This window comes from Odontesthes bonariensis, chromosome 18 (genome assembly GCF_027942865.1).
Source record: "Odontesthes bonariensis isolate fOdoBon6 chromosome 18, fOdoBon6.hap1, whole genome shotgun sequence".
Classification (NCBI taxonomy): Eukaryota; Metazoa; Chordata; class Actinopteri; order Atheriniformes; family Atherinopsidae; genus Odontesthes; species Odontesthes bonariensis.
In genome coordinates, this window is record NC_134523.1 from 31044684 (window position 1) to 31188862 (window position 144179).

At 43.5% G+C, this 144179-nt stretch overlaps 3 protein-coding genes across 6 annotated transcripts; all 3 read left to right on the plus strand.

Annotated features, from left to right (window-relative positions):
- The first annotated feature begins 9219 nt into the window (after window positions 1-9219).
- On the plus strand, window positions 9220-14442 carry ssr2 (signal sequence receptor, beta). 4 transcript variants are annotated; one of them, XM_075449980.1, is made up of 6 exons: window positions 9220-9308; window positions 9694-9854; window positions 12496-12594; window positions 13356-13464; window positions 13552-13629; window positions 13986-14442. In XM_075449980.1, the coding sequence occupies exons 2-6, from the start codon at window positions 9694-9696 to the stop codon at window positions 14094-14096; spliced, it is 558 nt and encodes a 185-aa protein (XP_075306095.1). In that variant the 5' UTR covers window positions 9220-9308; the 3' UTR covers window positions 14097-14442. The 4 variants fall into 4 exon arrangements, with proteins under 4 accessions (XP_075306095.1, XP_075306097.1, XP_075306098.1 ...); XM_075449982.1 differs by having other exon boundaries at window positions 9295-9340; XM_075449983.1 differs by having other exon boundaries at window positions 9303-9346.
- A 4723-nt stretch (window positions 14443-19165) lies between these two features.
- LOC142367264 (death-associated protein kinase 2) lies at window positions 19166-67311 on the plus strand. Its single transcript, XM_075449251.1, has 12 exons — window positions 19166-19437; window positions 30624-30800; window positions 54396-54617; window positions 54887-55025; window positions 55145-55274; window positions 58434-58482; window positions 58707-58733; window positions 60789-60941; window positions 61633-61678; window positions 61784-61873; window positions 63046-63132; window positions 66145-67311. The coding sequence occupies exons 2-12, from the start codon at window positions 30739-30741 to the stop codon at window positions 66223-66225; spliced, it is 1086 nt and encodes a 361-aa protein (XP_075305366.1). The 5' UTR covers window positions 19166-19437; window positions 30624-30738; the 3' UTR covers window positions 66226-67311.
- Window positions 67312-83492: 16181 nt separating this feature from the next.
- Window positions 83493-87214, plus strand: LOC142367627 (sclerostin domain-containing protein 1-like). The gene is made up of 2 exons (XM_075449640.1): window positions 83493-83749; window positions 84788-87214. Exons 1-2 carry the CDS (start codon window positions 83557-83559, stop codon window positions 85213-85215), a joined length of 621 nt encoding a protein of 206 aa, XP_075305755.1. The 5' UTR covers window positions 83493-83556; the 3' UTR covers window positions 85216-87214.
- Window positions 87215-144179: the final 56965 nt, after the last annotated feature.

A 144179-nucleotide genomic window follows, 5' to 3' on the forward strand; every position in this document is an offset into this window, starting at 1 on the left:
CAGTTCACCTCATCAGAGTGATTAGCAAGCAACTCTGACACTTGGACGATTTTATCATCCTGCACGGTGGTCCTCGTTACCAGCCCGTTCCCGTTTCCCGGTGAAAAGAAGCGACCAGGCAACTGCTGAGAAGTCAGCTGAAGTCAGCCCCAATCAAGGAAGGCCCTGAGAGCGGAACCGAGAGAAATCCCCTCGGACCCTACGTGGCTTGCCCCTGCTGTGTTCCGAGCTGACTAAAAGGGACTTCAGTAAAGTAAGGTCGACCCGTTTTTCATCTTACACACGGTTAGATGGGTGTCTCGGGGCTTTCACTATCAGAATGATATATGAATCCAAGATGTCAGTCTTTAGCTTTAAATAGTAAGCCAACCTAAACTATTTGAGTAAATCCGGTATCTCTCCATTCCACATATTTTATTTTCAATTCACTAAGTGTTGTATATAATCACCCATATTCAACGCATCTCCTGTTTGTCTTAAGGTTCATGTCTTTGGTCATATCGTTTTAATAAATAGTTCATATATCTATATATATGTATAATCACAGGCTGTGTCGTATGCTTTCTTTAAGTAATGACTGTCCAAACAAACGAGAATTCACGAAAGTAGCAAGATATGAGACTATTAATATGAGATTATTAATTGAAACATTAATTTAACATACCAGGATCGTAAGATTTTGTGTTTTTCCTTCATTCGAAGGTGGTGCCCTACATTCGAGGTTTAAGGTTTATTGAGACAGTGAGAACGTCTGATAAATCCTTATATTTGATATATATACCAAATATCGCTACATCATCATATTTATCTGATAGATTTCGGTTTGTTCTTGTAAATGAAGAATCTTCCTCACACACCAGACAGAGTAATTCATGGAGTTCCCCAGGGTTCTGTGCTTGGACCGATTCTTTTCACTTTATACATGCTTCCATTAGGTAACATTATTAGACAGCATGGCATAAATTTCCATTGCTATGCTGATGATACCCAGCTGTACTTTTCTATAAAACCAGATGAACCCAATAGGTTGGTCAGACTACAAGCATGTCTTAAAGACATAAAGACCTGGATGACTCAGAACTGTCTGCTTCTAAATTCAGACAAAACTGAAGTCGTTATCTTTGGACCTGAGCGCTTCAGGGAGAAATTATCTAGCTATATAGTTACTCCAGATGGTATTTCCTTGGCTTCTAGTTCTACAGTGAGGAACCTTGGAGTTATTTTTGACCAGAATTTATCATTTGACTCGCATATAAAACAGGTTTCTAGGACTGCCTTCTTTCATCTTCGTAATATTGTTAAAATCAGGAACATCCTGTCTCAGAGTGATGCAGAAAAACTAGTCCATGCATTTTTTAGTACATCCACTGATTTTTTTTTTTAGAAAAAAGGTCGAAAATAAATAAAACGTATTTCACTTATTTATTTCTGACACGTATTGCACTCTCCGCCACAAACTTATAAATGATATGCAACATTGAAGGAACTCAAGAAGTAGAATCTGGTCTGTCCCTTTTGGTAGACAGCCACAGTGTTGCATTTCCAGTCCAGTCAGTTGTCTTGATAAACTCCCAGGTATCTCTATTCCTCTATCACCTCCACCTCTTCTCCCAGAATGGAGACAGTGTTTGGCTTATTCCTGTTTATCTAAAATACAGAATCATCACTCAGATTTTGCGTTCAATATAAGGCGATTGTTCCCACACAATGCCACAAAGTCATCAAACAGCCTCTTGTCCAAAACTGATACAGCCAACAACTGTCCTATATCCAATCTCCCTTTTAGAGTTCTTGAAAAAATAGTTGCAGCTCAGCTTTGTGATCATTTCCACGGAAATAATCTGTTTGAAGGGTTTCAGTCAGGATTCAGAGTGCATCATAGCACAGAAACTGCACTGCTGAAAGTTACTAATGATCTCCTCTTAGGTAACATTATTAGACAGCATGGCATACATTTCCATTGCTATGCTGATGATACTCAGCTGTACTTATCTATGAAACCAGATGAACCCAATAGGTTGGTCAGACTACAAGCATGTCTTAAAGACATAAAGACCTGGATGACTCAGAACTGTCTGCTTCTAAATTCAGACAAAACTGAAGTCGTTATCTTTGGACCTGAGCGCTTCAGGGAGAGATTATGTAGCTATTTAGTTACTCTAGATGATATTTCCTTGGCTTCTAGTTCTACAGTGAGGAAACTTGGAGTTATTTTTGACCAGAATTTATCATTTGACTCGCATATAAAACAGGTTTCTGGGACTGCCTTCTTTCACCTTCGTAATATTGTTAAAATCAGGAACATCTTGTCTCAGAGTGATGCAGAAAAACTGCTCCATGCATTTGTTACTTCAGGATTGGACTACTGTAATTCTTTATTATTGGGCTGTCCCACATATTCTCTGAAAAGCCTTCAGTTGATCCAAAATGCTGCAGCCAGAGTTCTGATGAGAACTAACAGGAGAGAACATATTTCTTCAGTTTTAGCTTCTCTTCATTGGCTCCCTGTTAAATTCAGAATAGAATTTAAGATTCTTCTCCTCACATATAAAGCTTTTAATGACCGAGCTCCATCATATCTTAAAGATCTCATTGTAAGATATTTTCCTAACAGAGCACTTCGTTCCCAAACTGCAGGTTTACTTGAGGTTCCCAGAGTTTCTAAAAGTAGAATGGGAGGCAGAGCCTTCAGTTATCAGGCCCCTCTGTGGAACCAGCTGCCAGTTTGGGAGGCAGAGCCTTCAGTTATCAGACACCCTTTCCACTTCAAAGACCAGGCTTAAAACTTTCCTTTCTGATAAAGCTTATAGTTAGGGATGGCTCAGGTGATCCTGAAACATCCCATAGTTAAGCTGCTATAGGCCCAGCCTGCTGGGGGGCCTCATCTGTCACACCTTTCCTCACTTTACTCTCTTTATGTATATGTGACATTATTGTGGTCATTAACTCGTGTTTCCCTGTTCCAACAGATATCCTTTGAATGGTGTTACAGTGCCCATAGAAAAAGTTTCAGTGCAATCTGTTGGTTTCCTTAGCTAGGAAATTGTTTTTGAATTGGCTCTATATGAACGAATTGGATTATTTTATGAATAATTATTATTACAATTAATTGAATTCCAATTGGCTTGAATTGGACTTTATTATCCAAGTGCCTTGAGATGACATTTGTTATATTTGGCGCTATATAAATAAAAATTAATTGAATTGAATCATCATGGAACAGTTTACTCGGTGGGTGGAGGCATTTCCAATCCCAGATCAAGGAGCTGAAACAACAGCTAAAACTCTAGTCAACCACTTCGTGGCACGCTTTGGAGCTCCATTAGAGTTACACACAGACCAGGGACGTAACTTTGAGAGTGAGCTGTTAAAGAGCATCTGTCAACTCTTCCAGATCTCCAAGACCAGGACCACACCTTATCATCCTGCTTCGAATGGACAGGTGGAATGATTTAATCGTACGCTTCTCCAGATGATTTGTTGCTACGTCGATCAAAGCCAGAAGAACTGGGATGAACACTTGTCCTTACCAGCAGCAGCATATCGCAGTGCACAGAATTCAAGTACTGGATTCACACCTAACATGCTCACGCTGGGCAGAGAAGTTCATCAGCCTCACGACATCTGGCTGGGGGTGGCAGGGCAGAATCAAGGTAGAAAGGAGCCCCTCGAGCATGTACAGGACCTGCAAAAGAGTCTTAATGAGGTCCACGAGATGGCTCGGCAGCACCTCAAAGCAGCTCAACACAGACAGAAGAGGCTGCATGACTTACGAGCTCAACAGCACAGTTTCAATGTTGGAGACCTGGGACAGCACAAAAAAGAAAGGTTTCAGCCCCAAGTTACAAGCCCCCTGGAAAGGCCCGTTTATAGTTACTGCCAGCTGTGGTCCAGTGCTATATGAGATCCTGACTCAGCGTGAAAGAAAAGTCATGCACCATGATCGGCTGAAGATGCATACCAGCGATGTGATTCCTGCATGGATTAGGCGACAGACACAAAGTTCTCCTTCAGTGCCAGAAACCAGACCCCTCGGTGCCAGAACCAACTGAACAAGGCCCCGATGCACTACAGCCTCTGTTTCCTGATCACAGTAGTGACAATGAACTGGATGAAGCTGGGCTGGATCCTCCTAGGCCGCCTGCGACAAAAGGCAAGTGTCGGGTTGCGGTACGCAGGCGTAGGCAGGCTGCATTGCGCCTGCACCAAGAGGGCGTGTCTGCGTGCAGCAGACACGCAATCTCCTGATAGCCGGAGCTAACAATATCACATTTGAATAACTTTTGATAGGAATGTCCCAAAGAGCTGGGAGTTGGCTTATTGGATTCTAGACACCAGTGCACATCTAGTAGAAGTTCATATTTCTGGCATGAATATTTCATATAGCTGCCATTGAGTCCCCATATTAAATTTTATTGAAATTTTCACGTTGTGTCACGTTTTTTGCAACTTTTGCTAGGAAGGTCGTATAGACTCAGGAGTGGCACCATATGGTGGTAAAACGTGGTCTCTGGGCACGTAGGAGTTGGTCCCGAGTCTCTAGGTCCTTCCTTTCCCGAGATAGATCTAAGTCAAGCCTTTTCAGAAGCTTTAAAGTACCTTACCTTTTGATAGGAAGGTGGTATCCCCTTGGGACCCTGATCCCTCTGATGGTTTAGGGGTGCGGCCTTTCCAACGGTACCACCCACGAGGCTGTAGCACATATGGTTCCCGAGATACAGGCAGTTGCATCATATGCGCTGCAGGCTGTCGCAGCTCTCCCCAGTAGGGTTAGGGTTATCACATTTGAATAACTTTTGATAGGAATGTCCCAAAGAGTTGGGAGTTGGCTTATTGTATTCTAGACACCAGTGCACATCTAGTAGAATTGGTTTCAAACCTACAAGGTTTGTCCTTGTAGAATTCAGTTCAATTCATCCATCCATCCATCCATTATCTGCCGCTGGTCCGGGGATCGGGTCGCGGGGGCAGCAGCTTGAGCAGAGAAACCCAAACGTCCCTGTCCCCGGCCACTTCCTCCAGCTCTTCTGGGGGGACCCCGAGGCGTTCCCAGGCCAGCCGAGAAACATAGTCTCTCCAACGTGTCCTGGGTCTTCCCCGGGGCCTCCTCCCAGTGGGACGGGCCCGGAACACCTCACCGGGGAGGCGTCCAGGAGGCATCCTAACCAGATGCCCGAGCCACCTCATCTGACTCCTCTCGATGCGGAGGAGCAGCGGTTCTACTCTGAGCCCCTCCCGGATGACCGAGCTTCTCACCCTATCTCTAAGGGAGAGCCCAGACACCCTGCGGAGGAAACTCATTTCGGCTGCTTGTATTCGCGATCTCGTTCTTTCGGTCACTACCCGCAGCTCGTGACCATAGGTGAGGGTAGGAACATAGATTGACCGGTAAATCGAGAGCTTCGCCTTCTCCCGCATCACTGCAGACGCCGCACAGATCCGTCTGTCAATCTCCTGCTCCATTCGTCCCTCACTCGTGAACAAGACCCCGAGATACTTGAACTCCTCCACTTGGGGAAGGATCTCATTCCCGACCCGGAGAGGGCATTCCACCCTTTTCCGGCTGAGGACCATGGTCTCAGATTTGGAGGTGCTGATTCTCATCCCAGCCGCTTCACACTCGGCTGCGAACCGTTCCAGTGAGAGCTGAAGGTCACGGCCCGACGACGCCAACAGAACCAAATCGTCCGCAAAAAGCAGAGACCCGATTCTGAGGTCGCCAAAAATTCAGTTCAATTCAGTTTTATTTATATAGCGCCAAATTACAACAAATGTCATCTCAAGGCACTTAAATAGTATAGTCCAATTAAAGCCAATTGGAGTTCAATTCATTGCTAAGGAAACCAACAGATGGCACAGAAACTTGTCTTCAGTCCAATCTCCCGTCCTGAGCGTGCCTGAGGCGGCTGTGGAGAGAAACGACTCCCTTTGAACAGGAAGAAACCTCTGGCAGAACCAGAACCAGGAAGGGTGGCTATCCGCCTCCACCAGTTGGGGTTTGAGAGGACAGAAAAGAGGGGACAACAAACACTGTAACACCAAAGGATACCTGTTGGAACAGGGAAACACGAGTTAATGACCACAATAATGTCACATGTACATAATATCATTTGAGAAATTAAACGGGGGAAAAAGAGAGTAAAGAGAGGAAAGGTGTGACAGATGAGGCCCCCCAGCAGTCTGGGCCTATAGCAGCTTAACTATGGGATGTTTCAGAGTCACCTGAGCCATCCCTAACTGTAGGACACGGATGCGGACTTCAAAGCAAAAACTGGGTTTATTTAAAAAAACAAAACAAAGTAACAACAAAAGGCGCGGCTAAGCCGGATTCAAAAAACCTAACTGACAAAAAAAGGAACTAAACATGGCATGGATAAATAAATAAATACTTAACTTGCAAAAACGTGGAACGTGGAACATGGGGAAACAAGGAAGGAAGGAAGGAAGGAAGGAAGGAAGGAAGGAAGGAAGGAAGGAAGGAAGGAAGGAAGGCAGGCAGGCAGGCAGGCAGGCATCATGGGTAAGAATCTCACACTGAACACAAAGGACTGAGAACTTAAATAGGGAGTGAGCGTGATTGGGGACAAGGTGCAGCTGGAGGGGAATAAACAGGTGCAGTGAGTGAACTAATTAACAGGGTGCAGGGAAAACTAAGACGTGAACCGAAAACTAAACATGGATTAAAACTCAAAAACGTGACCTAAAACGTGAAACCAAAAACAAGAGTCCATGGGCGTGACAGAAGTAACAAATGCATGGAGCAGTTTTTCTGCATCACTCTGAGACAGGATGTTCCTGATTTTAAAAATATTACGAAGGTGAAAGAAGTACGAGAAGCCAAGAAAATACCATCTAGAGTAACTATATAGCTAGACAATCTCTCCCTGAAGCGCTCAGGTCCAAAGATAACTACTTCAGTTTTGTCTGAATTTAGAAGCAGACAGTTCTGAGTCATCCAGGTCTTTATGTCTTTAAGACATGCTTGTAGTCTGACCAACCTATTGGGTTCATCTGGTTTTATAGATAAGTACAACTGGGTATCATCAGCATAGCAATGGAAATTTATGCCATGCTGTCTAATAATGTTACCTAATGGAAGCATGTATAAAGTGAAAAGAATCGGTCCAAGCACAGAACCCTGAGGAACTCCATGACTTACTCTGGTGTGTGAGGAAGATTCTTCATTTACAAGAACAAACTGAAATCTATCAGATAAATATGACTTAAACCAGCCTAATGCAGTTCCTTTAATCCCAATAACATGTTCAAGTCTCTGTAATAAGATACTGTGATCGACCGTATCAAATGCAGCACTGAGATCCAACAGGACAAGCACAGACACAAGTCCGCTATCAGAGGCTAAGAGGAGATCATTGGTAACTTTCAGCAGTGCAGTTTCTGTGCTATGATGCACTCTGAATCCTGACTGAAACTTTTCAAACAGATTATTTCTGTGGAAATGATCACAAAGCTGAGCTGCAACTATTTTTTCAAGAACTCTAAAAGGGAGATTGGATATAGGACAGTTGTTGGCTGTATCAGTTTTGGACAAGAGGCTGTTTGATGACTTTGTGGCATTGTGTGGGAACAATCGCCTTATACTGAACGCAAAATCTGAGTGATGATTCTGTATTTTAGATAAACAGGAATAAGCCAAACACTGTCTCCGTTCTGGGAGAAGAGGTGGAGGTGATAGAGGAATAGAGATACCTGGGAGTTTATCAAGACAACTGACTGGACTGGAAATGCAACAATGTGGCTGTCTACCAAAAGGGACAGATCAGATTCTACTTCTCGAGGACGCTAAGTTCCTTCAATGTTGCATATCATTTATAAGTTTGTGGCGGAGAGTGCAATACGTGTCAGAAATAAATAAGTTAAATAAGTGAACTACGTTTTATTTATTTTCTACCTTTTTCTAAAAAAATCAGGAAGATTTTAAGGTGATCAAATATACTTTGGCTGTCTCGTCTTATTTTTCAAACATTCACTAAGGATTTCTGAGGTCTTAATAACAGATAATCTGTCCCTCAAGTTTATAATTCATGAGATGTTGTTCAAAATATCTAGTAAATGTTTGAATATTTTTTTTATAACCAATTTACAAGGAAGTATATTACATTTTCAGATGCTGAAAAGGAAAATCTGTTTGAGGATGACCTACCGTTGGCATCTGTGTGCATTGTTAGTTGCACGGATCGTGCTTGATTTACGAAGTTTAAGGGAGGAGATTGAGAATCCTTTTGCCAACCAAAGATTATGTACTGTTTTCACCATCCCGTTTTTGACAGAAACCTATGTGACAATTTTGCATAGTGTGGAAATATTCAATTCAATTCAAATTCAATTCAAAAATACTTTATTTATCCCAGAGGGAAATTAAATGTTGATGTAGCTCAATTAAATCAAAGAGTTATTATAGATGCTGATGGCTGTGGGCAGGAAAGATTTCCTGTAGCGGTCCGTTTTGCATCCAAACTGAAGAAGCCTTTGACTGAAGAGACTCTGTTTTCCGATAACAGTCTCATGGAGAGGATGTTCAGGGTTGTCCATAATTCTCTTGATTTTATGCAAAATCCTTCTTTGCATTATTGTCTCCAGAGGTTCCACAGTCGTCCCCAGAACAGAACCAGCCTTCTTTATCAGGTTGTTGAGTCTTTTTAGGTCCCTGGTTCTGATGCTGCTGCCCCAACAGATGACACAAGAGGAAATGATGCTCTCAACAACAGACTTGTAGAAGATCTGCAACATCTTGTTGCAAACCTTGAAGGACCTTAGCTTCCTCAAGAAGTACAGTCTGCTCTGTCCTTTCTTGTAGATTGCTTCACTGTTGTGTCTCCAGTCCAGTCTGTTGTCCACATGAACACCAAGGTATTTATTTAATAGTAATATGTTGCACAGACAAAGAGGGAATTTGATAGCTTTAAATTGTACAAATGTCCACATTGTAACGTTGTCCTTTTTCTTCTGTGGAAGCCATATAGTACCCAAGATGAACGGTGGTTGGCTTGAGCGAGTATTTGTAAGTGATATATTCTTTCTCAGTTTCAAAAGTAAGTGACGGCTCTCTTGATTATATGTATTGCCGCAGCTTCATAGAAGTTGCTCTGATAGACAACAGTAGAAAACATTTCCTCGTGTTTTTGCCGTTGCTTTTCTCCGCCAAGCCTGCAGGGGCGCTGTGGTCCTCAGCCTTCTTCTGCTCCACAAACCCACCGCGGTACACGTCATGCAAACAGCAGCTTTCATAGTATGCGCATGCGCATCTCGGAATTATTCGGTTTCTTCGTCTTGAAAAGGATAACACGGTAACAGTCTATCTCTGCCAGTTCTGCCCTCTGTAATTGTAATTTTTCTTCAACTTCGTTAACATTTCTTCTATAATGTCTGTAGCGCTGATGTAGACAGCGAGCGCAAACCTTTGTGTTCATTCTGACTGAGTTTACTGAGTATTTATCGTAGAGAAGACTCGTCTGGTCCACGTAAGCGTTTCACTTGGACCGGCCTCGAATCTAACGCGAAAGTTGTCACCTTTTTTCCGCTGTATGTCCAAATAATCCGTGTGTGAGTGATGTGTTCCAGCTGTTCGTTTTACCGTTCTTCATTATTTAACACCAGATGAGCGTTTAAACCAGAAATGTGCACATACGTTGTAGTTTCCGGGTAACTGTGTATAACTGTTGCTTTTTCCAGATGACCATGATGCTGCGCGTGTGTGTGCTGCTTGCTGTGCTCGTGCTGGGCTCAGGAGAGGAGGGAGCCCGCCTGCTGGCCTCCAAATCCCTGCTGAACCGCTACGCTGTGGAGGGCCGAGACCTCACCCTGCAGTACAACATCTACAACGTGGGCTCCAGGTCAGTCATCAGGGTCTGTCATCAGGGTCTGTCATCAGGGTCAGTCATCGGGGTCAGTCATCGGGGTCAGTCATCGGGGTCAGTCATCAGTAGGGGTGGCACGGATCACAAAACTCACGGTTCGGTGTGTATCACGGTTTGAGGTCTACGGTTTACGGTTTTGTATTTTTTTTATTTTTTTATTTTATTTACTTTTAGCCCCATAATACACACCATTACACCAGTGGAACACTGTAATAATCACTGAAAAGATTTTACTACCAGAAAGCTAGCATTTTGAGAGAAAAAGAGGGAAGACAATGGATGATTTCAACATGTTTTACATTTATTACTAAAAAAAAGTGTCAGGAATGTTTGCCATCTGGTGGCATCTACAGGACAACCACAATAGAAATGGGGAAAAAAGTGACATACCGTGGCTCCAGCACCTTCAACATGTTTCTAAAGCCTTCAGCCTCCACCACGCTATAGGGCTGCATGTCCTTCGCAATGAATAAACCAATGGCTTTGGAAATTGATTTTGCTTTTGCGGTGTCCTCAGCCAGAGGCTGTTCAAATGCAGCGCTGAAGGGCTTTTTGGCAGGCTCTCCTCCCCTCCACTGACACACTTGTCTGCGCAAATGGCCGGACACATTTGAAGTGTTTCCACTAGCGTATGCAAGACGGGTTTTGCAATGCTTGCATGTCGTAATCGTTCGATCCACCCTTTTGTTGCCAGCATCGGCCCGCCTTCACTACTTCCACTTGCCGTGTTTGTGCACGCCGCCACACCTCTTCGCTTTCGCTTCTTTGACGCGAATTGAAATCACATGCTAACATACGGGCTACAATGCGAACGTCTGGACACAAAAAAAAAAAAAAAATTTAAAAAATTAAACCGTGGACCCCGTACGGTTTGCACACGCCCCGCCCCGTGCGAAGCAAACCGTACGGTTCGGAGCGTCCACCAAAACCGTACCATGCCTAGTCATCAGGGTCAGTCATCAGGGTCAGTCATCAGGGTCAGTCATCAGGGTCAGTCATCAGGGTCTGCACAGAAGACACTGATAGACTTTACATGATGTCATGAAAACAAAACAACACTACTGGTAAATTATGTCAGAATACTAACATACTACAGATCTGCTGTGTTTTTATCTTAAAACTGGACATTTAATCTGTGAAACATGGTGAAGTTAAACCCTAACCTACATGGTCACAGTGCAGAAACTGAAACAGGACGGTCTGTCACTCCCCCACTGTTTCCACTTACCGGTTTTGTGTTTGTATAATTTGTCCATGAGGACGAGCCAACCCAGCTCAGAGTAGTAACCTCGAGTAGCTTTTAGAATATTATGGCTGAATATTCCTGATAATCACACCAAGTTAAGCCTGTCAGTGACCATCTCTGATAAAATACCTCCTCAGTTGGAAAGGCTTTGGTATTGTAGCTGCAGATACTGGAAATGTTTCCAGGCTGCCTAAAATGCCTGACTTGTTGTCATAGTAAGGATGTCATGTCTGTTATAACCCATCTTTACAGTACTGAGAGCCAAAACCTCTGCTCATTTAGGGCTTGTAGCTCTCTGTGTTGAGCACTAAAGACGAGCGCTGATTTTGACATCTGTCGATATCAGTCTAGCTGCCTTTTTTTTTTTTTTTTTAGTAGATACAGATGGATGATATTGCTGATATCAGTTTTCTTACAGTTGTCCTCATCCCCTCTTCAAAAGGTGACTCGTGTTTTTCATTGAATCAGACTCTGTTTTTATACTTTAATTAAGATTCTAGCATGGTTGCCGCTATGGCTAGCGCGAGCGTTGTTGATGACGTCACGGTTTCGTGCCGACCATTTAGTGGCACGAGTTAATGCGCCAGTAGTTACAATCTTCTCCGTCACAGAGGTGTTGCTGCTACGTAAAGGTTACCGCTAACTACTCTACAACCACGAAAGTGTAGAAGAAAACAATGCCCCTGCAGCACTGTCATCAATGATACTGCTGCTTAAAACCTCTACTTAGAATATTGTTATAGGACTTTTAAGTGTATTGTGTTACCTTTTGTGTGTTTGTTATGAAATAGTGTGCTTTAATGGACACACTTGGGAATTATCGTTACCTTTCAGGATATAATAATAATAATAGATCAGTTTTATATAGCGCTGATACTCAAAGCCGCTTCCAGTGAATAAAACGACAGCAAATTCCTAACGACATCATTTATTTACAAATAATTTCACAAAGTAATTTACATGACAACCGTCAGCCGTGAGCCTGTTTTCCAGTTGGTCCATCCGGTTTGTTGTTCTCAACAAGCGCCAAGTTACAAATTTGCGTGCCAGAAGGAAATAAGTTATTTTTTGACGTCACGCACCATGCGCACCGTGAGCTACGCATCAACTATAAATCTAGCTGTAGGACCAGGACCCGAAGGCAGTGCGAATACCCATTGTTCAGGCCCCCCCAAAAAAACATTTTTTTTTTGGGTGGCTACTCACAGCGCCATCTTGTTGTAGACCTGTAACTACAACAGCTAGGTTTCATGAAAGTGGGCAATCTTATAGAAAACGTGTAAACTCATATAAAATGCTTGTAAATTGTGGTACTTCTGTTGTTGTTCTGTAGGAATCCTGTGTGATTTGGTGTCTTCTCTGTCTCTGCAGTGCTGCTCTGGAGGTGGAACTGTCCGATGATTCATTTCCTCCTGAAGACTTCGGAATCGTTTCCGGGATGTTGAATGTTAAATGGGACAGGATTGCACCGTATCCTTGAAATAAAATGTTATTGCAACTCTGCTTAATGCACTGATACTAGTTTAATGGCAGAAAATTAACATTTAAGTTAAGTAACTTTATTTATACCCGAAGGTAAATTTGTCCTCGGCTTTTAACCCATCCAGGTTGGCACCTGTTGACACACATGCACAGGGTCACACACTCAGAGACAGATGCCAACCTGGAGCGGTGGGCAGCCATGAAAGCGCCCGGGGAGCATGGGGGTACGGTGCCTTGCTCAAGGGCACCTCAGCCGTGACAAGGAGGTGGACTGACACCCCTCCAGCTATCAGTTCCACCAAGCGAGAGTGGGAATCGAACCACCAACCTTCCGGTTATTGGACGACCGACTCTAACCACTGAGCCACAGCCGCCCCTACATGGTTGTAGGAATACATGTGCAGCTTTTGAAGCAGAGGTTAAACATCCTTCTGCTGGCAGTTGTAAAGGATTATCTACTTAAGCAGGTATACCCATGCCTAAAATACCAGCATCTGCATGCTAATAGAAAGTCTATTGCTGGTAATGCATGCTTGTGTTGGGGGTTAGAAGTTTAAGTGTTCACAGAACATCACCAGGTGAAACATGTACAACAGCACAGCAAGATGTCACTGAAAACCATGTTGTCACATACCTTATTACATGCCATGTTAGAATGAGACTACAGAGAGGCTCAGATGTGGGAGATCTTCTTGAGTTTATTTCAGATATACATGGACAGGCTTGTCATCTTTAACAGTGAAACTCAGAGCCAGCAATGTGTCTCACACAGTGGTGCTGCGGCCCCTGAAGGCTGGTTACTTTAACTTCACCTCGGCATCTGTCAGCTATCTGGCCCAAGAGGGCGGACAAGTTGTGGTAAGAGCAGCTGGAATGTCCATGGATGGAAAATCTGTGTTCTGAGGTGAGGGAAGCTGATCTCTTTTTGTGTGTGTCTTCTTGAAGGTGGGCTACACCAGTGCTCCAGGCCAGGGGGGCATCCTGGCTCAGAGGGAGTTTGATCGGCGCTTCTCTCCACACTATGTGAGTGTTTCATCAACTCACTATTTTTTACTCCTAACTGAAATGCAAAAAGAAACAATCTTCTGAGCTGGTGTTTCTTTTGCTTTAAACTTTTAAGTACTTTGCATCTGTGTGCTGTGAAAAGACAGGACTACTACTGACTTAATGCAATTTAAAGTTTAGATTGGACTGGTTGGATTTATTGTCTTTGTTTTTTTTTTTTGTTTTTTTTACTGTGCTGTTTCTGAAGTTGCTGTTGGATCTAATCAGAAATAAATTCTGCCTGAGAGTACATGAGTCTTCTACCAATCAACTTTGTTTTTCATGTTTGAACAGTCTCTTGGTACCTGACTCACTGTTCCATGTCTTCCCTCTAGCTGGACTGGGCTGCATTTGGTGTGATGACTCTGCCCTCCATCGGCATTCCTCTGCTTCTCTGGTACTCAAGCAAGAGAAAGTATGACTCGCCAAAGGCCAAGAAGAACTGAGGAGCTATGGCTGGGTTTGAAGCTCGGGGGAGGTTTAAGAGTGACAGGATCTCTGAAGGGCTTAATGACCCATATTGGGAGTGAAATTGAAAATTCAGTGACCAAGGAACAGGATTTGATTTAAGAAAGAAAAAAGAAAAAAAAGCAGAGTGGTTACAGAACAGGAGCTTCACAGCTGCTGACCGTTCTGTCACATCTGCTGAAAGGTTCACGTGACAGAACATGGTATCTACTATTCATGCTCTAACAGTTGTTTAAAACACTGTAATGGCCTGAATTCAGATGTGAAATTTGTAGCCAGTTGTTAAACTTCAAATTACATCAATAAATGTTTTTGTTTTTGTAATCTCTGACTCATTTGTGAAGTTTGCAAGCTTTTTATATTGCGTGAAACCACGGAAACTAGTTGGGTTGTCTTTGAATTGGAAACAGGGAATTTTTAGGCAGGGAGTTGTCAGCGTAGCTCATCTAGCAGAGGCAGAGAGGAAGTGACTGAACAGAGAGAACTCTGAGCAGTGCTGACAGCTCCAAACCACAGATCTTCATAGAAGACATTAATTTCCTGCTTAAATACTTAACTGTGGAGGCAGTATTTTGTCATTAAAGACGTGTGATATGTGTATTTAGATGTTCCAATCTGGGTGGAAATGGAGAATAGTTCAACTGAACTTCCACTGTGTTCTTACATTTATTCAGCACAAAGGAAAACACTCTTGAAGCAAAGACGCAACCCTTTATTAGAAACACCGTATCCATTTGGCATGAGGCCCACGCCTTTTTGAATGAAAACATTAAACTATCATGCTTCAATCCTATATGGGGAAATAGTTTTAAACCCGGGAGGCAGGTTTCAAACAGTGGATAGATTTGGGGATAAGTAAAATGAAAGATTTATTTATTGATCATACATTAATGTCATTTCAACAGCTGGTGGATGAATATAGTCTTCCCAGGAAACATTTCTTTGGATACTTACAAATTAGAAGCTTCATACATTCTCAAAGTAAGACTTCTGTAGAACTGCCATTATCTTTAATTGAACAATTTACAGTTGACATTTACAATATAACTGTATTGTCACGCCAACTGACAGAACAGCACATCCAACGCAGCACATCCAACGCATCACATTCACATTCACATTCACAACAATCCAAACAACCAGTCTTCAGCCGGACCGACAGGGGGCAGACCATCAATGGAACAACCAAACCACAGCACCCCAACTGACTTCCTGTCTGGACAGAGCAACTACCTGAAAGATGGCCATTTTAACTTCAAATGAACACATGCAGCAGAGGAGAGAGAAGGAAATGTTTGTTCAGAGCAAATGCTTGGAGAAAGAACCAACTAAAGAAACCAAAAAATCCCTCAGTTCACCGGTCAGACGCAACTGGTTTTCAACCTAACTAATTGATTGAGACAACCCCTTCCATCAAGAAAATCAATCCAACAAAAGAACTTGAATAAAAACACAAACTGGTTGACAGTTTGGGGGACTTGTGGGTGGAGCTGTCTTGCGGTGTTGGGCGTGGTCTCTTGGTGGGCATTGGGGGGTGGTCGCTGGCTCTGGGTCGGGTGGCCGCGCCGCTCTGGCGTGGGTTGTAGTGCTGGGCCTGGGTCCTGGTGTCTGGCCGCTGCCTGTGCCCGGGAGGGTCTGGTTGCCCTGGGCACGCCGCCGTGAAGGTGGGTCGGTGCGGGTCCTGGTGTCGGGCTGGTTGCTCTGGGGTCTCTGATGTGCCTGCAGTCTGTTCTTTGTTAGGGTGGGGTGGCGTGCGGTGGGGTGTGGCGGTGCTTCTCCCCTGTTGGGGGCGGCTTGGGTGGGCCTGGGTGATGGTGGGTCTCAGGCCCGGACTGTTATGACTGGAGTGATTGTGTGGTTTGTTTGTTGTTTATTTGTTTTTGTTTGTTGTGTTCTGTTTTGTTTTGTTCTTTTCTTTATGTGTAGGGGCCGTCTGGGGTGGGGCGGGTGGGTGCCTTCGGGTTGCCAAGTGGCTCCCCGAATACGCTGCTGGCCCCAGACCTGGTGAACATCGAGCCCTCCTGCTCTGTGGCGGATCCCAGGAAACAGGGGTGCCTGTTGCAGCCATTCCTTGGCTGCCCTCTCCGGGGGAGCCTCTCTCCCCCGGTCTTCTAGATCCCCATACCCCTCTCCCTTCTGGCTCCTGTACACAGCACACATTCACACACGTAGGGTTTGAGGGCGGGTGTGTTCTGTGGGGGGCAGCGGATGGGTCCACGTAGGTGGTCCCATTTGCTGCACTCTGCAGCCCCCCGCCCTTGTTTTAATTACACCTTAGACATTACTAATCATGAGACACACACACACACAGATTAGGTTTTGGGGGGCGATAGCACTGAGTGGTATCTGGGGGCGGGGTTCTTTGGGTATGTAGGCTGCCCGGAGGGCCACGCTCCCAGTTCCACAAGGTTGCTTGCCCCTCAATTTTAAATGCTCACTATTAGAAAATATCAAAGAGCCAGAGGGGAGGGTCTTCCCGCACCCCTGTTGCCTGGTTGCTGCCTGGGGCGGGGGGGCCAGGAGGAGGAGTTGTCCTGCTGGTTCGGGGTCTGTGGTGGCTGGGGGGCTGCTGGCCCCAGGATATGCCCGCTACGCCACACTCCAGCGGAGGTGGGGGATGGATGCATGTGCTGTGCGAGTGTTTGTGGATTTTTTTTTTTTTTTTTTTTTTTGTCTTTATGTATGTATTTATTTATTTTATTATTATTATCATTTTTATTATTATTATTATTTTTCTTCTCTTATATGATCTATTGGGTGACTGGGTCTGGGTCCTGCTGTCCTCTGGCCTGCTTGTGCTGGTCCTGATGGGGGGGGGGGGCATTGCTTCTCCCCGCTGCTCGCGGCCTCACCCAACTGTGGGCACGTCTTGACTCTCGGGGCACTTGCCCAGGGGCACTGGGGCAGGCGCTGGCCCACTGCGGTTGGCTGTCTGGGGCGCCTGGCCCTCTCGGGTGTTGGGCGGGGCCCCTGCCGGGGGGTTTTGGTGGCGCTCGGGCTCGCGGGGGGTGGCGGGGGCCTGGCGGGGCTGGTAGGCTGCCGCCTCTGGTCGCCGGGGGGGCTCTACCCGATGCTTGTGGGGGCTCTGTCTGGGAGCTTCCTCTGCTGTCTTCTGGGGGGATGCGTGGTCGTCCCTATGATGGGCATGTACAATCCCAGTTGAACCTAGACGATGTCTATTGCATATATATCCTAAGGTCTTTGTGGCATATGCAAAGAAAAGAAAACTCATAGATTTTTGTTTGTTAAAAGTCAAGAGAGTAATAGCCTTAAAGGGATAGTTCGCCTCTTTTGACATGAAGCTGTATGACATCCCATATTAGCAATATCATTTATGAACATTGACTTACCCCCCGCTGCGTTCAGCCACCAAGCGACAGCCGCACCTGTTACGGTGTTTACTGCTCGGAAGCAGGGGACTGCTCGGTCTGCTCTTCGGTCTGCAGTTTACATTGGACGCATTGATATCAAGGGAGGCAAAAATAGCGCCAAGCGATGTGAGCTCTGACTTTTTCTCGATCGACGATTTTGTGATGCAAATGTATTACTCTGTGAAGCAAGACGCTTTATTTTTTTTAGCCCCAGCCAACTAGCCGGACTACCTTTATCAACACTAAAACTCAGCTGGAACTCGGCTCACAGGACGCAGCAGGGGGTAAGAAGATGTTCATAAATGATGTTGCTAAGGATGTCATACAGCTTCATGTCAAAAGATCCTATCCCTTTAAAGTGGAAAGATGTTCAGAGTCATAATCCCACCCAGTGGTTAAAAGAGAGGGTTGTTGTTATACATGTTTGTATGTTGTTGGTCATTTAAAATGAGAAAATCAATAAAGAGAATGGGAGGAAAAAAACAGCAGGCATATATAATAATCCATCTATACATCTGTTCCCTCTTTCTTTGTGTTGCATCTGCATCTTTGCGATGGAAACGCAGGGCCTGATGCCGTCGGCCCCTGATCATTTGCATAAAGTTGAGCCTCTCTCCACGTGTCGTGAGTGTTGCGAGCTCAAGTTGCTCACATCGCGTCGCTTACAAAGCCAGTCGCTCATTGTACATTGAAAATGAATGGCAGCTGACAGTGTTCCTTATATTTTGTCCCAATAGTGTATATTGGATGCAGTGTCTGTTCTTTTTATGTCAGTCATGCTAATGTTAAACTTATGGCTGCCTCATAAACGATTGTGCAATAGAATTCACAAGAGTAGTGGATTTACTTTGACTTTTCTTGTTAATGTGTTTAAAATTTAAAAATAAACAGTTTAATTGCATTGTAATATGTGATAAATATATATTAAATTCATAGAGTATTGGTTAAATTTATTTGGAAACATTTATCAAAAGAATAATGGCAATGATTACCTAATTTTAGTGAGTAATGTAACGTTGCAATCAAGTAAATGTCAAGCACAAGAAAACAATTAAAATCTACTAAATTACTTCATAACAGCAAATTCAACAGATAATTACAATTTACTTTTTTGAGTTAAAATTAAATTTTGAGTAAAATGATGTTCCTGCCTATGAAAAACAAGTAGACTTTATTTAATTTGTTTAAATAAGTAGATTGTTACTTGATATTGCAGCATTACATTTTACTTAAATCATTTGAGTGCAAATACTTACAATAGGTTTTTTAAGTCAATCTTATGAGTTATTTTTCAGTGCACGTGTTTTGGCTCCCGAGAGGGCACTTGAGGGCAGTTTAGCACACGTTGTGGCTCCCAAGGGGGTGTGAACCTCTCTTCAAGTTATGCACAAAGCTGTGAACTTCTGAGAAAGGGAAATCCTGTCCGTGCATGTGTTTTGCAGTGATTGTGAAGGTTTGCTTTCATCGCTTGGACAAAGCTGGCCCTAATTATCCTGAATAAATTCTATTTCAAACCGACAGTAAAACTGTATCGTATCATATCGGACTGCATTGCAACATTGATTTGAACAAAATTCAAACAGCTGACTCGATTTCTTATATTGAAACATTTCCGCTTTTACTTTGAAGACGTAATGTAAACCGGAAGTTGTGTTGTGTTTTTGATAACCTGTAAAGGATGTGGCGGAGAAAATGAGACGTGGTAGGAGGGACCGTGAACGCCCTTTGTTTTTACAGTAAATCGGACATGACATCAGATTGTGGATGTGGCTTTTTTCCGCATTCTCTATCTGCTGCCCACAGACGCTCTCCTGGACCCCCGTCAGCGGCTGGAAGACACATCCAGGGGATAACTGAGCGGCGGGTCAGGACCACCCGAGCAGGAAGCTGCGTTTGAGCCGGCTCTGATCCACCGGCCTGCCGTGACGCCTGAACGGAAACGTTGATGGTCAGTGGTCTTTCCGCATTTAGTGTTTCAAATGTTTTCACCTCCGTTCTCCTCGAACTGAGGAGTAGAAATTTGAATTCCTTTTCTCGGGGCTTTAATTGTGAATTTGCAGTGAACATGTCACTGCAGGTTTAGACATGTATCAGGAGCACAGGAGTGTCATGAACGTTACATGTGTATACTTCCCAATCCCCAGCAAGACATGCGCAGTAAAGACAAAATCTACTTTGCTGGTCAGTCGAGGAAAATTGTTGTCAGAGCAGCAACAACACAAAAAGTTATATGTACAATATGAATATTATAAGATATTTTAATATTGTAATTTAATTAAATAAAATTAAAAAACTGAATGTACTGTATGTGTACAGATGGCTGCTATCTAGAACTGTACATACAGACAGTGCAGAATAGAAATTATATGATAGCTGTGTTTATAGTTCAATGACAGATACTGCTACAATATAATTTACCTATTGGGATTAATAACATATTTTTCAAATTTGGAGATATACCAGGGAGCAGATCCTAATGTCTGGTTGTATGTCTGAATTGAAGATGTGCGCATTACTCTTGCTGGTGCTATGTGATAAATCTAAATATTCCCTTAATATAAAGTTGTCTTCCTTTCCTCATAATTCCAATCTGAAGAACATGAGAAAACACTATTGGTTTGCTGAATTGTCTCCTAAATGTGGTATTTTTGTAAAATTTGTTGGCTTTTTGAAGGACTTTCCTGAATAATTTTCTGGTTCTTAAACTATATTTTCATTGGTTATTTGTATTCTCAGGCAGGAAAAAGTCATTGTCTACACTGAGAAATATTAGAAGTGAAAACAGAGCTTGAATGCAGCAGTCACCTGGAACTGGGAAATGAAAGTACAGAGATGAGCCAGCAGGCACAGCTCCTAGTCAGTGTGAGTTGTGTCAGTGTGATGCACATACAGTATCACTGAACTTAGACAAAAGTGGTATGTATATCCACGCTGTCATCTTGTAACTAAACTTAGTGTTGTGGGTTTTTAAGGTTTGATGGTATTTATAATGATAGCACTTATTATTCACAGGAAAGGTATCCCAATAGTGGGAATAGGTCCAGAGAATTGACATACAGTGGCCTCAAATGAGTGACAGGCAGGAACATTCACAGGCACTATCCTCCACTTCTTGTGGTAGATTATCACGAGACCTCACCCTCGACCAGAATCACGAGGTTGAGCGATGTAAACAAACCCCAGAGGAGTAGCATCAGGAAGTGGAGTAAAATCATTCGGCTTATGGTCAGCGAGGACATCCTGCATAAGGTACCCCTTACTCGTGAGTGAGTGGATGTTAAAAAAACCGAAGTTGAGAGTAGTCCTGCTGTGATTGACAGCCATGTTAGCTGACCTAGCCAGGGGGGCCAGCACACCGTGATCAGCGCGGTGACCGGTGTTCCCCGGGGGACGCCGAGCAGCAGACCAGAAAGACTTGATGGAGTTGGATCCATCCCACCAGAGGTTCCGGTGAGAGCCGTGGTGAATGTATTTCCGACAGTGTAAAATGTCCGGGTGTAAGAGCAGAGCTGGTGGTGGTGGCAGGTGCAGGTGTAAGTGGAGCCTATGAAGGTCACCGGCTAAGTACTGGAACAGTGCTGTCGTTGGGTGATGGACTAAAAACAGGACAGTCCAGGCTAGCACAAGCCACACATAACTAGCCAACATAGTTGCCAAAGCCATGGCAGCGTCAGAGGCAGCGGGTAGGCTAATCTTCACCCAAACACACAGACACGGATGCCACCTAACTCATTAAATAAAAAGTCTGGATTAACGAATGCTCAACATCAGATAGATAACAACTGCAGAGTCCACAGACAAAAAAAATTAATTACTTAAAAGACTGAAGGATTGAGTCACGTGACTCGATGCGAGAAGAAGCCACAGAGTTGGGAGCTCCGCACTGCATTGCTACATTTATCCTTTAAAACATTTACACCAGAGATATTATCACCCACTTTACTTGTTCGTAATTAAAGAGGGTGCAAAAAATGTTGAAACTGGCTAAGTCTTCAGCCTGCGGAGATATTAAAAGACATCTACGATCTCACGGGGCCGACGCCATGATGCAAGATCAAGATGAAGCTAACAAACCCGAGCAGCAACAAGCTAACGACATAGCTCATGATATCAGTAACATCTACTCAACACTAACAAAGATTTCTGAAGATTTGGGGGGGCTGGCAGAAATACGCCGCACCACTGCGTCGGTAGAGACTAAACTCTCATCTCTAATTACAAGAATGGACGACGTGGAGAAGCGAGCGGAGTACTTGGAAGTGACTGAGCAGGCGTGGCAAGCTAACCCGCCAGCGGTTACATGCTGCCATTCCGACATACCGACATTCCGACATTGACGTTCAATTGTTGGAATGGTGACATTTTTTTAAGAAATGAAACGTCCCGTCATTCCGAATTTCATTTTTTCTTTTGTCGGAATGGCGGTATGATTTTTTCTTTTCAACATACCACCATTCCGACACTCGATTTCAGCACCACACGCGTGGACAGCTCGCCATGCAATAATAGTTACAATCTTCATCGCGCATTCAAGGCTGTGACAACTGTCGGTAGACACGCAACCTGCTGTTGTTAAAAATATTGCCCGTCGACATCTACACAAAGGAAGGTGAGCCCCGATCTTAAGGGATAAACTCACACAGAACTTCCTCCCTGCTCGTAAAAAGAGCAACGGTTAAAGAAACCAGTGGGCACCTTAAAGTGCAATCCTCATACAATCACTATGCAAACAAACAACACAACAACAAGATCCACATCAACAACAGCATTTTATTAACTTTTCATTCAAAATTAGGTAAATACAACTAAAATTAGCAACAAAAAAACAATAATAATAATTAATTTCGCCTAAACTGCAGGCTTTCTTTTGTCCCTATATAAACATATATTAAAATACATATATACATATATATAATACATACATCTATAAAAAATCAGGGACACAAAACCCAACGATTTTAAAACAAGGCCTATTCAAAATTTACGATGCAGCGCTGGACAGCGCTTAAAGCTGCTGGTTTACTTGAAATGTTCGCAATAGGTCTGATTTTCTTAGAATAAATCCGGACATGTCTCCCTGTTTCAGTCGGAAGCTGCTGGTTTACTTGAAATGTTCGCAATAGGTCTGATTTTCTTAGAATAAATCCGGACATGTCTCCCTGTTTCAGTCGGAAGCTGCTGGTTTACTTGAAATGTTCGCAATAGGTCTGATTTTCTTTTCTTAGAATAAATCCGGACGGCTGAAAATATGTCATTTTTACTACAGTGGCATTTTTAAATGCCTTAAAAAATACCTTAAAAATACCGTGTCGGAATGGCGGTACCAAAGTGTCGGAATGGCGGTATCAAAGTGTCGGAATGGCGGGATGTCGCAGTGGCGTCATGTCTGAGTGACGGGATGTCGGAATGCCGGTTGCATACCCCCGCCAGCTAGCAAGACAGATGTCGGGCAGAAATGGGACAAATTAGAAGACATGGAGAGTCGCTCGAGACACAACAATGTTTGCTTCATCGGCATTCCGGAGGGTAAAGAGGGAGGAGATGTGGTGAGATTTCTGGACGAACTGTTGCCAAATTTACTGAACATAGAGGGGAGACGAGAGATTGAACGGGCACATCGGATCGCTAGCCAGCGACCCACACCAGGAGACAGACCCAGACCAATACTGGCCAGGTTTTTGAGATAGTCAGACCGAGATGCGGTGTTGCGAGCAGCGAGAAACAAAGGCAAGCTGAGCTGGGGAAACTCTACTGTCATGCTTTTCCCCAACTACTCCAGAGCTACCCAGATGAAGCGCGACAAATTCAAGGAGTGAAAGAAAAAACTGCAAGCTTCAGGATGCTGGTCCCTGCTAAACTGAGAATCAAGACCGACCGGGGTGAGAGGGCTTTTGATTGTCCCCGGAGAGTAGGGTGACCAGATGAGGTTGGCTGAAATTCAGGACGGGGCGCGCGCGGGTGAGCTGACATACATGTACAGTAATAAAATGCTTTGTCGTCGGTGTTCTAGTGTAGATTGGGTATAATTGCAATAAAAGACGCACACTCCGGTAATATCATGGCAAGTTCCAGTGTATTGGTATAACGTACACAGTCCAAAATTCCGGGGTTCATAAAATTAACATGAAAGTTAAAATTAACTTTAACTTTTAACATGACGAACTGAACGTACAAAACATCAAAACGCATTATAACATCAGATTCTCCTCCGTGGGAAACGCCAAACTCCTTCTTGCACACTTTACAGAACGCCTTAAATTCATCCGTCAATGCATTTTTAAGCCATGAATATTTGCCCTCCCATTCCTTCCTGTACCTGCATTGTCGCTTTTGTTTTTTTGCTTGGTGGTGTGGCTCTTCGTCTGCCATTTCGCTAGCTATTGTATGTCAGTGAAAGTGAATTTTCGCACCGGTCATTGTTCGCGCTTACTGTTGCAATGGAATGGAATTAGAATGTCCTAAAGATAACAAAATAGATACATTGTAGCCGGGGCAGCACGCAGCCACTTAACATTTGGGGCTGCGCAAGCAAGCAGCCTCTAGGTGGCACAGACGGCAGTAGCATTAGTTTGAGATGTGTACTTTACCTGGGGTTAAAAAGTAATTATTTGGCATAAGTTTAATTTTCGGGACAAGTACAGCCAGATTCGGGATTCGGGACAAAAGCTTAGAATTCGGGACTGTCCCGAATTTTTCGGGACATCTGGTCACCCTACCGGAGAGCCATGGCTTTTATAGACACTATGTAGTGAGTGGGTTGCTGATGGACTGAGCTGTTTATTCTCTTCCTATATACCCAAACGTGATATTGAAGACACTGGTGTAGACTCATTTTCACGGTGCACGAGGGATCACGACGAGCCTCGCGGACCTGATAAGGACCGTCGGACCTCCGTTGGAGGGACTTCTGTGGGGATTCAAGTGTGCAAAGTTCAGGTTCAAATGCACGCTCTCTGTTTTGTTAGTTTTATAGGGATGTTTGCGTTTAGTCACCATCACCTTGTAACGGTACTGCTTTTGAAAAATGGTTGTGTGTTATTAGCCGCTTTCGGACTGTAGGAACCTTTGGCAGTTCTAATAACCTTTTAATCCGCGGGGCCGTTTTCTCCCGTGTTCGGACATACAGGAACTCGGGGCTATCTCCCTTAGTTCCTATAACTATTTAGCTCCTTCTCCGAGGTCGGGTCTTTTCATGGTTCTATAGAACGCATCTGACGGAGGTGTGTGGTGGTCGGTAGCTACGCCCCATGTCATGCTGTCACGGCTGAAATGTTTACTCATACAACACGGACAGAACCGGCGGGTGTTTAATAAGTTAAACTTACACTGGTCTCCTTTGTCTGCAGCGCTCTGCTCTCCTTTCTTCCTTCATGAAATGAAAAAGTATCGTCTCCTGACTCTCTCTGTGAGCTCTTCCAGCCTCGATATTAGACGCCTTATGTGATCGTCCATGATTAATATCACCATCATGCAGACCATGAACACGGTGGCCTCCCCGCTCTCCATATTAGCTTCTTTGTGGTGTTTTTTCTTCTCTCCTACTTTTACGGGTTTTGTTTTGTTTTGTTTTGTTGTTGAATGTGGCGCTAAACGGCTAACACGTCACTGACGCAGACGGCTGCGCGCGGCGCATTAGTCCCGACCTGATCCCGACTCATGTGCAAATGCAGACTGAGGCTATGTACACACGTAGCCGGGTATTTTTAAAACCGAATATTTCCCCCCCTCCGTTTATAAAATAATTTGTATCCACATTACCTCGTTTTCGAAAAAAACACCTTCCACACATAACCGAACATCTGCGTTTTCATCTGTCTTGACAACCCAAATGCATTTGCTGTTTTGCGCAATCTGCCCTCGTCAGCTAAATAATAAAGTGTGCACGCAACTTTTTTAAAGACACATCGACAGGTGATCACATGACAGTGGACTGCCCCTCGATATGAGGACGTAATAATTCCGACAGCGACAGGAGTGAGGACCGGGACATGCGAAATTGTCACGCCATTCCTCTGGGAGTACGACTTGGGCGTGTAAAAACAAGGCAGTAAACAGCGCCTGCACAATAATAACCACCACAGTTCTCAAGGCATTCATGCTTCTTCAGTAAACAAAGGTCGCACTTTAGACTTTAAAGCAGATTTGTTATTGTTTTGGCGCATATTGTGACGTTCGAAAACGCAAAACTCCGGTTATCTCTGTCTACACGCAGCTGCATAAACGGAGTTTTCAAAAATCTTCACTTTGCCCGGAGTTTTTAAAAACATTTGTTTACGATGCGTTTTTATGCGTTTTCATGTGGATGACAGGTCCAAACGTAGAAAAACTTATTCGTTTTAGCAGATACCCGGCTACGTGTGGATGGGGCCTGAAACAGAAGGACAGTTATCAGAACGAAATTCGAGTAGGACAGTTCTGATAACTGCGTTCTTAGAACGGTCTGTCCGAAAGCGGGAATTAATGTGTAGGCAGGCATATCTTAACAAATAGGCTTATTGTGTCTCTCCACTTGGAATGTAAATGGGCTGGGGAATCCCGTCAAGAGAAAAGGGTTATGACCATGCTTAAGAATAAAAACTATGACGTGGTGGTGACACACATGTCAAAAGACGAATCTGAGAAGCTCTGTGCGGGATGAGTTGGACATGTTTTTTACAGCATAGGCTCTAGCAAGATCAAGGGTGTTATAATTTTAGTTAGTAAACATTTACAGTTTAAATGTCTCAAAGAAATTAAGGATAATTTGGGAAGGATGATTATTGTACTGGCTGAAATACAGTCTCAGAAGCTAATCTTGGCTAACATATACGCACCTAATTTGGATGATAAAATGTTTTTTACTGATCTTGAAAAGAAGTTACAAACCGCAGGGAATCATGCTGTTGTTCTGGGAGGAGATTTTAATCTTTTAATGGACCCAGCCTTCTTGGGATCATAAACTCTTTTTCAAAATTCTCGGGCTACAGGGTGAACTGGTCAAAGTCTGACGCACTCCCCCTAACAGCTTATTGCCCCTCCACTGCCTTTCATCCAGGTGCATTTAAGTGGCCTCTGCAAGGTAATATGTATCTAGGTATCCAATTTCCTAGACAGCTGAAAAATTTGATCAAACTCAATTTTGACCCATTATTACAAAAATATTCTTGTGTCTTCTGTGTTCCCAAAATTAATTATCTTATCCAGTCCCTCCCCTTATAAATCCCCCATTATTATTTTAAAAGGTTTGACAGGATATCCAAGAGATTTATTTGGAATGGTAAACGCCCCTGTTTAAACCACAGTAAGTTACAAAGACCAGCGGATAGGGGGGGTTTAGGGCTGCCAAAGATGCTGTTCTATTACTATGCTTTTAATTTAAGGCAGCTGGCCCATTGGTCTTCCTCCCCCCCTCCCCCCAAAGGCCCCCCCGAGTCTTGTCTACTAAATTAAGTAAAAAAGCAAAAACACATCCAATAATCTCTTATCTCAAATTAATTGGGACTAAGGTTGCTCGAATATTTAAATTGATCCCTTTCTAAATGTTTCTTCAAGTGTGTGGTTAAATCCTAAATTATGCATTGGTAAATCCCCCTTTTATTAGAGGATAGGGCGGGAGAATGGTGTGGTTAAAATTAATAAGAGTTTTGGAAAGGGACACGAGGCAGCTGTCTTATTATTCTATGATGATTCAGACTCTTGGCAATGGGCCCATTTCAGCCCTGCAGAAGACGTGGGAAAGGGATCTGAACCTGACATTTAGGGATGAAGATTGGAACAGAATTTGTAAAAGGATGCAAGAGTACGCCTCATTCAATTCAAAATTATACATCGCTTTTAATTGGACTCCTTCCAGATAATTTAGATTAGGATTATTACTCACATCAAACTGCTGGCGATGCAAGTCTGAGGAAGGTAGTTTAGTTCATGTTTTATGGTCATGTGATAAAGTCCAACAATTTTGGACTAATATTTATGATAATTTGTGTGAGATTGCAGAGATACAAATGCCATTTAGCCCTAGATTATTTATTTTGGGTGATCATTCAGTTCTGACAGGACAGGATAAACATATCAAAGTACAAGTACTTTTCAGGGGATGGAAGACGGAGGGGGTGGCCTCTCTTCATGAGTGGGCTGTGGAGATGGCACGAGTTGCAGCATTTGAAAAAATGTCATAAACGACTGGGCAGACTGGATCTACATGAAGAAAAGTGGGGCAAATACTTTAACTTTTTAAAGGGCTCCTGAAAGGTGTCATATAGTGGAGAGATGCAAGTTTTAAGTAGTGGTGGATAAATACATAACAGTGCTTCTTCTTCTTGTTATTTATTTATTTTCTGTTAACCAATTATTTCTTTGACGTAGTGCTTATTTTACTTATTTGATGTTTCAACCTTGTTTGGAGTTATTTTCTGTGTCTAAGTTTGTTATAGTTAATGTATGTATTGTCTACATTGATGCAAATAGTGTAGCTACATGAAGGAGCACAGTAGTAGATGTTGGTAACCAAAAAGGGATCAGCATGGATGGTGGTTGCTTGGGAGGGGTTTGTTTGCTGTATCTGTATTGTTGAAATAATGAAAATAAAAAATGTTAATCACAAAAAAAAGACTACGGATTACATTCAAGATTAGATTCAACTTTATTGTCATTGAACACAGTAACAAGTACTTGAACAACAAAATGCAGAGCTTCAAAAAGAAGAAGCAGCAGCGGCAGCTAAGACGCGCCAGCTGTCGTAGTTGTTCATTTTCCCAGCAGTAGGACATTCAAGATAGACTAGATTTGCCCTGAGATTATTAAGGCTCTGAATACTGAGGTTTAGTCTTGGCTGACATATGAATATCACATAGGTTTCATTTTAGCATGGACATGTGCTCCAACTATTGGGGTATCATACTACCCTAGTAAAGTTTACTCCAGTGTGTTGGAAATTAGGCACCAACCAACTGTCGAGACTTTGAAGTGTGGTTTTCTTTCTGTAACAGTGGACATGAAGAGTAAAGCCAAAAATATACTTTTTCAATGAAGGCAGCAATCTCTCTTGTTAGCATAATTGATCACATATTTACATGTGTACTACACTTGTAACATGGGAACCACTACATCAACCAACGTAAGGAAGTTAAATGCTAGACCCGTAAATTTTGACAATGTCATCAGATCAGCCCTCAGCTGGAATGCGTTCCAGCCTACATCATCAACCACCTTGCAGTGAAGCTTCTGATAGGGAACACCAGCTTTTTGCTCCCTAGTAACTGAGAGTAACCGAGAGATAAATCTTTATTTATATTTTATGAATAAGAAAGTGTTTGCTTTCCCCTTGGGGTGTAGCATTGGCCCATAATGTTCGCTTCCATCACAGCACATCTGATAAACAGGTATAGAGTTCTGCATAACAATCCTGAGGTTGGGTATGTTAAAGTCGGCCACTAGAGAGATGCATCAGGTTGTTTATGTTGAACCACACTAATGTAGCTCAAATAAAGTCATATTTTTGTATGTACAGGATAGATGTAAACTGGTAAATGAAATGAAATGAAATGATAAATTATTTGAGATGAAAAAATACGTTATTAATCCCAAAGGGAAATTGTAGTGTTTGTGTATTTGTCCAGCGACTTTAAAGTCAAATAAAGGGGTATTGGTGTACGAAGAACACAACCGCAACTAGGGCTGCTCGATAATGGGAAAAATCAATATCACGATATTTTCAGTCAATATTGATATCACGATATTTTAAACAATATATATATGGGGGTTTTTTTGCCAGCGGCAAAAAATATCCCATGGGCGTCAGTTTGATTCAGAAGTGCTGGGGACTATTACCGTAAACCTGAGTAAGCTTTGAAAAGTGCTGGGAACAAGGCCTATTATACTTCTGATTTGAGGTTTCATGATAAATAATATTGCATAGATGATGCATATTGACGCGATATTAAAAGCCATCTGCGCTGTCTTGTCATCGGAAACATCCTGGGTTCAGACAAACATAAGTGTAAGCCCTGTTCCAAAATCCACATTTTAGTACAAGACACGATTTCAGTTAATGCAGCCCTTGACACATCAACAAATCTAAACCTCGAGTAGTCTAAGCAAGAGCGCGTAGCCTGGCTACAAAGTTTTCAAACATTGCCAAACGACAGGCAACGAGTGAACGAGCAGCAACCCCTCTCTGAAATGAGTTTTGATTAATTGTCTATCTCGCCTCATATGCATCACAAACATTGACAAACCTTCACCTGCAACACCAGCGAGTTCTTTTATCGCTCGTTACACTGTAAACAGACTGGTCGCAAGCGCATGTGTGGGAGCGGAGCGGATTCACCATAGTTGCTAACTAACAGCATTTGGCTGATCACAAGCGCATTCATACAAGGAGAGTGAAAGCAGAAGAACGGATTAAATAGTTTTTCTTTAGGACGTAGGAGAATGCCATGATATAAAATAAGTTTTAGATAAGCAGAGTAGTCTGTCGTGTATGATGATGCCCAGAACGATCAAATCAATACATCCACATTGTTTTAGCCAAACGCTGTACCACAATGGGATGCCGCAAGCATCGTAGGCTGCTAACCTCTATTGCAAACATCATGTCAAAAAACGCAAGGCCAATTTCTGAACACCTCCGAGCAAGCTAGCTCCATTGCCCGCCTCACGCAGGTGTGCGGACTTGGCTTCTCCCTCTGGCTCCTCTTCAAAAGTTTTCCATTTAGTTTTCAAAATAAAAGTAAGAGGCGCAGACACCATTTTTCGGCAAATCCTGCAGATGAGTCTCTTCTGTTCTTTGTCTTTTTCTTCAAATCTAAAGTGGGCCCAGATCACCGAACTTTTTCTCCCTTTTTTCTCAATTAACTGAGCCTGCCCTATATCTTCCATTTCCAATGTTGTTGTTGCTAATCTCTCTTCAGCGGTATTTTTTATTTTTTTAATTATATCGTTTATATTTGATATTATTAATTTTGAGATCGTTTGACACCAATATCGTTATCGCGATCGAAATTCGATATATTGCACAGCCCTAACCGCAACACTCGTCATTCCATTCGACATTTCTTCTTAACTCTCCTAGGTGATCCTAACTGTCAAGTATACCTAATGTCTGCTGAAGACAATATTCTGTGGTAATATGCCATTTCTGTTGCTCACCCTCAGGTCCAGTGTTGGTGTTCGTAGTTTTGGGAGGATTATGAACCCCTCAAAACTGACTGCTTAATAACCAGCAGTGGACAAACAGAAGACCAAGGGAATCAAAGTGCAGAGAGTCAACATGGCTGTCTTCAAGCCTGAAAATGTGGAAGACTTCTATGAAATTGGGGAGGTTCTTGGAAGGTACAGATTTTTCTTCTTTAACTGTTCAAGTTCCATAGTTCAAGTATGGTTTCTGCTCTCTGTACTTTTAAAGATTATTTAGCATGGTTAGCGTCCTGTTCACATTTGATGCTAACATTAGTCCTGGGTAAACATTAAACACCTCTTAGTACTTGGGTTCTCACCAGGCATTACTATTCGACCTGGTGACTGGATCTCAGGTTACTGCTCTGTATGCTAATAAATATGTAGCCTCTGTCATGCAGTCATAGCTGTGAGCTGAGCAGCAAACAGGATGTAAGCAGGTCTGCTGATGTTTCTGTGAAAACACAAATGTTATACAACACTGACAAAAGATTGTGTGGAGGAAGAAGATTTCCATTTGTATACAAACCACAAAAAAAGAGTTATCAGAACATACTATTGTTTGTGTAGCCACATCATTCTGTTGACTGGAGGAAGTCAAAGATTACCTTTAAGTTAACAGGAAGGAGTCATGCAACTCCCACTGTTTTTTGTTCATATTTAGTTGTAGATGACTACAGGGAAAATATGATCAGACCATAGTCAATGCTTTACTAAGTCCTAGACCAAATTTAATAACAAAAAGAGCTCAACAAATTAATATTCTACAGTTTTTTTCTAAAGATCTGGCCAGACGCTCTCGAAAAACGGCTCCAGGATTTGCACACCACATATCTCCATTTTCAGCATTTCGTTATACATTTGTTGCATCAGTTCTCAACAAGCTAATTTACACCTGGCTCAGTGTACAGGGTCAGATAAGGACCATGCACTCGCTTACAATGTACACTCTTTTGGCTATTGTTGGCTGTGGACGTGAGATTGAAACTTTTTTAGTCTTAACTGAGGTGTCAGTTTAAAGTGATGAGGGCTTGCCATAATGTGAAACCAACATATTCGGAATATTTACATGCAAACCAGATGTATAAAAGGAAATATGTGAAAGATGAGGCACAGTTACTGACTTACTGGAAATGATGTACCAGCAATCTCAGGGCTCTAGACTAACTTTTTGCACTGGTTGCACTGGTGCACCCAACTTTTTTTTCTTAGGTGCACCAGCACAAAAGTTAGGTGCACCCAAATTTTCAAACGCATTGCATTTAACACCGCAGTTTTACAGGTTCACTTTTTTATTTTTTTATTTTTAAATCGTTGTCCATATAGGCAATATTGACTTGTAAACGATCAACTAGCAATCTGGTCAAAATAAAGTTCTTTATTTGAAGCACAATTCTACGTCGGCAACGTTAAACTTGATTATCATCTCGGCCTCGTTCGATGATGTGGTTGCTGCTGCCTGCCGCTGAAAGGCAGCGGGGAGAGGGGACACTGAGCAGGTAATGTGTTTCATAGATGCGTTGTGCTTTTTCAGCGTTTTAATTCTAAATGTTTTAGAACCAGTCACAAATGCACTATTGCCACATTTTACAGTAAATGCAGTGCATTATATTATCGGCTTTACTGCATCTTAGCCAGGGAAACTGGTCAAGCCAATCTCTTGTAAATGTATACACTTTAGCCCTTTTAATATCAGTTGGTTCTGGCTCGGAGTCGATCGTATGTGGCTCATTATCTGATGCTAGCTCCGGACCAGGGCATGACATAACGTGGGAGGTTGATGGCTCCGTGTCAGAGCATTGGTTGTGGTTATTTTCGGACGAATCAGGCCTTAACTTAACAAAAAAGTTGTCAATCGTTATTTTCATCTTATCACCTGCGGCTACATCCACTGTTTATCTGACGGGCCGAGGTTCATCACCTCTCTGTCTGACTAGCAAGCACGTGTTCAAACGTACACACACGTACATGAGCCAATCAGAAGGCGGTCCCGCCCTTCACTATCTCTGATTGGTTTAGACCACGATAGGTCTAATGTGTGTCTGTTGTTGAACCACAGGGAGTCACGCACTTTTTTTTTTTTTTTTGCACCTGTGCGACCTCTAGGGCTGTCCACGACCAAGGATTTTGTTGGTCGACCAGTGGTCGTCATTTACTCCTGATTAATCGACTAATCGACCCCCCCCCCCCCAAAAAAAAAAAATTCCTTTGATGCCCGGCTGCCACATTTACCACTAAGGCCGGGAGTCACCATGTGTGACTAACAAAATGTTTCCTGGTTCATCTAAACACTAGGCCTATAGCCTACACAAAAATCAATTGACTGCTCAGTTCTTCTCTCAGTCGGAGAATGAGAAAAAACCCGACGTTAGTGACCATTGGCTGACAAGCAGAATTTTACCAGCGCACAAGCCGGGTGCTTCAAGTCTGCCCTCTCTTTACACGGGCAAATTATTTCAGATTTTGACATTCTGAATGTGTCACAAAAATAATCAGAAAGACAGACGGACTTTGAACATTTTGACCGCGATTTGGATCTCACCACGGTCCAATGGAGGATAACAGAAGACATAGTGTCGGTGCTGAAGCCGATGGTCACACTTACCGAGTTGCTTTCACAAGATGTTAATGCATCTCTCTCTGCCACGCTGCTAGAGTTTAGATTCTCTGCCCGCACCTGAGCCCGAACTTGATGCCGGTCCGATATTTCACGCCACTATCCTCGGGTCGGACCGGACCGGGCGTGATCAAGCTTTTTTTTTTTTTTTAATCACTATTAGCTTAATTGGTACGGGCAAAATTATGTAATAATTAGACGAAATATTCTATATAGACAATATTCTTAATGTATACAAAGTTACACAAGTCAGTCTACGAAATTGCAAAAGGCTAGCTATGTGTCATGCGCAGTTTTCCTCCACTGGCAAGCGTAACACCGAGCCTGCCCTGCTGTGCTGAATTGGCTGGCGTGCAACATGGAGCCTGAAGAAGTAAAGAAAAAAATAAAAACGGGAGAATTAAAAGTGAGCAAGTTTGAAGGAAAGTCGGAGGTATGGACATATTTTAAACAAGTCGTGGGTAGTGACAATGTATGTGTCGGCTTTGTGGAATTGTAGTTAACAACGTCAGCTATAACGGCCCACATATTAAGAAATGGTCGGGTTTAAAGCGGTCTCGGGCTCATAATTACAGTTAATGTGCCGGGCCGGGCTCGGACACAATGTGCACGGGCTCGGAAAGGGTCGGGTTTGATTTTTTATGCCCGATCTAAGCTCTACACACTGCCCATGCTCATAAACATGAAAAGACACCTGTTGCTGCGCGAGGATGACAGCGCGGCCGTGATCTGTGTGTGGTTACGGGGTCGGAAAGTAGGCTACAGCGGTGACCGGCCACCTCTGTTCCAGAAGGCGCTCCAACATGCAGTGAAGTTCCATCTCGTGGAGACATCTTGGATGAGTTTCATCCAGGATGTCTCCACGAGATGGAATTTCACGTGTTCAACAACGTTCTGTTGTATTTGTTTTTCAGTGAGAGCCGCTGTAGCCTTGGCACTTTTTCAACAAGACGTCTGGCAGCTGCTATGACACGGCAAATGGGATCTTTTTTAAGAGCCGGATCGATGCACAGCTGCAAAGTGTGCCCTGCGCAACGACCTCCTTGGACGTTACTCCAGGACGGGTTACGGGCTAACTGATCGTTCTGTCCTTGTGACACAAATTTACCGTTTTGATTTGTTTGACGTCTTCCTTTGTCAAGCCCTTCAAATTAAAAGTCCCGGGAGCCCTTTGACGAGACGCGGCTATTTTTTTTTCTGCGACCAATCAACCAATGGAATTTAGTCGACTGGTAATTTTTTTGGTCGACCCACGACCAATCGATTATTTGCCGTCAGCCCTAGCGACCTCAGATTTTTTTTAGTTGCACCATTGAGAAAATAGGTCGCATGTGCGGTCGCACTCTAGAGCCCTGAATCTGTGGGAATACACAGAAAAAAATAGTTTTTGGGGGCTGAAAGTTAAGTAATATTGATCAAAAAAATTCTAAAGCATAGGACATTTAATTATCTTGCAGCAAGGAAACATTTACATGCAGAGGTTGTGATGCAAATGTTCAAAGATATTGAGTTTTCAGGAAGCTTTTATAGGGTAGAGAAGATGAATGCTTGCGTTAATGCATGAGACATTTCCTTCTGTCCTGCTGGGAGCAGATAGTGGTGTTGATACTGCCACAGCTATGGGACATTTAGCAGTGGTGATCTCCCGAGTGCAGGTATTAATCTCATGCATACTTCAACAAAAGTAATTACACGAAAGTAGAAATGATTGTGTTGGCATAAAAGATAAGAATTTTTTTATCCTTTATGCTTCTTAGAAACTTTAAAATAAAAAATTAAAATATCAAACGTATGAAAAGAGTAAAAATTCACTCACGATATCATTTAATATATTACATACATGTAAATCAGAGTACATCTGTAATTTCAATACACACTTATACAGATTTTTAATAGGGTATGTCATAGGCCATTCACTGTTCACAGGTGTGGTGGTTAGCACTGTCGCCTCACAGCAAGAGGGGGTTAGGGCATAACAGAAGTGGTTTCAGAGAGAAAGCATCCTTCTTCCTTAGTGGCACATAGATCTGGCTGTCATCAGCATAACAATGAAAAGAGATACCATGCTTTCTCAGGATGGAACCCAGGGTCAGCAGGTACAATGAGAAAAGCAGGGGCCCTAAAATTGAGCCCTGTGAAACCCCATATGACAGCGGAGCAGAGCGGGACTCAGAACCACCAAGGCTTACGCACATGGTTCTGTCTGCCAGGTAGGACTTGAACCAGTCCAGGGGGGTACCTGAGATGCCCATGAGGTGCTGCAACCGAGGCACTAAAATGTTGTTGTCCATGGTATCAAAAGCCGCTGTTAAGTCCAGGAGGACAAGAGTCACATAGTCTCCAGAGTCATTCACGAGGAGGATGTCATTAAAAACTCTTAACACATTGAATACCGGCGGTGTTTACGGAATTATGTCGTAGAATCCCAGCGTTCTAAACCATTTTTTGACGTTTTTTGTACAGTCACAACATATTATGTGATAGGGCCACTGAAGCTGAGACTTTAAACTCTTTGTGGGTCAAAACTGCGTGTCTCTTGGTGCCGCCATTAGCGAGCTATCCTTAGCTAAACCAAGGCGGGTATCCACCAAAATCAACAACAAACTGAGATATCGGGGCTTTTGTGAAACGTGCGCTCTTTCAGCCTGTCGCACTTTAGATACTTACATATCCGGGTCAGAGGATTTGCGTCGTGTCGCATGTTGCAAAGCTAACCTGTTCATAAGACCGCCTCCTTAGACTTGTCGCGTGTCTTCTTCTCCTTCTTGTTGTTTGTTTATGTTACTTTACCATCACCCTCTGGAAACCGACACGTGCGATTGGACAAAATGCGGAAATGCACAACAATCAATGCAGCGTTATCAAAATTGTTCTTGAGTTGACGCAAAGCCATTGGCGTAATGATCAAAATGTCCAGATGATGACACCAGTTTTTGACTGCCATCTATGTCAGTTCTGTTCATCACATAATTACAAAAATCACACAGAATGTGCATTAGAATGTATAGATTCAGAATCCATAAAAAAAAACGTAAAAACGTATTTTTACCATTTGGGAGCCAACGCATGGGCAGTAAAAACGTAGTTTTACCTGACTTGGGAGTCAATGTGTTAATAAAGCTGACTCTGTGCTATGCAGTGTTTTAAAGCCGGACTGGAAGACCTCCTGGACATCATGCTCATCCAGAAATTATTTTAATTGAGTAAAAATAACTTTTTCCAAAATGTTTGAAATAAAAGGCAGCTTGGAGATGGGTCTAAAATTGGCTAGCACACCAGGATCAAGACCGGGTTTCTTAAGTAGGGGTTGCACCACAGCATGTTTAAAACTTTGGGGGACAACACCAGAAGACAGACTGCTGTTAATAATGGCAAGAACCGACTGCCTTATACTAAGGAAGTGAGGCGGGACAGTGTCACAGGGAGAACCTGATGGCTTAATCTGACCAACTACATCTTCTAAGGCCTTCAGAGACAAAGGCTCAAACAAATCAAACACAGCCGAGCAAGGGACAGGGTCAGAGGGGTCAGATGCAGGAGTAGAGATGAGAGCCCTTGCAGTAGTAATTCAAATTCAAATTCAAAAATACTTTATTTATCCAAGAGGGAAATTAAATGTTGATGTAACTCAATTAAATCAAGGAGTTATTATAGATGCTGATGGCTGTGGGCAGGAAAGATTTCCTGTAGCGGTCCGTTTTGCATCCAAACTGAAGAAGCCTTTGACTGAAGAGACTCTGTTTTCCGATAAGAGTCTCATGGAGAGGATGTTAGGGGTTGTCCATAATTCTCTTGATTTTATGCAAAATCCTTCTTTGCATTATTGTCTCCAGAGGTTCCACAGTCGTCCCCAGAACAGAACCAGCCTTCCTTATCAGGTTGTTGAGTCTTTTTAGGTCCCTGGTTCTGATGCTGCTGCCCCAACAGATGACGCTCTCAACAACAGACTTGTAGAAGATCTGCAACATCTTGCTGCAAACCTTGAAGGACCTTAGCTTCCCCAAGAAGTACAGTCTGCTCTGTCCTTTCTTGTAGATGGCTTCACTGTTGTGTCTCCAGTCCAGTCTGTTGTCCAGATGAACACCAAGGTATTTATATTCCTCAACCACCTCCACTTCTTCTCCCATGATGGAAACAGGGTTTGATCTTACCCTGTTTCTCCTGAAATCTACAATAATCTCTTTTGTTTTGTTAACATTCAAGATGAGATGATTGTTCCCACACCATGCCAAAAAGCGGTCCACCAGCTCTCTGTACTCAGCTTCTTGTCCATCTCTGATACACCCGACAACTGCAGAGTCATCTGAATATTTCTGTTGATGACAGGAGTCTGACTTGTACTGGAAGTCTGAAGTGTACAGAGTGAAAAGGAATGGTGAGAGTACAGTCCCCTGTGGTGCTCCTGTGCTGCTGATCACCTGGTTAGACACACAATTCTTCAGTCTGACAAACTGTGGTCTGTTTGTCAGGTAGTCATTAATCCAGGTGATTGTTGAGGCCTCCACCTGAGTCTTCTGGAGTTTCAGACGAAGCAGATCAGGCTGAATTGTGTTAAATGCACTGGAGAAATCAAAGAACATGATCCTCACAGTGCTGCCTGCTTTGTCCAGATGACAGTGGGTTTGTTGAAGCAGGTGTATGATAGCGTCTTCAACTCCAACTCCATGGCGATAAGCAAACTGCAGGGGGTCCTGATATGTGCTGGTTTGCTTACACAGGTGGGTCAACAGGGGTCTCTCCAGGACCTTCATGATGTGCGATGTTAGGGCAACAGGTCTGTAGTCATTGATGACTGAAGGGTGAGTTTTCTTTGGTACCGGAACCAGACAGGATGTCTTCCACAACAGTGGTACCTTCTCTTGGGTCAAGCTAAGGTTGAAAAGGTGTTGCAGAATCCCACAGAGCTGCTCTGCATAGGCCTTCAGGACTCGGGGGCTGACACCATCTGGACCTGCAGCCTTGTTCCGGTTCAGTCTCTCCAACTGCCTCTTCACCTGACTTCTAGAAACAGAAAAGTGGGAGGGGGAGGCAAAGGGGACAGCAGCATCTCCTGATTTGGTTGAAGACAAACTAGTGGAAGCAGAAGAATCCATGACTGAGGTGGAGGTGGAGATGTTACAGGAAAGCTGTGGGTCAGAGGAGGGTGTGATGTCTCTTTGGCTGGGAACAGGAGGGGAGGATGGTGAGCTTGTTCCTGAACTGAACCTGTTGAAGAATGTGTTCAGCTCATTTGCTCTGTCCAGACTTCCATCCATCCGATCCTCCCACTGCTTGAGGCCTGTGATCTTCTTCATTCCTGACCACACATCTCTGATATTGTTCCTCTGCAGTTTACTCTCAAGCTTCTTTCTATACACCTCCTTGCTCTCTTTGATCTTGACTTTGAGCTGCTTCTGTATACTCCTCAGTAACTCCCTGTCTCGCTCCCTAAAGGCTCTTTTTTTCTTGTTCAATAGTTCCTTTAGCTCACTGGTGATCCAGGGTTTGTTATTAGGGAAGCATCTCACTGTTCTGGTGGGGATGGTGTTGTCCACACAGAAGTTTATATAGTCAGTCACACACTCAGTCATGGCATTAATGTCCTCTCCATGTGGCTTACAAAGAGAAATCCAATCGGTTGCATCAAAACAACCCTGTAAGGCTTCTTCAGCTTCCTGTCACCACTTTCTAACAGTCCTTTTTGTGACAGGTAGTCTCTGGACAAGGGGTTTATATGCTGAACAGAGAAAAACAAGGTTGTGATCTGATTTACCCAGGGGAGGTCTTGATTTGGAAATGTATGAATCCTTGACATTAGTGTAAAACAAATCCAATGTCTGGTAGAGCAGCTGACAAACTGCTGAAAAGTTGGCAGTGTAGCAGAGAGTGAGGCATGATTAAAATCACCAGATATTGATACCCTTCAGAGTCTCCCATGGCAACAGGGAGAGGACGCTGGCGTTATATGTTCGCCGCTTCTCCGCCTAAATGACAGTGTTTTGTTTTTATTGTGTGCGATACACTTTCTGCTGTCTTTGAACCTCCCTGCGTTCCTGGATATTATTTTAACCGTTCAGGACATTATACTTCAACACCCAGGTGCCACTGTGTGACGCTGAATCTCCCTCCTCGGCTAGCGTGAGGCTAAGCTAAGCTATTCGGCTGCGGAGTTGTTGAGCCTCAATAACGGCAACGTATCTGACGGCCCCCTGGACATCTCCATCATCAAAAGGCTGGGCCTGTTTCGACAACCTCGCTATGTCCACAGAAGCTCCCGGAGAAAATGTAGATGACTGGGTCATCCGTGACAGAGTCCGACAATTTGATTAATTGGACATCTGATTGGAAGCCGTTGGGTGTACGCTGTGGCGTTCTGACTGCCGCTGCTCAACGAGTCTATCTGTCTCCTACCACTTAGTTAGCGATTTTCTTTCTAAGTTGAGCTTACTTTTTAAAAACAATCAGGACCTTGTCTTTACTTTGGATTACAGCCCTCGTTTGGATTTCTATACCCATCAAAGCTAGACAAACCGGAAAACCCCCCCTTTTTTTATTTCTGCCCTCATTCGGATTGTTTACATCAACAAAGTTCGACCAACCTGAGAGTAACTCTTCCGCCGCTTCCACAAACCGTGTTCTGGCGTCTGCTTCTTGGTCTGGTTTGTCCTCCTGAGTCTGTCTACTTAGCTGTTAGCGAGGCTAGGCAGAATTCGTCCTTGTTTGGCATGGCTTTCAGTTATTCCTCCTCAGAACTCCACAAACTCAACCCTGCAAACACTCCTGGACTTAATATCCCCATTGTAAATAAACTCGGACTTTTGCGTCGCACTCGTTATGTCCACCGTAGTACACGCAGAAAGTTTGTTTACCACCGGCAGCTTGGGCAGTGCATTCCTTCCATCTGGACGCCCGTCGCACAATGGACACGTCATCAGAGGACTGCCACCAAGAGGCTATTTGGTGCTACGCAGGACAGAAAACGTGGAGTGGATCACAGCCTACTCCGGCCCCTACAAAGACACTCCACCACCACCCTAGCTCCCCCTGTTAAAATTGAACTTTTAAATGCACAATCCCTTAATAACAAGGCATATTTTACTCACGACCACATCATATGAGGAAATACACTTCATGTGTTTAGTTGAGACTTGGCAACAACCAGAGGTCTACTCAAGTCTAAATGAAGCCTGTCCCCCTGGCTACACCTACCTCAGCAAAGCGCGCACCACTGGCCGTGGTGGTGGCCTTGCCGTAGTGCACCGGGGAGACTTTGAGTTGTCCCCCCTGTCACTGCCTGTACTCTCCTCTTTTGAATGCCTTGGGTTTAAATGCAAACCACCGCTTTCCACTACAGTTCTCCTGATATACCGCCCCCCCCAAACCCAACCCAGCCTTCATCCCTGAAATACATGACCTCCTTACCACACTCTGCACAACCCCAGGGAAAATCATCATACTTGGTGATTTTAATATTCATGTTAACAACCCCCCTTCCTACTCTGTAGCTGAACTCCTCAATCTCATTGACAGTCTCAACCTCACCCAACACATCAATGTCCCAACACACTCAAGAGGCCACACCCTTGATTTGCTGATCACCAACTCAACCTCCATCTGCAATCTCTCGGTGCATGATCTGGGCATGTCTGACCACAAAGCCATCTCAATGGAGCTACCCACCCCATCCCCCCTCAATAAGCCCAGCAGACAAATCAGTTTCAGGAACTTTAAAAACATCAACCCAGTCACCCTGACTACTGACCTCCAACATCTCTCCACTGCCAACCCCCCTTCAGTCACAGAATCTGTGGATTTATACAATTCATCACTCAGCACCCTCCTGGACCGTCATGTGCCACTCAAGCCTAGAACTGTTACCTTCACACGTACAGCCCCCTGGTATACCAGTGAGCTACGCTTGTTAAAAAGAACGGGGCGTGTCCTTGAACGGCGTTTCCAGGACTCCGGACTTGCTGCTCACAAGCTGGCCTACAGGGAACACCAGAAGGCCTACAGCAAGTCTCTCAGTGACACTCGGTCCCGGTTCTACTCCCATATAATCAACAATAGCCCTGGTAATTCCAAGCAACTTTTCTCAACCTTAAATCACCTCCTCAAACCTCAAACCCCCCCTACACTCAGATAGCACGCAGGAGCGGTGCAACATCTTCATCTCCTTTTTTAAGTCTAAAGTAGACAACATCCGCTCCGTTCTCTGTAGCACCCCCGCCTCCCCACCCTCCGCTCCTTCCAGCCCCCCCACTCTCTCTGCTCCCTCAGACCCTCAGTCCGAGACTACTAAACTCCTCTGCTGTTTCACTGACACCATACAGCATGACATTGAAGTCATTCTGAGGAAGATGAAGCCCTCCACCTGTGCCCTGGACCCATTTCCCTCACAACTTATTAAAAGTCACTCCTCTGCAATAAGTCCCATGATCACCAAAATCATCAATCAGTCCCTCCGGTCCGGCCATGTTCCCACGGCCCTGAAAACTGCTGTCATCAAGCCACTACTCAAAAAGCCCAGCCTGGACCCAGAAACACCTGTCAACTACCGCCCCATCTCCAACCTACCTTTCCTATCAAAGGTGTTGGAAAAGGTAGTTTCTGCTCAACTTCACAACCACCTCACCACTAACAGCTTGTATGAGAAGTTCCAGTCTGGTTTCCGCTCTGGCCACAGTACAGAAACCGCCCTGGTCAGGGTTAGCAATGACCTGCTACTGACCGCTGACGCTGGCTCTCCATCACTTCTCATCCTTCTTGATCTCACCGCAGCTTTCGACACCATCGACCTCCACATCCTTCTACACCGCCTCCACTCCTCCATCGGACTTTCTGACACTACCCTGGCTTGGTTCACATCATATCTCACTGACAGACATACAGAATATGTATCCCTGGGAGGTGCAAATTCAGACATGCACTCCGTTACCTGTGGTGTCCCTCAAGGCTCTGTCCTTGGCCCCACCCTCTTCACACTGTACATGCTTCCCCTTGGTCGTGTCATCAGCCGGCATGGAATATCTTTCCACTGCTACGCTGATGACACCCAAATCTACATTAAAACAAACCCAACCCCCTCTGCAGCCCTATCCACAGTTTCCACCTGCCTGGAGGAGATCATGACGTGGATGACGGCAAACTTCCTGCAACTAAACAGCTCAAAAACAGAAGCCATTCTTGTTGGCACTCCGCACGAGATCTGGTCATCCACTATCACCAGCATCACCTTCTCCGGCCACGACATCCACCTTTCACCTTCAGTCACTAATCTCGTGTGTTAGGATGGACCCTCACCTGACCTTTGAGGCTCACATCAAACAACTTTGTAAAACCTCCTTCTTCCACCTCAGAAACATTGCCAAACTCCGCCCCATACTCACTCTCCCTGATTCCGAAAAACTTGTCCATGCCTTTGTCTCCTCCAGGCTGGACTACTGCAACGCACTCCTCATTGGGATCCCCAGCAAGAACCTCCAGCAGCTGCAGTATATTCAGAACTGTGCTGCCAGGATCCTGATGGGGGGGCGGAAGTACCACCACATCACACCCATCCTCAAATCCCTCCACTGGCTTCCTGTCCAGTACAGGATCAAATTCAAGATTTCCCTTCTGTCCCACCAGTGCCTCCACGGCACTGACCCCCCCCCCCCCCCCCTACATCAAAGAACTCATCGCCCCCCATTCCTCCTCATGTCATCTCCGCTCTGGACAGGCCAATCTCCTCCAGCTCCAAAGGACAAGGCTCAGGTCTATGGGCGACCGGGCCTTCAGCTCAGCTGCACCCAGTCTGTGGAATGCTCTCCCCGACCATCTAAGGGCACCACAGACTGTGGATTCTTTTAAAAAAGGCCTGAAAACTCACCTTTTTAGTTTGCCTGAAAAATCTTAAAACTATTTTACTGTTTTTTTTGGTTTTTGTTTTTTGCTAGTTTTAAAATGTAGCACTCTGAGGTCATTAAATTGATGTAAAGTGCGTTATAAGTAAAATATATTATTATTATTATTATTATATTGCCACAAAAGAATTGGGGTGTTGTGTCTGTATCTTAGCAACAACGGAACTGATGACATCACATGCAGTGTCGGCAACAGCTGAGGGTGGAATGTAAACAGCCACCAAAACAACACTGGTGAACTCTCTTGGCAAATAATATGGACGAAAACTTACTGCCAATAGTTCAATGTCAGGACTGCAGATACGACTCTTCACAGTAACATGTCCTGGGTGACACCATCTGTTGATGACAAGCACTGCCAATCCATCCCCTTTCCTTTTCCTGCTACTCTTTAAATCTCAATCTGCTCGTACAGTCAGGAAGCCCGGCAGAGAGACGCTGGAGTCGGGGATATGATCCTGCAGCCATGTCTCAGTAAAACACATAATGCTACATTCCCGATATGGTTTGAACTTCTTCTTTCTCTCTCTCCTCTTTTCTCCTGCTCTGCATCCACGACACCTCCTTTTCAATTCCAGTGGGATTTCTGGCTTCAGTTGTCGGATTATTTCTGCTTTTCCAATGTTAATCAGCTGCTCCCTGTTGTAAACCACCCTGTTGCTATGGTTATGTATCATAACAAAAGAGCAAAATATACAAAAGTATTGGGAAAAATCAATCCAGCTGCACAGCATCCAAGGCAGGAAGGAACAGTTGTCCAAAAAATGCAATTTCTTCCAAGAAAAAACAGGAATGAAATTTAGAAAAAAGAAAAAATCTCAATGTGAGGTACAGAGCTACTCCAACATGCTGCCACCCTCAGCGGCGCATTCTAAAACAAGAATGCCAATAACCTTGTCATTGAAAAAGTGCAGGAAGCTATAGTACATTTCAGGGCAAATGATCAGAAAACACATTCAGTGGGATTACATGGCACTGAAAGGATCAGATAATTGGCTAAATTACAATAAGACTGAGTTACTAAGTTCATGTAGACACCTTAATCTGACAAGAAATTGGATCGAATCGAGTTACTCGCGATCGGATTAAGACCCCGAGATAACTCAGTTGAAAGTCACTCTAAACCTGCTTGTAGACGGTGAAGCACGTGGTGAATTAGACTTTGCGTTCTGCGCATGCTCGAGATTTTTTCCCGGGGTCTGGAACCGGAAGTCGGAAGAGACGATATTACTGTTGTAATCGCCGTCGGAAAGAAAAACACTGCGAGAATGAGAATGCGCCGCTGTGCATCACGTTTGTGCAATAAGCAGCTCATCACAAACGAAAAATAGAGGGACGTACCTTCATCTTGCTCTTCATTCGCCATTTTCTCGAATGCCTGATTTTGGTGTTGAAGGAGTCAACCGGAAATGGCTCTATTAGCAATAGTTGAAATGGGTACAGCACCACCTATCGTATCGGAGTATGACATGCTTTGTGCCTCTGATCCCATTCATTCACCGCCATATATCCAAGGATAATTACCCTTGCTCAACTCTTTCTTATTGTAATTTAGCCAATTATCTGATCCTTTCAGTGCCATGTAACCCCACAGATTGTCATAGATTTCCAGGTTGGACACAGACAAACCATGAGAAAGGACAAGGTCTAATGTGTGTCTATGTTCGTGTTTGGGACCAGACACACTGCACCAAATTAAAAGAGTCAATAGCCGCTTTCGGACAGACCGTTCTAAGAAAGTAGTTATCAGAACTACCCTCCTCGAATTTCGTTCTGATAACTGTCCTTCCCCAGCGGAACTGTTTCAGTCTGCATTCGCACACGAGTCGGGACCTGATAGGGACTGATGGGCCGCGCGCAGCCGTCTGCTTCAGTGACGTATTAGCCGTTAGCCGTTTAGCGCCACATTCAAACACAAAACAAAACGGTAAAAGTAAGGAGAGTAGAAAAAACACCACCAAGAAGCTAATATGGAGAGCGGGGAGGCCACTGTGTTTATGGTCTGCATGATGGTGATATTAATCATGGACAATCACATCAGGCGTCTAATATCGAGGCTGGAAGAGCTCACAGAGAGAGTCAGGAGATACTTTTTCATTTCATGAAGGAAGAAAGGAGAGCAGAGCGCTGCAGACAAATGAGACCAGTGTAAGTTTAACTTATTAAACACGCGCCTGTTCTGTCTGTGTTGTATGAGTAAACATTTCAGCCGTGATAGCATGACGTGGGGCGTAGCTACCAACCACCACACACCTCCGTTAGATTAGTTCTATAAGAACTATGAAAAGACCCGACCTCGGAGAAGGAGCTAAATAGTTATAGGAACTGAGGGAGAAAGCCCCGAGTTCCTGTATGTCCGAACACGGGAGAAAACGGCCCCGCGGATTAAAAGGTTATTAGAACTGCCAAAGGTTCCTACAGTCCGAAAGCGGCTAATGAGGATAAAAAAGTCCTTCACCAACGGCTTGTAAGGACAACACACATGAATGTTAAAATCCCCCACAAGGAGGACACAATCATACTTGGGCATAATTTCAGCCAGCAGATCAGAGAAGTCATTTAAAAAGTCCTTATTGTATTTGGTGGATGACGGCACACAGCACCGGATCGGAGCGATCCACGTCAAATAAATTTGCCTCAAAACTGGAAGAGGAAGATGAGACGGCCCGCTGCTTACATTGAAAAATATTTTTAAAAACAGTCGCCGTTCCTCCTCCACGGCCCGACGTTCACGAGGAGTTCAAATGAGAACAGCCAGCCGGTAAAAGTTCAACCAGAGGACTGCACTCACCGGCATCAATCCAAGTCTCTGTCACTCGGAGAAAATCCAGGCCACGAGAGTTGAAGAAATCCCTCAGGATACATGTTTTGTTCGCCAGTGATCTGGTGTTCACCAGGCCAATCCTGGAGGGGGCTGTGGTTTGGCGGATCTGCGAGACCGTGGCAGCGTCTTCAGGAACCGGAGGTTCACCCCACAAGGAGGGCAGTGGCGGCGGGGCTGGAGTCCCTCAAACGATCCGGTGACAGGTACAAGGCAGGCATCGATGGGATCCAGGAAACACCGGGGCAGAACGAAAGGATGGATTAATCCAAGTCCTGTGCAAGAAATGGTCGAAGATCCTGCCAGCCAGGCTTTAAGCTTCACCATCCAACCACCGCGTTTCGGAGACGCTTCCGCCAAGGGGGTAGGGCCAAGGCCCGATACAGGTGAGTCGGGATCCCCGTCAGTAGCGGGGGCACAGTTTTCTGTCCACCGTGCTCAAATGCACCCAAAGTCCTGACATTATGTCGAAGATCTAATAGAAATTGACGATTGTGCACCAGCAGAGACCTGATCTGTGTAATGCCAAGGTTTATGAACACCAAAAACACAAGCAACTGTAGGAGCAGCAGGCGGCCAGGTACGCACACCGGCACCATTTTGAAAGTACAGCACATATCTCCAACATTCTACAAACACCGCCATAGTTAATCAAGTCAACAGTTTGATTGATTATTGCCTACTAGGACAGGAATGATTTAAAACCTGTGACCACTTGATGGCGGGCCTTGTATTCATCAGGAACTCCTCGTACCCCAATTGAGTCTATATACATACGATTAGTGATGCTCCGATCAGCATTTTTTGGACCGATCACCGATCAACAAAATCATGATCTGCCCGATTGCCGATCATTGCCGATAACGGAAGGAATCGGACATTTCCATGCCTTTCATCTAGCAGAGAGTGCACCATTTATAGAAATTAAACCGCCAGAGGTAGCTGGGGACATGTAGAACAAGAATCTGGTGGAGTTTGCAGAAAACAATTGTTTTTTTAATTTTCTATTAATATTTTAATCTGCCCATATACATCATCCATTGGGTATGATGTCAGCATCAGATTATTAAACAATGATGCAGTGAAATGACTTGAAAATCACCACAGAGGTAGCTGGGGACATGTAGAACAAGAATCTGGTGGAGTCGGCAGAGAACATTTTGATTAGGTTCTAAATGAAGTTTTCAAATCTGACTATGCAGAAATGAGTTTGATTCTGAATATGCTTCAATAATTTTGTTCTATCATTTTGTTTTAATCATTAAAAAGAATGTAGTAAAAAAAAAACAACCAAGTAATGACAGGTGTATGTATTCCAACAAATGAAAAATCAACTTCGATATAGATTTCTGAGTTTACGGGGTGCACTTGAATGCACCATAAATCCGCTCACATGCTTTACCGTACGACGTGATGTAAACGGGCACTCGATTTTCAAGTGTAGCTAGCGTGAAGCGCAGATGGCGTGACCGCAGTAAGTTTCACATCTTTCTGACACTTTGAAAAAATTCTAGACAGGAGAGGTCATGTTGTCGAGATGCACTGTAGAGGTTTTGCCTGTTCGGTTCTGTACACACGTCACGTACCACATTAGAAAGTGGTCGCTAGTAATTTACGTCACGTGATCGGTTTTTTGATCGGCATATTTTTCCGATCGCCGATCAGGCTATTTTTGGGCATTATCGGCCGATCATGATCGGCAGCCGATCGATCGGAGCATCACTACATACGATCATCAAATTAACAGTATGCAACACATGTCTGAGTATCTTTCCTCCGCAGAACCACCAAATGTTTGTGGGCGCGGTGGTGTGATTGGTATTCCACGCATCCTGAATCAGACTGGAGTTATCCTCAAGAGTTATAGTGACATTACACCACGTTCGGCCCTTTTCCACTTCGATGGATGTAGGTGTAATTGCCAGCATACGGGGAAAGATAGAGTGGATGAACCACAGCTGCCTGAGGAAACATGTTGTGCAGGATGGTACAGTTTCAAGGAGGTATAGGTGTTGTAAACAACTGTAAGACAAACTTATAGCTTGTGGGATCAATGTTTGAGTCTGGGAATGGGACTCTGCCAAGTGGCGCATAAGTCAATGAGGAAGGTAGTGCTCTCTCCCTCACACAACTTTACTGTTACCATGTCTCCCTTGTTGGGTTGGGATTTGCTGGGGCTCTTAATTCTATGAAGTGCTTCACCTGCTCGATCTGATGAAATAGGTGATGTTAGGTTGGTGTCACTTGCGTGTGCCTCTTGGGTGTGGTTGCTACAGATGGAAGCTTTAATTTCCTTTAGCTAAAACCATAACAGAGGGAAAACAACACGAACAGTTAAAACTGTCAGACAACACATTGTGAATGTTAGGCCACACATGCCAGGCTGCCTAAATGGGTTCCAAGGTCGGCCTCTTATTCCTTCCATTTTAAAACAAGTAAATCAGCAAACCTTAATCAGGTTTCTGTTGGCCTCTTTCCCCTCAGAGCATCGTTGGTTGCTTCACTGAGTCCTGCGACTGGGTGTGCCTTTTGCCTATCACATTTGCCTATTATCAGGAAGTGTTCCTATTGATGTCACTTACTTTGGATACAGACTTACAACACTGGGGTGGCGGGTTCAGAGTATTTACAGCTCACCTGAGAGGGCTTTGCTGATATTAGATGATATGCCTTTTTGCAGTGGGACAGATGGATCCAGGAGGTCCTCTCTGCAATTTTCACGGCAGTTTGGGTGGTGGGAAGAACTTGATATGGACCTCCCCACCTAGGGCTGGACCAGGTAATAGTGCAGTGGTAATATATACATATATACATCTAATATATACATCTATATACATCTATATTGAGAGATTTGGGAGCAGAGATTGTAGAGCAGAGTTCAAAAGGCAGACAGCTCTGGGGAAGAAGCTGTTCTTCATTCTGCTGGTTCTGCTCCGGAGGCTTAGAAGGCGCCTACCGGAGGGCAGGGGGGCAAACAGTCTGTGCGCAGGGTGAGAGGAGTCCTTTATGATGCTGCGAGCACGACGCAGGCAGCGTGTCCTCTGGATGTCCTCAATAGCAGGGAGTGGGGACCTGGTGATGCGCTGGGCGGTTTTCACCACCTGTTGTAGTTTCTGAGGACATCTGAAGACAGGTGGTGTCGCCTCAGTGTCCTCAGGAAAAAGAGGCGCTAGTGAGCCTTTTTTACAAGACTGGAGGTGTTAGTGGTCCAGGAGAGGTCCTCCAAGATGTGGGTCCCCAGGAAAGCTGGAGACACGTTCAACAGCCATCCCATTTATGTGAATGGGGTTGTGTGTGCTCCCTCTTTTTGTCCTGAAGTCCACAATGAGTTCTTTTGTTTTGCTGGTGTTGAGGTGCAGGTTGTTGTTTGAACACCAGCTAGCCAGATGCTGTACCTCCTCCCTGTAGGCTGTCTCATCGTTGTTGCTGATGAGGCCGATTACCGTTGTATCATCTGCAAACTTGATGATGACGTTAGACCCATGTAAAGGTCTGCAGTCATAGGTGAACAGGGAGTAGAGGAATGGGCTCAGAACTCAGCCCTGTGGTACGCCTGTGTTGAGTGTGGTGGTGGTGGAGCAGGTGTGTCCTGACCTAACAAACTGGGGTCTGTTGGTCAAAAAGTCCATTATCCAGTGACGGAGGGAGACGCTGTAACCCAGGTCTCTAAGTTTGCAGTTCAACTAGAGGGTCTGACAGTGTTGAATGCTGAGCTGAAATCAACAAACAGCATCCGTGCATATGTGTTATATGTGTTAAAGTCTGTAAAAACCCCAGCGAGCTACTCCGCACATGCTCTGAGCACACGTCCGGGGATGCCATCAGGTCCAACAGCTTTTCGGGTGTTGACCTGGCTCAGTGCAGTGTGAACGTCAGTGGAGGAGAGTGTGAAGGGCTGATTGTCTGCAGGAGGCCTGATTGGGATCTGTGGCTCTCTGTTGTCTCTCTCGAAACGAGCAGAGAAGTGATTCAGCTCGTTCAGGAAGGAGATGTCTGCAGTTGTCGGTGTGGGGTTGCTGGGTTTGGAGTTTGGGGTCTGGATGTGCTGTAGGCCTGTGCATCATCTGATCTGAAGGCAGCGTTGCGGGCCTTCAGTGGGAGCCGAACTTCCTTATTCATCCATGGCTTCTGATTAGGGTAGGTGGTTATCTGCTTCCATGTTGTAACACTGTCGATGGTGGTGTTGATGTAGTACAGCACAGAAGAAGTGTAGGTGTTAATATCCATGTGTAAGCCATGGGTAGCCAGAGAAGCAAACTATGTAGCTTATTGTTAACTTTGATGTTAGCTGTAATGTTATATCCTCATTTGTAAGTCGCTTTGGATAAATTTGTCTGCTAAATGCATAAACATAAACAAACATAAACATCCAGCAGCATAGCAAAAACTCTCCAGTGGAAATAGGCATGAATTACATAATATGATTCACCTTCATTCAAGGAAACTGGGGGTGTAAGTTTTTACACTTTGCAACGTAGGGTTTGTGATTTAGACGCTAAAACGTGTTTACATATAGAGTGCCACTTTGTGGCAGACATGTGGTATTGCTTATAACCTCAGGTACATGCATGTCAATGCCCCAACCCTATAAATATTTTTTTTGCGATTGCGAAAATGTTACGATATATTCAATTCAATTCATTAATAAAGCGCCAAATTACAACAAATGTCATCTCAAGGCACATCAAAGAAACAATCCAATTTAATACAACTATAATCCAATTATTTGTAATAGAATCATAATCCAATCCAGTCAAATCCAATTCATTAAATTACAAAGTAGTCCAATTCATATTTACAAAGCCAATTTAAAAAAAAAAAAATAGTAGCCTAGCGAAGGAAATCAAAAGATTTCACTGAAACTTCACATCGATCCATTCTCCCGTCCTGAGCATAAACAAGGCACCTGTGGAATGAAAAAACTCCCTTTTAACAGGAAGAAACCTCTGGCAGAACCAGACTCAGGAAGGGCGGCCATCTGCCTCGACCAGCTGGGGTTTGAGAAGACAGAAAAGAGGGAACAACAAGCACCATATCACCATTTTATTTATATATACCATTATATTTTTTTGCCTACACGTTTGCACTGAATGAGAAGTTGCTTTTAATCTCATTGTACTGTGGATCCCTGTTGAGACAGGGAAACACAAGTTAATGACAACAATAATGTCATAGGTACATGGAGAGTAAAGAGAGCAGAGGGAAGAGAGGTTCAATTCAATTCAATTCAATTCATTTTTATTTATATAGCGCCAAATACAACAAATGTCATCTCAAGGCACTTAGATAGTAAGTCCAATTCAAGCCAATTGGAATTCAATTAATTAATAATAATCATAATTCATAAAATAATCCAATTCGTTCATATAGAGCCAATTCAAAAACAATTTCCTAGCTAAGAAAACCAACAGAATGCACTGAAAACTTTTTGTTTTTCGGTCCAATCTCCCGGCCTGAGCGGCGTGCCTGAGGCGACTGTGGAGAGAAACGACTCCCTTTTAACAGGAAGAAACCTCTGGCAGAACCAGACTCAGGAAGGGTGGCCATCCGCCTCGACCAGCTGGGGTTTGAGAAGACAGAAAAAGGGGGGGGGGGCAGGGGGCCACCGCGACGGCGGCACTGTAACACCATTCAAAGGATATCTGTTGGAACAGGGAAACACGAGTTAATGACCACAATAATATCACATATACATAAAGAGAGTAAAGTGAGGAAAGGTGTGTCAGATGAGGCCCCCCAGCAGTCTAGGCCTATAGCAGCTTAACTATGGGATGTTTCAGGATCACCTGAGCCATCCCTAACTATAAGCTTTATCAAAAAGGAAAGTTTTAAGCCTGGTCTTAAAAGTGGAAAGGGTGTCTGCTTCCCGGACATTTACTGGCAGCTTATTCCACAATTGAGGGGCCTGATAACTGAAGGCTCTGCCTCCCATTCTACTTTTAGAAACTCTGGGAACCTCAAGTAAACCTGCAGTTTGGGAACGAAGTGCTCTGTTAGGAAAATATCTTACAATGAGATCTTTAAGATATGATGGAGCTCGGTCATTAAGAGCTTTATATGTGAGGAGAAGAATCTTAAATTCTATTCTGAATTTAACAGGGAGCCAATGAAGAGAAGCTAAAACTGGAGAAATATGATCTCTGCTGTTAGTTCTCGTCAAAACTCTGGCTGCAGCATTTTGGATCAACTGAAGGCTTTTCAGAGAATATGTGGGACAGCCCAATAATAAAGAATTACAGTAGTCCAATCTTGAAGTAACAAATGCATGAATTAGTTTTTCTGCATCACTCTGAGACAAGATGTTCCTGATTTTAACAATATTACGAAGGTGAAAGAAGGCAGTCCTAGAAACCTGTTTTATATGCGAGTCAAATGATAAGTTCTGGTCAAAAATAACTCCAAGGTTCCTCACTGTAGAACTAGAAGCCAAGGAAATACCATCTAGAGTAACTATATAGCTAGACAATTTCTCCCTGAAACGCTCAGGTCCAAAGATAACGACTTCAGTTGCATCATGGGAGCTCCCCGAGTAAGCTAGGCCTATAGCAGCTTAACTATGGAATGTTCCAGGGTCACCTTAGCCATCCCTAACTATAAACTTTATCAAAAACGAAAGTTTTAAGCCTAATCTTAAAGGTAGAGAGGATGTCTGCTTCCTGAACCCAAACTGGCAGCTGGTTCCACAGAGAGGGGCCTGATAACTGAAGGCTCTGCCTCCCATTATACTTTTAGAAACTCTGGTAACCACAAGTAAACCTGCAGTCTGAGAGCAAAGTGCTCTGTTGGGAAAATATCCAACTATGAGATATTTAAGATATGATGGAGCTTTATATGTGATGAGAACAATTTTGATTAATCTATTCTATCCAGTCCCTCAGCAACATCTTTCCGAAACTGCACTGCCCGCTCTCCATCATTCATGTCTGCCTGGTACCACCTGCCTAAACTCTTTACTGCCTTTTCCCTAATTATTGGATTTTTTTCTTCATCTATTACAAACTTTCTGGACAAGCCCTGGACATGATAAAATAAGTGAAATCTTACTTAAGTCATGTGCAAAACAACTGAGTCCAATCTTTCATCACATTTTTCATGTATCACTGAGTCAGCAAAAGGTGCCCAGGCTTTGGAAACAAGCAGAGATTATCCCTGTTCCTAAAGTCAGGAAACCTAAAACGCTGAATGATTTTAGACCAGTCGCTCTCACCTCTCTCTTAATGAAATCATTTGAGAAAATTGTTAAGTCGGAGCTTCGAGGGAGGACTGCACATGTACTTGACCACATGCAATTTTCTTACAGGGCCCACAGAGGCGTTGAAGATGCCACACTTACCTTGCTTAAACCTTTTATTTAAACATCTCTGGGGGAACAAAACCCAGCCATGGTCCAGTCTTGGAGGATTTTTTCAGTTGGTGCGATCTTAATTTCTTGGTGCTTAACACGTACAAAACAAATGACATGATTATTTATTTTTTCATAACTCAGGCTCCAAACCATGATCCCACAGTCATGAAGGGCCAATCTGTTGAATGCGTGGACAATTGCAAGTAGTGGGCGGCCGTGGCTCAGTGGTTAGAGTGGGTCGTCCAATCACTGGAAGTCGTCTGCTCTCCACTCTCACAGCTCAAAAAAAGATTGATGGACTGACAGCTGTAGGGGTGGCAGTCCACCTCCTTTCCACAGCTGAGGTGCCCTTGAGGAAGGCACCCTTACCCCCATGCTCCCCGGGTGCTGTTATTGGCTGCCCACCACTCATGTGTATGGCATCTCTCTCAATGAGTGTGTGAGCATGTGGTCCTGGATGGGTCAAATGCGGAGGAGTAATTTCATGTTTACATTCATGTGTACATGAATAGTAAAGTAATCTTAATCTTTGGATTGGCATTGATGACAAACTGACTTTTACTGCCTGCACAACGAATTTACCAGTACTATGGTACGAATAAAGAAACCCTGACCTTGACTTTGAGAAAATCCAATAGAGTCTAATATAGAATTAAAGTTCATATTCAGGCTGTCATTTTCAACATCTACATGAATATTAAAGTCACCCACAACAATGACTTTATCTGTACTCAGCACTAACTGGGATAAAAACTCTGAGAATTCAGACAGAAACTCAGAATAAGGGCCAGGTGGACGATACACAACAACAAACACAAGAGGTTTCTGGGATTTCCACTTTGGGAAAAACTGAGAATCAGAGATTCAAAAGAGCTCAAACTAATCTTGGGTCTGGGACTGATTAGTAACCCTGATCTGAAGATAGCTGCCACTCCTCCTCCTCTGCCTGTGGTTCCAGGAACGTGAACATTTAAACAGTCAGAGGGAGTTGATTCATTAATGCTAACATGATCCTCCTGCTGCAGGCAGGTTTCTGGAAGAAACTGACTGAATGTACTGTGAAATATATTCTTGCCTCATCCAGTGGGCATTTTGGTCAGGTACGACAGGTCCGTGAGAGGACATCTGGGACTTGTTGGGCAGGAAAATTCCTGAAGATCCGAAAGAATGCATGCAGCCGCCTGGGCCTGGAGAGGAGCAGTGTGGAGCGAGAAGTGGAGATCCTCCAGGCTGTGCAACATCCCAACATTGTGACCCTCAAAGATGTTTTTGAGAGCCGATCAGAGGTGGTCCTCATCCTGGAGCTGTAAGTAGTTTGCTATCTTCCAGTGAATGTGGTGGTATTTTCAGGTCTAATGTGCAGTGTCCAATCAAATCCAATTCAAATTAGTCCAATTCATTCAAAGGGAACGAGGAGGGTACATCTATTCATATGTGAAATTATTTATTGTTGAAGTAATATACTACTTTACACATAAGTGAGCACAGGAGGGCTACCATCCCTCCAGTAAATAGGGTTGATGAGATATGTGAGAACATCTTTATAGTAACACCATCCTCTGTTTGATATCTTAGTGTCTGTGGAGGAGAGTTGTTTGACTTTATTGCTGAGAAGGAGAACCTGCTTGAAAGTGAAGCCATTGAGTTTATGAAGCAAATCCTGGAGGGGCTGAGGTTCATGCACAGGAACAACATTGCTCATTTTGACCTGAAGGTAACAGTGAAGTGACTCAAGCTAATTTGTGTTTATGTTATGCAACAATATTTCAATGACAATTTCACATCACAGCAAGATATGTCCATCTACCATTATATTCTGCTCTGTTTCTTTAGCCAGAAAACGTCATGCTGTCTGACAAAGTGTCACCACACCCCAATATCAAACTCATTGACTTTGGCCTGGCTTACCATTTCCATCAGGGGAAGGAGTACAAGAGCACAAGCGGTACTCCCCAGTACGTCGGTGAGGATGCTTTTAAATGTGTCTCTGTGAAGTTTCTCTGGAATCATTGAAGCATTTTTTACTGTGCACAGTTATAAACACTTCTGTGAATGTAAGTCAGCCAAAAGGCTGCTTTTCTTCTGTTGTCCCTGTTGTGTGGCAGATTTTCTGATGAAGCTAAAAAAAAAACATGTTTTTTTTACACTTGAAGTTATTCACTTTACAGATAAAGTGGTACTTTGATAGGGTTTATATGCCCGTCACTTCCTGTCACCTGAAACGTTTTATGTTGGAGGAGCATGTTAGTGTTCAAGCTGTGTGACATTCTGACATGAGTTTAGCTGAACTGAGTTTCATGGTGATTTGCAGTCGATAGTTTTTTTCAGGTTCATAACATTTTTTGTTTGCTTTTTATTTTATTTACTCCCATAGTGTAATAATTTTCTCAGCAGACAGTTATTTCCAGCAAAAGGGCTCTATAACCCAATAAACTATCAAGTAGGAACGTAACCAGTCTAATGCTGCTCCTCAGATGCCCCCCCAATGCTCCAGATGCAAAATAAGGACACTATGCTTAACAATGTCAAACGCAGAGGTCAAATCTGAGTTAAGAGATAGAGGTAAGGCTGCTATGAACAATGTCCAGGATGGAGGATACAACACTAGGGATAATTTCTTTAAAAAATATAGGAGTAAAGCATCTGTGGGAGAACCTGAAAATTTCATATGACCAATAATGTCTTTTGAAAATGAAAGCGACAGAGTTAAAAATGATTTAAAACAGCAGAGCAGCAGATATTGACAGTTGGGTCATATGAAAAAGGTAGGATAAGTGTCCCAGTGGACTTGACTTTGGCTACGGCTACACGAAAACGAAACGAGGTTTTTTTTGAAAACGGGTACGAAAATTCTTGCGACCACACGGAAACGCGCTGCTGTAAAGACTCAGGTCCAGACGAAAACGGATGAAAACGATGAAACGATGCAGTACACACGCCACTGTGTCACGCCACGCTGTGAGACAATAGAGAAGTGTTAAAATTGGCTCACAGCGTCAACGTGTGACTGACGCAAAAACGTTTTAGCTGTAACAATGGAAACGAAACGAGGCCGTTTTCAAACTTTCCCACTCTGGAACCCGTTCTCAAAAACTATCGTTTTGGGGTAGTGGGAACGCCGGCTCCGTGTGGCCGCGACAGCGAAACGATAAGAAAAAGTATCGTTTACAGTGAAAAACGTTTTCGTGTAGCCGCAGCCTAAATCAACAAAAAAGTGGATTCTATTCATTTCTAACAGATTGCAGGAGACGCTTCCAAACGGATACAGGTCGTTTAGGCCATTGGCGTTTAGGCCGCAGTCGTTTAGGCCCCCCTGCAGTCGTTTAGGCTGACAGAGGAGTCGTTTAGGCCACAGGTAGCAGTCGTTTAGGCCAGGCTACCTGAGCAGCTGAAATCTTTATTATTGTACATTCGTTAGTATAAGATATAAGTCAGCTCTACTGGTCTGTCTGGGTAGCCTACATATGTATGGTATATTATTTAATAACCAACTTTAGTGTGGAAACGTTTTTTTTATTTAATAAATGGTGATTTATAAATTCATAAAATTGTGGAAATAATCATCTGCATTGCCACATTCATTGGACAATAATGCTGTAATTTATTTTATTAAATAAAAAAATGTATTAAATAAAAAAAACGTTTCCACACTAAAGTTGGTTATTAAATAATTTACCATAGATATGTAGGCTACCCAGACAGACCAGTAGAGCTGACTTATATCTTATAATAACGAATGTACAAAGTGATGTAATAAAGATTTCAGCTGCTCAGGTAGCCTGGCCTAAACGACTGCTCCCTGTGGCCTAAACGACTCCTCTGTTGGCCTAAACGACTGCGGCCTAAACGCCAATGGCCTAAACGACCTGCTCCCTTCCAAACTGGTGGACTGGGGGACATTCAGAATAGAGTTAACAGTCTAAAGAACACTGGGTTTATGATGGTTAATAGAGACAATATTAGAGAACTTTTTTTTTTTCTCAGTCTACCAGTACTCTGGTAACACTGCCAGCATTACCTCATTATATCAAAAGAGACCTGCAGTTTATCCTTCTTCCACCTGCGCTCTGTTTACCTTCAGTCTCATCAGACGGCACCATTGACATCATTTAACCAGGGCTGAGGTGTAGGTTTTAGGGTGCTTGGTTTTTAGTTAGGCCACCACGTCCAGAGTTTTTATACAGGCATAATAAAACTGCAATGTTAATTCCTCAGTACTAAAACTTAAAAGGACCACAGGTTGGCGTTGACATTATCATTAAAAGCAGTTGTAAACTGAGCAGCGGTGGACGGGTTTAACATGCAACAGCACCTTGCAGGAGCAAGAGGTTTAAATTAGCAAGGATGAGCGATATCAAATAAAACAGGAGTGTGAGGAGAAAACACAGCATAAGCAATGTCCAAATTAAAAACTGCCTGTGTTTATGTGTAGGACCAGTAACACACTGTGCAAGATTAAAAGAGTGGATAAGAGTTAAGAAATCTTTGTTAGCAATGCAATATGTACAGTCGGTAAAGGTTCAGAAAAAGTGCTTGATTCGCCAACACTCAACCAATACTCAGTAAGACAGAAACAATCCACTGGAAGTGAAAAAAAAATCACTAGTGGTGGTAGTAGTGGTAGACCTTGGAAGCCAGTTCAGCGGTTGCAGAAGATGCGAAAACACCTTTGTTGATCTAGAAGGGTCCTCTGTGAAATTGCTGTTCAGGCTTTTAGCTTGACTAGTTGTGTATCAGACTGAATGTTTACATTAAAAGGATTTTGAGAACAAAACACCTCTTTGTTCACCAGGGTGATTTAAGGGGTTTCTGACAGAGGTAATAACAAGAAAAGACGATATTTACAAAGTAGGGTGACGGGGAGCAAAGATCTCAAAACTGGCAGTATTCTGTACAGTATGTAAGGATTGAATCTAAGCACAGGGGGAGGATAGCATGTCCGACAAATGGTGGGGACGATAACAGTCAGTTGTTCTTTAATATCAGGCTCACAGTGCAACGTCATTTCATCTATAAGTAATGCACATGAGGGGTTTCAATGTTCTTTAAACCTCAAATAAAAGTTTCATTCTATCACATTCACAGCTTCCCCTGGAATTTTTCCCTGTTTGTCTCTCTTTAGCCCCTGAGGTGATCAACTGTGAACCTCTGAGCACTGCAGCAGATATGTGGTGAGTATTCTGTTCTCAATGCCCTTTCACACAGTGTGTGCATGTTCAAACCTGTTCTGAGCACCACTCACTGCACGAGTTGTGTTGCTCCCACCCACAACAGTGTCACTTCATTTGACTTCACTTTGGTTTATTTCTATTATAGAATCATGATATAAAGTTCTATTTTAAGACCCATGATCAAATGACCTGACTGACTGTGCCCTGTGTCTCTGTCCCTTTAGGAGCATTGGAGTTATTACCTACATACTGTAAGTGGAATGCTGGATGGCTTGTAAGTCATTAGATATGAGATGCTGTATGTTATTGCACATGTTTAATCCTTTGTATGAAAACATCTGCTGATGTCACACCACATAAACTCTTAAGATGAAGTCAGTGTCTGAAAATAGCAATTCTGTTACTCACAATGGGCCTCATGCAAGAACATTTTCGTATTTTTATTCTAAATTTCTCTCACTGTTTTCGTACAGAGGTCTGGTACGAACACACCACGTCAGATTCAACAAACGCTCTTAACTTCAGAAAAAGTGTGTAAACGACCTGCGTAAATGATGAATCCCACCCGTGCGTATTTAAGTGCACGTGCACGAGGATAGTAGATTTGCATACTCCATGCCCAAAATAATACCATATAAGGCAGTGCTTCCTCGCTCCTGTGCCAGGAAGTGTTGAGTGTTGAGTTTGAGAACGGCATCAAGGTGCAAAAAGAACAACTTTAGGGGCTCTGAGACTGAAGTTCTGCTTTCAGAGATCCAGAAAGGAAAATCTGTCATTTTTAGCAGAGTCAGCAGTGGAATTACAGGACCTGCTAAAGCCAAGAAATGGGAAGTTATTACGAGTGCTCTTAGTTCTGTGTCACCTGTAGTTCGTAATGTCACCGAAATAAAGAAGAAATGGTTTGATATGAAAATGGCTTTAAAATGCACTCGATGACTGCAACTAAAGCCGTGCAATCAGTTGTTGCCTCATCATGATGGCTCTTTGATGGGGTGGTCCATGAGGGGGGTCTCCTGGCACCACACCTTCTGGTCTGCCTGGGCTGGTTCAGGTTGTAGGAGACCCTCGTTCATGGCAATATTGTGCAAATCTGGCATGCCTTCTCTGGGCTATAGAGCAGTTTGCCCCCCCGCTGTATGGAGACACACCCACCTGGCCTTCAGCTCACAGGTGCTTTGATGCGTATATGTGTGCAGTCTAGTGGTCCAATTATGTCTGGCAGTCCAGCCACGGCATGAAAGTCCCTCTTAATTTGTACTTGTTGGACAGCGGTGTATGGGAATCTGATGTACCATGGGTGATAAACTGATGAGAGCTTTGATGACCAAGGGGAGCGCACGACTCACAGAGGACTGGGACACCCCCGATCTGTCTCCAATCTCCCTCTGAAAGGTTCCAGTGGCCAAAATCCAAGGGTGGTGAGGAACTGGACGTGTGGTGGAATTGGGTTTGATCGGCGTGTTTCTCTCTGGAGTTGTGGCTCCAACAAGCTGCATATTTGCAGCAGCACAGTGCTTGGAAATCTAAATCGCGATGTCAGCCATTCATCTGTCTCCACAAGGATATCTACACGGTCTCGGAGCACACGTTCTCTTCCAAGAGCCTGACCCGCTAAGACATCCAAATGTAGCAAGTCAGCCGCTGGTTACGCTTCCCATTGACCTTGTTATATACAGAGTTAAATTAACCTTCAATTAGTGCATAATTTAACTCAAACAGAATAATGTCAGCATCATTATGGGGTATAATGTACTTATTTATGTTTGCTTCAAAGTAATTGAATATACAATCCATTAGTCAAGCAAACTTGATTGGAATAACAGCGGACTATTTTAGGAAACTCCTACGACAGGTCTGGATCACTCGTAAATTCTGTTCGTACCTGAAAGAAAACGTAAAATACGAAAAGATTGGTGAATGCGCAAATTCTCTTAAATCATTCGGTTGTTGCATGAGGCCCAGTGTCTGTCGTGAAAAAAAAAGCAGTGCAGAAGAACCTTGACCCAGGATGTAAGACTCTTGAGCTTAAAAAGATATTTTTCAAGAGCAGCTATGATTACTACAATATATATATACAGTACCTACAGATAGGATTACATGTACACATCATACAGAATTACAAACATCCCAAAGAAAAGGCATGGGTTCACATTTTCTGACTGTGTGGGTTCCCTCCCACAGTCCAAAGAAATTAATGTTGAACTTCCACCAAGGCTGAAATAACTGACAGCTCTTAGATCTGAATGAATCAAGTGAGATGTGGACATGATTTAGTGTCACTTGTGCTGCATACTCTTTGTCTGCAGGCTGAGTGGTTTGTCACCCTTCCAAGGTGACACTGATGAAGAGACTCTAAGGAATGTCATTGCCATGAAATATGAATTTGATGAACAACACTTCAGCATGACCAGCTCCATGGCTAAAGATTTCATCCAGAAACTCTTGGAGAAAAATCCAATGTATGTATTATGGGTATTAAAGTATTAATACATCACAGTTCAAACCGGTATTATTTCTGTGGATGAATCTCAATGCATTGTCTTCACCAGAAGAATAGTGTCTGCAGAGCCAGAACAAATCAGGGTTGTTTCATCACAGGCACCCTCTTTTGTTATGGTGACAACTTTGTGTTCTTGCACAGTTTGTAATAATTTCAGATATCAGTATGCACAGTCACTTTGTCACTGTTCTGAGTCTGGACAGGCATGCAGCTGTAATGGAGACTTATAACTGCAGGGTGGTGGTTTTAAATTAACTTTGAGGCAAAACAGTATGAACTCACCTGCCTAGTATTCACACTTGCCTGATATCTTTCACTCATGAAGCTCTGCTGATCCATGCGGAAATATCTTAGTGCTGTTACAATATTATTATAATAGTATTACATTATATAGTTAGTTTTTTTACAGTATTGGTGTTTATCTGCTATTAAGACCAACATCAAATAGTTTATGATCTGGGAGCAGCAGAGGGGGACATCATGCAGCTGATGATGAGTGTTCTGTCCCTGAATGTCCCCCAGAGCTCTCCATCTCTTTTCCACTTTGGTTCAAAGTCTGTGCAATGAATTGTGTGGCAGAGTGGCACAGTTCTGTACATGAGGACAGATCATCATGATCATCATTCCTTTTGTGTTGGTCTGTATTGCAGTGAGAGGATGACAGCTGAGGAGTGTCTGCTGCACCCTTGGATTAAGGTTAATACAAGTCCTCCCTCAAACATGCTTCTTGTGTTTACTCCATCCTGCTGGTGAGTGTAATTATGTGTTGCTGATTGGTCAAAATGTTGTCACTTGTTTCAGCCCATCACACGCAAACAGGCAGCCAATAGGAATCGATCCTCAATCAACATGAAGAACTTTAAGAAGTTCAACGCCAGACGGAAATGGAAGGTGTGTCTTTAGATTCATGTTGAAATATTTCTCTACATTTCATGCTTTTGTAAGAGAGTAAGCAGTAACATCAAGAGAATACAACTAATGAGGTGAGGTGAGGACAACATGGAGTGATTTGTAGTCAACACCTGAAACTCCTCCACTATCAGAAGACCTTCATTTTATTAGATATAGCATTACAACAGTTGTTTAATCAGTGACAGAAGAAGGCATGTGTGTGTTCGGGTCGACTATAATACTGCGCTGGTGCCATTCGCTGTCCAATCACTCTGAAAATATACAAGCTGTGTTTGTTTAAGTGCCCTGCCAAGCTAAAGTATCCCCAGAGCTGGGCAAGAAGTTTTACCAGTCTTACACAGAATTTTAATGTGGATATACATGAAAATCATTTTATTGGAAATGGAAATAGCTGATGGGTGGCAGTCAGCGTCATTCCACCACAAGAGCTACTTAGTTTTGGCATGTTCACCATGAAGTCTCTTGTGCTGCCATCATAAACAGATGTTTCCAGCTGCAGCTGGCTGTGTGTCCTCCCTGTACAGTGTGCTCCCAGAGAAACCAACTGTAGACGGAGTTGATATGTTGATATGTGTGTAACATGCAGACAGGAAACTTCCCAGGTTTGTACTTGAAATCAAATTGAAGTCCCAGTTCATAGACTGGACCCCGTTTTCTCAAGCCCTGTGATCACCACCTTTCATCAAAGTAAACCTTGATTATAAAATCCCTAAATATCACTGCACATACACTGAAAATAGCACACAAAGACTTGGAATACTTAAACCACTTTTGTAACTACAGCAGGTGTGCTACAGACAGAAAAAACGACCATAGCCTCGCTGTCATGGTAACAGCAGACCATCATACAATGAGGTCACACAGAAAAGGAAGAAAAAGTAAACTGTCTTCCACTGAGGTTGTTTTAAAGTGCTTTATAAATAAAATTGTATTGTATTGGATTGAATGAGCCACATTACTGTATTTGTATAACTGTAATACTATAATGGTCAAAGCAGATCTTCACAAGTCAACAAGAAGATCTCAGACCTTCATCTCTTCTCATCACAGAATAGATAGTAACCTTTTTAGGAAATCATACTGAGCTTATGTCATATAAAGTGTGATGGATGGATGGATGTCAGTTTTTCTTTAACTCTCACCCCATCTAGATGTCCTACAACATGGTGTGGATGTGTAACCGGCTTGGGAATTTGAGACTGCTGTGTAAGGGCAGCCCAGATCCAGATCCATTACAGGTGAGAAGATATGTATGTACAAACAAGCCAATTATGTGTCATATTTTGGATTCCTCACCGTCTACCATGAAGAAGTCTTTGCATACTGACGACTGCATCCTAACCAGATTCGTGCAGTCATCACCTGGAGTAGGTTGATCTTAACTAATGAGAACTGCTGGTGTTTCTTGTCTCCTTTGTGTATGACACCATCAGTTGTGTTGTACTAGACTAAATGTTAGTAAACCGTAAATATATTCATTCAACCAGTGTTGTAATCCATATTATGACAAAAACCCAGAAGAGAAGGAGAGAAGTCAGCTCATCATTTGACACATTAACTTACCTCACACAGACCCACCCCAGGTTTACTAAACTACATGATTAAAGTGGCTGCCATGAGGACGGCACAGGACAGGAAAGCTTCACCTCTTCTTACACAGCAGTAGTTTAGTTTAGTTTATTTAGTTCAACAGGGACCATGCACAATAGTCATTGTTTACAAAAGCAAAAAGATGGCTTGTGCCAGATTATAGCTAATAGCTAATTTCCATCTGCAGTCCCATGGCAGGTAAAACAAAATTAAAATACAGTACATATACAAATAAGAACAGTCATAGGCCATAGGTGCATACATACCCCCCCCCCACACACACACACACACACACACACACACACACACACACACACACACACACACACCCACCCACACACACACACACTTAAAAATGGCATATGGATTATGAAATGTTGATTTGAATACCATAATATTAGTGTTGACAAGACTGGTTGGTTAATATCCATGTTTTTCACACCCCTAGAGAAGGCCTGATAATCAGTAATACTTTTTAGGTCCCTTGGTAGACTGTTCCAAGTTTTGGTTGCCCTGAATGAGAAAGCTGATTGAGCAAAGGCAGTTTGTCGGTTTGGGAGACTACAATCTCCCCTACTGGTGGATCTTGAGGTTCTGCTCATGTGTTCAGAGCAGAGTTGGACAAATGTTTTTAAAGGTGGAGGTGCTGTATTATGAATGATTTTGTGAATTAACCTCAGATCAGCAAATCGTATGATGTTTTCAAGGCTGAGCATGTTATACATTTTAGCAGTAACACTTTACTAGTGAAAAAATGATTTCCTTGTAAAGCCATCGCAGTTCAAACTGAGGTGACATGTCAGTGTGTGATTCGAACAAACTGCCATCACATTATAGACTCAGTCCATTCAGTTTATTCACATTGTGCCAATTTATGACTGAAGTCGTCTCAAGGCACTTAAAAAATCTGTCAAATTCATGTGATGCCAATTCTTTAAAATATTTCTAGCTAAAGAGATCAGAAGATCACATCAAATGTTCTCTCCGATTTAATCCCCCATTCTGAGCATGCATGGGGTGGCAGTGGAGAGTGGAACTCAGCAGAACCAGAACCAGAACTAGGAGGGGTGGGTGGCCTGTTGAAGCAGACAGCTGCCCAGCAATGCTGCCGCTTAGGGCAGCACATTCCAGCACCAACTTTTGTGAGGACACTGCATGAATCAAGCATTCACAGTAAAACTGCTGCCAAGAATAGTTCTGACCGTGGAACACAGAAATCAGACATTAGATCAAAGGAAATCTGGACTTTGATCTGATGAACAGAGATGAACAGAAGATAAACCATGGGTATGGACAAGAAGGTGGGATGGGTCTTTGCTGATGGCACTGTTGAAGATTGTTGAAGATGGTTACCACGGAAACATGTGGCAACACCTGATTCTAGCTGTATGTCGGACTGGACAGTGAGCATAAGCTTATCTTCAGACTGAGAAGCAGAGAGAAGCAGGGCTGCATCAGATGGCCTCAGCCAACCCAGACTACATTCAGATGGTTGGGTTGAGTTGGGTCACAGTGTGAACTAAAAGCAGACACTAAGTGCTCACCATATAAGACAGCTCCATGACCTCATGCAGCTTTAACAGTGAGGATAGTGAAGACTTGAGGAATCAAAACTGTAGGGCAGATTTTTCAGATACAATCTGCTCATTACATAATTAAAAAATTCAATGTATTATTTTATTTCATATTAAGAGACAAAGTTATAGCAAATTAATGAAAAGCTATGCCCAAACTTTTGACTGGTGCTTTGCTTTATAGATGATGTATTCAGAGAGAACTGTGGTTCAGTGAAATGAATCATTATCAGGTTGTTTTCATCAGTAACTTAAAGTCATCAGCATAGGCTCATGAACAGTCTGTGGCCAGTCATTACACAACTAAATCCATCTGGTGCTGCCATATTTATGATTATGAGCACACTGCCTGTAATGTAAATAGTTTCGAACAAAGAATCAATGATAAATTCCTTTATTGCAGCAGAGCTCTATGATCCTTTAAGGTTTAGATGCAACACGCATTTCAGTCGAACACAGTGGGTTGCATCATGAATCATCTGCTTTCAACGCAAACTTTTTTTAAAATACAATGGCCTTCTGCCTCACACTTCCACTCAGCATCTGCTGCCCATATTCAAAGCAAAGCGTTGAGCATGAATATGATGCTCTGACTGTTGGCTGTTGGCAGCTAAAGATCCACAACGACTTTCCCATGTCAGCAAATTCCAGCCATCCTGCCGACATACCACTTAACTTCAGCCCCATCTTTCTTCACGGGCTGCTCCTTATCTAATCACATTCAATGTACCTCTGCATGTGCTGTTTTATGTTTTAATTGTCAAAAGAGCATTGCTGCCTCTACTCTGTATGAAGCCAGTGAGGTTTCTGTTGTGATGCTCTCAGTTTCATTACCTTCCATGGACACAGATTTTCCCTCTTTTTATTCTTTACTGACACTGCATCCATGACAAACATCGTGCAGATTGTTGGTGGACTAAGAAGCTTTGTACTCACACAGTTTGATTATGACATCCGAATGGAGCTGAGTTTTCTGCTTAATCAATTATGTACAGCATTACTTCCCACTCCTAGTTTGTAAATGCAGCATGTTACTCATGTAAGTGAAAATTTTTCCGACTGAGCTGAAATGATGCTTTTCTGCAGAGACAATGTGAAAGCGACGTGGAGGACACAGACAGCAACCCCGCTTCTCTGCTGCGCCGAAGACTCAGCAGCAGTTCATAGAGTTGACCAGAGGGAGGCAGCAGACTCCAGAAGGTTCTGCAGACCAGCCTCAGACCAGCATTATTTCAGACAAACACTCTTCTGATGAAATGGCCCTCTGAATATTACTGTTCCAATCTCACACAGTCTGAGGTGTATCAGACTGTCAAAAGAGCGTGTTTTCTTTTTAAAGCACCTCCATAAGATCGTCTATTGAAAACTTTGGAAATGTTGGGATTGCTTGTCTTTAATGGCACTAATATTTTTAAAGTTAGTATTGAGATGGTTACTGATTTGACAAAACTCTGATAACAGTGTGCCAAGAAAAGCTTTGGGTAGAATTATATCTCCTATACAAAAGTTAAACTCATCTTAAGCACAAGTCTTCCATCAGTTTTCACTATCAGTCAAATGCCACTGCCTGTTCTATTCATGTTTTGAATGTTGTCCTGTAACACATGACAAACTGACACAGTATACATACATATCAGGTCATTCAGTTTTAGAATTCAGCTGCTGCTTTGTGGGTAAATCATTTTTAATATTCAGATCGCACTCTCTGGGCTGCCTGAGTTTCGGCTTCATTAGGTGCCACGACCTCTCGTCCATGTTGAGCTCAATGCAAATCCCCCTGAGGACTGTTTTCAAGCTTAAAGATGAACTGTTGAGTTCAGAACCAGCAAAGTTCAAAGCAGCAGCAGTTAACCATGTGTGTGTATGTGTGTGTGTGTGTGTGTGTGTGTGAGAGAGGGAGTGAATTAGAATTTTGAAAACACAACTTTATTGTTCGTTTGTATTTGGTACAACATTTATTTTACAACATTTTCCTAAAAAATATATATAAAATAAAAACCTAGCTAGAAAAGATGAGAGCACCAGTTCATCACCCTGGACAGAACACAGCACTCCACCATATGTCCAAATTTTCTTGAACTGCTCCAGGTCCTTCATTGCTCTGTAATAATTCAAATCAATCAGCAGCCTCGTCCTCACCATCCCACTCAACATCCTCACTATGTCACATTCCACATTGTCCTCTAACTTCTTTTTTCTACTCACGTAGATCACCATCTTAGCTTGTCCCACAATAAAGTTCATCAACTAACATTTATCCTTCTGAGTTTTTCTGTATTTAAAACCATAAATAAAAGTTCTCAGGGAGAAAACCTCTCCTGCCTTCCTGAAAAAAAAATCCAGGATGGTAAAGAGAGGAGTCGGACTGGGACAGTCAGTAAAACAGTGGAAAACAGTCTCTACAGTCTCACAGAAAGGGCAGATATTAGTGACAGAGGAGTTCAGGATGGATATGAAGGCGTTCACTGCTACAATCCCATGGAGGAGTCTCTACTGAAGGTCCCCCACCCTCTTGGAGAGAGGAGGCTTGTAGAGGCTCCTCCACTCAGGCTGGACCTCCTCTCCCAGGGCCAGGCCAGCTCTCCAGGGGAGCTGGGAGCGCTGTTGTAGTCTCTGATGGTTCAGACACCTCACCATCAGGAGTGACAGTGCTTTCCCCCCAGCCTCCTTCAGGTTCAGCCCATACCTCAGGTCTGAGTCGGGACAGATGCTGAGGGAAGGGAAAGGGTCATCGGGGCAGGGGGCCGTGGTACCACGGCCGAATAATCCCAGCAGCTGACGCTCCTGACTCGTCAGACAGCCTCGCCAGTAATTTAGCAACCGGCCAACGATTCTCTCCGATCTCCACCTGAGCCCAGCTACCAAACCTGTCGTCTCCTGCAGATCAGGCCCCGTGTGCTCCAGCAGGGACCCTAAAGTGGAGTTCCCGGCTGCTCTGAAGGCGTCTGCAGCTGCTGCACCTATCCAGGAAGGGGTGCTCAGCAGGGCTCCGTGCCCCAGTGGCTCCTGTAGCAGCCAGAACAGTGACTGGTGTTGCACCCTTGGCTTCCACAACCACTGCCAAATGCTAAAAACTCCACGATAAAAAACAGGCAGAAAGGAAAAATTCACAGTCTTAAAATCCAATAAAAACACAGACTCCTGTAATCCCAGATGTCCAGTGTCTTTCAGGATCAGATGTGCCAGCGGTCTCCACACTAGGTCTTGTGGTCCATAAAGCAGTCTCTGGACAAATTCAATTCAATTCATTTTTATTTATATAGCGCCAAATACAACAAATGTCATCTCAAGGCACTTAGATAATAAAGTCCAATTCAAGCCAATTGGAATTCATCCATCCATCCATCCATTATCTATACCGCTGAATCCGTCGATCGGGTCGCGGGTGGGCTGGAGCCTATCCCAGCAGTCAATGGGCGAGAGGCAGGGTACACCCTGGACAGGCCGCCAGTCCATCGCAGGGCCACATAGAGACATACGAGACAAACAACCATGCACGCTCACACTCACTCCTAAGGACAATTTAGAGATGCCAATCAACCTAACATGCATGATTTTTTGGACAGTGGGAGGAAGCCGGAGTACCCGGAGAGAACCCACGCATACACGGGGAGAACATGCAAACTCCAATTGGAATTCAATTCATTGTAATCATAATTCATTCATAAAATAATCCAATTCGTTCATATAGAGCTAATTCAAAAACAATTTCCTAGCTAAGGAAACCAACAGATTGCACTGAAACTTTTTTTTTTTTTCGTTCCAATCTCCCGTCGTGAGCGTGCCTGAGTTGACTGGAGAGAAACGACTCCCTTTGAACAGGAAGAAACCTCTGGCAGAACCAGACTCAGGAAGGGTGGCCATCCACCTCGACCAGCTGGGGTTTGAGAAGACAGAAAGGGGGGGGGGGGCACTGTAACACCATTCAAAGGACATCTGTTGGAACAGGGAAACACGAGTTAATGACCACAATAATGTCACATATACATAAAGAGAGTAAAGTGAGGAAAGGTGTGACAGATGAGGCCCCCCAGCAGGCTGGGCCTATAGCAGCTTAACTATGGGATGTTTCAGGATCACCTGAGCCATCCCTAACTATAAGCTTTATCAGAAAGGAAAGTTTTAAGCCTGGTCTTAAAAGTGGAAAGGGTGTCTGCTTCCCGTACATTTACTGGCAGCTGGTTCCACAGAGAGGGGCCTGATAACTGCTCTGCCTCCCAAACTGGCAGCTGGTTCCACAGAGAGGGGCCTGATAACTGAAGCCTCCCATTCTACTTTTAGAAACTCTGGGAACCTCAAGTAAACCTGCAGTTTGGGAACGAAGTGCTCTGTTAGGAAAATATCTTACAATGAGATCTTTAAGATATGATTGAGCTCGGTCATTAAGAGCTTTATATGTAAGGAGAAGAATCTTAAATTCTATTCTGAATTTAACAGGGAGCCAATGAAGAGAAGCTAAAACTGGAGAAATATGATCTCTCCTGTTAGTTCTCATCAGAACTCTGGCTGCAGCATTTTGGATCAGCTGGAGGCTTTTCAGAGAATATGTGGGAAAGCCCAATAATAAAGAATTACAGCAGTCCAATCCTGAAGTAACAGATGCATGGAGCAGTTTTTCTGCATCACTCTGAGACAAGATGTTCCTGATTTTAACAATATTACGAAGATGAAAGAAGGCAGTCCTAGAAACCTGTTTTATATGCGAGTCAAATGATAAATTCTGGTCAAAAATAACTCCAAGGTTCCTCACTGTAGAACTAGAAGCCAAGGAAATACCATCTAGAGTAACTATATGTCATGGTTTTGTTCAGACTTCTGACCCACATACAGAGAAAGCACTCAGAAGATACAGGATTCGGTAAAGTAAGTTTATTGGAAGAGTAAAGGGCTTGTCCGGAACGGTGAGGCGGATCTGGGCTTGATCCTCTGTAACACAGGACACAGGGTTAGGAAAGCAGGTGTGAGGAGGAAGTTTAACGTAGCAGTCAGCCGACTTACTTCGGGGCGAGTTTCCTCCGCCAGGGAGAGGTGGACGGGATTCAGGGATGGCTGTTAGGGAGTGGGCTTGTAGGTTCCTTCCAGGTGGTAGTGAATAGTAGAGGACGGCTGCTTCAGGGCAGGCAGGTATGTGCAATAGGAGCGGTTCCAGCTGTTTTCCAAAAGGTCCTTTCTCGGGGGGATAACTTCTGGCTCGAAAAGGTCACGGGCAGAACTTCCTGGGAAAAGCATTCACAAGTTATTAGCATTACGGTGATCAAAAAGTCACAGGAGTGCTTGAGAGTTACCGTGTTAGAGTAACAATCCAGCGGCGTGTAGCTGGCATCCGGCTCCTTATATATTCTCCGGTGATGAGGCTGACGATCTGCAGGTGTGGAAGCAGAGCACCTGCAGCAGATGACCAGCCTAAGCAGCCCGTACAAATATGCCCTCTGGAGGAAGGAAAACTAAAAACCCAGCCATAAATCCTACTCCCTGACACCACCTCCCCCTCCACAGTCGCCACCTGGCGGCCAGGAAGAGGTGGATGGTCTGGCAGATTCAAAATCAGAAATTAGTCGAGTCCAAAATAAAAGAGCGGGGCACCCAGGACCACTCCTCGGGGCCGTAGCCCTCCCAGTCAACGAGATACTGGTGACCCCGACCCCGTGGGCGGGAGGCCACAATCCTACGGACAGTGTAGGCGGGGTGCCCGTCAATGTCTCGGGTGGGAGGAGGGGGCTCGGGAGGAGGGCATAAAGCACTGGTCTGAACAGGCTTAATCTGGGAGACATGAAACGTGGGATGTATCCTGAGATTAGAAGGTAGGTGAAGACGGACTGCTGTGGGACTAATGATGGACTCAACTTCATATGGACCAATATAGCGGGGTGCAAGTTTCTTGGAGACAGATTTTAAGGGAATGTCACGGGAGGAAAGCCAAACCTTCTGACCGGGTGAGTACTGTGGTGTAGGAATGCGTCTTCTGTCTGCAAATCTTTTGTTCTGAGCGGCAGTGCGGTGAAGGGCAGTAATGGTGTCGGTCCAGATCCTCTGACAGCGGCGGATGTGATGGTGGACTGAGGTTGCAGAGATAGCTCTCTCATCAGATGGAAAGATGGGTGGTTGATAACCTAGGGAGATTTTGAAAGGGGACAAACCAGTAGCTTAGGACATATGGGAGTTATGGGCATATTCAACCCAGGGTAAATACTGGTTCCAGTCGGACGGGCTAGAGGAGGTTACACAGCGTAAAGTGGCTTCAAGTTCTTGGTTCATGCGTTCCGTTTGATTGTGGGTGGTAACCAGAAGACAGACTGACCTTAGCCCCGAGAGCTGAGCAGAACTGTTTCCACACTTGGGAGATGAATTGTGGACCACGGTCGAAGAGGATGTTGACGGGGATTCCATGGAGTCGGAAGACATGTTTACTCAGTAGGCGGGCGGTCTGGAAGGCTGAAGGAAGTTTCCTGAGGGAAATCAAATGGCAAGACTTGGAAAAACGGTCAATGATTGTGAATATGGTGGTCATACCTTGCGAAGTGGGGAGTCCAGTGACGAAATCAATGGCTATGTGGGACCAAGGGCGTTTTGGAATCTCCAGGGGGTGGAGAAGCCCTGAGAAAGGTCGATTATTGGACTTGTTACATGCGCAGGTGGGGCAGGCTTGAACATATTCTCTGACATCTTTATGGATACTGGGCCACCAAAACTTGCGGGTAATGAGAGCGGTGGTTTGACTGGAACCGGGATGACAGGAAAACTTGGAAGTATGGAACCAGTGGATGACTTGAGAACGGACAGTCGACGGGACATAGCTGGTGGTCTGAGGCTGGGGTCTGGGATCGGGTTCTTGTGTTAAAGCTTGATTAAATATTTCGTCAATCTCCCAGGTAACAGAGGCAACGATGCAGCTGGACGGCAAGATGGTTGTGGGTTCTGGTGGAGTGTCATCGGAAGAGAACTGGCGGGACAGGGCATCTGGTTTGACATTCTTGGACCCAGGACGGTAGGAAATGGATAGATTGAATCTAGAGAAGAATAGGGACCAGCGAGACTGTCTAGGGTTGAGACGTTTAGCAGACTGAAGATACGAAAGGTTTTTGTGATCTGTCCAAACCAGCACCGGATATTCTGCACCCTCCAGCCAATGCCTCCACTCCTCCAGGGCAAGCTTGATAGCCAGTAGTTCTCTGTCTCCAACATCATAGTTCCGTTCAGGGGGTGATAATCTTCTAGAAAAAAAGGCACAGGGATGAGTCTTATTGTCTGATCCCACTCGCTGGGAAAGTACAGCACCGACCCCCAAGTCAGATGCATCAACCTCTAAAATAAACTGCCGCTTGGGGTCGGGCTGCACCAGAACAGGGGCTTGGGAAAACAATGTCTTGAGCCTGAGAAAAGCCTCCTCGGCCTGCGAGGTCCAGGTAAAAGGAATCTTAGTAGAAGTGAGAGCTGTGAGGGGTGCAGCGATTCGACTGTAATCTCGGATAAATCTGCGATAAAAATTGGCAAAACCAAGAAAGCGTTGGAGTTGTCTGCGGGTCTCTGGGGTCGTCCACTCCGTAACTGCCTTGATCTTAGCTGGGTCTGCACAAACCTGCCCGCCCTCGAAAATGTATCCCAAAAAGGAAACAGATGCTTTATGAAACTTACACTTCTCCACCTTGACGTAGAGGCGGTTCTGGAGGAGGCGCTGGAGAACGAGGCAAACATGCTGCTTATGTTCGGAGAGGGTCTTGGAAAAGATCAGAATGTCATCTAAGTAGACAAAAACAAAAGTATTCAAATAATCTCGCAGAACATCATTAATAAGGGCCTGAAAAACAGAGGGAGCGTTACACAGGCCAAAAGGCATTACCAGATACTCGAAGTGTCCGAGTGGAGTCTTGAAGGCTGTCTTCCATTCGTCTCCTTGGCGAATGCGCATGAGTTGGTAAGCGTTGTGGAGGTCCAACTTAATGAAAATCTGGGCTTCATGCAAGGGTTCGAAGGCAGCGGAAAGGAGTGGTAATGGGTACCGGTTCTTGATAGTGATCTGATTGAGTCCACGGTAATCGATGCAGGGTCGAAGGGAAGCAGCCATCTTGGAAACAAAGAAAAACCCTCCACCCAAGGGGGAAGAAGACGGGCGGATTATACCTGCAGCTAGTGACTCATTAATATAACTCTCCATTGACTCCCGTTCTCGGTTTGAGATGTTATAAAGTCTACTGGTGGGTAGTGGAGCTCCGGGAAGGAGGTTAATGGCACAATCGTACGGACGATGAGGTGGCAGTGAAGAAGCCTTACTCTTGTTAAAAACCTGTTTAAAGCTGCAGTCTGCAGGATTTGTTGTTGTCATTCGTAAAGTCCTAATTTTTGGCATTTTAAGAGTTTACATGATCTATCAGAACGCTTGAAGTTGAAAACGGTGACCTCCGTAGTCGCAAAATGCAAGAAATGCTTATTTTTTAACCAAAAAATAAAAAGTTATTCAACTTCCTGTCCCGCCCCATCAAAACACATGAGAACTCCAGATGCGCGTACACGACTCCTCATTCATCAACTCACCTGTCATTTGCGATCATGGAAGACACAGTAAGTAGACTAGCCCGTAATGAAGTTCAATAGTCTAGATAAATAAGCGTGGGGACTAGCCTACCTTGTATCGCGCGTGCACAATCGGTGATTGACAGGCAGCAGAGCCCAGCTCGTAACCTGATTGGTTACCTTTTACCGGTCCGGTCTGCAATTTTGTAAACAAACCTGCTGGCTTTGGAGGGACCTAGTGGGACATATAGGGGACCTAGATAACTCATTTTTTTGTATTGGGGTATTTAATGTACTACTTTCAGAATCCCCGGACAGTTCCAGGAATTATGCTTGAAAAAGAGTTGCAGACTGCAGCTTTAAGGTCCATGTACTCCTCGGGGATGTTGCTGAGGTCTTGGGAGTTGATGAAGAGCTCATTCTCAGGACTAGAATGGGCAGGAACAGCTGCACTGAGGCAGGAGGAGAGGCAGACCGAAGACCAGGTTTCAATCTCCCCACTCATCCAGTTGATGTGAGGATTGTGGACCCTGAGCCAGTCAAAACCTAGAACCAAAATCGGTTGAGATGAGGAAAAAACAAAAAAGGATATTTCTTCATGATGGTTTCCTGAGACTATGAGTCTTAAAGGTTTGGTTTGATGAGTGATACTAGGGAGAGGCTTACCATCCAAAGCAGTGACATGAACAGATCTGTTTAATGGCAAAATGTTCAGGTTACATTGTTCCACTAGGGACTGAGCAATTAAAGAACGCTCACAACCAGAATCAACAAGGGCACTGAGTCTTATAGAGTCATTACCAAAGCAAAGGGTGACTGGAAGGAGAAGTCGGGGATTGTTCTTGGAGGGAATCTGGTCCGTCAGTCTCCCCGAGTCTACTGGCGGACCCTTCCGGGGACCTTCTCCCTTGTTCTAAGGGGACATGCAGAAATGAAGTGTCCAGGGTCTCCGCAGTAAAGGCACAGACGTGAATCCATTCTCTTCTGTCTTTCCTCAGGTGTTAAGTGGGTTCGTCCAATCTGCATGGGCTCAGGTTCTGGGTTAGCGTGAAACAGGTGGTCTGCTTGTGAGAGAAGAGGAAGTCAAAAATGGTTTATAGGAAAAACTTTCTCTGGTTCTCCCCCTCAGACGGCCATCAATACGAATTGCCAGAGTTATGAGTTCATCCAGAGTCTTGGGTTCATCCACTAAAACTAGTTCATCTCTCACAGAACTATTAAGTGCCTGAAAAAAGGCACTCTTTAAGGCACCCGAATCCCATCCTAGAGCTGCCGCATGCGTGCGGAACTCAATAGAAAAGTCTGCAACTGATCTCTGTCCCTGCTTGAGCCTCCACAAACCTCGGGATAAGGAGGTGGAATCAGAGTCTTGGCAAAAAATCATCCTGAATTCATCTACGAATACTTGGAAAGAGACACCAAACCTTGGGTAATCTTGAAAACGGGCCTCGGCCCACCTTAATGCTCTGCCGGTAAACTTATAACATAAGCTATCTTATTGTCATCTTGAGAAAAGGAGTTAGGAGAACTATTAAAAACTAAACTGCACTGAAGGAGAAAGCCCCTGCAAGTACCCCCATCACCTGCATATTTCTCTGGGGCTGGAACAGGTGCAGCCCGAATGATAGGATCCTGTGGAGGAGAGGGAAATCGAAGTGTGGCACCCTCTTGTGGTGGAACGTCGTCGGTTCGGTCTCTGGATAGCAATTGCTGTACCATAGCCATTAGCTGTTCTTTTGCCAGGGAATTCGCTGCCTGCTGGTCAGAGAGGGAACGAAGAACTGCTTTGTGAGACTGAGTTTGAGTGGTTAGTTCAGTAATGTGTCTTCTGAGAATCTCTGTGGGGTCAGTTTGTTGGCCGGATTGTTCTGTCATGGTTTTGTTCAGACTTCTGACCCACATACAGAGAAAGCACTCAGAAGATACAGGATTCGGTAAAGTAAGTTTATTGGAAGCGTAAAGGGCTTGTCCGGAACGGTGAGGCGGATCTGGGCTTGATCCTCTGTAACACAGGACACAGGGTTAGGAAAGCAGGTGTGAGGAGGAAGTTTAACGTAACAGTCAGCCGACTTACTTCGGGGCGAGTTTCCGCCGCCAGGGAGAGGTGGACGGGATTCAGGGATGGCTGTTAGGGAGTGGGCTTGTAGGTTCCTTCCAGGTGGTAGTGAATAGTAGAGGACGGCTGCTTCAGGGCAGGCAGGTATGTGCAATAGGAGCGGTTCCAGCTGTGTTTTCCAAAAGGTCCTTTCTCGGGGGGATAACTTCTGGCTCGAAAAGGTCACGGGCAGAACTTCCTGGGAAAAGCATTCACAAGTTATTAGCATTACGGTGATCAAAAAGTCACAGGAGGGCTTGAGAGTTACCGTGTTAGAGTAACAATCCGGCGGCGTGTAGCTGGCATCCGGCTCCTTATATATTCTCCGGTGATGAGGCTGACGATCTGCAGGTGTGGAAGCAGAGCACCTGCAGCAGATGACCAGCCTAAGCAGCCCGTCCAAATATGCCCTCTGGAGGAAGGAAAACTAAAAACCCAGCCATAAATCCTACTCCCTGACACTATATAGCTAGACAATTTCTCCCTGAAGCGCTCAGGTCCAAAGATAACGACTTCAGTTTTGTCTGAATTTAGAAGCAGACAGTTCTGAGTCATCCAGGTCTTTATGTCTTTAAGACATGCTTGTAGTCTGACCAACCTATTGGGTTCATCTGGTTTCATAGATAAGTACAGCTGAGTATCATCAGCATAGCAATGGAAATTTATGCCATGCTGTCTAATAATGTTACCTAATGGAAGCATGTATAAAGTGAAAAGAATCGGTCCAAGCACAGAACCCTGAGGAACTCCATGACTTACTCTGGTGTGTGAGGAAGATTCTTCATTTACAAGAACAAACTGAAATCTATCAGATAAATATGACTTAAACCAGCCTAATGCAGTTCCTTTAATCCCAATAACATGTTCAACTCTCTGTAATAACATACTGTGATCGACCGTATCAAATGCTGCACTGAGATCCAACAGGACAAGCACAGACACAAGTCTGCTATCAGAGGCTAAGAGGAGATCATTGGTAACTTTCAGCAGTGCAGTTTCTGTGCTATGATGCACTCTGAATCCTGACTGAAACTCTTCAAACAGATTATTTCTGTGGAAATGATCACAAAGCTGAGCTGCAACTATTTTTTCAAGAACTTTAGACATAAAAGGGAGATTGGATATAGGTCTATAATGAGCCAACACTTCTGAATCAAGAGTAGGTTTTTAGGTAAAGGTTTAATTACAGCAATCTTAAAAGGCTGAGGTACATATCCTGTTAACAAAGACAGATTGATCAAATCCAATATGGAAGTACTGATTAAGGGGAAAACCTCCTTGAACAGTCTGGTTGGGATTGGGTCTAAAACACAAGTTGATGGTTTAGAAGAGACTATTGCTGCTGTTAGATCAGAGAGATCAACTGGACAGAAGCCGTCTAAATACAAATCAGGTTCTAAAGATACTTCTAAAGCTGCTGTACTTGATGATACATCACTGATAATAGTGGGAAGGACTCCATCAATCTTCTCTCTAATAGAAACAATTTTATTGATAAAGAAACTCATGAAATCATCACTGCTGAGAGTTAAAGGAATACCTGGCTCAGCAGAGCTCGGACTCTTTGTCAGACTGGCTACAGTGCTGAAGAGAAACCTGGGATTGTTCTTATTCTCTTCTATCAATGATGAATAATAAGCAGTTCTAGCTTTACGAAGGGCTTTCTTATACGTTATTAAACTATCTTTCCAGACTAATTGAGACTCTTCTAAATTAGAGGAACGCCACTGTCTCTCCAGCTTTCTTGCAGTCTGCTTTAAAGCACGCAGCTGTGAATTATACCAAGGAGCCAACCTCTTCTGACTGATTACCTTCCTTTTCAGAGGGGCAACATTGTCCAGTGCTGTACGCATTGAAACTATAGTGCTGTCAACAAGAGAGTCAAGTGTTGCTGGAGTAAAGTTTAGGTAGTCGTCCTCTGTCATATCTGCACATGGCAGTGAAGAAAAGGATGATGGAATTAATTCTTTAAATCTGGTTACAGCCTCCTCTGATAGACACCTTCTATATGTAAATTTCTTCTCAGAAACTGTATAGTCAAGTAATGTAAACTCAAAGGTTATCAAAAAATGGTCAGATAAGACAGGGTTATGAGGGAACACTGTTAACTGTTCACTCTCAATGCCATAAGTCAGCACAAGATCAAGGGTGTGATTAAGGCAGTGAGTCGGTCTGTGTACACTCTGAGAAAATCCAATAGAGTCCAATATAGAATTAAAGTTCATATTCAGGCTGTCATTTTCAACATCTACATGAATATTAAAGTCACCCACTACAATGACTTTATCTGTACTCAGCACTAACTGGGATAAAAACTCTGAGAATTCAGAGTTTTTATCAAACTCTTCTGATTAGATTAATAGAATAAGACTAGAAACTCATCCCCAAAAAGTACAGCTACGTTTATACCCTTCGCTCTTCACTCTATCCCCGAAACCTGTTTCTTTAAATTAGTTGTTTTAGAGGACATATGTCAAAGTCAAGGCCCGCGGGCCAGATCCGGCCCGCAAATTAATTATCTATGGCCCCCTGAATGATATTTAATTACTATTAGAACCGGCCCGCAGGCCACAGCCGCCCACTGGTGTTTTGCACGCACCAACACTACATTCCCCACAATGCAACGGTAGCCCGCGAAGTCACTGCAGCGCGCACAAGCAGCTTCATTATTCATCAGCAGTCAGAGCAGAGATCAACTTTCAGCTACCCCCCTCCTCAAAGATGGCTAAACGTAAGGTGGACGCTGAGAACAGGGGGTTTCAAGCCAGGTGGGAGGCAGAGTACATGTTCACGGTGGTAAAAGGCAAACCTGTGTGTCTTCTGTGTGGAGAAAGTTTGGCTGTAATAAAAGACTATAATCTAAGAAGGCACTATCAAACGTCTCAGAAACACACAGACAAAGACAAGAATATGTAGTGAGCATCACAGAGCAGTAACATATTTTCAGTTTTTAATTCAGTTAAATTCTTACATTTGTTTCTACAAGACGTGATTTTTCTTTGAAGGAAATATTATTTTGTCTGTGTGCCATAGATTTTGTATTTTATTTTATTGTATTTTATTTATTTATATTTATTTTTCAGTTGAATGGACTCAGGGGAAATTGCAGATAAGAGCCATGAGAAAGAATACAACTGATTTTATTTTATTTTCTTATTTTACTATTTGAAAGCAGTGATCGGTAGGATCATAGAGCAGCACAATAATGCATTTTCAGTTTATAATGCATGCACTTTTATTTATGCATTTATCTTGATATTAAGAAACATATTTTGTTTTTAAAAACAATTACATTTTTTGCTGTTTGACTGTTGAAAATGTTTTCCTTTGAAGTTACTGATAGAGCCATAACAAAATATTGCTTTATTCATTTAATCATTAGATAATATACAGTGTGTTAGGTCTTGGTTCATTGTTTGTTTCAGAATTTAGTTTTTAGAAAGTGTTTTTTAACCAATTATTAAACAAACACAACATTTGTTTTTATACAGATCCAGTTATACTCCATATAAATATGTGTAACCCAAACTTTTTAACAGAAATATTTAATAAAAATTTGTAGCTCTATTATATTTTTTTGAATTTTAAAAAATTAATTTAATTTAACTTTTTTCATTTATTTAAAAACTTCTAAAAGTTTTTTTTACTTAACCCCTTGCATAGATCCAATTCCAATTGGATAGAGAAAAAATTAAATTCTGTCGCCTTTGGCGATACTGAAACAGGGCTACATCACCTCTGGTGGTGCACAGAAAATTGGCCTCAGCAATCATGCTTCGAGGTTGGTTAGTTGATTAAAGCACACATTTTCTTTGATAGTGTGGGAGGGAGCAGTAACTTACCACTACTCACACCACATATTGTTTAGGGTTGAGGTGAAGATCACTACCTAGTGTGTTAACACACTTCCATGAACGGTAATAGCCAAAATAAATATTCAAACGCTTGTATCCCTGGAACAGTGGGTTGCAGAGACACAGGACCACGACAGGCGTGCTCAGCAACCTTGAATCGTATTGGACGAAGCCCCTTTGTAGGGCTCCAGGATGCATGGTTCTGCAGATACCCGGTGGAGAGGTGTGCTAGTGAGAATGAATGGCAGTTGTAAAGTCACCGGGCCTCTTAAGCCTGATTCTTACTCGGCGCAACTGTTCTGGCTCGAGAACCATTAATGACGTCATCGAAAGCGCCAGCCCCTTCACAGTTCCTTCAGCTCATAAGCGCAGTTTGCACCGAGTATGCGTCACATTTGCAGTTCTCTCTAGACCAGCGGGCGTCACTGTTGAGGAAACAAGCTGAAGAACCGGACGAAGAAAAGCATACGAAGAAAGCATACACAATGCCACCTGTGGTGTCACGTCAGCAGAGGCTGGCACATCTGATGCGGATGCGGAATGAATTTACTCTGGGTGTAGAACAGTATATGTCTCTCAGAGCTAAGCGGCTGTGGCAAAAACAGGTGGTTACCATGTGAAAGGATGGCATTCCAGATGTTAGCACCTTCCTCCAGAGTTCATTAGATAGAAAACAATCATTGTGTTATCACATAGGCAACAGTGAGCTCATGTAATAAGTGTCTCACATGATTCATGTTGGCTTATTTTCGCCTTTGCTTATGTCTTTATCGCTGTTTATGTTTCGCCCTACACAAGACCTACAAAAGATCGCCAAACACATTTTGAAGTTACACAAGGGCTTTATTGCTAAATGGAAGGGCACAGTGTTTCAAATAAGAGCAACAATAAATACAAAAAAAATCAAAAATTACAAAAATACAGTGTTCATGTTTCCTTTCTCTTGGTCAGCTGTTTCCGGTTGAGCTCGCGCGAAGTCAGAAAAAAAGTTGTGTGCACGACCTTGCGACGCGCGAGGATTTTTTAGCTTGCGACGGGGGGGCGTGGCGGAATTTTGGGTCACGTGACCGTTTGCGCCATTTGCGACCAGCTAGTAAGAATGGGTCAAAGCGAGGTTGCGCCGAGTAAGAATCAGGCTTTACTCACCGCGACTTCATCAGTTGTTGTCAACTCCTTAACTTGCATGTGTTCTGATGCATTTTAGCTGCAGTCCAACGCATGCATTGAATGAAATCTCCAATGATGCACTTTGATGATTTCTTAGACTTTGGGCTTAGGCTTGGGGATGATCACCAGGGTTAGGTGTCGAAATCTATCTAGATGGCCCCCTATCCCATCCGATGATGAGACAGTTGAAATGTGGAGCCAAAGATATGGCACGGGCGTTCCATGCCATACCACATGCACAGCCCTTCTTCCCATAATAACCACGAAAAATCAATGTTTTCACAGAAAATCTCAAGAAGTTGTGAAAGACACAATATGCCCAGAGGTACTGCGATGACAGGGAAAGCTCAAGTTTAAGATGGGTTAACTAAAAGGAATTGCTATTTGATGCTATTTATTATACAATAAGGAATACGACACAAACACCAACAATGAAACAGGGACTCATTGCCCTCATTCCTAAACCTGGAAAAGATTAGTGAGACGATTGATAATTAGATTGACAATCTATGCCCAATTACTTTATTGAACCCTGATTATACAATTTTTTACACATATTTTTGCTGACAAGTTAAGAGATGGTTTGACACTCAGTCTGGTTTACATATCGATGATGATGGAATTATCTTCTTTCTGGACTTGTTCAAGGTTTTTGAAGAACTGGAATATTTTTTTTTTTGGGGGGGGGGGGGGGGTTATATATTTGATTTATTTATTTTTTTATATTAACATTTGATCTCACTTCTTTTTGGAACTTTAAAACATTTTGAAGGGACCCAGTGAATTATTGGCAGTTTTTAATTAATAAAAACAAAAAATACAAAATACTGAATGTGATGGGAAATTCATTTGTTAAAGGTCAGCTTGCAGATGATACCATACTTTCCAGACAAATACAACACAAATTCCAATATTTTTCAATTATCTCATTATTTGCAAAGGCTTCTTATTTTAAATTCAAAGAAATGCAAATTATTAATCATTCATGACCATCCCCTCGTGAATGTATATAACATCCCAATTAAAAGTGAAGGCAAATACCTTGGACTTATTTAAAAATATATCAAAGTAACAGAAATATTTAACAAAGAAAACAATGTATGGAAAAGTGAAATCACGTTTTTCTTAAGTCAATTAGGACTTATCTATCCTGCACTGTACATTTTGGATCGATCCCTGCAGCGTTGGTGGTTGCAAAGCTAAAATTTGGCCATGGGAGGAAGAAGAAGGTTCTGGAAAACCATTTGGCAAACCAGAAAGGGGAAGCCGGGCCTGTTCCAGGTTGTGCTTGACCTGGGTTGAGAACTGCTGAACCGAACTGAGAATATCATCAGGAAGTGGAAGCAACACTTTGAGGTTCTCCTTCATCTGGCCTGCATTTTCTGCACAAAGGGGGCCAATTCTGGGGGCTTGAGGGAAGTCTTGCCCCGCACCTTAGCAGAGCTGGCTGATGTTGCTCAATGGTTAGAGTTGGTTGTCCAATAACCAGAAGGTTGACGGTTCAACTCTCAGTCTCACCACTCAAAAGATTGTACAAATTGTTGAAACTAACAACTGGAGGGGTGACACGTGTCTTCCACAGCTGAGGTGCACTTGAGCAAGGCAGGGCATGTGAATGGCTGCCCACTGCTCCAGTGTATGGCATCTGGCTCCATCAGCATTGGAACATATTATATGGCAGCATACACAGAATTCCTAAAGACAGTATATTGTAGTATTCTCTTATACATATATACATACTTTTATATATTTATATTCTGCAGGAGTACTGGGTAACAGAGTAACTTTTGCAGTGTATTTGATCCCTAACCAAAGCAAGAGCAGTGTCAAAAGTCAAAGTCAAATTTATTTCTATAGCACATTTCATGTTCAAAACAATTCAAAGTGCTTCACATAAAATAAAAGCATTGCAGTAGGGAGTGGAAGAAGCATTAAAACTACATAAAAGAATATAATATGTGTGTTGTATTCCATTAGGGTTACCCCTTGTCACTGATCCTGTTTGTGATTTTCATATACAGGATTTCAAGGCACTGTAGCGGAGAAGAGTGTAAAACCTGGAAGCGATTTGAAGATGAATGTGAAGCCGTTGGGATGAAAGTCAGCTCTTCTAAATCCAAGGCCATTGTTCTCAACCAGAAAAATGTGGAGTGCTCCCTCCAGCTCAGGGATGAGTCTCTGCCTCAAGCGGAGGAGTTTTAAGTAGCTCAGGATCGTGTTCACCAGTAATGTCAAATTGCAGTGATGATTGGACAGAAAGACTGGAGCTTTGTCAGTGGAAACGTTTTTTTTTTCTAATCTGTATAAGCACCTTTAAACTTTGGCAAGGTTCTAAATACCTATATGTGTTTAGCTTCCACTCACTTATGTTCATAACAATATGTTCAAACATGCCTCACAAGGAGTCTGTTAAGCATTTTGTGTACAGACTTTTCAGCATGTGGAAGGGCATCCAACCACCGATTTTTACATGAAGAGACAACCCACTCTTCTCTGGTTTCATTTCTCAAGTCGTCTTCAGCTTTGTGGCAGCTTTTTGGTGCACAAGGTCACACTGAATAACACAAAGGCATCCAAAAAACATACAATTACAACACACTTTGGGCAATTTCTGTGAAATGCTTATATCTGCTATGTAGTTCTCTCTGTAAAGATGTGCAGCAGAGACATAATACTTTTTTTCATTATCGTTCAAACTGAATAGACTCATTTAGTGTAACAATGTGTAACCTATCAGATAATGTGGAAGCAAATTAAGTCTTATAGGCTGTGTGCATGTGGGTGTGCCCAGTTCACTGTAGTGGAAGATATATAAAGCACAACTGCAGCAAGTTAGTGACTCATCAGGTGTGATACTGTCAGTCAGGTGTAATCATGCTCTGTCCAACAAGAGCACTCCAGCTGCTCTTACTCCTGCTGCTGCACGAAAGCAGCTCAGCTGTTCACAATGACGCCACAGAGTCAGTGAGTCTGCAGCCGGTCCTGGACACTCAGGACCAGCCAGCTGATGAAGACACAAATCAGGCCAGGAACGGAGGGAGACCACTGGTTGACACTGTGCATCAGGGTGAGTCCAAATAGTTACGCATTGGCTTATATATCTGACTACTGGCAGCTGTGAATACTACAGAATACTATTTTAGTCAGTGTAGAGTTGTGTAAGGCAACTATTTTTTCCCAAACTTTCAGACTGATTACAAGAGAAGTAGACCCTGTTATTTAGGGAAGAAGAGTTAGGAAGGAAGAAAGGAAGACAGAAAAAATAAAACAAAAGGAAGACATGAAAGATTGATAATGGTGGGTAAAAATAAGTCAATAGAGTAGCCACACATTATAGTCATGGTACTACTTTATTACATCGTATTTGGAATCAGACTTGAGATAAATATTTTTGTACTTAAGCTGTGGTTTTATATATTCATCCAAACAAGTAGACAGACAAGAAAGATCCACCTGCTCTTGCTGCCTCGTAGCTACGTCTTCTATCTGTCTTTTTACAGAATGGTCTGTCCAGTTCTTTATCAAAGAAATTAGAAATGTCAAATGAAAAACATAAATCTTTATCTCATTCAGATATAGCCTTTATTTAAAGTTAACAGCGGGAGTAAGCGCCAGGAAACACAAAATAGTAGTGTTTCAGATCAGTCCTGACAGACTGGGAACTGTTTCCTGGATGTGTTCATGAGTGAAATCTTTTTAAAACATTTTGACACCATGTTGGGGTTATCAGTACTGAGATTTACCAGTACAATATGAATGCAATGGTCAGCTGTTCAAGATGACTCCACAGTGATAAGAAGCTATTTGTGTAAGGGTAATGAAGGTTATTTATAAAGGGATACCCCTACCCTCTGAGAGTTGGAATGATTTCACTGGTTGACTGATACTCTGCAAAATTGCTGACTGTGCTAAATTAGTGAAATGCCCTTTTTATGATTTTTATGGTTTTTATGTTTCACTTGTATTTTATATATGTGTACAGCACTTTGGCCATCTGTGTTGTTTTAAAGCGCTATATAAATAAAGTTGGATTGGATTTTAATTCTGTCACATTTTTTACATCAGTATTAGGAGAGCTTTATGTAACTGAGTTGTCTTGTGTCAGGTCCAGACCAGAACCAGGTGGGCTGCAGGGAGCTGAGGTCCACAAAGTACATCTCTGATGGCCAGTGCACGAGCGTCAACCCCATCAAGGAGCTGGTGTGTGCAGGAGAGTGTTTGCCAGCCCACCTGCTGCCCAACTGGATTGGGGGTGGTGGTTACTCTGGGAGGTACTGGAGCCGCCGTGATGCCCAGGAGTGGCGGTGTGTCATCGACCGGACCAGGACCCAGCGTATCCGGCTTCAGTGCCATGATGGCAGCTCCAGGACCTACAAAATAACTGTAGTGACCTCCTGCAAGTGCAAGCGCTACACCAGACAGCAGAATGATTCAGGACACACTAACACATCTGCCCAGAGTGGGAAACAAAGGAAAAACCTGGAGAAAGCTGGACTGCCCGAGTTCTCGACCGGGAGACAGACTGACAACTAAAACTCACAGAACTCTGCAGTTACAAAGAACGTCTCCAAACAGTACCACCTGTTTTCATCATAAAGTGTACAGATGAATCCTTTATGTGCAAATGACATCCCGAATCGTCTCCTGATTTAAGTTACTGTGATACAGAAAACTGTTTTAAATGAGTCTGTGGCCCAAAAAAAGAGCTAAATTTCTTTCTATCAGAAAGTGACACTTTCAGATCAGTCTCCTGTCAGTGTACTTAGGACTGATCTGGAATCAGGGAATGCTTAAGAGAATGTTTCATTTTGGTTTGTGTTCAGGCGCAGTGCTGCTGAGATAAGCAGGAGGGCCTCAAGTAGCTGTGCACAACTATTTCTATAACATGCATCTTGTGGCTAGTTCTAACTCCTGCATCATGACAGCATCTGATCGATATAGTTCCATGTGTATTCGTGTACAATTGCTGGGCATTTAACCACGTTATGCATACAGGAGGCAGCTTTATAAGCCACAGAAGATTAACGCTAGTCCCAGACATACTGCCCCTTACTGGGTTAAACTGTAGTGAGCATACTTATGCTTCACTGTAGAGAAGAATAGACCACAGTAGATTTTGTGCTAATGAGCCTTTCTAAGGATTCAAAACACTGAGTGTAGTTCTGTCAAAGTTTTCTTCCTGTTAAAAGGGAGTTTTTTCTTCTCACAGTCACCTTGTGCACGCTCAGGACGGGGGATTGGATCGAAGTTTTTGTATGAATTGCACTTGTTTGGAATTTAATGAATTGGAATTGATTGGACTATGATTGTTTCACAGTGAACTGGATTGCCTTTGACAAGATATTTGTTTTGATTTGGCGCTATATAAATAAAAAGACTTGAACTTGGAAAGACTAGAAGAACATCATAGTTTGATAGTAAATCTCAAAATCAAACAAAGGATTTTATTAACACAAATACTGTATTCACCTGCTGGGTCATGCTTACAGACAGCATTTCTTTGAGTGAGATGCTACACTGGTGGGTTTAATGGTTGGGACTTTGCTTTAATAACTATATAGACTATGCTGAAAGTGGACAACTTGCTGAACAGAAAAATAATGAACATTTCTTCATGACATTAACAAAAAGCGCAGCCCAGGTAAAACTTAAAATCATTCAATTCATCCTTCCATATTTGATCAGAATCAAGTTAAAATTTACACTGTACACAAGAACTCACGACAAACTAGACAGATATTATAAGCAATGTTAATGAATGTTCAAGTAACAATAAAGCTGCAGTGTAATGTCAAACAATGCCCCAGTGTGTTAGGACAGGGATTTGGGATGTATAGGAATGAAGTGCAAAGATCATTTTACCATTAAGCATTGCTATGTAAACCTTATTAATAGACTTATTGATAACAAAATAATTCTATGACATATACATGTTTTTAATGTGAAATTTGATTTATATGAGAAAGAGGGACGCTTAGACAGCCAATAGTGAATCTGGATGCGAGTTAAATCTTCTGGGGGTTTTCAGAATAAATAATAATAATTTTCACTAGACAGTTGAAGCTCCTTTTTGTATTTTTCTGCATCATCTAATGTAATAAGGGTAGTTTTACAAAGCTGTGGCCCTGCCAGAATGCTGCAGGCATGCCAGACAGGCTCGCTGTAAACAGGAACTCCCAAACAACAGAAGCATTAGTCAGTGATGAAACTCAGCTTTCAACAGCTGCCATACTTTGTTTAGCTGTGAAGGATATACCTTCACCTCCAGGCCAGTGCGGCTTGTTCCAGCTGCAGCAACATGTTAAGACACTTTATTCTCTTATGTAGCCATTCATCTTTTTTCCCTCTAACCACTGTGAGCAAAGATAGGGAGTGAAAAGAATCACCTGCAGAGTGACAACAGGATGTTTAACTTGTGTTACCTCCAGTGGGAAAGGGCTGATATGTCTTTGTCTCTTATATCCTGTAGATAGAATGATGGGACTTCGGAGCAACATTAAGTCTTGTAATGTTGATTAGCAGGGCTCCAGGTTTTTAGGCAGTCTTTTTGTATCATTGCTAGTAGAAACTGAGGTGTAAATAAATACATTTATTCAAACACTATGGACTTAACGCTTTTATTTTCCTTTTGCATATTAAGCATACAACATCATGCATATGGTGGTGGAACATACAGTTATACAAACATTAATTTCCTACTGATAATGATATATGCAACCCATGCTATATAAGGTAGATGTGTAGCTGGAAGCAGTACTGTGTAAATGCACATCTAGCAATATGAGCAGCTGGAGCTAATTCTCATCTGTAAACTCTACCTTGTAGCTCTGATGAAGTTTGTTTTTGACTATTGACTTTTAATAGTCTGTGTCTTAAGCTCTGTGCACTCTGAGCGAGCCTCGGCTGTCTCAGATCAAAGACTGATTGTGGCTAAAAACAGTAGATCAGACAGTGTGAGAGCTTCAAAGACTGCCTTTGGCTTGGTTTTGCAACCATAGTTAGCCAATGTGTTGTCAAAGCAGACCCACTTATCATCTGGCAGTAGGACTGCTGTTACAACCTTAGAGAACAACTAAATGTGAATGTCCCATTCTTATATGGTCCATTTTTATGCTTTACATGTTTCTTATTCACCCATTCATACAGACACTCATACAGTACTTCTCCTTATATATTTTCATAGTATTTATGCACCCTTTTTTTCTCTGCAGTTACAAATGGATACACTCCAGGTGTAATAGTTTTAGCTCCCCTTCCTTTGACAACTGTTACAGCCTCTACGTATACATTAACTTATGGGAGTAACAGTCTGAGCAGAGATCAGACCTCCTCCAGCTCTTCCAGGGGCATGTAGCGTGTTTCCAAGCCAGCTGAGACACAGCATCTCCCCAGCAGCTCCCCAGTGTGTCCTTAGGCTTCCTCCCAGTAGGACATGTGAAAATACTTCCCCTGGGAGACAACCAGACTTCATCTATACTAGATGCCCAAACCACCTCAGTTGTCTTCTTTCAATGCAGAGCAGAGGAACAGCAACTTGTCTCTGGGCCCTTACCAGATGACGGAGCTCCTCACTCTTCAGAGAAAGCTCAAATCTGTCACTTACCCGATGGCAACTGGGGATCCAGCTCCAGCATTTAGTATATTTTAGATTTCCATTCAACTATTATTTTTTTATTGCAGAGTGTATGTAAGGGTTAAGATTGTAAGGCACTGTATGTATTAATCACCACTCTCAACTTGGAGTGTCTTATGTGCACAGACACGGATTATAGGCAGTCAGAGGAGAAAGGACAAGACAATTGGTTCACCAGTATTGTTTTCCAAATGTGGTTTTGTCATTAAACAAAAGACATAGGCTACTACATGTAAAAAATATTAAATGCTTTGTAATGTTTTTAATATGCTATATACTTTGTAATTTAATGCCACATCACTTTAATTCTCTGAAAGTGGATGTACTCAATATTGTAATTTACAACTTAAAACATGTGCAAGTAAGAACACGTTTGTGACTATTCCTAGCCAGTCAGTGTTTAATTAGCTAATGATTCAACTCAAACATTAATCTCAACGGAAAGACATTTCCATACCTGCCACACTGCTCGAACAGACAGTCATAGACAAAACATATTTAGCAAGGAATTCTTCATGGAAGCCTCTGGCTGGCATATATTGCACTTGAGCTGCATTCATTAACTATGCTTTGGGTAAGAACCTGTACACGAGAATGCCAACAAACGACACAAATTACTCAGCCTTGGACAGCATGAAATAAATTTCCATTGCTATGCTGATGATACTCAGCTGTACTTATCTATAAAACCAGAACTGTCTGCTTCTAAATTCAGACAAACTGAAGTCGTTATCTTTGGACCTGAGTGCTTCAGGGAGAAACTGTCCAGCTATATAGTTACTCTAGATGGTATTTCCTTGGCTTCTAGTTCTACAGTGAGGAACCTTGGAGTTATTTTTGACCAGAATTTATCATTTGACTCACATATAAAACAGGTTTCTAGGACTGCCTTCTTTCACCTTCGTAATATTGTTAAAATCAGGAACATCTTGTCTCAGAGCGATGCAGAAAAACTGCTCCATGCATTTGTTACTTCAAGATTGGACTACTGTAATTCTTTATTATTGGGCTGTCCCACATATTCTCTGAAAAGCCTTCAGCTGATCCAAAATGCTGCAGCCAGAGTTTTGATGAGAACTAACAGGAGAGATCATATTTCTCCAGTTTTAGCTTCTCTTCATTGGCTCCCTGTTAAATTCAGAATAGAATTTAAGATTCTTCTCCTCACATATAAAGCTCTTAATGACCGAGCTCCATCATATCTTAAAGATCTCATTGTAAGATATTTTCCTAACAGAGCACTTTGCTCTCAGACTGCAGGTTTACTTGAGGTTCCCAGAGTTTCTAAAAGTAGAATGACCTCCAGTTTGGCTTCAGGAAGCAGACACCCTCTCTACCTTTAAGACCAGGCTTAAAACTTTCCTTTCTGATAAAGCTTTTAGTTAGGGATGGCTCAGGTGACCCTGAAACATCCCATGGTTAAGCTGCTATAGGCCTAGACTGCTGGGGGACCTCCCATGATGCACCTCTCCTCCGTCTGCTCTCTTTATGTACATAAGACATTGTTTTTGTCATTAACTTGTGTTTCCCTGTTCCAACAGGTACCCTTTGAATGGTGTTATGGTGTTTGTTGTCCCCTCTTTCCTGTCCTCTTAACCCCCAGCTAGTCGAGGCTTAGAGGCTTGTAAATATTCAGGTTAGCTAAAGCTACTACAAGTAAAATGACAGGTTACTGTTGTCTTGCAACTGTGTACTGATCAGCATTTACCCACCTTGTGATTTAAAAAGGAAAAACAAAAACCATGAAAATCTGGTATTATTAGTAACAAAGCAAGTGTTACATTCAATTTACATACATACTGATAATATATTGACCATTGGGTGACACTGGTACATGTAACTTGACTTATTTTTTAAGTCAAGTTACATGTACCAGCTATTTCTCTCTCCCTTCGTATCACTGCCTGCTGTGTAGAGCGTGCAGACCGAAGTGCAGACCGAGCAGTCCCCTGCTTCCGAGCAGCAAAAACCGTAACAGGCGCAGCTGTCGGCAGGCGGCAGCAGGCAGGGATACGAAGGGAGAGAAAATAGGGCCAAGCGATTGTGAGGTCTGACTTTTTCCTGGAGAACGATTTTGTGATGCAAATGTATTACTCTTTTGAACACATATTGTTTTGAGAAGCAAAACGCTTTATTTTTTAAACCCCAGTCAACTAGCCGGACTACCTTCGTCAACGCCAAAACGAGGCTGGAACTCAGCTCATAGGACACAGAAGGGGGTAAGAAAATGTTCAGAAATGATGTTGCTAGTGTAACCGATGTAACCAGCTAATAGTTTTTTGTTAATTTCACCATAAATCCATTTTTCTCTTGTTCTTATTTTGTTGTTAATTTCAATTGTTTTGTAATATTTTTTTATTGGGAGCTTTTTTTTATTTTGTTTTTATTGCGTTACCGGAACTTATTGGTGATGTCACATCCTGTCAATTCGCGCTAATCTTCTCAGTTGGTCTCTGGGATCGCTGAGTAGCTGTAAGTTGACAGAGTGGTTCTGTATATAAGTTGTTGAAATAAGTTAAAAATGCTAAATTGAGATGTTAATGTTATTTTGCGCAGGTCACAAGTGTTTGTTCCTTTGTTAGCGAGCTGTATATTAATGTGTGTATGTATGAATATATATGTGTATGGCACAGTTAGATTTGAGCCAAGCTAACTGCGCGTGCATAGCACAGAAACTGCAACGCTGAAAGTTACCAATGATCTCCTTTTAGCCTCTGATAGCGGACTTGTGTCTGTGCTTGTCCTGTTGGATCTCAGTGCTGCATTTGATACGGTCGATCACAGTATCTTATTACAGAGACTTGAACATGTTATTGGGATTAAAGGAACTGCACTAGGCTGGTTTAAGTCATATTTATCTGATAGATTTCAGTTTGTTCTTGTAAATGAAGAATCTTCCTCACACACCAGAGTAAGTCGTGGAGTTCCTCAGGGTTCTGTGCTTGGACCGATTCTTTTCACTTTATACAGACTTCCATTAGGTAACATTATTAGAAAGCATGGCATAAATTTCCATTGCTATGCTGATGATACTCAGCTGTACTTATCTATGAAACCAGATGAACCCAATAGGTTGGTCAGACTACAAGCATGTCTTAAAGACATAAAGACCTGGATGACTCAGAACTGTCTGCTTCTAAATTCAGACAAACTGGAGTCGTTATCTTTGGACCTGAGCGCTTCAGGGAGAAATTGTCTAGCTATATAGTTACTCTAGATGGTGTTTCCTTGGCTTCTAGCTCTACAGTGAGGAACCTTGGAGTTATTTCTGACCAGAATTTATCATTTGACTCGCATATAAAACAGGTTTCTAGGACTGCCTTCTTTCATTTTCGTAATATTGTTAAAATCAGGAACATCCTGTCTCAGAGTGATGCAGAAAAACTGCTCCATGCATTTGTTACTTCAAGATTGGACTGCTGTAATTCTTTATTATTGGGCTGTCCCACATATTCTCTGAAAAGCCTCCAGCTGATCCAAAATGCTGCAGCCAGAGTTCTGATGAGAACTAACAGCAGAGATCATATTTCTCCAGTTTTAGCTTCTCTTCATTGGCTCCCTGTTAAATTCAGAATAGAATTTAAGATTCTTCTCCTTACATTCAAGGCAAACACAAGAAACGTGTGCTAAAGAAAAAAAAAAGAAAAAAGGACCAGACTCAGTGAGTAATTCCTTATACTCCCTATATATCCCAGTGAGCAGTGCTGACCAACATATCATTGGGGACATCAGGTGGGAACCTCCTTTTATCAGTGTTTCGTCTAGTTGGGCCCACGACACCTCCAGGAGGCTAGACAATGACCACTGGCGTCCCAGAGTCACCCCCCTAATGCCAGCCAACACTGCTCCTCACACCACAACATCCACCTTTTTTTTTTTACAGCCACAAGCTACCTCAGCCTCTCACCAACTGCACACCAGTCACAGCGGGGTGGGGATACAAACCCTGGTTCGGGTAGGGGGTAATGAAAGCATAGAGGGTGCCAGAGGTGGAGACAGGATAAGACAGACTAGCAGATTCAGCAGACAAACTCACCTAAACAGTCAATCAGCAAAAATGCCAGCAAAAACTAAGCCATTCAACTCACTCAAAGCCAACTCACCCAAAATGGCCGCCTGATTTCAAAAGCCTAACATGGGCCAAACCCTCCACTTAAATATCATGAATTTCTTCTTTGCTTCTTCCAAGAGTCTGTTTACTCTAAGTGCTCCCCCTGCTGGGCCCCCAGCTGCTATTGCTTCTTCTAATCCAAATCCACTGACTGGACTTTACTGCCTCATCTGACACTTCCTTCACTATTTTCCTCACACTCTGTCCACTTACACCCAGCTCCCTCAACAATGAGACAACAGACTTTGCAACAAATCCTCTACATCCTACTTCCACTGGACAGATTCTAACTTTCCATCCTCGCTGCTCTGCTTCTGCCCCCAACTCCACATATCTAAGCTTTTTCCTTTCATATGCTTCTGCTACTAATTTTTTTTTTTTTTTTTTTCCTTTATTTAGCCATGATTGTCCCATTGAGACTAAGAGTCTCTTCTGCCAGGGAGTCCTGGTCAAAATGGCAGCTTACATACAGTTCCAGACGCAGACAGACACAAAACATATAATAAGGAAAATAAACTTACAAAAAATACATTAAGAGAAAAAATAATAATGATAAACTTAGGCCTACATAAAACATAGCATCAGATCAAGGTTATGTGGTGTATGTTTAAAAACAATGACATTCCTCTGTGTAAACAGCATTAATTTCCCTCTTAAAAGTCTCCAAAGAGGGCAGAGAATCCATACACAATATATTCTGCAACTCAATCCATAGGTGAGGAGCATAAAAAGAAAAGCCTGTCTTCCCTAATTCAGTACGAGGAGTGCAAGACTGAAGTAACAACTTCTGTGAGGAACGTGTACCACAAGATGAAGTGCAAAGAGTCAATAAATTACAGATATAATGGGGAAGTTTACCCAACAATGCCTTAGCAATAAAAAGTAACATATGCAATTTACGCCTTAAATACAGAGATGGCCATTGGACTTTAGAGTATAGATCACAATGGTGAGTTCTTGAGGGGGCACCTGTTACAAATCGCAATGCAGAATGATAAACTGCGTCCAGCTTCTTGAGGAAGCATAAGGGCGCATGCATATAAATTGTATCACCATAATCCAACACTGAGAGAAAAGTACTCTGGACCAGCCTTTTTCTTGCTAAAAATGAAAAACAATTTTTCATACGAAAATAAAAACCAACCTTAGGCCTTAGCTTTCTTAAAAGATTATTGATATGCACTTCAAATGTGAGCTTTTGGTCTAACCAAATACCAAGATATGTGTAAGAAATAACCCGCTCCAGGAAGGTACCATCAAGTGTTGTTAAGTTACCATCAGGATATGCTCTTGATCGTGTGAAAATCATACTTCGTTTTATTTGTGTTTAGTGCTAATTTTAACTGCAATAATGCATTTTGAATGGATATGAAGGACGTTTGTAAAGAATCCAAGGCATCTTGCACTGAGGTACTAACAGTGTATAGAATGGTATCATCTGCATATAGATGTACCTTGGCTAGATTTAGGCCCTTATCTATATCATTAATATACAGAGAAAACAAGATTGGGCCAAGAACTGACCCTTGCGGGACACCTGCTTTTATGGTAAGTAAGGGTGATTGAAGGTTCTCTAGGGCAACACACTGTGTTCTGTTAACTAAATAATTTGAAAACCATTGTAACACTGGGCTACTAAAACCTATAGCCTTAAGTCTATGCAATAGTATTTTAAAATCAACAGTATCAAACGCCTTGGAGAGGTCAACAAAAAGTGCACAACATGATTTTTTTGTGTCCAAGGCAGAAATATAATCATTTAAAACAGATAACAATTCCAGTACTATGACCTTGCCTGAAGCCTGATTGAGTTGAACTTAAAATATTGTTTTCAGCTAAGTAGTGTTTCATTTGCTCACTGACAAGAGATTCAAACACTTTAGCTAGGGTTGACAACCTAGAAATGGGTCGATAATTATCTAAGATAGACGGGTCACCCCCTTTTAGAAGTGGCAATACTTGAGCTGATTTCCAAGATTCTGGGATACATCCACTTGTTAAACTAAGGTTAAAAATAGCAGCAATGGCATCAGAAATTAAAAATGCAGCAGTTTTATAAAAGAATGGTTCAATTTGATCAGGACCTGCTGATTTTTTACAATCCAAGTTTGCCAACGCCTTTCGTACCTGCGAGGTGGATATATGAGTAAAATTAAAATAACTAGTATTAGATAGAGTACATATGTGGTCAGTATTTGTTACATCAGTTTTAGTCTGAGTCATAACCCCTGCATTTATGAAGTGCTCATTGAAGGCATTTACAATGTTTTGTTTCCCTATAATTTCCCCTTTGCTGCATGAAAGAGAGTTTGGAAGGGTAGGTGGCGCCATTGTACCTTCAGTAGATTTGATCAGTTTCCAAAACTTTTTAGGGTCATTTAGATTTTCATTTATCATTTCAAGGTAATAACCACTTTTTGCGTTCTTCACTAATCTTGTGCACCGGTTTCTGAGAGTCCTGTAGTTCAACCACAGATTGGGGTCATTATGTTTCTTAGCATTTGCCCAGGCTCTGTCCCTTTCTCTAATGGCCACAGCAATATCATCGTTGAACCAAGGATTGTTTTTACCACTTATTCTAAAAGATCTCAATGGAGCATGTTTGTTAATTAAAAAAAGAAAAGTTGCTTTAAAAAAGTCCCAAGCCTCTTCTACAGTAGTCATATTACACACATAGTGCAAATCACTACGAAAAACATCATGCAAGAAGGCCTGCTCATTGAAATGCTCATAGTCCCGTTTGAAGACATATCTTGGACTAGATTTTGGTGGCTTACAATCTCTAACACAAGCAATTGTGCAGTGGTCACTGATATCATTGCAGAATATACCAACAGCAGTATATTTATGTGGGGTATTTGTGAGGATGACATCCAATAAAGTTGACTTGTTCATGTCTTTTAAATTAATCCGCGTGGGCGCATGCACTAATTGCTCAAGATGCAGCGCATCACAAATGTCCTTAAGCGCGTTTGACGATGCGGAAAACCAGTCCCAGTTTAGATCTCCCAGCAGTAGGAGCTCGTTGTCCATGTATTTGTGCAGCACTTCAGATAGCGCAGTTGCAGCCTCAGCTGCTGCAGACGGTGAGCGATAACACCCAATTACTGTAAGGCCGGCACTGTTTGGCATGATAAGTTTTATTGCCAATAATTCAAAAAATCTTGGTCTAGTGACAGACTCGATGATTGAGCACTCCAGTGCTGTTTTGATGTAGGCTGCCACGCCCCCTCCCCTTTTCATCCGATCCGACCGGAAGATGGTGTAGCCATCAATGTTTATCATTTCATTTGTGATAGAGGAGTTCAGCCAAGTCTCTGTTAAAACCATTATGTCACAGTCAGTTGACTTTGCCCAAATACGCACGGATTCTATTTTGTTAATTAGACTGCACACGTTTGTATGAATGACACGTAGCCCGTTTGAGCTTTTGAGATCGGATGGAGTCTCAAGCTCAATTTGACCAGGGCCTGGGTTAGGGTGAATATTTCCTGCCAGCAACAGCAGAACAAGCATCCAGGCATCCACATCCACATCCCGCCGGCGGCGGTCACCCCGAACCGCAGGTGCAGGCCTAGTCAGCCACAGGGGAGACAGTCCAGACTCCCGCACTCCATGCGAGATTTGATCTGCACCGTCCGATACAGTCCATCGTAGAGACGAAGGGGGAAATCCAGCCACAAACGGCATCGTAACAGTCCTCGCAGAGGCATTCCAGCAATCCAGGCCATGATCAGCGATGCTTCCCGAGTTGAAAGTCGGAAAGAACGCCAACAGGTAGATCAAAGTAATCCAAGTCATTTTTTGCTGGTTTAGGCTACCATCGATTCTTCAAAGTTCTATGTGCCAACTGTATCAGTGTGGTTTAGTAAGCAAACGCGAGTAAACAGTAAACACACATTTTGGAACACATTATAGGCTATATATTGTGGTTACTGAGACAGGGACAAAACAAACAAACACCTATGCCGCCATCTTGAACCATCTTGAACGCCACTTCAGTAGAAGTAGGGAGTAGTTCCTCCCAAGGAACAGTCAGCTCTATGAAATAGACTCTCATTCTACTCCTAGACCACAAGACTATATCAGGCCTTAGATTTGTAGAGGCTATCTCCTGGGGAACAACAAGCTTATTTCCTAAATCTATCTGCATCTCCCAATCACAACCATCCTCCAAGCTGCCGTGCCTCCTTTTCGTCTTTTTAACTTTCTCCCCCTCTTGAACAAACTGAATTGCAACTCTCTTCACCTTAGACCCTCCTGAGTTTATCTGCCTTCGTTTATCTTCAATACCTGCAGCTAAGCTTCTTAATACTTGGTCATGTCGCCATGTATACCGGCCTTGTGACAGACTAACCTTACAACCTGACAAAATATGCCTTAGAGCTGCAGTACCTGAACATAATGAACATAACGGGTCTCCATTTACCCAGAGTTTTAGGTTCTGGGGAGTTGGCAATACATTATATGTTGCCCCTATCAAAAATCGAATAGTCCTTTCGTCCATACTCCACAGTTCTTTCCAACTAAGCTTTTTCTTCTCTACACCTTCCCAATTCAAGCACCGTCCCTGCTTAGCCTGAGCCACTGCCTTTGCACCCCTTAACATTTCCTCCTGTCTACGAACCTGCTCAACAACTAGCTTTCTCTTCTCCTTGGGACCTGCTCTACTCCACACTGGTTTGCCTGGGACAAGCCCCAAGCCTCCCCGGCCTATTTGCACATTACCCACAATCTCTGCATGTCTAAGAGTTGCTTCTGCCTCCTGAGCTGCCATTCTTGGTTTCCACTTCCTCCCCTTGGTTGGGTTTGGAACCACCTTACTAACTACCACATCTTTACTCCCAGCTAACAGGAGCTCTGTCCTAACTTTAGTACTTTAAACACCTCTACTAGACTAGATATTGGGAGCTGGAGTATGCCTTTCCCATACAGTGCCACTGTACTTAAACATCTAGGAATACCTAGCCACTTCCTAATATAAAAACTAACTAATCTTTCCATTTTCTCTACAACAGATAATGGAATCTCATACACAGACAGTGGCCACATCAACCTAGGAAACAATCCAAACTGCAGACACCACAGCTTCAACTTTCCTGGAAGCTCTGATTTATCTATTCCATCCAGTCTCTCAGCAACATCTTTCCCAAACTGCACTGCCCGCTCTCCATCATTCATGTCTGCCTGGTACCACCTGCCTAAACTCTTTACTGCCTTATCCCTAATTATTGGAATGTTTTCTTCATCTATTACAAACTTTCTATCACTTAATTTCCCTCTACTTATTGAGATACTTCTAGACTTAGTAGGTTTGATTTTCATCCCAGCCCACTTTAGATGTTTATTAAGTCTCTCAAGTATTCCCTTCATACATGGCACTGTTGTAGTCACTAACGTCATATCATCCATGTATGCTCTAATTGGTGTAAGGCGCATGCCATCCTGACGTCTCTCTCCACCTACAACCCACTTGGAAGCTCTAATAATTATCTCCATCGCCATTGTAAATGCTAATGGAGAAATCGTACACCCTGCCATAATGCCTATTTCTAGCGTCTGCCAACCTGTTGTGAAACCTGCTGTACTTAGGCGCAGTCTAATATCCTGAAAATATGCTCTTACTAAGTTAACAACTACCACAGGCACTCTAAAATACTCAAATGCTTTCCAAATAAGTCTATGTGGCACTGAACCAAATGCATTTGCTAGATCCAGAAATATAACATGCAAGTCTTTTTTCTCAGTCTTGGCTGTCTGAATCTGATGCCAAATCATGCTAGTGTGCTCTAAACACCCTGCAAAACCTGTTATTCCTGCCTTCTGTACAGTAGCATCTATTAAGCTATTCTTTTCTAAATAACTAGCTAATCTCTGTGCAACTAAACTAAAGAAAATCTTCCCCTCTACAGAGAGAGATCATCCGGAACTGACTCAGGTCTGAGGACTCTTTCTCCTTTGGAATAAGAACGCCTCCTGCCCTACGCCATGCTCTAGGAATAACCTGTTTCTCCATCCATCCATTATCTTCCGCTTGTCCGGGGATCGGGTCGCAGCTCTTCTGGGAGGACCCCGAGGCGTTCCCAGGCCAGCCGAGAGACATAAGCCGCTTTCGGACTGTAGGAACCTTTGGCAGTTCTAATAACCTTTTAATCCGCGGGGCCGTTTTCTCCCGTGTTCGGACATACAGGAACTCGGGGCTTTCTCCCTTAGTTCCTATAACTATTTAGCTCCTTCTCCGAGGTCGGGTCTTTTCATGGTTCTATAGAACGAATCTAAGGGAGGTGTGTGGTGGTCGGTAGCTACGCCCCATGTAATTCTATCACGGCTGAAATGTCTCCTCATATGACACAGACACAACCGGCGGGTGTTTAATAAGTTAAACTTACACTGGTCTCATTTGTCTGCAGCGCTCTGCTCTCCTTTCTTCCTTCATGAAATAAAAAAGTATCTCCTGACTCTCTCTGTGAGCTCTTCCAGCCTCGATGTTAGACGCCTGATGTGATTGTCCATGATTAATATCACCATCATGCAGACCATAAACACGGTGGCCTCCCCACTCTCCATATTAGCTTCTTGGTGGTGTTTTTTTCTACTCTCCTTACTTTTACCGTTTTGTTTTGTGTTTGAATGTAGCGCTAAACGGCTAACGGCTAACACGTCACTGAAGCAGACGGCTGCGCGCGGCGCATCAGTCCCTATCAGGTCCCGACTCATGTGCGAATGCAGACTGAAACAGTTCCGCTGGGGAAGGATAGTTATCAGAACGAAATTCGAGGAGGGTAGTTCTGATAACTACTTTCTTAGAACTGTCTGTCCGAAAGCGGCTATAGTCTCTCCAACGTGTCCTGGGTCTTCCCCGGGGCCTCCTCCCAGTGGGACGGGCCCGGAACACCTCACCGGGGAGGCGTCCAGGAGGCATCCTAACCAGATGCCCGAGCCACCTCATCTGACTCCTCTCGATGCGGAGGAGCAGCAGTTCTACTCCGAGCCCCTCCCGGATGACCGAGCTTCTCACCCTATCTCTAAGGGAGAGCCCAGACACCCTGCGGAGGAAACTCATTTCGGCCGCTTGTATTCACGATCTCGTTCTTTCGGTCACCACCCACAGCTCGTGACCGTAGGTGAGGGTAGGAACATAGACTGAGCGGTAAATCGAAAGCTTCGCCTTCTGGCTCAGCTCCTTCTTCACCACGACGGGCCGGTGCAGAGCCCGCATCACTGCAGACGCCGCACCGATCCGTCTGTCAATCTCCTGTTCCATTCGTCCCTCACTCGTGAACAAGACCCCGAGATACTTGAACTCCTCCACTTGGGGAAGGATCTCATTCCCGACCCGGAGAGGGCATTCCACCCTTTTCCGGCTGAGGACCATGGTCTCAGATTTGGAGGTGCTGATTCTCATCCCAGCCGCTTCACACTCGGCTGCGAACCGCTCCAGTGAGAGCTGAAGGTCACGGCCCGACGACGCCAACAGAACCATATCGTCCACAAAAAGCAGAGACCCGATTCTGAGGTCGCCAAAACGGACCCCCTCAACGCCCTGGCTGCGCCTAGAAATTCTGTCCATAAAAATTATGAACAGAATCGGTGACAAAGGGCAGCCCTGACGGAGTCCAACCCTCACAAGAAACATGTCTGACTTACTGCCGGCAATGCGGACCAAACTCTGACACCGGTCATACAGAGACTGAACAGCCCATATCAAGGAGTCTGGCACTCCATACTCCCGGAGAACCCCCCACAAGAATCCCTGAGGGACACGGTCGAACACCTTCTCCAAGTCCACAAAACACATGTAGACCGGTTGGGCGAACTCCCATGCACCCTCCAGGATCCTGCCGAGGGTATAGAGCTGGTCCACTGTTCCACGGCCAGGACGAAAACCACACTGCACCTCCTGAATCCGAGATTCGATTATCCGGCGGATCCTCCTCTCCAGTACCCCCAAATAGACCTTACCAGGGAGGCTGAGGAGTGTTATCCCCCTATAGTTGGAACACACCCTCCGGTCCCCCTTTTTAAAGAGGGGGACCACCACCCCGATCTGCCAGTCCAGAGGCACTGCCCCCGATGTCCACGCGATGCTGCAGAGGCGTGTCAACCAAGACAGCACTACAACATCCAGAGCCTTGAGGAACTCAGGACGGACCTCATCCACCCCCGGGGCCTTGCCACCGACGAGTTTTTTAACCACCTCGGCAACCTCAGACCCAGAAATGGGAAGCCCCACGTCCGAGCTCCCCAACTCTGCTTCCTCATCGGAAGGCGTGTCAGTAGGATTGAGGAGGCCCTCGAAGTACTCCCCCCACCGACTCACGACGTCCCCAGTTGAGGTCAGCAGAGCCCCGCCCTCACCATACACGGTGTTGACGGTACACCGCTCCCCCCCCCTGAGCCGCCGGATGGTGGACCAGAATCTCTTCGAGGCCGTCCGGAAGTCGTTCTCCATGGCCTCCCCGAACTCCTCCCAAGCCCGAGTTTTTGCCTCAGCAACCGCCGAGGCCGCATTCCGCTTGGCCTGTCGGTACCCATCAGCTGCTTCCAGAGTCCCACTGGCCAAAACGGCCCGATAGGACTCCTTCTTCAGCTTGACGGCTTCCCTCACCACTGGGGTCCACCAGCGGGTTCGGGGGTTGCCGCCACGACAGGCACCGACCACCTTACGGCCACAGCTCTAGTCGGCCGCCTCAACAATGGAGGCACGGAACATGGCCCATTCGGGCTCAATGTCCCCCACCTCCCCCAAGACATGGCTGAAGCTCTGCCGGAGGTGGGAGTTGAAACTCCTCCTTACAGGGGATTCCGCCAGCCGTTCCCAACAGACCCTCACAATACGTTTGGGCCTGCCAGGTCTGACCGGCTTCCTTCCCCACCAGCGGAGCCAACTCACCACCAGGTGGTGATCAGTTGACAGCTCCACCCCTCTCTTCACCCGAGTGTCCAGGACATACGGCCGCAAGTCCGACGATACGACCACAAAGTCGATCATTGAGCTGCGGCCTAGGGTGTCCTGGTGCCAAGTGCACATATGGACACCCTTATGTCTGAACATGGTGTTCGTTATGGACAGTCCGTGACGAGCACAGAAGTCCAATAACAAAACACCACTCTGATTCAGATCGGGGGGGCCGTTCCTCCCAATCACGCCCCTCCAGGTCTCACTGTCATTGCCCACGTGAGCATTGAAGTCCCCCAGCAGGACGAGGGAGTCTCCCGGAGGAGCACTCTCTAGTGCCTCCTCCAGGGACTCCAAAAAAGGTGGGTACTCTGAACTGCTGTTCGGTGCATAAGCACAAACAACAGTCAGGACCCGTCCCCCCACCCTAAGGCGGAGGGAGGCTACCCTCTCGTCTACCGGGGTGAACCCCAATGTACAGGCGCACAGCCGGGGGGCAATAAGTATGCCCACACCTGCTCTACGCCTCTCACCGCGGGCAACTCCAGAGTGGTAGAGAGTCCAACCCCTCTCGAGGAGGCTGGTTCCGGAGCCCAAGCCATGCGTCGAGGTGAGTCCGACTATATCTAGCCGGAACCGCTTAGCCTCACCCACCAGCTCAGGCTCCTTCCCCAGCAGAGAGGTGACGTTCCACGTCCCAAGAGCCAGCTTCAGTAGCCGAGGATCAGACCGCCAAGGTCTCCGCCTTCGGCTGCCACCCAGCTCACACTGCACCCAACCCCCATGGCCCCTCCCACGGGTGGTGAGCCCGTCAGAAGGGGGACCCGTGTAATTTCTTCGGGCTGTGCCCGACCGAGCCCCACGGGCACAGACCCGGCCACCAGGCGCTCGCCGGCGGGCCCCACATCTGGGCCTGGCTCCAGGGGGAGGCCCCGGTAACCCACATCCGGGCGAAGGTACACGTTCTCCAAAAATCTTCTTCATCATGGGGGTTTTATGAGCTGTTCTTTGTCTGGTCCCTCATCTAGGATCTGTTTGCCATGGGTGACCCTACCAGGGGCTTAAAGCCCCAGACAACATAGCTCCCAGACTCATTGGGGCACGCAAACCCCCCCACCACGGTAAGGTGACAGCTCATGGGGGGGTAACCTGTTTTTTTTTTTAACCTGTTTCTCCCAAACTATTCTTAATCTCCTCCACAAAAACTTTAGGATATCAGGTGCACTTTTATAAACCCGGTAGGGGACTACATTGGCCCTGGGGCCGACGAAGCCTTTGCACGCCTGACTACCTCCTCAACCTCCTTCCACCTAGGTGGTCTAATATCCATCTTATGAGCTATCTCTCCTAATGGTGGCATGTCAGGTGGAAGGCCTGCTACTCTACGCTGCTCAAGATCTGAATATGTATTTCTTAGATACTCTTCCACCTCTGACTTTGTTGCCTTAAGCTGCCCTCCCTTTTCCTGGTTAAACAATCCTTTAACAAACTTGAACGGGTCCCTGTAAAATGCAGTCCAGGCATATTCTTTCTTCTTTCTCTTTTTCCTAAGACATTCAACCCTTCTGAGTATTGCTAGCCTGCCTCTCAATTCTTCCTGCAAAACATTAATTCCCTCCCTCTCTTCTTCTGTAGCTCTTTTCCACTGCTTTCTTAAATTCCTTCTTTCCTTAACCAATTTCTCCATCTCTTTTTGCCGTCTAGACTTAACTGAATGTACTCTTTCAACCCTCTTTCTATCTTGCACCCCAAATCTTTCTACACCATAGGAATAAATTATATCTCCCATCTTCTCTAGCCTATTGCTTGCATTTCCTCCTAACCTACCCAATATTTTTGACAAATCTTTATTGACTGCCTCCCATTCTTTGTTACTATTTGCCCTAGGCTACTTAACTCTAGCTTTCTGCTCTTTATTTCTCTCTCTAACTGGCCTGTTCACCTCAGTATCAGCTGCTTCTTTTACCACACATCTCTTTCTTCCCTGATGCATTTTAAAGCCTCTAACTGATGTTACTTTCTGCCAGCCACAAGGACAAACCTGGAGCTTACTTCCCTCTAGCCTACCACTTTTACTATGTCCAGCTACGCTTTCTTTCCTCTGAGAACTATTCTGGTCAGTTCTAGCCCTAGAGAATAGGTCCGTGCCCCTATCCTTCACTGAGTCGCGTATCCACCTCATAGTCATGTTCGTTCCAGTGTCAGTTGCCATGTAGTCTGCCTGTGATATAAAGCTCTTAATGACCGAGCTCCATCATATCTTAAAGATCTCATTGTAAGATATTTTCCTAACAGAGTCATGTTTTGTTTTATCACAGTTTAGTCTTGTTATCCAGCTCAGCCGCGTTTTGTGTTAACCTTGTTTTTGACTAATAAATCAAGTCTTGTTTTTCAAAAGTCCGCATTCGTATCCTTCCACGCCTCACACCCATGCATCGTAACAGAGGCGAACTATCCCTTTAATGACTTGCTTCAAAATAAAAACAGTTGAGTTACAAGCCTCAAGAATTATTCCCGAAAACATGGATAGTGTAATATTTACTTTACAATAAACTTTTAGATTTTATAGGCCAGTCACTGACACTGAGCATGTAATGCTCTATGCTACAATCACATCCATTGATCTACATCTGAACCACAATACTTTATCTGAACAGTGAGTCCACATCCTACCAAAGCAATATAATAATAATATAGAACAATATTATCTTTTGATTACAACAAACATATTTTGACCTGAAGAGTTCACACATAGTTAAAATGGGGGATTACAGCACGGACTGTAATGCTGCTGGCCTCTGAAAAGTAAAAAGTAACACCACAGAAAAGTGTCAGGAAACAGGAGAGCAACAATACACACCAGAACAAACAGCAATCCCTCACAACACAATATTGTACCTTTGCTGGGTCACAGCCTACCTCTGCAGTATAAAGCTTGTCTACCGTAAAAGTTAATCTCCTTCTTTCTTATTTTGTGAATCATATCTGTGGCATTGTTTTTGTACTGTGCACATCAAAGAGAGGGAGGGGGTCACATCAAAAGCTTCCATGTCAAAAGACCAAAATAGAATCATACAAAGGGCCATTTAGTTGTTAAGAGTCCTGGGGCATGAAACTATGAATGATGGCTGCTTCTGAATGTCTGCATGCTTTGCAGTCTATAGCCTTAAAAAGTAAAAGACAGTTTATTCTCTCCTGCAGACACACCTGTTTCTCATTCAGGCTGGATGTCAGCTGAAGATGCTCTCAGAGCCACAACACACAAAATTCTGTCCAGACAAAAACTGCTGTGTTTCACAGCCACACAGGGATTATGTGCTTAGCTCTCTGCTTTTTTCCCCTTCCAAACACACTCCTTAACTTTTCTACCCCACAACCAGTTGCAACCTTGTTTACATCTTTCTTCCACTTTTTCTGACTGTGCATTTTGCAACTTACAATGACCTTGAAACGCGTTAAAGTCAGCCAAAAAGGACAAACCGTCAGCAGGCCTAACAATGGCAGCCATTACCACACTCCTGGAGCAGCACAAGTCCTGGCAGCTGACTTTAAGTCCTCTTTCGGTGCTTTGGAGTCTAAACTTGATGACATTCAGTCTGCAGTGAATGACCACAGCCAGTGGCTGGGATCCGTGGAGCTCACATCGGATGATTTAAACTAACGTGTTACAGAACTAGAGACGCTCTGCGTAAACCTAAACAAAGACTTCTTTACTGGTCTACTGTGTGACGTTTTTGCGTCCCATGATCATCTGCCTCAACTGCTACCAGGTAAAAGAACTGCTGATCCGGGAAGTTAGAGGAGGAAAGTTAGAGTATCGCGGCCAGGTGTTCCACATCGTGGAGGCACAGAGAGATGATGTCGGAGCTTTATGAGTGCAAACTCAAACCGTCTTTATTGTACTCTGTCTGGCTTTGCATCACCCTTTCCAATGGTGAGAGGAAGTGGCTGAGCTTCATGAGCTGGGGATGTCTGGGATCCATCCCTTGAAGGGGGGGCTCCCCCCCGCCGGATGTCCAGCCGACCGTCGGACGGTCCCCGGCTCCTCCTCCTGCCACGCAGACGGAAGGCTGGGTGCCAACCGGACCACCGCCTGCCGCCGCGCCGACGGAGGTCTGGGCGTCCATCGGACCGCCGCCTCCTGCTGCCGCGCCAACGGAAGTTTGGGTGCCAACCAGACCACCGCCTGCTGCCACGTTGTCGGGGGTCCGGGCGTCCACCAGACCACCGCCTGCTGCCACGTCATCGGGGGTTTGGGCGTCCACCAGACCACCGCCTGCTGCCACGTCATCGGGGGTTTGGGCGTCCACCAGACCACCGCCTGCTGGCACGTCATCGGGGGTCCGGGCGACCGCCAGACCACCGCCTGTTCCTGCCACGCCTTCTGCGGTCTGGGCATCCGCCAGACCACCGCCTGTTCCTGCCACGCCTTCTGCGGTCTGGGCATCCGCCAGACCACCGCTTGTTCCTGCCACGCCGTCTGCGGTCTGGGTGTCCGCCAGACCACTGCCTGTTCCTATCACGCCGTCTGCGGTCTGGGTGTCCGCCAGACCACTGCGTGTTCCTGTCATGCCGTCTGCGGTCTGGGTGTCCGCCAGACCACTGCGTGTTCCTATCACGCCGTCTCCCTCCCTCCCTTGGGCCGTCTGGGATCCGCTCCTTGAGGGGGGGGCTCTGTCACGCCCATTGACTCGTGTTTTTTAATATCATGTTTTAAGTGACGTTTTTGTGTTCAGTTCATGTCTTGGTTTTTAGTTTTGCCATGTTTTTTCCCTTCACTTCCCTCACCCAGGTAATTAGTTCATTCCCCTCACCTGTCCATTGTCTCCAGCTGCACTCACTCTCCAATCACTCCCAGCCCTCTATTTAGTCTCTTGTCTCCCCTGTCTGTTTGTTGGTTCCTTGTCTATCTACCTGACCTGTTTGGCTTCCATGTATGATTCCTGTTTGTTCCATGTTCCTCGACCCTTCCCAAGTTAAGTATTTATTCCATGCCATGCTTAGTTCTTTGTTTATTTTTCCACAGTTAAGTCTTTTGAATCCAGCGTTGCTGCGCTTTTTGTTTGCACTTTGTTTTTTTGTTAATAAATCACCCTTTACGTTTTGAAAAATCCGTGTCCTCCCTCCACACCACACCTGACAATATCTTAGGAAAAAGAGAAAGAAGAAAGAATATGTAAGGACGGCATTTTACAGGGACCCGTTCAAGTTTGTTAAAGGATTGTTTAACCAGGAAAAGGGAGGGCAGCTTAAGGCAACAAAGTCAGAGGTGGAAGAGTATCTAAGAAATACATATTCAGATCTTGAGCAGCGTAGAGTAGCAGGCCTTCCACCTGACATGCCACCATTAGGAGAGATAGCTCATAAGATGGATGTTAGACCACCTAGGTGGAAGGAGGTTGAGGAGGTAGTCAGGTGTGCAAAGGCTTCGTCAGCCCCAGGGCCAAATGGAGTCCCCTACCGGGTTTATAAAAGTGCACCTGATATCCTAAAGTTTTTGTGGAGGAGATTAAGAATAGTTTGGGAGAAACAGGTTATTCCCAGAGCATGGCGTAGGGTAGGAGGCATTCTTATTCCAAAGGAGAAAGAGTCCTCGGACCTGAGTCAGTTCCGGATGATCTCTTTCCTAAATGTAGAGGGGAAGATGTTCTTTAGTTTAGTTGCACAGAGATTAGCTAGTTATTTAGAGAAGAATAGCTTAATAGATACTACTGTGCAGAAGGCAGGAGTACCACGTTTCGCAGGGTGTTTAGAGCACACTAGCATGATTTGGCATCCGATTCAGACAGCCAAGATTGAGAAAGACTTGCATGTTATATTTCTGGATCTAGCAAATGCATTTGGTTCAGTGCCACATAGCCTTATTTGGAAAGCATTTGAGTATTTTAGAGTGCCTGTAATAGTTGTTAACTTAGTGAGAGCATATTTTCAGGATATTAGACTGTGCTTAAGTACAGCAGGTTTCACAACAGATTGGCAGAGGCTAGAAATAGGCATTATGGCTGGGTGTACGATTTCTCCATTAGCATTTACAATGGCGATGGAGATAATTATTAGAGCTTCCAAGTGGGTTGTAGGTGGAGAGAGACGTCAGGATGGCATGCGCCTTACACCAATTAGAGCATACATGGATGATATGACGTTAGTGACTACAACAGTGCCATGTATGAAGAGAATACTTGAGAGGCTTAATAAAAATTTAAAGTGGGCTGGTATGAAAATCAAACCTACTAAGTCTAGAAGTATCTCAATAAGTAGAGGGAGATTAAGTGATAGAAAGTTTGTAATAGATGAAGAAAACATTCCAATAATTAGGGATAAGGCAGTAAAGAGTTTAGGCAGGTGGTACCAGGCAGACATGAATGATGGAGAGCGGGCAGTGCAGTTTGGGAAAGATGTTGCTGAGGGACTGGATAGAATAGATAAATAAGAGCTTCCAAGAAAGTTGAAGCTGTGGTGTCTGCAGTTTGGATTGTTTCCTAGGTTGATGTGGCCACTGTCTGTGTATGAGATTCCATTATCTGTTGTAGAAAAAAATGGAAAGTTTAGTTAGCTTTTATATTAGGAAGTGGCTAGGTGTTCCTAGATGTTTAAGTACAGTGCCACTGTATGGGAAAGGCATACTCCAGCTCCCAGTATCTAGTCTAGTACAGGAGTTTAAATGTACTAAAGTTAGGACAGAGCTCCTGTTAGCTGGGAGTAAAGATGTGGTAGTTAGTAAGGTGGTTCCAAACCCAACCAAGGGGAGGAAGTGGAAACCAAGAATGGCAGCTCAGGAGGCAGAAGCAACTCTTGCATGAGATGCAGAGATTGTGGGTAATGTGCAAATAGGCCGGGGAGGCTTGGGGCTTGTCCCAGGCAAACCAGTGTGGAGTAGAGCAGGTCCCAAGGAGAAGAGAAAGCTAGTTGTTGAGCAGGTTCGTAGACAGGAGGAAATGTTAAGGGGTGCAAAGGCAGTGGCTCAGGCTAAGCAGGGACGGTGCCTGAACTGGGAAGGTGTAGAGAAGAAAAAGCTTAGTTGGAAAGAACTGTGGAGTATGGACGAAAGGAGTATTAGATTTTTGATAGGGGCAACATATGATGTATTGCCAACTCCCCAGAACCTAAAACTCTGGGTAAATGGAGGCTCGTTATGTTCAGGTACTGCAGCTCTAAGGCATATTTTGTCAGGTTGTAAGGTTAGTCTGTCACAAGGCCGGTATACATGGCGACATGACCAAGTATTAAGAAGCTTAGCTGCAGGTATTGAAGATAAACGAAGGCAGATAAACTCAGGAGGGTCTAAGGTGAAGAGAGTTGCAATTCAGTTTGTTCAAGAGGGGGAGGAAGTTAAAAAGACGATAAGGGGGCACGGCAGCTTGGAGGATGCTTGTGATTGGGAGATGCAGGTAGATTTAGGAAATAAGCTTGTTGTTCCCCAGGAGATAGCCTCTACAAATCTAAGGCCTGATATAGTCTTGTGGTCTAGGTGTAGAATGAGAGTCTATTTCATAGAGCTGACTGTTCCTTGGGAGGAATTAGTAGCAGAAGCATATGAAAGGAAAAAGCTTAGATATGTGGAGTTGGGGGCAGAAGCAGAGCAGCGAGGATGGAAAGTTAGAATCTGTCCAGTGGAAGTAGGATGTAGAGGATTTGTTGCAAAGTCTGTTGTCTCATTGTTGAGGGAGCTGGGTGTAAGTGGACAGAATGTGAGGAAAATAGTGAAGGAAGTGTCAGATGAGGCAGTAAACTCCAGTCAGTGGATTTGGATTAGAAGAAGCAATAGCAGCTGGGGGCCCAGCAGGGAGAGCACTTTGGGTAAACAGACTTTTGGAAAAAGCAAAGAAGAAGTTCAAGATATTTAAGTGGAGGGTGTGACCCATGTGATCCTTTTGAGACCAGGCGGCCATTTTGGGTGAGTTGGCTTTGAGTGAGGTGTATGGCCTTGTTTTTCTGGCATTTTTTGTGATCATAGGACTGTTTAGATGAGTTTGTCTGTTGAATCTGCTAGTGTGTCTTGTCCTGCCTCCACCTCTGGCACCCTCTATATTTTCATTACCCCCTACCCGAACCAGGGTTTGCATCCCCACCCCGCTGTGACTGGTGTGCAGTTGGTGAGAGGCTGAGGTAGCTTGTGGCTGTAAAAAAAAAAGATGGTTGTTGTGGTGTGAGGAGCAGTGTTGGCTGGCATTAGGGGGATGACTCTGGGACGCCAGTGGTCATTGTCTAGGCTCCTGGAGGTGTCGTGGGCCCAACTAGACGAAACACTGATGAAAGGAGGTTCCCACCTGATGTCCCCAATGATATGTTGGTCAGCACTGCTCACTGGTCTATATAGGGAGTATAGGGAATTATTCACTGAGTCTGGTCCATTTTTTTTTTTTTTTTTTTCCTTCAGCACAATTTTCTTGTGTTTACCTTGAATCCACCTCTGCTTGTGTGCGCTTCTCAGACCCCACAGCATTGACAGCCTCGCACACGCTCTCCCACCCACTCCTCTTATGTTCACGCTGCTTATGACGGAGGACAGCGCGCCAAAGAACACATTTTTGCGTGCCTCCAGTTCAGAAAGTAACACCTCCATTTCACTTTCTGTGAAGTTCTTCTTTTTTCTTTATTTTCTGATCATGCAGATAGGGGAATTGCAGAAGCAGGGCTCATTTAAATATGATTTGCATATTTAAGTAGGGGTGTGGACAGGGAGGAGTCGGGTGCTCCGACATGTGCGCTCAATTTTACGTTGATTGGGACATGCAAAGGAAATGTGCTTGGATTCATGCGTACGCACAGATTCATACATCCGGATATTTTTGTGCGTAGGAGGGCATTTGGGTTTGAGTGTACGCCATGTTTCAGTAGGAAATCCACGCAAGTCTTTGTACATGAGGCCCCAGCAGTTCTGTTAAAGAGAGGTTGAGTTAGAGGTGATGCTCTCATACGTGCGTAAATGTCATCAAAACCGTTTTAGATTTGCACTGAGAGCATGAAACTGCCCGGTGGAAATGACAAAGTTGGGAATCCTCTGTGTAGAAGTGATACAAGGACCTATGTGGGCGAATGATCGGGCCTAACAAGGTGGTGTATATGGCAAAGAGAAGGGGCCCCATTTTTGAGCCTCGGGGGACTCCTGTGTTGAGACAGTGAGATGCCGATGTTTGTCCTAACCAGGACACTTTGAATGATTGCCCTGTGAGGTAGGTTTCAAATCAAGAGAGTGCTTTGCCTGTGAGCCCATCTTTAAGAATATAGATAGAAGGATACAGTGGTTGAATGTGTCAAATGCTGCCGATAGATCAAGCAGGATGAGCACAGAGGATTGACCTGGAGCTCTGGCTTCTTTTATGGCTTCTAACACAGCCATTTCAGTGTTGTGACCACTTTTAAAACCAGACTGGTATGGATCCAGGAGGTCGTTAAATGAGAAGAACCTGTTCGCAAACCGCCATTTCAATAGTCTTAGAGAGGAACGGTAGGAGCGAGACCGGCCACATGGATGGGTGCAAGAGAAGGCTTTTTTAGTAGTGGTGTTGTTTGAAGGCTGAAGGAAATGTCCCCGTGGCCATTGAAGTTTTAAGCATGTGTGATTGGTGGCACAATGGTTGGTTGGAACAGGGTCTACAGCACATGTAGCAGGTTGGCTACATGGTAGAAGTTTGAACACCTCGCTCTCAGAAGGAGGGGTGAATGAGTGAAATGATGCAGTAGGACTTCTGTATGTGGAGTTTGTTGCGCCCCGAGCCGGGGGAGACCAAGGGGAACATGTAGAACTACTACATGTTGGAGGTTCGGTGAGGCCCTTGATTGGCGGAGACAGCTTGTGCCCGAGTGGTTTAGAGAATTGACTATGGGTGCCACTGTCAGTAAAGAAATAGGCAATTTCATCAGCTGGGAGATTTATAGCTGGAGGAGGAGGTGTAGGCAAGTGTAGGTTTTTGTAGGTAAAGAATAGTTTCCGGGAGTCAAAGGCACTGTGGATCTTTGTAAAAATCTTTCTTTGCAGCTGTGATGACGCGCCGCAATCACTAGCTTCAGGAATAATCATGTCAAGGGGAAGGACACGGGGCTGACGCACCTCGTAGTTCCCCTGGGCCCTCATGTACAAAGGGTGCGTACGCACCTTTTCACGTCAACGATCAGATGTATTAAGAGCGAAAAGACCGTGGAAATGTGCGGTGCCTCACGCCAACTTCAGGGCTGGCGTACGCACTTTTCTGCAGCTGTTGATTATTTGGCGACACCTAAGGTGATGTTGGGAAACTGTTATAATAAATAAATGTGAAAACAATTAGTCCTCAGACAGTGATATGCACATCTGAGATACATGAACAATTAATACTGATAAACAATTAACACACCCATGTGTCTGCAATTACATATAAAAGCATGCGCAAAGTGGTGCAATGCACACCATTAACAACAATGGCTGCTTTAGCAGTATTAGAAATGCAAATGGTCAGAGACAAAGAGGATTTGCTGGCATATGATGGCGACTGGCTCAATAGCCGTTTTGAGGGCAATCCTCCTGGAACTGTGCGCAGAGCTGCGACCGGCGTTGGAGCGTAACACAGCGAGGAGCCATGCGCTGCCTGTGCTCACAGGTGATGTGCACACTGGGGTTCCTATAGCAACCGGGGCATTCCAGAGGGAGCTGCCCAACCGATTGGGACTGTGCCAGTCTACCCTGAGCCGAGCCATGCCAGCCGTGTGGGACAGAATTATCCACATCTCAGCCACGTATATCAAAGTCCTACAATGCAGTTGAACAGGCCAACATTAAAACTCCCACCCACACCTCTTGCGTTTGCTGCTTATGCCGGAGGACAGCGTGCCAAAGAACACATTTTTGCGCACCTCCACTTCAGAAAGTAGCACCGACATCTTGCTTTCCGTAAAGTTCTTTTTTCCCGTCTTATTCATTCTTTTTTCTTTATTTTCTGATCGTACACAGAGGGGAATCGCAGGTGCAGGGCTCATTTAAATAATATTTGAACATTTAAGTAGGGGCATGGACAGGGAGGAGTCGGGTGCTCCGACATGTGCGCTCAATTCCACGTTGATTGGGATGTACAAAGGAAATGTGCTTGGATTGTGCGCACAGATTCATACATCTGACGTTGGAGGTCATTTGGGTTCGAGCGTACGCCATGTTTCAGTAGGAAATCCACGCAAGTCTTTGTACATGAGGCCCCTGGTGAATGAGATAATGTGGATTGATAATGTGGATTGATAAGCCGATAGCGGCAGAAGGAAATAAAGACTAACGCAACACATAGGACTTCCACTTGCTGACTTTCTGAATGAAAGTGGAAGTCTTGATAACTTTCAATGAGGCTTCAGACGTCATCACAGCACTGAAACAGCTCTGGTCAAAGTGTTAAACGACATCAGGTTGAATACTGATGCTGGTAATGTTTCAGTCCTGGTTCTGTTGGACCTCAGTGCTGCGTTTGATACTGTTGATCACAGAATCCTGTTGCACAGGCTGGAAAACTGGGTTGGACTTCTGGAGCGGTCCTTAACTGGTTCAGGTCCTACTTAGAAGGCCGGAGTTATTTTGTTACAATTGGCAGCTATGAATCTGAGCGAGTGGCCATGACTTGTGGAGTCCCCCAGGGGTCAATTCTTGGACCTCTTCTGTTTAACTTGTATATGCTCCCTTTGGGTCAGATATTACAGAACTTTAACATCAATTATCACAGTTATGCAGACGATACACAACTTTATGTGTCTCTGTCACCAAGCGACTGCAGCCCAGCAGACGCACTGTGTCAGTGTCTGGAGGAAGTAAACACCTGGATGAGAGAGAATTTTCTACAATTAAATGAAGATAAAACTGAGTTCATTCTGTTTGGTAGCAAAGAGAAGAGGGTCAGCGTTGGTAAATATCTTGAGACTCGGGACCTTACAATCACTGACCAAGTTGGTAACCTCGGAGTGTTGATAGACTCAGATTTGACTTTCAGCAGCCACATCAAAGCTGTCACCAAGGCAGCTTTTTACCATATCAGAAACATCAACAGAATTAAAGGTTTCCTCTCCCAAAAAGACCAGGAGAAACTCATCCATGCATTCATCTCCAGTAGACTCCATTACTGTAACGCTCTTTTAACTGGACTTCCCAAAAAGAGCATTAAACATCTGCAGCTCATCCAGAATGCTGCTGCTGGAATTTTAACCCGGACTAAGAGATCTGAACACATCACAGCAGCTTTAAAATCTTTACTCAGGCTTCCAGTCAGTCACAGAATAGATTTTAAAAGCCTGCTGATGGTTTACAAATCCCAGAACAGTTTAGGCCCAAAATACATCTATGATATGTTCAGAGAATATAAACCCAGCAGAGCTCTTAGATCCAAGGACTCAGGTCAGCTGGTCCAGTCCAGAGTCCAGACTAAACATGGAGAAGCAGCATTTCGCTGTTATGCTGCAAACAAGTGGTACAAACTGCCAGTGGTGTCATGGTTTTAAGATTTCAAAGGGTTTTGGCCCAAATGGAGAACACACTCAGGAGGTAGAAGTAGATTAGAATGATTTATTAAAGGACTGGTGAGGAATGGTCTGAGACTGGAAACACAGGAACGGATCTTCAAAGAGTAGTTGATGGTTTGCCGCCAGGGGGAGATAAGTGGGGTCTGAATCCAGGAGGTTATGGGTGGTTTGAGATGGTGGTCGAAACAAGGTGGCTTGGAGGGTGAGCAAGGTCCGACCGGAAGGAGGCTTAAGTAGGGCTTCTCCAGAGGTGCTGCCAGCGAGAATCCTCGGGGAATGAGGGAAACTTGGGGACTGGAAACTCAGCACGATGACTCGAATAATGTTCAGGAAACTGTAGACAAGAGCAAGGAGGTAACCACATTGGTTAACACACTGGCGACGAAGTGCTGGCAGCAAACTCCTTTTAAGCCTCTCCTTAATCAGTCGTGATGGAAAACACCTGTCACTCCCCAGCCACCATAGCTCAGGCACCACCTACTGGAAGAAAGAGGAAGCAGCAGGCAAAACAAACAGGGAGAAAACTCCCAGACCCCAACAAGTGGAAATTAAACTTTCACCAAATGGAGACATTTTTAAATCCAGGTTAAAAACATTTCTTTTCTCATGTGTCTATGCATGAAATCTGCACGATATCTTTGAACTTATCTAGACTGTTGCTTGTTTTTAATCATTTGAATTATTTTATTTGTTTCCCTTTATATTTTATGTATTTTTAATGCTTCTTACACTCCCTGCTCCAATGCTTTTATTCCATGTAAAGCACTTTGAATTGTTTGTACATGAAATGTGCTATATAAATAAATTTGACTTTGACTTTAAGGCCCTCAGTTTAGCTTTCCTATATACACTATATTGCCAAAAGTATTCACTCACCCATCCAATTAATTAAATTCAGGTGTTCCAATCACTTCCAGCACCTCAGCATGCAGACTCCTTCTACAAACATCTGTGAAAGAATGGGTCGCTCTCAGGAGCTCAGTGAATTCCAGTGTGGTACCATGATAGGATGCCACCTGTGCAACAAGTCCAGTGGTGAAACTTCCTCGCTGCTAAATGTCCCACAGTCAGCTGTCAGTGGTGTTATAACAAAGTGGAAGATATTGGGAACGACAGCAGCTCAGCCAGGAAGTGGTGGGCCAGGTAAAATGACAGAGCGGGGTCAGAGGATGCTGAGGCTCACAGTGCGTAGAGGCTGCCAACTTTCTGCAGTCAATCGCTGCAGAGCTCCAACCTTCATGTGGCCTTCAGATTAGCTCAGGAACAGTGCGTAGAGAGCTTCATGGAATGGGTTTCCATGGCAACTGCATCCAAGCCATACATCCCCAAGTGCAATGCAAAGCGTCGGATGCAACGGTGTAAAGCACGCCGCCACTGGACTCTACAGCAGTGGAGACGCCTTCTCTAGAGGGACCAATCACGCTTCTCCATCTGATGGAGGAGTCTGGGTTTGGTGGTTGCCAGGGTAACGGTACTTGTCTGACTGAATTGTGCTAAGTGTACAGTTTGGTGGAGGGGGGATTATGGTGTGGGGCTGTTGTTCAGGAGCTGGGCTTGGCCCCTTAGTTCCAGTGAAAGGAAATCTGAATGTTTCAGCATACCAAGAGATTTTGGACCATTTCATGCTCCCAGCTCTGTGGAAACAGTTTGGGGACGGCCCCTTCCTGTTCCAACATGACTGCGCACCAGTGCACAAAGCAAGCTCCATAAAGACATGGAGGAGCCAGTTTGGTGAGGAAGAACCTGACTGGCCTGCACAGAGTCCTGACCTCAACCCGATAGAACACCTTTGGGATGAATTAGAGCAGAGACTGTGAGCCAGGCCTTCTGTCCAATATCAGTGTCTGACCTCACAGATGAGCTTCTGGAAGAATGGTCAAAAACTCCCATAAACACTCCTAAAGCTTGTGGAAAGCTTGCCCAGAAGAGTTGAAGCTGTTAAAGCTGCAAAGGGTGGGCCGACGTCATATTAAACCCTCTGGATGAAGAATGGGATGTCACTTAAGTTCATATGCGTGTAAAGGCAGATGAGTGAATATTTTTGGCAATATAGTGTATATACACAAACATGTACTGTATATGTATATATGTGTAAATATGTATACATACACAAACAAATACACACACATATATATATACATATGAGTATACATGTGTATTTATGTATGTGTGTAAATATGCGTATGAATGTATGTATATGTCTAAGAACATTGCACTTGGAAACTAATACCTGGGCAAAGGTTGCCCCTGGCTTCTCATTAGGTCCCATCCTACTACAGCTTTGTGGATGAGCTCACCATCATGATGTATGTGTACGTCCATTATCCAAATCATGCAGTATCCAAACAAAGCCTACTATCCTCCTTCAGCCTGCTGAAACTTTCCCCTAAGACCTAAGGCATCTGCTTAAAAGCTTTTCCCAGGGCTCTCTGACAATGACTTCATTCCAACTCTTTTTGTTCCTCTTTTGCATTTGCTGTAAAATCATCTCCAGTTACCCCAAAAAGCCGTTTTTCTCATATCACATCATTGAGGTGGAGGTATGGAGAGGATGTGAAAAAAGGATCTGGCAGACTTGAAAGGAGACCAACAAAGTTATTTGATCCCACTGAGCATTTGCTAATTTTTACATATCAGAAACCCGAAATTTGATATCAATCTTTTATGCTTTGCAGCAGTTTAGAGTATGTGAGACACAGAGGAGAGGAGCAGGAATAATTGAATGAAACAGAAGAACAAGGCTACAGTTGTAACAATCAGCGTGACAGCAGACATATCTGCTGCTTGTGTCAGAACACATTGTGACAGGAGTCAGTTTGCTCCCTTGGAAAGAGAGCTATGGAGTATGGAAAAGAATAAAGTAAGAAAGACAGAAATTTAGTGCATCGCCAAAGGATGTACATCATGTGTGAGGAAAATACAGTGTGTCTCTTTTGTCCTGGTAACCCTTTTCTCACAACTTAGGGGATGTTTTAAAACTGTTAATTTATAGAGTGTCTGCTGATATTATAACATCAAAGTGCAACAAAGGAAAAGTTACTAAAAGCTTCTTGAATGGATAAAAAAATACATTTTCAAGAGCTCATAATCTAAAAAAAGAAAAAATATTGGTGGATAAATTTAAAGAGACTTCAGTAAAACAATAATAATATTGTTGCATTGTTGAACAGAAGGCTTTTGATGGACAATAATTTGTCCAATATAATAGGATAAGTGGTGTAAGTACACTCTCACACATGAGGTAAGGGGAACGCTGACATCTAGTGTTGTAGTTACAGAAAGTTATAATACCAAAGGATAAGAATGGTTACTTGAAAGTTTTACAGGCATTAAAAAATTGTAACGAAATTTTTCTTTACGATAGATGATAATTTCAGAAGAGTTCTCAGCCTCAGAAATCACCAGTTAACAGCAACTCGGATTAAAATCGACTTAAATTCAATTTAGTTCACACCAAACTGCAATTTCAAGATATTCTATGTGAATAAAGCTAACAGTTCATGAAAACTTTTTCGCAAAACCATACTCTGGGAATGGCCATCTGCTTTGAACAGCTGAGGGTGAGGGAGCAGACGAAAGAATAGGACAGAGAGAGAGAGGAGGTGCTCAAAGCATTGTGAGAGGCCCCTAACTGCCTGGACTTATAACAACATAACAAGGGGAGTTTCATGGTAACATAGGCCAGCACTAACTGAAAGGCTTTTGGACTGCAGGAACCTCTACATTGTTCCTATTGTTACAAGAGAAACTCTCCTTCTTTTTTGTGTCTGCACTGCAGGAAGTGCAGTTGGTCATAGCTCATAGAACAATTTTCTTATGGATTTTTGAGCCCTTTCAGGGCACGAGATTTCTCGGCATGAGGAGAATTGTGTGAGATGTGAATGTACATTGATCAATCCAGACAACAATTACTCTTACATCACTTTAGCATCCCTATCTGTTTTGCCAAGGTAACCAGAGAAATTTCCCTTGAAGATATGTTGTCTTGCCCGATATGGAGCTTACCAGTCCCCATAATACTTTTTCAACCAACTTAGAATAGATGCTGGTGCTGTGCCGGTGGTGACACTACACTGAGTGTTATTTACTTGTGAAAACCTAGGAAGGTTTTTGCACTTAGAAACTACAAGTAAATTCTACAAGGGAGATCATCAAGTAAACTTTAAACTTGCGGATATGTTTATTTTACTATCAAACCTCAGGTAATTTACTGATGATTATTAATATGGTCACTGAATTTTATTCTCTCCTTCTTGGTAAGTTTTACTTAGACTCTAACTGCTTCAAACTGAAAAATCTCACCTAAAATCAATGGTTTTTCCAGGTCATTTTTTCTGCAGTTTAAATTGCCTAAATTTGTTCTTGATGTTTTTGTTTATTGAAAGAATGATTTTTTAAAAATGAGGCAACTGTTTAATTTAACAACACCTTTAATTTTCTGAAGTGAAACAACAAGGTATAGTTCACCCTAAGATAAAACTTTTTGTGATTATTTACTCACTCGGTGAAGTTTTGTTAACATCCATGTTCTTCTGTGAGTTTGAAATGTTTTTTCCACTCAACTGCAGTGAGCAGTAGCTTAGCTTCAAACGTCCAAAAATACATAAAAGCCAAAACACAATTTTGTGATGTTTTTTTAAAAACATCTAGGAATGTGTAAGCTTCGGGACACTTGGATTACTTCAGATGAGCAGTATGGAGACATTTTTTTTATTCATGACATACTTCGGTCCTTCTATCAGCATCAGGGCAAGTAGATGATGACAGAAATTTCATCTTAGGGTGGCTAAAATGAGTCTGAGGTAGCTTATTAAAGGCAAAAGAACAAGTTCAGGAACTGTTTGCACAAAGCAAACGTATCCTATCTTTTGGATCCTTTTTAACCTTAAAATCTGGGAAAAAAAACATTTGACATGCTTCAGGAACCTTCAGTGCATCTTAAAAGACATGCTTATAGAACAGTGTTTTGCACTCAAACAAATGAAACACTGACTATAATTAAATTTATTTTGTCAACAGGTTCCACAAAAATGTATTATGTTAGTTGAAAGCAAAAATGTTAAGGTCATGTAACTTTATGAACCTGTATTACATTAACGCAACGTGAATTGACCCAACTAGATAAAATAACTTCTGGTCAACAAGACATATTTAAGCTTACCCAATCTAATTCAGTTATGTTATATGGACATAAATAATATATTTACAGGCTACATATTTTATATTTGTACTTTAAACATATATCTTATTCATAGAAGTAAAATAATAAATGTAAGTTAAATTTATCAAAATAAGTTTTCATCCAATTTATTTTATACTAATTAGTTTGATCTAGTTCTAGTTTGTCAACAGGTTCCACACAAATTAATTTGGTACACCCAACATATTTTTATTATTTATTTTATTTTTCCATTTTGTTGCCACTTGGTCCAAAATAAAACCACACAACTAACAGACATTATGGTGCAGCATGGTTCAACACAAACAGTCAGGGCCGGTTTTTGCTATGGGCAATGTGGGTGACCGCAAAAAAAAAAAAGCGGAGCGGGAAAGTTCAAGAATATCAGATTTAAATCAGGATTAAATCATTAGAAGTTGTCTACAGTGCCTCCAAAGAGGAACACATTCTGAATGAATTAAGAAAAGCTGAACTTGAACTAAATGAAATTATTGATAAACAAACACAGTTCCTGATAAAAAGACTTCGCTTGGAGAATTTTGAGCATGGCGATAAATCTGGAAGGTTCCTAGCAAATCAATTAAAGATAAACAAAGATAAAACAACAATCAGTTCTGTTAAGGACTCAGAAGGAAATATTACCCATGATCCTGATGTAATCAACAAAACTTTTAGGGACTTCTATAAAACCTTATACTCATCACAAAATGATCCACCAGACAGAAACATAGATCAGTGTCTTCCAAACAACATCAACCTCCCAAAATTACAACAGGCCACAGCTCTGGATTCACCTCTCTCAATATGCAAACTTCATGAAACCCTTCAACTTGTGCCTAGTAATAAAGCCCCAGGACCAGATGGATTTCCAGCAGAGTTCTACAAAGAATTTTGGAACCTACATTTCACAAAATGGTTTTACAAGTCAAGGAGAATGGCAGATTATCCCCAAACGTGAACTCCGCTAACATTATCCTTCTACAGAAACCAGAAAAAAACCTCATACTTCCATCCAGCTACCGCCGAATATCACTAATAAATGTAGACCTCAAAATAATTTGTAAAGCCCTCGCCAAAAGAATAGAGAAAAATAACTTCCCTTATAATACATCCTGACCAGACAGGTTTTATAAAGGGTAGACACTCATCCACTAACACACACACAGACTAATTAATGTCATAGATTATTCTATCATCAACAACTTGGAAACCACAAAAAAAAAAAGGCTCAAAGACTGTAGTAAACACTGGATCGCTGAGCAAATGGCAACAGACAAGTTTACATTGGAGGGATGACAAGAGGAGGTTTAAATACAGAGAGAGGCAGGTGTAGCAGATGCCTGACACAGCAGTACCAGAAGAATGTAAACAGTTTCAAATATTGTTCTCACTATTAAATGAAATAATCCTTGAAAGGAATCACCATCCGGCATCCAATGATCCATTAATCATTAGAAATAAAATGAATGTTAAACTTCTCCCAGTGAACTTCATCAGTTCTTGCCCTCCCGAAATTGCATAAAGAAGCATTCAACAACAACTTGTTAAATATGTCAACTTTTTATTGAAAGATATAACCAAAAACATGAATCTTAAAGTACAAACAGGATAAATGCTTGGACTATGTATGGCAATATAAGGAACACTGGCTTTCTTTGCAGGAAAAACTGTGTAGTAAGTTATGCAGCAGTGGAGGTTAAAATGTGCAATGATAAACAGACGTGGAGACGAGTTAACGACGGACAAACAAAAAAACCTACATATTTCCATTACTTCATTCTGCTTACTTGTTTCTGTTCTCTTTCTTACGCTTTCTATTTCATTTCATTCTTTCTTTCTTCTTCATTTCCTTCTCTTTTTTTAATTTCTTTCACTTCTAATTTACTTCTAGCGGTTCTCCAAGTTTGATTCACAGAGGTGGGACATGAGGCAGGCGTTTGGCTCACTTTAAGCCAATAATATGCCTGAAGCCATTATGGTTTCATGGCGTTCGCCTGGGCGTGCAAATTCGAAGATTTAATTCTGGTGTTAAGAGTTTGATAAAACAAAGAAAATTCAATGTTTCCATTATTTTGTCTTCACACAAATTTGTTTGAGAAGATTTTGAAAACACCACACCTTGTAAAGATATAAAGCTAAAGACATGACATAAACATGTAAAATAAGAAGACATCAAATAAACAACATACTCTGACTTATATAACACTGATAACGTGTGTTTATCTTGAATACCTTTCAAATTCAGATGGATATCTGTAAAGTTATGGCATAAAGAACCAAACAGTTTTATCTTTTATTTGAAGCAAACAATGGAGCACAAAAAGAAACAACAGGGAACATCAGTTAACAGTTGAGTTACTTCAAATAAATGTCTGGTTACCACAGACCACTAGGTGGCAATGTGGCTCCACAGAGAAGTTAGTCATTTTCCTAAATAATGATTTCTTCCTTATATTATACCAACTACAATCATGAAAAGGTAGCTTTGGATATCACTGAAGACCTTAAAAAACCTGTACAAAGGTATAAAACACATTTAACACAGTTTTCAAGATCCAACTGAAAGTGAATCTGAAGGAAATAGTTTGAAAAGCTGTGAGATGTCTGTTTCTTGTCTTACTAGATAAAAGCAGATAGGTGTCACCTTTGATTTACATGTCCAGATAAAGGGAAGAAACATTTGGTCTGGTTTCTCCCCTGACTCATATAAAGGGGTTCCTTTGTTTGCTCAGGGAAAGCTTCACTAGTTGAAAGTTTCCCTCCTCCCCCTCCTCCACTGCGGACAACAACACCAGCTCCCAGCTAACGGTGACTACAGGCCGGGTTAAAGGGGAACTCCGGGGCATTTGAAGCGTGTTTCCATTGCTAGAGGTTGTCAAATAATGATAGTAGGACACAGAGAGGTGCAAATCTGCGCTCCCTGTGTGGAGATCGCTCTGTCCGCACAGCATGTCATGCGAGGCTAATACGTGGTGGCTAAGGGGCAAGCGCTAACCCTTCCACGTAAAACAACAACTTGCACACTGCAGAAACGTCACACCACTTTATAACCCATCCGACAATAAAGTCACAAGCCTTACCATCAAAACCATATGCATGGTTCTCACATTACTGGCATGGGGACGTTACAAAACAACTTTATAAACAGCATGTAACTCACCGGCTGGTTGTAGGCTCGCGCATGTGAAAGCCCAAAAGAGTCGATGGAGAATAATCCCATATACAAAACAATTATATTCTCTAGAAAAACTGCGTTCAAGTATTTAAAACATTACAACAATACATGCCCAGTAATATTCTTGTAATGTTTTAAATACTTGAACGTAGTTTTTCTAGAGAATATAATTGTTTTGTATATGGGATTATTCTCCATCGACTCTTTTGGGCTTTCACATGCGCGAGCCTACAACCAGCCGGTGAGTTACATGCTGTTTATAAAGTTGTTTTGTAACGTCCCCATGCCAGTAATGTGAGAACCATGCATATGGTTTTGATGGTAAGGCTTGTGACTTTATTGTCGGATGGTTTATAAAGTGGTGTGACGTTTCTGCAGTGTGCAAGTTGTTGTTTTACGTGGAAGGGTTAGCGCTTGCCCCTTAGCCACCACGTATTAGCCTCGCATGACATGCTGTGCGGACAGAGCGATCTCCACACAGGGAGCGCAGATTTGCACCTGTCTGTGTCCTACTATCATTATTTGACAACCTCTAGCAATGGAAACACGCTTCAAATGCCCCGGAGTTCCCCTTTAAGAGGCAGCTGGAAGGACTACACCAGGGGAAAGCTGCGGGCCCTGACGGCATCACACCATGGATCCTGAGGACCTGTGCCAGCCAGCTGTCTCCTGTACTCGTACATCTGTACAACCTGAGCTTGAGTCAGGAGAGAGTCCCTTTGCTGTGGAAGACGTCACACGTGGTTCCTGTCCCCAAGAAGTCGAGGCCATCCGACCCAGAGGACTACAGATCAGTTCCTCTCACATCTCATGTGATGAAGGTCATGGAGAGACTGGTCCTAGCCCAGCTGAGGCCTCAGGTGAGGACGTTTCTAAATCAAATCAAATCAAATTTATTTATATAGCACATTTCATGTACAAACAGTTCAAAGTGCTTTACATAAAATAAAAGCATTGCAGCAGGGAGTGCAAGAAGCATTAAAAATACATAAAAGAATATAAAAAGAAACAAATAAAATCATTTAAATGAATTTAAAAACAGGCAACAGTCTAGATAAGTTAAAAGATATTTCATGCATAGACACATGAGAACAGAAATGTCTTTAACCTGGATTTAAAAATGTCTACATTTGCTGAAAGTTTAATCTCCACTGGCAGTTTGTTCCACTTGTTAGCAGCATAACAGCTAAATGCTGCTTCTCCATGTTTAGTCTGGACTCTGGACTGAACCAGCTGACCTGAGTCCTTGGATCTAAGAGCTCTGCTGGGTTTATATTCTCTGAACATATCACAGATGTATTTTGGGCCTAAACCGTTCTGGGATTTGTAAACCATCAGCAGGCTTTTAAAATCTATTCTGTGACTGACTGGAAGCCAGTGTAAAGATATTATAGTATATTATTATATTCTAGACCCCCTACAAAGTGTCCTGTCTGATGTGGTGGTCAGTGACGTAGGAGCTCCACAGGGAACCGTGCTTTCTCCTTTTCTCTTTACCTTATACACCACTGATCTCCAGTACAACTCTGAGTCATGTCACCTACAGAAGTTTTCTGATGACTCAGCTGTTGTCGGGTGTATAAGAGATGGAGAGGAGGGGGAGTACAGGACACTGGTGGACAACTTTGTGGAGTGGTCTGAGCAGAATCACCTGAGGCTGAACGTCAGCAAGACCAGAGAGATGGTGATCGACTTCAGGAGGAAGAAGAAGACGCCTTCACAGCCACTGAAGATCAAGGGGGAGGTGGTGGAGGAGGTGGATGACTACAAATACCTGGGAGTGGTGATCGGCAACAGACTGGACAGGGCATCCAACACTGACGCTGTGTGCAAGAGGGGGATGAGCAGACTTTATTTCCTAAGGAAGCTGAGATCCTTCAATGTGTGCAGCAGGATGTTGGAGACCTTCTATCACTGTGTTGTTGCCAGAGCCATTTTCTTTGCTGCTGTGTGTTGGGGAAGCAGCATCAGAGCCAGCGACTCTAACAGGCTAGATAAAATCATAAGGAAAGCCGGCTCTGTACCCAAAAACTAGAGTCACTGGAAACCGTGGTGGAGAGGAGGACACGGAAGAAGCTGTTATCTATCATGGATAACATACAGCCCCCTCTCCACCACAGTGACAGACAGCGGAGCACCTTCTCACACAGACTGCTTCAGCTCCGCTGTCCAAGGGACGGATACAGGAAATCTTTCCTGCCACATGCCATCACTCTGTATAGTAACAGTTAATCATTGTTCTGCACTAATTATGCTCATTATGGTCATTTCAACTTCGCACAACTGCATTTGTTGCATATTTTGCTGTACATATATTTTTAATTTTAATTTTAATTTAATTTAATTTAATTTTTTTTTTACTTGTCTGTATGCTGCAACTGCAAAGTAATTTCCCAGCTGGGATGAATAAAGTACTTCTATTCTATTCTATTCTATTCTATTCTATAAGGGCGTCAATGTTTTCCACATAAGTTATATGACAGGTCTGGTAGGAGAGAGTCCCCCAAATCATCTCCAAAGGACAAAGTTTTTAATAAGTCAGGTGATGTCTATCTCTTCCTGCTGTGGAAATCCCCCATCTGTGTTTTGAACCAACATTACCCTACAGGAATGTTGCTGGGGCCTCCGAAAGAAAAGTTTCATAATAAATCCACACTTGAGTTCACTACACAGCAGAGATGGGACCAAGTCACACATGTGTAAGTCTCAAGTAAGTCTCAAGTCTTAGCTTTCAAGTCTCAAGTAAGTCCCAAGTCATTTTTTCTTGGGCAAGTCAAGTCAAGTCCTGTAACAGGTCAAGTCAAGTCCAAGTCAAGTCACCTTATTATTGCAATTTTACCCGCATAATCTGATCTTAATAAAGTGAAAAGACAAGATATAAGTAGCTGTCAGTAAACATCATTGTCCAATGTGTCCAACCTGTTTAAAAAATATGACAATAATTTGGATTTGCATTGTAATTACTGGTCATCAGTAAAATACATAATGGAATCAAACAAAACAGAAATGACTTCATAAAATTATTTATTGATGGCTTTCAATCTAAACAGGGTCACTTCTGCCTCACTTCTGCCACTAGTTTAGTATTTTATTTGCCTAACAAGAAAAAAGGCAAACATAAAAATCATCTGAAAGAAAAAACATACTACAGTATAGAGCATCAGAAACATCTGTATGTTTGATCTGCATTATCTTGAGACACCAGAGCTCTAAACACACAACAAAAAACAGATTATTAGCTTATTGTTCTTAGAAAAATGTCATGTCTGTGGGTTTTTGCCACATTTTTAGTGTCTGTTTAAGTTCTTAGTTTTACCATGTTTTAGTTGTTCATGTCTTAGTTTTGTTAAGTTTTAGCATTAGGTCTTGTTTTTAGTTTTTGCCATGCTATGCCACCTCAGTCTTTCTCCTGCCCTGCCATCAGCTTCACTTCCCTCACCCAAGGCCGGCCCGTGGCATAGGCGCTATAGGCAAATGCTAAGGGCGCCGCACATCCAGGGGGCACCAAAAATTAAAAAAGATAAAAAACTAAATAAATAAATAAATCCGCAGTGACGAGTAAAGGCTCTGACTGATACTCAGTGTGTTTGTCTCGTCATTACAATTATGTCTTAATAAGAAAAGAATTAGCCCACATTAATTTAACTGCATAGCAAAGCCTACTAAGTAATAGTAGTAACTAGAAAATTCCTGAAGAAATTTTGATGGGTGCCAATCTACTGCCCACCCAATCGATAAACCCTTTAGTTTAGTTAAAGTCGAGAGTCTCCTGTCACATATAAACTTTGAATGAGGTCTCTGTGATGTCGTAAGGCTGAGTTATGGCAACTCCAAAATAGGGCAGTTTCTGGCATTTGAGGCAAAAGTGCCTTCTTTTTCTCTCCTTATGACCATGAGTTTTAATCCTGATGCATATGCCTGGAACAAACCTATAAAGTTGAGAGCTTCCTGTAACATATAAACTTTGAATGAGGTCTCTGTGATGTCGTATGACAGAGTTATGAGGCCTCCAAAACAGGGCATTTTTTGGCATTTTTGGCTCGTTAAGTGCCTTTCAATCGAAGACAGGTCTGCTGTAGACAGCCATGTCATTTGTATCAAGGTCCAGTTTTAAAAAAGAGTTTTTTTTAGCATTTTTAAGTGCATTTTGGGGCTCGTTAAGTGCTTTTCAATCGATTTTCCCATTGAATTTTGGGTCTCTGCGAGACCCAAAATTCCTAAGAGAGGTCTGATGAAGACAGTTTTGTCATTTTTTTATCAAGGTCCTGGTTAAAATACAGCTTTAATGGCATTTTCAAAATGGCCTCATTTTGTGCTTTTTATGCCATTTTAAATAAGCTTAAGTGCTTAACACATTGACTCCCAAGTCACGTAAAACTACGTTTTTACTGCCCATGCGTTGGCTCCCACATGGTAAAAATACGTTTTTACGTTTTTTTTTTATGGATTCTGAATCTATACATTCTAATGCACATTCTGTGTGATTTTTGTAATTATGTGATGAACAAAACTGACATAGATGGCAGTCAAAAACTGGTGTCATCATCTGGACATTTTGATCATTACGCCAATGGCTTTGCGTCAACTCAAGAACAATTTTGATAACGCTGCATTGATTGTTGTGCATTTCCGCATTTTGTCCAATCGCACGTGTCGGTTTCCAGAGGGTGACGGTAAAGTAACATAAACAAACAACAAGAAGGAGAAGAAGACACGCGACAAGTCTAAGGAGGCGGTCTTATGAACAGGTTAGCTTTGCAACATGCGACACGACGCAAATCCTCTGACCCGGATATGTATCCAAAGTGCCACAGGCTGAAAGAGCGCACCTTTCACAAAAGCCCCGATCTCAGTTTGTTGTTGATTTTGGTGGATACCCGCCTTGGTTTAGCTAAGGATAGCTCGCTAATGGCGGCACCAAGAGACACGCAGTTTTGACCCACAAAGAGTTTAAAGTCTCAGATTTCAAACGAGCCATAACATGTTTCAGTGGCCCTATCAAAAAATATGCTGTGACTGTACAAAAAATGTCAAAAAAATGGTTTAGAACGCTGGGATTCTACGACATAATTCTGTAAAAACCGCTGGTATTCAATGTGTTAATGTTAAGTGCTTTTCAATGCATTTTCCCAATGCATTGTGGGTACTTGGATAAGGCATCTGGAAGGCACAATATGGCTCCAGAAAGGCTCCATCTTGGCTTTTTCCTCCTAAGCAGTCTCTGGCTGTGTTCGAAACCGCCTACTACATACTACATACTTGAAAACTGCATACTCATCGATCTGACAGTATGCAGAGCGTTTACACACAGTGCACTTCACTCCTGCCCGAGCCGAAATCAGCCGGCCTGAAAAGCTGATTTCGCTTAAGCTATAAACTCTGTAAATATATAACTTTAGCAACATTTGAAACATTTTCAGACGAGAAAGTAGTCATTTAGACCCCCAAGGTGTTGAAAATCTGACAAAATACCGGCTATTTACAATTTTGTTCCCACGAATTCGGCGCTAAAGCTAGCCGCAGTGAGCAACGCACTTCCGGTTATGCCGTTTTGACTGCTCTTGTCCCGTTAACGGAATTTGACCGTTCAAATGGCGATGGGCGACGTCACGTTACGTTGCATCTTGGGTAGTTTGAGTGTGACAAGTAACCTCATGATGAATACTCAACATTTCGGCGAATCTAGTATGCATTAAGTGTACATCCGGGAACTTAAAAAAGTAGGACTAGTAGGAATAGTAGGAATAGTAGGAGAAGTAGGCGGTTTCGAACACAGCCTCTGTCTCAGCCCTGAGCAGGCTGTTAAGCTTGTTGCTAGGAGACAGCTCGTCAGCACGGGTGCAGCTCCAACTGACAGGTGCTGCAAATGACACACACTTGTCCCTGTTAAAAATGGAGCATTTCTGATTTCCGCCTACTTTCTCGAACAAACGGTCACAGCTCGAAAAGTAAATCTCGTATCCGAATCATTTTTGTACCGTGAGCGCCACAAGGTACGGCCAAATCCAGCGGTGTAATTTTCATTCGGCTACCCCCTCGGGCTCGTTTTAAATGGCAGTTTTAAAATAATATTTAAACACTGATTTGAGGATTTTAGCCATTTATAATGGAATTGAGGGACGGCACTTTGCGCTCAGAGGCAATTTGTGATAAATCTGTGTGGCAGAGGTCAATGAGTGTGACATTGTGTGAAAGAGGACAAAAATACCTACGTTTTGTGATAAAATTTGTCCAGATCGGTCAGATATTTCAGACATGAGAGAGATTTGTTTGACGAATCCGTTAAGAATGAAATTTAGAGTGAGGGCTTGAGTGCGAGAGACGCCAGACCTGAGATTTTGGCACCCTCAAATGTAAACTGCCGTTGTGTGAAAGCCATATTAAATATATTCAAACCCTTCGATTCAGTTATAGCCGAGAGTCTCGTGTCACTTACAAACTTTGAATGAGGTCTGTGCTATGCTGTATGGCTGAGTTATAAGGCCTCTGAAAATGCCTTTTTCAAGCTCATTAAAGCGATACTCCGGAGTAGATTCAACCTGGGGTCATTTGAACCGTGATATCCAGCCAAGTAGCCCACCCGCACTTTTTTCGATATTGGCTGAACATCAGCTGAGTTACTGAGTTATCCCGAATAGCTTCTACAAGGGTTAATGGATCCTGGTCCGTATCTCCAAAATTACCACACTAAAATCACATGCCATGACACCAAACTTCTACAGTAGTACAAATATGGTCTGTACTCACAAAACGATGCATTTGGAAGTTTGAAAATAGTCCAGGAGTTTATTATTATCAACACAAGCCTGATAGCTTCTCTGCAGCTAAAGCTGCGTCGACGTCACTTCCTTGATGTGGGAGCTTCAAAGTAAGATGAGGGTTGATCTACTACTGTAGACAACAAAGCAAGGCTGCTCAATTTCTCCATTGATAAAATAATTTCACAACTCTAAAACATAAAAATTCATAAAAAAAAAACATGTAGAATATAGCATATACTTTGTTGTCTACAGTAGTAGATCAACCCTCATCTTACTTTGAAGCTCCCAGCTCCCAGAAGTGACGTCGACGCAGCTTTAGCAGCAGAAAAGCTATCAGGCTTGTGTTGATAATAATAAACTCCTGGACTATTTTCAAACTTCCAAATGCATCTTTTTGTGAGTACAGACCATATATGTACTACTGTAGAAGTTTAGTGTCATGGCATGTAATTTTAGTGTGGTAATTTTGGAGATACTGCCAGGATCCATTAACCCTTGTACGAAACTATTCGGGATAACCCAGTAACTCAGCTGATGTTCAGCCAATATCGAAAAAACTGTGGGTGGGCTACTTGGCTGGATATCACGGTTCAAATGACCCCAGGTTGAATCTACTCCGGAGTATCGCTTTAAGGCCCAAAATCGCTATTTTTTCCATTTTTGATGAGGATTCCCTGTTTAAATTTTCTGACATTTTCCCATTTTGCGGGAATTCCTTTTGACTAATGAGAGACAAAAGTCTTTGCACACTATTCCCGATCAAAGCGCACCTAACGGTGCGCTTTTTATGTCGGTCGGACCATCGCTGCCAGACTAGTTACGCGCCGAACTTTAGGGCGGAAACGGAAGAATAAGAGTCTGGCACAGGAGTAAGATGTGTGTCTAATGCCTTCGGCATTGGCACCCATAATAATACTAGGTGGGCGCCTATATTTCACCCCTCCCGACTATTCAGACTTTAGGCGCCTACCTGTTACGTGGTTGTGTTTTTTGATGGGTCAAACGCAACTAGACTGTGAACACGTCAACATGTCGAAACGTCCAAATAAAATGTCTGGTGCCCAGGGGAGGAAAAAAAGAAAAGAAGAGGAGGAAAAACGCGACATTGTCTCAACGTCTCACTGGACTTGCCATCATAAGCATAAACCATGTGGTCTCAAATCGGTTGTCATATGATGATGTTGTGGATGACTTTGCTGATGATTTTAAAATCCTTGTTATTTTTTGTGCCTACTGGTTTCGTTCATATCTTATTTTGCACAGTGTCTTATTTATACTGTATTCTTTTTTTTTTTTTTCTTTCCCTTGTCCTGTTCAGCATTATGGCAGCAGAATTGTAATCTGAATACCGTTTATGCTAAACACATTTGCTATGCCAAGGGAAGCTTTATGAATGTAAAGCTCCCCTTGACGCCCATCAACTCCTCAATTTTATTTATTTATTTTTGTTACAATATTTAACATGATATGATAATAGTGCCGAACCGGACCGGGGGACAGAGAGAGAGGGAAAGCGAAGAAGAGAAAAAAAAGAACAGAAACAAGAAGAGACAAACATAAAAAACAATGAAAAATCCGACAACCAGCTGCTACACCTGTAAAAACAAAACTGAAGACGATTCACGGCTTTTGTGGGGAATCCAACCTTAGAAGCACCAGGAGCACCTGTAAGCAGACAAGCAGAGAACAAACACACAAACAAAAAAAACAAAAAAAACACAAGCAGCAGCAATCTCATATAATACACAGGTGACCTTAAACCACAGGACAGTACAGCAACTGCTTAGTGAGCATAGTGAGCATGCTACTGGGCTAATGAATGTGTGTGTGTGAGTGTGTGTGTGTGTGTGTGTGCATGAACATGCAACACACATAGATGGTCCCACATAATAACCATGCTTAAATACCAGTGTATAGTTTCACAATCCCCCCCCCCCCAGCAATCAGAAGCAGGCCGAGAGGGCCCTCAGACCCAGGCCACCAACAGCCCCCAAGGAGCACAGAACCCGGGAAGCCCTCCATAGGGACAACCACGCATCCCCCCAGAAGACAGCAGAGGAAGCTCCCGGACAGAGCCCCCACAAGCATCGGGCAGAGCCTCCCCGGCGACCAGAGGCGGCAGCCTACCAGCCCCGCCAGGCCCCCGCCACCCAGACATGGGCCGCGCGCCGGAACCGGCCCCCGCGAGCCCGAGCGCCACCAAAACCCCCCGGCAGGGGCCCCGCCCAACACCCGAGAGGGCCAGGCGCCCCAGACAGCCAGCCGCAGTGTCCCTGGGCAAGCGCCCCAGGAGTCAAGACGTACCCACAGGTGGGTGAGGCCGCGAGCAGCGGGGAGAAGCAATGCCCCCCCCCCATCAAGAACAGCACAAGCAGGCCAGAGGACAGCAGGACCCAGACCCATACTGTATTCTTAAGTTAATGTAATTATTCTTAAGTTAATGTAATTTGTTTACACTTTTTATTTTGGGAATATTTAAATCTAATACTTGAAGTATTTTGAATGTGCAATTGCTTTATTTAAATAAAAGAATGTTCAAGACAAAGCTATTCAGTGTCTTGTGTAGCCTAGCAAGCCAGACCCGTACAGCAAAAAGCTGTACAGGTGTCTAGTGACGCTGGATAGCAGTGTGGGCGGGATAAACGGCTGTCTGTCAAGTTCAACGCCACGCAATAGGATGGCACAACAACCAATCAGAGCGATGAAGAAGTTTTACGTAGTCAACGCGACAGAATGTACATCGTGGTTTGTAGTCTATGGCCTGAAAAGCTGATTTCTCTTAAGCTCTAAACTCTGTAAATATATAACTTTAGCAACATTTGAAACATTTTCAGGCGAGAAAGTAGTCGTTTAGATCCCCAAGGTGTTGAAAATCTGACAAAATACCGGCTATTTACAATTTTGTTCCCACGAATTCAGCGCTACTAAAGCTAGCCGCAGTGAGCAACGCACTTCTGGTTTTGCCGTTTTGACTGCTCTCGTCCCGTTAACGGAATTTGACCGTTCAAATGCCTTACCGGAGAGTTTTGTCAGCTCTGAGACGAAGATCGGCCCGCTGTCTTTGGTACATCATGCTCGCAATCGACTGGGGAAAGCCTGTTCGCCGGGCGCAGCCATTGTTTACCTCTCTCTGGAACTTTTTTTTTTTTTTTTTTAACCTTTCTCTGGAACTACACACTGAAACGTCGCACCTCTGTCGTCACTAGGTAGCCCGGCCTCCGACCCCGCTCCTCACGATTTGATTGGCTCGATTAAGTTTAATTCAATTCAATTCAATTCATTTTTATTTATATAGCGCCAAATACAACAAATGTCATCTCAAGGCACTTAGATAGTAAGTCCAATTCAAGCCAATTGGAATTCAATTAATTAATAATAATCATAATTCATAAAATAATCCAATTCGTTCATTTAGAGCCAATTCAAAAACAATTTCCTAGCTAAGAAAACCAACAGATTGCACTGAAAACTTTTTGTTTTTCGGTCCAATCTCCCGGCCTGAGCGTGCCTGAGGCGACTGTGGACAGAAACGACTCCCTTTTAACAGGAAGAAACCTCTGGCAGAACCAGACTCAGGAAGGGTGGCCATCCGCCTCGACCAGCTGGGCTTTGAGAAGACAGAAAGGGGGGGAGGGGGGAGGGCCGAAGCGGCGGGGGCACTGTAACACCATTCAAAGGATATCTGTTGGAACAGGGAAACACGAGTTAATGACCACAATGATATCACATATACATAAAGATAGTAAAGTGAGGAAAGGTGTGACAGATGAGGCCCCCCAGCAGTCTAGGCCTATAGCAGCTTAACTATGGGATGTTTCAGGATTACCTGAGCCATCCCTATTCAAGGTAAACACAAGAAACTTGTGCTAATGAAAAAATAAATAATAAAATAAAGGACCAGACTCAGTGAGTAATTCCCTATACTCCCTATATAGATCTGCTCCTCACACCACAACAACCATCTTTTTACAGCCACAAGCTACCTCAGCCTCTCACCAACTGCACACCAGTCACAGCGGGGTGGGGATGCAAACCCTGGTTCGGGTAGGGGGAGAAATAAAAGAGGTAAGATAAGCGGGAATGGGATTCAAACCCTGGTTCGGGTAGGGGGTAATGAAAGTATAGAGGGTGCCAGAGGTGGAGGCAGAACAAGACACACTAGCAGATACACTATCAGATTCAACAGACCTAACTATAAGCTTTATAAAAAAGGAAAGTTTTAAGCCTGGTCTTAAAAGTGGAAAGGGTGTCTGCTTCCCGGACATTTACTGGCAGCTTATTCCACAATAGAGGGGCCTGATAACTGAAGGCTCTGCCTCCCATTCTACTTTTAGAAACTCTGGGAACCTCAAGTAAACCTGCAGTTTGGAAACGAAGTGCTCTGTTAGGAAAATATCTTACAATGAGATCTTTAAGATATGATGGAGCTCGGTCATTAAGAGCTTTATATGTAAGGAGAAGAATCTTAAATTCTATTCTGAATTTAACAGGGAGCCAATGAAGAGAAGCTAAAACTGGAGAAATATGATCTCTCCTGTTAGTTCTCATCAAAACTCTGGCTGCAGCATTTTGGATCAACTGAAGGCTTTTCAGAGAATATGTGGGACAGCCCAATAATAAAGAATTACAGTAGTCCAATCTTGAAGTAACAAATGCATGAATTAGTTTTTCTGCATCACTCTGAGACAAGATGTTCCTGATTTTAACAATATTACGAAGGTGAAAGAAGGCAGTCCTAGAAACCTGTTTTATATGCGAGTCAAATGATAAGTTCTGGTCAAAAATAACTCCAAGGTTCCTCACTGTAGAACTAGAAGCCAAGGAAATACCATCTAGAGTAACTATATAGCTAGACAATTTCTCCCTGAAACGCTCAGGTCCAAAGATAACGACTTCAGTTTTGTCTGAATTTAGAAGCAGACAGTTCTGAGTCATCCAGGTCTTTATGTCTTTAAGACATGCTTGTAGTCTGACCAACCTATTGGGTTCATCTGGTTTTATAGATAAGTACAGCTGAGTATCATCAGCATAGCAATGGAAATTTATGCCATGCTGTCTAATAATGTTACCTAATGGAAGCATGTATAAAGTGAAAAGAATCGGTCCAAGCACAGAACCCTGGGGAACTCCATGACTTACTCTGGTGTGTGAGGAAGATTCTTCATTTACAAGAACAAACTGAAATCTATCAGATAAATATGACTTAAACCAGCCTAATGCAGTTCCTTTAATCCCAATAACATGTTCAAGTCTCTGTAATAAGATACTGTGATCGACCGTATCAAATGCAGCACTGAGATCCAACAGGACAAGCACAGACACAAGTCCGCTATCAGAGGCTAAGAGGAGATAATTTTTTCAAGAACTTTAGACATAAAAGGGAGATTGGATATAGGTCTATAATGAGCCAACACTTCTGAATCAAGAGTAGGTTTTTTAAGTAAAGGTTTAATTACAGCAACCTTAAAAGTCTGAGGTACATATCCTGTCAACAAAGACAGATTGATCAAATCCAATATGGAAGTGTCAATTAGTTTATGATTTGGAACCTCGCAAAACGACCACAAGTGACTAGACTAGCCCCGAAGCAAATTCCATTTGCGGCCGCTAGGGGCGTCTAGATTTCTAGGCTATGTCTTGTGAGCATATGTACACTAGGGGGGGCCACCTAAAATCTTGTCTAGGGCGCCAAATTGGTTAGGGCCGGGCCTGCCCTCACCTGTGTTTTCCCCATCAGCTGCACTCACCAATCACCCTCCACAGTATTTAGTTTCCAGATTTCCCCATGCACGGGGTCAGATCCTTGCACATTCACGCCACGTCTTCATGCCGAACCAAGCTAAGTGTTTTCATCTGACCAAACATGGATGCGGCAGACTTCGAGGCATTCTGGGAGCTGGCCAGTAAACTCTGGAGCTGCTCGGCACGGGACAGCAGCTCTTGGTCAAGGTGTCTAATGAACTCCTGGATTTTTTTTTGAGAAAGCAGGTTCTCGAGACTTGGGCTGTGAACACATTACACATCTGGGATGAGGCGAGGAGTGTACAGCGTGCTGCAGTGCTGGACATTTTCGGCATAGAGCCGGAAAAAGTGGCCGCGCTGTACACTTCCGTCTTTTGCTGTCAATGTTGAAATTATGAAAGCCGAAGACGATGACTCTCGATACCCCTCCCGCTGACGTGTTGATGCGTATCTGATATGAGAGGGCGGGTCTCTCCAATAAACACATAAGGTACGAGAGGGCATGACTGATTGACAGGGTAGCGATCCAGTCATGACGCCATTCAGCCTGCGCTCCTACCGGGTAATCGATATTGTTTTTTAAATTAATTTATTAATTTTACATTCAAACTGAAAACATGAACTGAATAACACTCAAATAATTCAAGTCATCTTGTCTCAAGTCAAGTTAAGTCCCAAGTCTTTAACTTTCAAGTCTGAGTCAAGTCTCAAGTCTTTTGTTTTTTGTCAAGTAACAAGTCATCAAAACAGAGACTCGAGTCGACTCGAGTCCAAGACATGGTTGTTATGTCAAAATCATATCACTCTTTGAAGGTCATTTGTATGTCAAATGTCACTTTTTTGTTTGAAAAATGGTCGTTGTGCCCAGGGCTTCGAACCGGTTCAAGGAACGAAAAACGAAAAATGAAAACGAACAGAATTTTACAGGTTTTTTTTGCAGTTTGCAGTTGATCGAGTTGTTGTTCCCTCAAACATGAAGCGGGGAGTTTTTACTACCGGTGGAGTTGATAATATTGATGTGTCTGGTCAATTTGAGCTCCATGGCACAGCTATATCCCTAACCAACCATGTCACCAATGACAACATGGGGGTTGACCCTCCTCCTCTAGTCCTTGAAGGTTCTGAATGCACCTCTATCAGACTTCCGGATGACTTTGCTATTGCGCCATACATCGCCGAATATGCTGGGGAAATCAACCTTTCATCAATTCCAGATGGAACAGCCAGGCCAACTTTCACTGAGAACCCTCGAGCAGGAGTTCCTGAGGAAGCATGGCTTAACCATGTCCAAACGGTCCTGCGAGAAAAACATGGAATACTTCAGGACATACCCGTGACCTACTCTGGATTTTTCTCTCATGGTCAACGGCAAGAGGATGTCAGGCCAAGGGCCACAATTGGTGTTTTCCCTGTTTTTTATGACTATGGCGATGCAGAAACACTCGATGCTTGTGGTCATGAAGGTGTAGCAGCATAGATGCATGAACAGTTCCCTCACCTGCCTGTAGGGCATTCTGTCAATTATTCTATCAGAGGAGCGGCAGGATAAAAGGAGCCCTCCCTCCTGCTTTCCCTGTCTGCTTCCATCGAATTGTCTGCTTCCGGGTTAGGGGTCATTTTCCCGACAAGGTATGTTTGCTGCCGCCGCGGCATGTCCACATTTTGGTCTCTTCGGTGTGCTGATTTGTTTGTTGTTGCTGCAGTGGTGGCCGTTGTGCATCCCTGGCTCCAGTGGCTCTCGGGGTGCTGTCTCCCCTCGCGGTGGTGAGTGTTTGATCTCTCTCTGTCTCTGTATATACGCTACATTTTAGGCCTAACGCTAGTATGCTCAGTTAACAGGTGGACTGCCGCCTGGGTCGCTCTCCTCTCCTCCTCCAGAGCGTGTGTCTGTGTCATAAGATGCCGTTGTAATTCTGGTCGCACTGACCGGTAGGCTGGAGACACTGCTGCTCTGCACGGAGCTTCTGATCCTGCTTTACTGACTGACAGTTCGTCCAACCTGCTTGGGGTTTTTATCTATTGCCGATAAGTATTGCCTGAACAAGGTCTTGCTTGGGATTCCCTGTTTTAATGTTGTAATCGTCTAGTGCTTCAGCCTTAACGGCTGCGCCCGACGCCGGACGGCGGTCTGAGCGCTGTGCCTGACGCACGGAGGGTCTCTGGCAGTTTTAATTGATTTTGAGGTTACACTCCCTTAGTTTCTGTTTTGTTTTCTCTGTTAGTTTCCGTTAGCTACTTTAAGATAATTTGTATATTGTTTTCTTTTGGAGTACATTTGTATTTTGGTTTTGTTTATTTCTTTTTCAGTTACTAAATCGACCATTACTAAGATTTGTTTATCTCCTTCTCAGCGCTGGCGTCTGGTTGCTGGGTGCTGGTGGTCCGGGTGGTGGTCTTCCCCCTTTCTTTTTGCTGTGTTCCTTTAGGATTTGAGTTCTCACCTTTTGGTGCCTTTAAGTTGGTTTGTTGTTTCTTTATATATTTTAGTTAGGATTCTGCCCCCCTTCTCACTAGCCTCTGTTTCCCCAGTCACGCTCAGCACTGTTTAGGTCTTTCATTTTTCTGTATGAATGTTTTTAAATCATATTATAAAAAGACAACGATTATAATAAAAACTATATCTTTTTGTATAAACATCGAACTACGTCTTCTCATTCCTTGTATATTGAACCTGCGTGTCCTTGAACCTAAACTTAATAATTCTCTGGGTGAAATTCCTGGAGTGGCGTTGTTGGATCACACCGAAAACCATTTGAGCTTAACTTAGTCTGCTCGGCTGCCACAAAGGCAACAGATTTTGTAAATCCTGGTCAGGTTCTAGTCATAGTGGCTGACTGCCCTCTGTATATGCAACAGAAAAAATGCCAGTGGAAGTTCCCTGATGAAGTTGGGGAATCAAAAATTGTGTGCTTCATGGGATTCCTTCACATTGAGATGATCTCCCAAGAGTGTGGGGGTAAGCTGTTAGCTGGCTCTGGATGGGACAGGATGTTTGCCCTGGCAAAGATCTTCAATACCGGCGTTGCAGCATCTCTGTTGAGCAGCAAGCATGTCAAACGTACACGGTATGCCTACCAGCTTACCATTGCCTGGCTCCATGTTCTCGAATTGCAGGCATATGAGGAGTACTGCCAAGAGGGCTGTGGGCCTCATGAAAGCATGGAGATTTGGGAGAGTCGACTACGGAATAATGCTCCAACAGCCTCTTACTGGCTAACAGTGAGGGACTACCTCATGATCAACTGCCGCCTCATCCGTGGTCAGCGAGTGGGAAATTGGCCACTGACCCTGAAGGCCCTTGAAGATTTGTGCCGATGGTTTTTTGCTTTTGGGCATACAAATTATACTCGCTGGATGCCGGTATTCCTGAAGGACATGGCAAACCTGCCACATACCCATCCAGCAGTTCATGAGGCATTCATGGAAGGGAAGTTTGTTGTCCAACGTGGTGAGAAAAAATTCTCCCTTATGGCACTTGATCAGAGCCAGGAACACAGTATCAAGTTTTTGAAGGAGGACAGTGGTTCAAAGGGCCTGTATGCCCAGCAAGAGGAGAAAGAGATAAATGAACTTTCAAAACCAGAAGTGTTACGGGTCACTGGGGAGTTTGAGGATGCCTGTTTTTCTGCCTCAAGAAAGAAGAAAACCCTGGAACATCCAGAGTCCTCAACTGCTGAACAGAATAAGTTCCTACATCATCTGAATGACCTACTCAATCTTGCAAAGGAAGATATTGTAGTTAATCCTTTCAAAGAAATGGATACAGACCTCATTACCCTAGACACTGGTGAGGTCATTGACCATGAGATCTCAGATTCCCTCAGGGAAGTCCCTAATATCGGCAAAGCCATGTTCACAGAGTTTGTAAGGGACAGAATAGAAAAGGCCACCAAGCCTCTTTCCGATGTCATTCCAAGGGTCAGTTTGTACACATTCAGCAACCGGCCACCTGTGGATCTGAAGAAGGGTGCAAGCAAGTTGGGGTCTGCCAGGGCAAATACTCTTCTTGTCACCAAACTTTTTATGTCCCTACAAGCCCGTCCTGATCTGGAAATTAATGACTTCTTCAAGCATGAGAATCAGCGTGAGCCCCCATCTTTGTCTGATCAAGGCAAGCTGCGTTCAGGAGCCAAGTCAGATATTCTTAGGTGCTTACCAGGAATGCCAGAACCTGGCCACTCTCCATCAGCCAAAGACGCTTCTGTGATAGTGCTAGATATGGCAGCAGTAATACACATCATAAAATCCCAGCGTGCCACAGTGTTTGGGGAGTACATTAAGATGGACTTGATGTCATACTTGCACAGCCTGATTACTGACAAGACGACAAGAGTGGATGCAGTCTGGGATAAGTATATAGAGACAAGTCTGAAATCCCAGACTCGTCGCAAGTTACAGAACACGAGTCTCTGCAAAGATACCGCTGCCAAAAGGAGCACAATGGCAGAAGTTCCTCAAGGACAGCGAAAATAAAGATGCCCTGTTTCAGTACAGCAGTGATGAGCTTCACAAGATCACAGCTGGCTCAAAGTACCACCTCTTGACAACAAAGGCTAACTTGGTCCTCAGCAACAAACCTACTGACCTGGAAGCATTGTCACCATGTCAGCAGGAGGAAGCAGATACACGAATGATGCTCCATTTGTGTTCTATGTGTTTTAGACCCAATCCCAACCAGACTGTTCAAGGAGGTTTTCCCCTTAATTGACACTTCCATATTGGATTTGATCAATCTGTCTTTGTTGACAGGATATGTACCTCAGACTTTTAAGGTTGCTGTAATTAAACCTTTACTTAAAAAACCTACTCTTGATTCAGAAGTGTTGGTGTTGTGGAGAAATTAGAGTCGAATCCCGCGTTGGTCAGCCGTCTATTGGGGAGTTTATTGGACAAACCGTCACAGCAAATGTGCATACAGAATGTACAAAATGTCCGCCGTCTTCCTTCTGTGATCTCTCTTTATGCTGGTCCTTATCAAAACAAGCGTACGTGGCACTCTCTGGAGGTGCCTAATGTTAAACAACTCATTCTAACTATCAACAATATTCTGAACCAGTCAGCAAGGCACACGATGTAACTAGGCCAGAAGTCATGAGAATGTCATGACATCCTTCTCCCACATAGTCCCCCCTGAAATCACTTATCAGTGATTTAATAAAGAAATAATCTAAAATGAAAGATAATCATCCCACATAGTTAATTAAGAATTAATTAACATAATCAACACTAAATTATTCTAATAATTCTACAATATCAATCAACGGGACCATTTTGAATAAATGAAAAGGAATATACATATGCGTGTACTCGAATCACATTAAATGATTAAATTAAATTACACGATATTGAATTCAACAACACTACAAGTTTTACATTGCCATCACACTTGTCCACTGTTCGCAGTGCATAGGTGCGAAAAACCCACCGGCTGCTACTTTCGTAACTCATGTTCTTATCTTGGGAAAATTCACCTACGGCCCCCCCCACTGGCGACCGACCACTTTACCAAGGTCGCACTCCGAACAGTTGACTGACACAATTGGCAATGGACATATCAGTGATCAGTTTTGATTGATAATACACATAGACTGAATACACCACCTTCAAATCAGTTAATCACCGTTTTGTATCAAGTACTATACATAAAATTATGGATTATCACACAACAATAGTAATAAAATGCAATGTAATGCAGCTCCTCCAGTCCCGTCCCATCTCCTGTACACTGGTGTCGTCTGCTTCTGGCCAAACATCCGTCCGGCTGGGTCTGGAACTGCTAAGCTAACTCTGGGAGGAGAGGTCGCCAGTACGTCACTCCCAATCAAAGAGATCTTCAGCATCTCTTCTCCCTGTCAGACTATACTTGGTTCCACCCTCAAAGAAAGAAACTTGTGAACCGTCCGTTGGTAACCTTCATTCGTTGACCCGCTCTCCCATGCGTTGGTCCTCAGACCTGGTCTCGCATGGTCATCTGCCTCCTGATTCCTTCCACTGTTCGTTTGAACATCACTTGCAGCAAACACCTTCTCAGAATGGGTATAATGCAACACCCCAATAGGGAAACCATCCTCACTATCAACAATATTGCTATTCCCGCCTTAACTGTCATCGCTCCCCCTTCTCCCAAAATCCCAAACAGACCAGTCCACCACCGTTCACCTCCACCAGCATCACACGTCAGCTCCTCTCTCCGTTCTCTGATCTTCTTCATGGCCGTTGTAAACGTTCTATCAGCTGCAGTGTTCCCGGGTATAAATGTACAACATTTTCCCCAACCAACTACAACTGGCAAACACCACTTTTCCCTTCTAATATCCATTCTAAAACTTGTCTGTTCTACCAAGCCATCATACTCGTCTCATGTAGTTGTTCTCCAACGCCTGCAAACCCTTCACTCGTGTAGTTAAGAATTCCCTGTCGGTTGTATTATATGTAATTAGTCCATTCCCCATTTTGTTAAATATGATCCACGGCAAACCAGCCTCAAATCCAGCTGCAACCTCCCTGCGTGCTTTGAGCTCAAAGGAATCCCTCTCGGCTGTCATATTGCATCCAAGTAAACGTGCTTATCCCTGATGTAGTCATCACTAGATCTTTTAACTCTCCCTTTTTCCACATCCACACCTCGCATCTCGTTTACCTTGTCATACACTAACACAACTGATGTGTTCCTCCTCACCAGTGCCCAAAAACCTATCTCCCTGTTGGGTAGCACATTTAACAAAACATCATCTCCACACATCCAGTAACTCTCAGCCACTGGGTGTGTCTGATCCCCAAAAAGATATAGAGTTAAAATGATCATTTCTATATTTTCACATTATTGATCCAAATAAATAAATCCCAATAAATCTTGTTTTCATTTAACAGTAGTATTACCTACGCGAGTTCCAAAAGCATTCAAACTCACCATCGTAATCTACTCTATCATCAGTGGGAGGCCCATCCTGTGATGTACTCAGATTAAATTCCGCGCAAGAAGACTCAAATTTTTGGCCCTCCCTTATTTTGAAAATAACTATGTAATTTATTTGGCCCAAACATCAATCTGCACTTAATACCACACATAGGAAACAATAACCATTTATCCTCTTCCAATGTGTACCTACCTTCTCTGCATTCCCGTTGCTGGACCACTGCACAGTCCCTGAAGGTGTGTGGCTCTGGAACAACAACAGGCAATGCTCCTGGAGCGTCTGCGCATATGAGACACTCCGTCGCTGTCAGTTCTCTCGTAGTGTACCATGCCCAACTATACCACGTATCCTGTGCTGCCTTAACCCATTTTCCACAGTTACACTGTTTTCCCGACTCCACCTGTGCATGTACACTCCGTCTGTTCTTGGATTAACATGATTATTCTGTCCTGTAGTGCTAATGGTATCCAATCCCCCTAGCCTTTCCCGAAAAATCTTTCTATTCTTCCAACCATTGTGAACAACTCCTTCTGAACCAATCTGACATGATCTTACCAGATTGCCCCTTTGTCGTGGCGTCCAGAGGCGGTGATTTGGTCGTCTCCTCCACCGGACCCATGATCCACACTTCCTCAAATCGTTTCTTCCATGAACTTAAATTCAAGCTTAGCAGATACCTCTTCACGACTAGCTCTAGTGTGTATTGCTGGCAAAGTTTGTGGCGCGGCATGGTCTGAGTGGGTGTGTATTGTTGCATCATACTCATCTGACCCAGGCTGGCTACTTCCCTGCGGGGTGGCTTCATCACAGGACCCTTCCAGCCTCTCCTGTCTGCGGGATCCCGTCCAACATCTCCAGGCTTCGTTCTCCTGAGCCCATGCTGTCGGCCAACACCCACACCTGGATGCTCACAGTGTCAGAAATCTTAACCTCTTCCTTTTGTTCATCCTTTCCCTTGGACTTAACTCCGTCTGTGTCTTTAGTCCGAACCTTAGTGCAGTGATTCAAATGGTACCATGTGTTGCTACCTTCCATTTGAACTGCTGTTGGCGTTGCTCGCACCATTGTGTACGGTCCTTTCCGTCTTGGCTCAAGCCACTTCCTCCGGAACACTTCGATGTCCACCTGGTCGCCTGGCACCACTGGCCTCTCAACCAGCTGTTTGAGACTCAAGTCTCTGAACTCCTCCTGTAGATAGATTGTTCTGTGGATTGCAGTTAATTGCTTCATGTAAGCTGTCCACTCTGTTTGCACCTGCTCAAGTGGGAACTGAGGTGCCGGCATGGGTCGACCCGTTAGCATTTTATGCGGTGTTAGTGCGTGACTCTATGAGTCTGCATAGGACATCTCATTAGTGCAAGCGGCAAAGCATCTAGTTAGTTTAGTTGAAGCACAGATTCAATTCAATTTCACTTTCCAGGTTCCATTGATCCTCTCAACCATCCCTTGACTCTGCGGATGATAAACGGCCCCACAGCGCTGCTTGATTCGCAGCTGCTGCAGAATGCCTCTTGCACTTTTCTAAACAAACCCTTAACCATTATTTGAGCTAATCTCTGATGGAATGACAAACAGATGAATCAATTCTCTTACCAAAAAAAAGATTTACGACTATTTATCCAATATGTATGACCAATATCCTTGTGATGGCGCGACCTCTGGCTCCAGTAACACCATTGGTGCCAAAACAGCAAGCTGGCACTTTGATGCTACTTTCGCTGCTTCATCAGCCGCGTTATTACCTTTACCAACCATTTTGTTACCTCTACGATTATTTGACACTGTATCACTGCCAATTTCCAATTTTCCTGACTCCAATCCGCTCCTTCATTTGGACCTCCTGTCGCACTGGACTTCCGTCTGACCTCCTGAACCCTCTCTGCTTCCAAACTGCTTCAAACAAATAGCAAATATCATGAGCATATGCAGAATCTGTGTACACATTCGTAACCTTACCTTCCACCAGTCAACATGCTTCCGTTAATGCCTTCAGTTCAGCCAACTGTGCCGAACATGGCCGTTCACACTTCTCAGCCTCCACCGTCACAAAGTTTTCCACCTTCCTGTTTCACAACTGCAAAACCTCATGATCACCCAAATGATCTCACAACATGAACCATACACAACATAAGTGGCATCAGCCTGAACAAGTGGAGTTGCTCCTAGGTCAGGTCTCAGTTTAATGTATCTCACAGCTTCTGCCACACGCTCATGTGGTTCTCCTTCAAACTCACGTGGAATGACATCTGCAGGATCCGATGTAGTACCCTTCTGTATTCACATCTGGATGTGTCAAAAGATGCACAACCTGCAAACATCCTGTCCGAGTCACAACATACCTACTCTGATTTATTAGTTCTGAAATCTTATGGTTTTTATTGGAGACATATAAGAAAAATGGCTTCTCATAGACTAGTGTTGGCCGTTTTGGATGACTCTTGCTAATTCTGTTTCAAATTTCCAAAGGCTAACTCAGCCTCGGTTGTCCTCTCCAGTTGTGCTTTCAACCTTTGATCTTTGGATCTTTCATGATTCCTTCCAGAGGAAGCGCATTTTATTGCATAATCCTCCCAAAAGAAGATCATACTTGTTGTATTTTAATTTTACTTATT

Bases quoted from the DNA above. Each gene is read 5' to 3' on its own strand.
- ssr2 (XM_075449980.1), top strand. From the start codon at position 9,694: ATGACCATGATGCTGCGCGTGTGTGTGCTGCTTGCTGTGCTCGTGCTG. The intron at 9,855-12,495 runs GTCAGTCATCAG...CTGTCTCTGCAG, and splicing joins ATCTACAACGTGGGCTCCAG to TGCTGCTCTGGAGGTGGAAC. The intron at 13,465-13,551 runs GTAAGAGCAGCT...GTCTTCTTGAAG, and splicing joins AAGAGGGCGGACAAGTTGTG to GTGGGCTACACCAGTGCTCC.
- LOC142367264 (XM_075449251.1), top strand. From the start codon at position 30,739: ATGGCTGTCTTCAAGCCTGAAAATGTGGAAGACTTCTATGAAATTGGG. The intron at 55,275-58,433 runs GTGAGGATGCTT...GTCTCTCTTTAG, and splicing joins CGGTACTCCCCAGTACGTCG to CCCCTGAGGTGATCAACTGT. The intron at 58,734-60,788 runs GTAAGTGGAATG...CTTTGTCTGCAG, and splicing joins GGAGTTATTACCTACATACT to GCTGAGTGGTTTGTCACCCT.
- LOC142367627 (XM_075449640.1), top strand. From the start codon at position 83,557: ATGCTCTGTCCAACAAGAGCACTCCAGCTGCTCTTACTCCTGCTGCTG. The intron at 83,750-84,787 runs GTGAGTCCAAAT...GTCTTGTGTCAG, and splicing joins GGTTGACACTGTGCATCAGG to GTCCAGACCAGAACCAGGTG.